General features: G+C 43.9%; 2 protein-coding genes and 1 long non-coding RNA gene across 5 annotated transcripts; 2 read left to right on the top strand and 1 right to left on the bottom strand.

The window, feature by feature from the left end:
* The first annotated feature begins 21,516 nt into the window (after positions 1-21,516).
* Positions 21,517-29,728, top strand: LOC146767724 (uncharacterized). The gene is made up of 3 exons (XR_014954971.1): positions 21,517-27,312; positions 28,225-28,324; positions 29,591-29,728. It is a non-coding gene; the product is annotated as an uncharacterized LOC146767724 (long non-coding RNA).
* Positions 29,729-65,429: 35,701 nt separating this feature from the next.
* BMP2K (BMP2 inducible kinase) lies at positions 65,430-114,935 on the top strand. 3 transcript variants are annotated; one of them, XM_021529520.3, is made up of 16 exons: positions 65,430-65,821; positions 84,327-84,445; positions 84,783-84,888; positions 86,557-86,699; positions 86,964-87,085; positions 88,081-88,162; positions 88,778-88,910; positions 91,038-91,141; positions 92,533-92,612; positions 93,416-93,576; positions 94,839-94,999; positions 95,683-95,778; positions 96,436-96,620; positions 97,431-97,588; positions 100,480-100,593; positions 109,762-114,935. In XM_021529520.3, exons 1-16 carry the CDS (start codon positions 65,671-65,673, stop codon positions 111,192-111,194), a joined length of 3,348 nt encoding a protein of 1,115 aa, XP_021385195.3. In that variant the 5' UTR covers positions 65,430-65,670; the 3' UTR covers positions 111,195-114,935. The 3 variants fall into 3 exon arrangements, with proteins under 3 accessions (XP_021385195.3, XP_085434566.1, XP_077639215.2); XM_085578440.1 differs by lacking the exon at positions 100,480-100,593; XM_077783089.2 differs by lacking the exons at positions 65,430-65,821; positions 84,327-84,445 and having other exon boundaries at positions 84,786-84,888; positions 86,522-86,699.
* Positions 114,936-115,506: 571 nt separating this feature from the next.
* Positions 115,507-122,116, bottom strand: PAQR3 (progestin and adipoQ receptor family member 3). The gene is made up of 7 exons (XM_021529521.4): positions 121,799-122,116; positions 121,555-121,717; positions 120,392-120,547; positions 119,512-119,709; positions 118,106-118,196; positions 117,652-117,800; positions 115,507-117,232 (listed from the first exon to the last, which is right to left on the bottom strand). The coding sequence occupies exons 1-6, from the start codon at positions 121,981-121,983 to the stop codon at positions 117,658-117,660; spliced, it is 936 nt and encodes a 311-aa protein (XP_021385196.3). The 5' UTR covers positions 121,984-122,116; the 3' UTR covers positions 115,507-117,232; positions 117,652-117,657.
* Between the last annotated feature and the right edge of the window lie 21,200 nt (positions 122,117-143,316).

The following is a 143,316-nucleotide window of genomic DNA, read 5'->3' as shown; positions in this document are numbered from 1 at the left end:
AACCATTAGGGGAGTAGTGATGGAATTAGCCTGAAGTGATGGAATGCACTGTAGGAGCTCCTTAAGAGGACTTCAACCCCCTTGTGTACCCACAGAGGGATTTGCTGCCATCACCAGTGATGGCTGTGCCTACTGTGCATGGCTGATATAATCAGCATTAATAAAACCACCAGGCAGCACCAGCAGCAAGAAAAGCTGGACAGTGTCAGGGCAGCTATAAAGGAGAGCAGCAAACACTCATCTGTGACACTGTAATTCCCTGACTCTTCTCGTTTAGGTTTTGGGTATGACACAAAACTTGCCATGCTTCCTGCTCTTCTCCCCATGCACCCAAACTCCACCTCCTCTGTTTTTCTCCAAAAAAAACAGCAAACTACTCACATTTCCTTTGAGGGAACAACATATACCCCTCCATTTCCTGGGCTCTCACACAGCCCAATCCCCCTGCAGGGCAACCTCTTGGAAACAGCAGCATGGCAGGTATGGCAGAGAATAATGCAGTAAAGGATGGAGTTCTATGTACAAGCTGATAAACTCGAATTAAGTAATAAATGGCCCTGACTGATAAAGACATCACAAAAAATATTCTGAAAACCCAGTCACCAAGCCATGAACCCATGACTGTGCAGTAGCTAAATTAGCAGGCAAGTCAGTCTAGTAACAGATAATTTGGGAAAAATATTAATTTTTATTTTAAAGAAGCAATTTGGCCATGCTACAGAATTAAATGGACAAAAAAAGATCACAGGGATTATTTTCTCTAGGGGAAAACAAAATAAATCCAAAACCATTTTGTCTGCCTTTTCACCTCAAAAACAACAAGCAAAAAACCTCACAACATGAAAACTCCTCCCAACAAATTAAAAAATAATAAAAACAAACAAACAAACAAAAAACACCCCAAAAACAAACAAAGAGCAAGAGTGGAAGCAATCACCCAGCATGGAAAATAAACTAAAATGTTGGTAAATTATCAAATGGAACAGAAAATAGCTTTATAATGGGAAATGTCAGGCAACCCTAGTAAAAACTGAAGCTTCCATTCCCACCTGTAATCATCACCACTGCACTCTTAATAGGTAATCTACAATTAGACACAGATGGTGACAGAGATGGTGCAATATTCTGTTGATGCTTGTGGTAATATATTTTGTTAAACAAAGTGCTCAGGAAAATTAAGGGCACTCCTGGAGATTTCTCCTTTAGCTCTCCAAGATCACCTCTCAAATCAGAGGGCAAGATTAACAGATGAAACAAACAGTGTAAAGACAAACACTTAATACAGATAATTTGGATTATTTTAGAATTTTGCATTTCCTATTGTTCTAGTAAGTTCTGAGTGAGATAGAAAGTCTATTCCACATACGTCTTATTTCTTACAAATGACAAACGAATGTACTAAGAATTCTATTTTGGATAAAACACAAAGAAAAAACAAAATAATCTTATGCAAAAGTGCATGCTGAGAGGTAAGTTAATTCTATTACTGAAATATAATTTAGTAGAATAGTTTTAGAAAATCCTTTCTCTGTTTTTAAAATCAATGGCATTGTGTTCAGAATGTTTCAAGGCAGTGTTTGGGTTGAAATCCATACTTAAACAGGGTTGATATGTAAATATTATGTTAAACCAACTTGTTTTATTCTCCATAAAATTCCACTGGAAAAAATATTTTTCAATAATTTTTTAAAAGTTTTCTACTTTTGATATCAAAGAATATTAAAATACACAGAGAACTTCTTTAGAACTTTAATACATCTACACTGTTTTCTGTATAATCATGAAAACATTGATTTGCTTCTTTGACATTTAAATGTGTCTTAACTTCTTGAAGACTAATTTGCAAATATTTTTTTCTATTCATGAGAAGAGATAACTAATAAGGCATATATGCACTAATGCTCTCAAGGAAGGAAATATGCCAGCAGTATGTTTTGAAAACACAAAGATATGTTTTCTATCTTAATTAAATATCCAGAAAGAAAAAAATCAAAACATTTCCCCAGAGTAAGCAAGCAAGTGGACTCTGCACATCCATCACCTCATCACTTTTTTTTGTGGTCTTTCTGTGAGCAAACCACTAATTTCCATATTCAAAGCAAAGAGCTAGGAACCTGACCTGACTGAGCCACTTTCAATTCAATTCTGTTCCTTCACCAGCAAAATGAGGTTATCTTGAGCAGAGGCAAATAATTATAACCATTATAATTTTTTTTTTAAATATTAAGATGTCATGCAGTTTAAGATAATAACAGCTTCTCCTCACAAAAACCACTGATCTTACACTACATTTTCCCAGAAATGAGAATAACTCACATGATGATGAGACAAAGAAAATTTATGATTACTGGGACTAGCAAATTTACTACTCTTTTAATACCCTGGCAACAGGAATCTTGTCTCTCAACACACATCATTATACCAGCCAAATCTGTAACACTTGCAAAAAAACAGCTATCAGGCTTTTTACCTGATAGTATTTGCTAAACAAAACCCCTGAGGAAGAGCTGCAATAGCATCAATTTGGATATTGTGAAGCTGTGGCAACTCTGAAAAAAGTTAATTCAAGCAGAAAAACAGACATGTTCTCTCCAAGTATCATGGTGCTTTAAGGATATTCAACTACATATGTATATATCTATATATAATACATATATAATACATACATATATATATATGTATAATTGAGCATTTTCATTTATTTCTATTGTGATGTCTTACACCAATCTGGTTGTTGTGGACAAAAATTTCTTTCTGACAAACTTTCCTATCTAAAGGAAAATAGCTGGTTTCATACAGCTTTCATGCCGAAATCTGCTCCATATAGAGAGTGGCACGACACTAGAGCAGGGAGGTCTTGGAGTCTCCCTCCCCCTCTGGAGACATTCCAAATCCACCTGGATGTGTTCTGGTATCACCTGCTTGGGGCAAGCCTGCCTAGGCAGTGGGGTTGGGCTGGATGAACTGCAGTGATCCCTTCCAACCTCTCATATTTTGTAATTCTGTGATATTAAGGATATCAGGATACTTTTATCTTAAGGGCAGTCTCTTTGACTCTCATAAAGTCCACAGAGCCTGGGGCAGGGTGCAGGGTGTGCCTGAACCTCAGCAGCCAAGGCACCACATTCTGGGCTGATCACATGTGATGAAGGGAGCCCAAATGCCCAGACAAGCACTGAAGATAGAGAGGGTATCTGATTAAACAAACCATTACAGGTGAAACACATTTTAAAATGCACGGATTTATCTTCTGACTGCAGCTGCTTTTTTTCAGCTGGAAAAGATCAGGCTGTGGCCCCCAGCATTCACAGTAGATGTATATTATTGGGAATATGCTTGGGATGACACTTAGACTTTCTCCAGAAAAGCACCTGATTTACAAACCATATTTGAAATCTCGGTTTGTTGGTAATTCAGAGCACTCCTCCCAAACACCCAAGTGGCCCTGTGAGCCTTGATTGCATTTTTGATGCTAGATCTTCCTTGGAGAATTCTGAAATGAAAGTGATAAATGAGCTCCTGTCAGGTGCCATTCCTGGGTGGCCTCGAATCCATTCAGTTATCTGCTACACTGCCAGCCCTGACAATGGTAACACAAGGCAGGTAGCTGACAACACCTCCACAGAGTACAAAATAAATTAAAAAAAATAGAAAAAGAAGGAAAAGAAAAAAGGTATGATTGCCACTATTGGATGCTTCACTCACCCACACAGCCTTCAGAGGAGCTGCCTGGGGAGGGAATTATGAAGTCTTTATGTAATTATATGGAACAGGATACCTATCCAGCATCCCTCGGCTCCATTCACTAAAGCTGAGCATTACACTGCTCAGATGCATTGCCTTTCTTTTGTCTCTTTACCTGTCTGTGGTTCACATTTATTGCTGACAGGGATTCCAATGGGTTTGTCACACAAACAGTCGCCACAGAGCAGTCTGATGACACTTCTATTTTTACGTGCCATGGATGTACCTCTGCTAGTCAAGGAAGAGTCTCCCAAAAGGATGAAAGCTAGGAAGAACTGCTAGAAGAAGGAAGAACTGGATTGTTGCGTTTATGGCAGACCACAAAGCAGCCTGGTGTTCTCCCTAATCCTAACACGTTCTTACAAAAGATCATGTTCGTACACAAGAAGTGCTCCTCTGGGAATCCTCTTTTTTTTTTTGTCTCCAGCAGTCACACATGACTAGTTTTAGACCTTAAAACAAAATGCATACCATTGCACTTCCATTCCAGAGTCACAAGAGCCTCACGGGACATCAACACACTACGACACAAAGTGATGACGGTGCCTGTGCAAAGAACCCCACAGGGATTCCCAGTCCCAATGGCTGTGTTGCCACTGGGAACGTCCTAAAAAACTTCAGTTTAAACCAGAAAGGTGTGAAAGAAAAACAGGGAGTTTTGCTTTTAAACTAAAATCTTTTTCTGTGGCATCTTTTCACTTTCCACCTTTTGAACATATAAAATCCAAAACTTAGAAGTGTTTCCCTCACCACACGTCTCCTCAGTGTTTTATTTTAAAAAGGCCAATATAATTATTTCCTGTCCTCGTCATGATTCAGATTTCCCATGCTCTCTCTTACATTTTGCACTACAGAAAACTTGTATTACACTGGAGAATAAGGAGGTAGAAAACAATTCTAGAACAAATACCTTTTCAAACAAATGCTTACACTCGAATTTTGCTTAGAACTCACTGCTTTTATAAAAAGTTTAATTAAATCCTTTTGTTTATTTTCATTTTCCCAGAAGGGAGAGCTTTCATAATGTTAGGTTTATCCAATTGATACTAACACTTTAAACAAAGGCATTTACTTTTAATCAGCCAGCTGAGTTCTGCCTACAGCCACTGAAAAGAAACATCTCAAAAAAAATTTCATCTTTTAAGTAACTTCTTCTTAGAAACCTGCCTTTAGATGGACATAACCCTTGAGGTGCTTCTCTCTTGTCATTTACTATTGAAGGAGTGAAAGTATCTGCTGTGGATGAGATATCAAAGTTTGGTTAATATCAAGTGAGATATCAACATAATGAGTAATATAGTGCAGAGGCCTTTCCTTTGTTTTTTCACCTCTAAGTACCAAAACTAGAGTTGACTAAAAAAAAAAGTGATCATTTATTTCAGGAAACAATTGCCCCTTCATTAAAAAAAATTGTTACAGCTCTTGAAAATTCTGTCTTAAAACAGAATGCACTGAAAGTAACAGCTCTGTTTCTCCTGTTCATGTAGGATAGCACTTCAGGCATTGAAAGAAGCACAACACAGAAAGTATTGTTGACAAAAAATTTTTGCAGAGGCAATGTAAAAGATTCAGTGGCAAAATGATCTGTACATATTTGTGGCTTAAATTTTATTTCTTTTAATTATTTTGTCAGTTTAATACAGCAATATATACTGGTTTATATGTACTTTATATGCAAGATTTTGTCATATTTCTGGCCTTTCAAGTTCAGCTCTCAGTGCTTAGAAAAATGTTGCACCACTCTGTAAGGAAGTAAGGTCTGTGTCCAGTAGGCAGCTTCCAGGCTGCTCAAGCCTGGGACAGGCTGATCCTACAAATTGCATTATTCTCTCCATGCCCACAGCAGACACTCAATTTTCTGCACAGATATAAAATAATCTCTTATTTAAAGTGAGGAACAAGGGAAAAGGCAGCAATCCACCAGATGGGTGCTGCTGAGAACATAGTACAGAGGATGTTCACCACTGGATTAATATCTGGCAGACATTGCTCCAGAGAGGATATCGAGTAAGCCCTCTTTATGGCAGAGGTAATCTTGGTGCTCAGACTGTAAGTGAAAGTAGTAAATAGAAAGACTGTAAATAGAAATGCTCTTTTTTTTCTAGTTGGAATGCACAGGAGAAATGGCTTTGACTGCTGATAAGTTACTGGATGCAGTAGAATTAGAGAACCAAGTTAATTCTGTTCTTTCAGCCTAAAAAAGGCAACCAATCCATATTTATATCTGTATTACCCAGAGAAAAAGAACATTATAAAAAAGAGTTACATTTAAAACAACTAAATCTTTAACGACTCAAGGCAATATACTGCAAGCAGTTACTGGACTTGCCTGATCAGTAATAAGAAAGCAGTGAAAATGCAGGAAAAGGGGGGAAAATTAATATAGGATTTTTGAAATGCTAAAACCATAAATAAATGTTAGGTGCTAATGACCTCAAAAATCACATCCAATCCTGACACTCAGCATACTGAAAATGAGTAATGGTTGTTTGGAGGTCCTCCCACAGGACTAAATGTACAGACATCTCAATCTCTCCTATCTAATTCCTGAACAAAAACATATCAGCAGATGCTGACAGGAGTAGAGAGCTGCAATTACATTAGAAAATGACACTTGCCTCAGTCTGGTAGCAGAGGAACACATTCAAGACTTCACCTTGCTCATAAACCTGCCCAGCCCCTTCCCAATTGAGAGGGCTGCTCCCTCCCTGTGCTATTCCCCCCAGCTGTGTCTCACAACTCTTCCTAGAGGCCTCCAACATGGAAAAGTTCATGACACACACAAACAGCATTTACCAGTGGTTTACCATTGTCTTTGGAAAAGCTTTCCAAATATTTTATCCAACAATAAAATACTGGCAGAGTAAGGCAGTGTTTCACTTCATACCTCAGAGCTAGCTCTTAACTTCATATCTTTTCCCAATAATAGTCCCTAATCTGACTGATCCACACCTCTTTCCATCACCTTTCTATCAACCAGTGACAAATAAACTTTTTCACTTGCAAGTTTTCTGTAAGGCATAGAGTTGATGAAAATGAAAAATGAACTGTGAGTGCCAATACAGGAGATAAGAATTCACCACCTGATAGGACTCTTCTATTTGAGCTAATCAACTCATGCTGACATCTTAAACTCCAAGAATCTGACCCAAAAATTATTCTAATCAATGGACCAGATTAATTAAAGAATGGAGAAAGACAGCCAGCTTGCTGCTAAATTACAAGGATGATTCACTTCTGATATGTGGGGTCGTGGGTTGGAGACAGACACACCACACAATACCAGTGGATCATCAGCAAACAGCAATGAGTTTTGTTGGAATCTGAGGTATTGATGATTCTGAGATTGTAGGAAGTCTCTGTCTGTCAGCCCCCTGCCAAAGCAGAAGCCATAATTGGTCTGTGCTGGTTTCCAGGTTGTTTATTCTGTTTATCTCTCACATGTTCTGCTGCCCTGCCCAGCTCTGTCCTGCAGGGCAGCGTGTGGGGCTCTGCCCTCAGTGGGATGTGACAAACATTAAATACCAGAAACTCCCTGGGCTGGATTTACAATAACGGGCCAATATCTGTCACCTACGTTGGACAGTGTGTCCCCAGCCTGAACCAACAGAAAAATGCCAACCCCACAGTGAGACATGGAGGGCATGAAGAAGGAGAAAAAGGACAAGGCACACCCAATTTCCTCCATCTTGTCCCCTTTGGACCCCTCATCTAGAATCCTAAAATTTTACTTTTGCACCCGTGCCACACTTAATTATTACTGATATCAAACACTCAGAGCTTGTAATTCATCCTGTAAGATTGAAAACTCTTTTCCATGGACAGACATCAGAGACAGTGTCTCTGGGGGCTCTGTCCAGGGGGGTTCCTGACCCCTGCCAGGGTCCCAGACCTTCCAGGGCAGCCAGAGGGAAGCCCTGGATTCCCACAAGTTTTATATGGCTGCCCTGTTTATAGGGGCTTTGGATTTCCTGGGCTGAGGTGATGGATTGGATGAGACCTCTCTGCCCAGTGGTGTATCTGCATGCAAGCCAGAACAGGGCTGGCTGAGGTCTTTGCTTGACTTTGAATCCAACCTATCCCCACTTTATCTGAGGACTTGTTTTCTTCTAGGTTGGTTGAGTTTAGGGGCCAGCTTCAGATCAGCTGCAATGTGACAACACGCTTCTAAGAGTACAAGCCTTTAAAAATGAAATCAATCCCAGCAAAGGAAAGGAGAAAAACCAAAGCTCTAGCAAGAGTCCTGCCAGTTCAGAAGAAGGGTAAGGACAAGAGTTATTTTTACTCATTTCCAGCTCCCACCCCATAAACACTGAATGCAACTCCATCAGAGGGGGAAGTGTTTAAATGAAAACCCAGGCTTGTAGCACCTCCTGACAGTAACACACGGTGACTCACGGCAGCATCCTACAGCATCAGGCATCCCACCCTCCCTCGTGGAAGGCCAAGCAGCAGCAACAGTCACTGGCAATTCCACACCAGAAGCTGAGTCCCTGGAAACTACAGCCTGAGCTGTGCAGAGCTCCTAACACCTCTCACTTTTTGGAGTTTGTATATTAGGCTTGAGAACCTGTTTCATTAGCCAGGCAATGATCTGCCCTTGTTTGTGAACTCATTGGGCCTGCAAAGCTTAGTGTTCCTTTAAAAACTGCTCAGCAAGAGAAGGTTTGGAGACTAAAAGGAAACTCTAAACTAGTTTGCTGTTATTGTTGAGGATTTTGGAGGGTTTTCTCATCCTTTTATCCCCTCTGATTCTCATCTGCCAGAGATTGCATGTGTTTGATTGTCACTTATGCACACAGAGGTCTAACTACTGTGTTCCTGCAGAAGAAAATCCCTTTCATTAAAAAAAAAAAAAAAACACCAAAATAAAACCACCAAAAAAACACCCTAGAGTCAGAGCAAAGCTCTTGTTTAACTTTATGCCCAAAGTGCTCTTCTTTTCTCATACAGTATGTGCGGCTGTTAACTTCTAGCAGAAGAACAGATATTTCAAGAAGCACTTTAGGCTTAGTTCCACAATGACTGAAGACCAGTCAAAAGAAACATCCAGAAAGTAATAAGCTGTAAAAAGGGAAATACACTGAGCTTGGTTCAGGATTAGTTCCTTTCAAATTTCTCTCATCACTTCTGTGGCTGGAAGCATGGCAAGGTGAGAACAGGAGAAGACTTTGTGCAATATTTTGAGGTGGTGATGGGTAATCCATATTGCCATCAGTACTAACCTTAGGATAAAAGATATAAAGAAATGGCAATACAGGGACTCAGGTGTAGAAGTGTGAAAGGAAAAAAAAGTCAGAATTGACAGTCAGATTTATGTAAACCCCCTGGGAGTGCACTGAAAATTCTGTGATGAAAAAACAAGATTGCTCTGAGTGAGACTTTATTGAAGAAAAAAGTCAGTGTTGTGTAAAGGGAGAGAGGTGAGCTGGGTCACTTACCAGTCTGTCCTGATTTTCCCTGTTCTTTCACCAAAAGTGTGCACATTGCCCTACGAGTCTCTAAGTCTTCCTCTGAAGTGAGATATCATATGGATGGGAAAACTTTTTGGGATTTGATTAACTTCTGCTACTGTTAGTGTCAGAACCTAAGGCAGTATATGTATTCAAGGATGAGAGGGGAAAAGACCCCAGCACAGAAGAGACTTAGCTGATGTGGAAGCATTTAGAGAAATATGCCTCACTACAAAAGGCTGTGCTTCAGTTCAATACTGATACTTGCAGAAACAAGACTCAGTCCAACACCAGCTAAGCAAATGCATGATAGTGCCCTTATATTCCTTCCATCATTTCAATACAGGCAGGTTTTATTCCCAGCCTTCTTCCTGATTTGGGTGTAGTAGAAACATTTATCACTGTGGAAGACAAAGAATTGAGTTCTGACTAGATATTCCTGCCACTGAGGGTATAGAAAAGCAGAGCAACAGCATCATGAGCTATGAAAGCAATAATGGAACTTTGATACCATAAGTCAAGCATGTCTGAATTTAGTTACTTAACAAATACAACCCCAGGACTCTCTTGTCTTCTGGTGTGTGTCTCATGTAGAAGCACATATTTTATGTTTCTTAACATTTTCTCACTGCAGATCATTTTTGTGGTCACGAGAGGAAATTACACTTTGCACTGATGCTTTTCCCTTTATGCCAGAAATCATTGGAGACTTAAGTTAAAAGACACCACAACCTTTGGTGTAGTGCTCTCAGGAATTTTGATGCTCTTCTGCTGTACACACTTACTTCCTGAGGTAGCATGAAAGCATTTCATATCAAACAATATCAAAACCAGAAAAACCTATAACCATTACAAAAAAGATTAAAGCTGGCTGGCACTTGAAATCAATTTGATCCTTTTGCTGTACTATTAGCCATTACTGAGCTCATACAAAGAGAATCAATTTAGTTTCCACCCTGCCCAACCTACTGAATCTCTCACTACACATTATTTTGGCCATAAATACCTTACAAAAGACAGCATGGTTTATGCCATGTCACTCTGTGATAAGCATAAATCCACTTGCATACAAGTCAGCATGAGCTATTTTTTCCCATGTACAGCTGGGTTATTTGGCCTAAAACCATAAAATGTTTAAAAGAAAGGAAACCTTCCTTACCTTGGCTGGCAGAATAATGCTGATAGGAAGTTTGTTTCCACTTTGCTTTGTTTGGCAATGCCTGGTGACAAATCAGGACATCTTCTCCCTCTTGTTTGCTAGCAGTGGCTCGATCAAGCTGTGTCTGACAATGATAGTCCCAATCTCCCAGAAGACTATACAGCAGAAGACAATTTTTCAAAAGGTGCTCAACTGTAAATTCAGGTGAACCCAGTGGGAAGAAATGCTGATGTCTGACTCCAGTTCAGAAGGCTGAATGATTTCTTTATTATAACTATACTATAATACATTCATATACTATTTAAAGGAGATACTAAAACTACATGCCTGCTTTTTCTAACTACCATATCTAACTCACTCACAACTCGTGACCCTGTTCTTGAGAGTCCAGCCCCAGGTGGATTGGATTGGCCATCAGGCTCAAACAATCCTCACCTGAATCCAATCAAGCAATCACCCCAGGAAAACAATTCTCTAAACACATTCCACATGGGAAAACAAGGAGCAGAAATAGAAACTGTTTTCTCTTTCTTTCCTCTGTGCTCCTCTATGAAAAATCCTGAAAGAAAGAAGAATGTGCCTGCCACAGTGCTCTCTGCAAGATGTATTAAATACAATAAATTTACATTTTCTTCTGACTTACTGCACAATAAAATACATATTTAAAAGTTCCTGTTTGTAGTAATTTATCTGATACACCTCCAGCAATGTCAAGTGTGATATAGCAACACGTTTAAACAAGTCCCAGTCATTAGTGTAATTCTGAGACTGTTGGATTCAGTAGCAGGAGTCAGTAGAAGCAACACTGACTTCAGTGGATTTGGCCTCTTACTGTTCTGAGAACTGAGTTTTGCAAAAAGCTTGGCCACCTGTGTGACCCCACAGACCATGAACCCCATAGCTAGGTGATTCAGGAACCAAATTAGCAGGATTTGCCCCACTTGTCGAGGAGACTTGCTTTCAAATACAAAGACTTTGAATGCCAATACAGGTTTCTCTGAGGTACAGCACTACTCTTTTGAAGCACACCAAAAGGTATTTATAGAGTCCATGTGGTAATTCTTAATTACCACAATTATCCAAGTCTTAATTCTTTCAGCATGAAGTCATATGACAAAGGGGAATGGTTTCAAACTGAAAGATTGATTAGATATTAGGATGAATTCCTTTACTGTGAAGATAGTGAGGCACTAGAATACCAGAGAAGTTGTAGGTCTCATCCCTGGAAGTGTTAAAGGCCAGATTGGATGGAGCTCTGAGCAACCTGGTCTAGTGTAAAGTATCCCTACCCAGAACAGTTTGAACTAGATGGTCTTTAAGGTCCCTTGGCAACCCAAAGCATTTGGTACTCTATGATCCAGCTGACTACACTGATATCTTTTACCACATGACTCCTATGAGGCTGCTTTCCCTTTTCCAGACAGATTGAGAAAAATCAGGTAGAGATTAAGGAAATAAACCACCACTCCTATCTAGGAATCCATCTTTTGCAACTGTCCTACCCATGAGAAGAGCTGAAAAATGACAATCAGTCACGGTATCATGTTTTTATCATGTAAAGAGAAACAAAAGGATAGTTTATAACAGACATAAAACAAAAATTGTTCTCTAGAGAGCCTTTTTTTTTCCTATTTGCAAGTTGTAGTTATCAAACACAAATTTACACAGAGGCATCTCTGCCTAACTCACTGGGAGAAGACTGATTAACACTGGGATGAAATAGGTTGGCTCAAAATCCCAACATCTTTTGGTGGGGGGGCTCTAGGACTTCAAAGAAGGTTTGGAAATTAGAATGAGAGAAGCTTGGAAGAACACTCTTGCAAGACCCAGAACAGCATATTAAAAAAACACAGATGGTTATAAATTCCTAGAATGTGGACTATAAGACTTGGGCTTTTTCTGTGACACCACATGTGAGGCAGGGCAATACATTAGCAACACATCAACATTTGGGAGAGCTCCTTATATTTCCAACTTGTGTTACTGTATCACTCTTGCTCAGTGTCATGGTTTAATGTAGGTTTGGTTTTTGATTGGAGAGGGAGTCCACAACCTGCAGAAGTGGTTCCCTGTGAGGACCTAGCGGAACCAATCAGCTGCCAAATTTGGAAGATTGATACCTGATTAACCAATCAGCCAACTATTTTTGAAGATTGGCACCTGGTTGAACCACTTAAAAGAGCTGGCTGCACCTCTATGAAAGCACATTTACGGATGGACAAGCGCATGGGAAGCTCTCTTGGTGTCCGGCCTTGGAGCCAACCCAGCTCTGCGTGGCCACGCAGCCAGGTGGGGCTGGGCCTGCTTGGGCCAGCCCCACGTGGGCCAAGTGGCCAGGTTGGCATGTAGCTTGGCTGAGATTTCTGCCAGCGCTGGGCCACACCACCAGGACTATCCCAACACCACGAGCAACCACGGGACCAGCGCCACGCAGCCAGGGCAGCGCCATGCAGCTGCAGCTGTCTCAGCATGGCTCAAATGAACTTTTGTTTACTCCAGGGGTAGCCCTGAGGCCAGCAGCAGCTGGAGCTGGGAGTGGCCACCACCAGCCCAGTCTGGGAGCAGCCACATGGCCAGGACTGTGCGGCTGAAATCGGCACGAGCAGCGCCGTTTTCCTTGGTAAGGTATTTCTTTAGTGGCCCCACGCAACCAGGGCAGCACCGCACAGCTGCAGATATCTCGGCATGGCTCGCAATGAACTTGGCTTAGCTGCTTTTAGCCAGCTATGCTGCAGACTGAAGGGCAAAAGCAGTGACAGCAGTTTTCTTTCTTTCCAACACCCCTCATCAAGGAAAGGCGCAGGGGTGGCGCCGGCTGCCAGCACGACTTGCACGGTGCCGGCAGGGAGCACGTGGTTGGCAGAGAAGACACAACGATTCCTTGACTGCAGAGCCTGGACGAGATTAACCTTTCAACACTACATACAGCTCTATAAAAACTGTTTCAATTGATAAAGCTTGAGAATATACGAACCTACAAACACCAATTCTCTCCTGAATGAGGAAAAGGAAAGGCTGAAGGCACATAGAGAAAGCAACCTGGGACACTGAGGTCAGCAATGACGAAGGAGCCAAATTCTAGATGGGACAGGATTAAGGAGATGCTTTAGTTTGGGGCTCAAATTATTATGTAAGGCTATGGTGAAAATATATTTGACATATATCAGACTTGGTTTTTCTGTGTAATTCATGGAATGTATTGAGGGGATGTAGTGTTCTAGCCACAGCCATGAGCAGAAGCACCAGTGTTGGAATAAGCAGATGTTGCAGAAGCTGTAATCCAACAAGAAGCTTGAACAGAGAGAGATGAGAAACTTCACCACAGGCACAGAAGAAGAAAACTTCTGTTCCCAAAGATGGATGAAAAGAGCTTTTGTTTTTATGCTAGAACAGCTCATCCTTAAAACAGCACCCCAATAAGTTGACATGGTCCATGAATGCAGCTGTGGGAAGGCTGCAAAAGATGGGGGGAACTTCACAGAGTTCTGGGCAACTGTTATTCATGGAAATTAAAAGCCATGAGAAACCTTTCTTGTGGAGAAGTCTCCATGACATGGCAGAAGAGACTCCTCTCCCTAAGAGAACTGAATAAAGACTATTTTAGAGGTGGTAAACTGACTGAAAGTCACAGGTTTTGTCTCCTTATGTTGTCAATGGGAAAGAAAAGAAAATGTGGGGAGAGGAGAAGTGTTCTGAAGGTTTTATTCTGATTTCTTTTTATTTTTTCTTTTAGTTCTGTTAATAAAGTTTTCTTTATACCCTTTAAAGTTTGAGCCTGTTTTACCCACCTCCTGCTAATCCATATCTCACAGCAGAAAAATGAGTAAATATATTCTAGTGGGTGCACTGGCAACTTGGTCAGTGCTAAACCCACTACGCTCAGTTCACACAGTTCTTTCACAGAGGGATGTCATTAGCTTTTCTAGAGATACAAAACAGAGGGCATTCCCTTGAACTTGAATCAGTTCAGCAATATAAGGCATTTTTTCCATTATCCACATTAATAATCCATTTTTTTCCCTGCAATCTCAAAGGATTCCACTTGCTGCTCAGCAGGCAATAATGGGCAACTTTTATAACTTAACTAACCCTTCTGTGTATTTTCCATATACTACATGATCCCCTACCAAGTTACATTCTTTTTTAAAGGCTACAGCTTTCCAGTTACTGGCAAATTGTGATTACACAAGCCAATACCACTAAAGAAATATCTACCAAGGAAAACACAGGCAGACTAGTGAAGGAAGCTTAGAAGATCTCCTGAAGTACAATTCCAAGTCATGCTCTGGAGTCACATCACCAGCTCCTGCCAATAAACCTAGCAGCTAAATGGGTACAACTCCATGCTTTCCAACTCAAACCCTTTCAAAATGCTTTCACTGTAAGGGTCTCAGGGGTCACCCAACCTCAGGCAGGCAATGGACTGACTAGACATGAGCAAATTTAAGTCACTGGATGTGGTACTTCAGTCTGCTATTTCTTTTGTTGCAGAGGATGAGGCACTGAAAAAAGTTCTTAGTGTTTCTCACAGCAAGCAGCCAGCCTTCAGCTGTGGGAGGAGTCAACACCCTGCTATCCAAGGCAAGAAAGCATTAACAATTTACAGAGCTCTGTCCAGAAGCCTGGGGCTTCCTGCAGGGTTATGGCCCAGACTATTTTTTTTTTTTTTTACACATATCCCCTTCTTTTGCTAATCCTACAGCAATGAGTTTACTTCTGCATGTGACCACTATTTTTTGCAATGCCTAAAGAAATATAAATAGAGATGTAGAAAACAAGGGAATTATTATCTTCACACCATATCAACAACAAGAGCAAGAAGAGAGAGATCTTTTGACTGAAAGCCAAAATGCTATGCTGTAATGCAGTCCTGGAATTGAGCCCAATGTACAGTTGCATTGCTTCCATAATTTCACATCTGTACATCAACATCATACCCTTGCCATAGGGGAAGTATAATGATAATAAAACTTTCTTCCTAATTCATTCTGGAGATATGGTTATTAGAGAAAGGGGATGCTGTTCTCTGGGTGGCTGTGAGACAGACAAGGACTCTCGGCATTATGCTATGAGAATGTGGGTCAGTTGCATTACCTAAAGTGTCTGTAGTTCACACTTCTCAATTAGGAGGTAATGAGAATGTCATCAAGAGTAAAAATTGTTGGAATGACCTTTGGACTGTTCTTTCTCTTGCAAATCTCCAGAGGCAGCTTGACTGAAGGAATAAAAGCAGAATGATCTGAAGTAGGCTCATGATAAATAGGAGCAATTATCACACTTATTATCTGATAAATAATGTATTATGATTTGCCATTAATCCATGACAAAACACCTACTTCAGGTAAAAGCCTGCAGCATGACTTCCTTTTATGCTTCCCTACTTACTGCCTGGTATTTGCACTAAAGGGACATAAAAGAAATATTTACTTGGAAGCTGAGAGTTGCCTCTGCGTCCTTGACCTTTTCAATAAGGGAGGATGAATTATGCCCCTCATAGAAGCAGCAAATTGATTCTTCTAACTCACTGCTGCATATTTAAGTATCAGAGCTCCATGAGAAGAGAAGGCATTAAAAAGTCTTTCTGTCTTGCTCAGAAAAGACTTCAAAGCACTTCACATATTGCAGAAATTATTCTCCTTTTCATGGGTAAGTGCTCCAAGATACAGGACAGATGGACCAGTTTTTTCTAAATTCAGTGCCTGAGCAGCAGAACCCAGACTCACGAGCAGGACAGCCTACCCTGGATTTTCTCCAGTGACTCCCATGTTTGCTGCTCCCTGACTTGTGCATCCTCACCTCTGCCATAGACACAGATCAAGATATTATATTACATATATAAAGGGAAGCTGCATTGATAACCATTTTCTTTAGGGTACATCAGCTGCTGCTGCTAAATCATCTCACCTGTAATTGATGTGGGGATAAGGGGCACTGGGCTATAGCAGAAGCTTTCTCTTTCTACCTGGTTTTATTCTGTTTGCATGTGTGAATTGAAGCTGCTTGCTTTCTAGAACCCTAGATGGACTCCAACTTAAAGTGTTCAGACTTTTCAGTTAGGGATCACCATTCATGTTAGACAACCAATCTTAGGGAACCAGCTGGACTAATATCAAACAAGTGAGTACCAAAGCCAGCACAGAACCAGACTGTGAAGTCCTGTCCCTGTCACAGTTATCTGGCATACAGAATTTTTAGAATGACATCTGTTTGAATGAAGTCAGCATTTTGAGCCTAAGCCCAGAGTAAGAATTAGGTAGAAGTGAGGCCTGGGGCCATGCTTGGAGCACAGTTGCCTCCATTCAAGTCTTGTGGGTCTTCACAGCCTGGCTGCACTGGAGATCCCTGTAGCTGAGGGTGAAGAATGGACCCCTCTGAGTATCATCTCTCATTCACCTTGTCACTATAAAATTAGGTCAATCTACTTCTCTGACAGCCTAGAAACACCCCAATGCACTCCATCAATCCTGCAAAAGGCTTGTGTCAAAAAATCCCATTGTTTGGGTTCACACTCTAGTTGAGAAGAAGCCAGAATCTTTCCCTCAAGCAGGACCCACACACAATATTTGCTGAAGGGGAAAAGATAAGTACAGACCTAATGCAGATGCACACACACAGGGAAAGATATGATTTTCATGACACTCTTTTCAACATAAACAGTAATAATGCATCACAGAAAAACTAATCCCAGATATGTGCAGCACCTAATTGGGGGAAAAGCACTTTGGACTTCACTGACAAAAGTTATCAGAAAAAATAGATGGAGAAGATAGATCATCTGCGTCTTGTGTTGAAGACAGCTGAAAGAAGACTGATTAATCAGTTAAAATGTTAAATATTTGAGGATGTGAAAAACTGTCTTCTGACAGGTTGTGACAGTAAATATATACCATTTATATTCTCCTATGTAGATATATGTGGGTTGTCATCCTTGATCCTCCAGGATAGCAGCATATAAAGGCTTAACTACACTTATATAACCTGTCAGATATAAACCATTGACCAAGTCTGGGACGAGGATTAAAGGCAGTCACACCAAGATTCTCCTCTGAGAAGGAGTTTGGAAAGCAAGGCAATCAATCCTTTCCCGAACCTAATGAATCAGCAGAATGGTCTCCTTGATAAATCTTGTCCAAAGGTTCCATTCTGCCCAAGACTGCCCTGGTGTCTTCTGCTTTGGGCTTCTAGTGATGCTATCATCACATTAGCTCTAATTGCTGCTTTCCATTAACTATATCTCTTACATTAACTGTAATTAATTTGATTCATTTATTTTATGATTTATAAATTTTATTATTTTATTATTTTAATTGATTAATTTCTCTGTTATGTCTACACTGTTTGCATCTTGAATCTAACAGAAGTATAGGCAAATCATCACTGCAAACCTAAAAGTCATTATTCTATTATCTCTCCATTTTTAACAAGGCTTACCAGGTTTAAGCACACACTCCTCTCCATAAGTGTATGGAATAATGTAGAAAAGTTGTCTCCTTTTCAGTCTGACTGTAAAAAAATGCATGGGATTTCATTTATAGAGTCATTGTTGTTGGGTTCATTTTTCATTGGGTGTTCTCTGCCTGTTGGTTATTGAAAACAAACTGCCAAAGCAGAGCAGCTGCTGGATCACAAACTGAGGAAAGCCTTTCACTTGGGGTTTGATGTGCTGTACCCCATATCTCCAAGATTCTAACTATGCACCTTCATTTGATTCTTACAGGTTGTTCTTTTTTGGTACTTTGCTCTGGACTTGGAAAAATTAAGAATCGAACATGTAATTCATACAGCCTGTAAAGCTTGTTTTCATTAGGATAAGTTTTCATTTAGAAGTTTTTTATTATTTTATATATATATATATATATATATATATATATATATATATATATATATATATATATATATATATATATGTATATATACATATTACATCCAAATATATGCAAAGCTCTGTGAACAAACTTGTTTGCTTCTGTTTGTTTAGAGAACACCTAAAGCACAGGGGAACTACAACTATACCCACACAACCTAACACCAGGATTTGGAAGCCCTGCTTTGCAACCAGAATCAGCAGATGACATCCTCTAACTGACCAAAAATTGTTTGACTGACAGATCTGTGAGTTACTGCAGCACAAATTAGTAGTCTCAGAGCTCTCTGTTGCTGCATAGTCTGTTTTCAGCATCTGAGCTACCCAAGTGTGATGTGTTTACACCACATGAAGGCACAATCTTGCACTCAGGTGTGAAGTGTGATGTGTTTACACCACATGAAGGCACAATCTTGCACTCAGGTGTGCCCCCACTGCTTTGTAGCAAGGGCTTTTCATTGCTGGCTCACACTGTTTTCCATGGCCAGTAAGGAAAGGGGTCTTTCCTCCCGAATCATCCTACCTATCTCACACATCTACTCTGAGGAGGAAAGGCATCCAGCAGATTTGAATCAATTCCCCATAGGCACTGCTTCCTACTGCAGGTCTGTGGTTCAAAGCATAAAGTTTAAAGGCTATGCCCATCCCATTTAATTTCTTCAAGAATGAAACCCCCACTTTTATTGCTTCTTTCCTGAGAAGAAAAATGACTTTGATTGCAGAAAAATATACTTTTTGCACCATTACTGCTGAGGAGTCAAGCCCTCACTGCTTTGAGGAGGGGTGGGAACAGCCAGCCTCCTCTTGCTGCTGGAATGCTGGAATGCCTCATTTATGCTGCTTACAATAGTTGCTTGCAACTGCTCCTGATGCTTATGGTGCATATGCCAGCTAATATACATTACAATATTTCCTTTTTTTTAAGAGAAAAATGTCTTTCCACCCAGAACCCATTTAGTATTCCGCACCAAGAAATGCCATAGTTCTATATGTACCTATAGCTCTAGTTGTCTACAAAAAATATTTTAAAATATATAGTATGCATTCCTTATTAAAGTAGTTAATGACCTTTTTTAGGATACTTGATTTAACTGATGTAGTTCATTATTACTTTTGTTGCTCTGTTCAGAAATGTTCTTCATACTCCAGAAACATAAGATGTTTGGTCAGTTAAGTATTTTGAATAGCCAGGTATTCTTTAATGTCTGTTCACATACTTGCATGTCTTTATTTATAAAATAAAGCCCTGACTATATAGGGTGTGTGGGAATACTGTATTTCTATATTCCTTGTGTTTATGTAACAAAAAATGGACACTGGAATAGTGAATAAGTCTGTGTATTGTGATAACAGGTTGTAACAGGAAAACAATTGTATACTGTAAGGATGTACAGGCTGTGTTTTGCTCTGGTTTAATTACTAAAATTTTGAATAAACTTTTAAAGGTAATCCAGAGTATAATGAGCACTTCACAAACACTAATAGCCAGGACATTAATGGCAGGTGTTAATCCTTCAATCCATCTGCTTTATGAAGGCAGATGTCTGTATCAAAGCAGATGCCTGGAGAAACCCATGGGCTGCTGCAGTGTGTCAGGACTGGAGGTTCCTGCAGAGTGGAGTTACCCACTGCTACCACACATCTGCTACAACCTCAGTAACAGCAGGGATTTTAAAGGAAATTTAAAGCCTGAGGTCAAACATTTTTATTATCTGCTACCCAAAAATTACTTTTATTCTGTGTTTCAGTATCTTCTGCTCTCTCTTCCTGTCCCATATGATTGCCACACCAATGGAAAGGGCTCCTTCTCCAGCTTGGATTCATAAAAGTGACAGCTCTCCACAACAATTTTCTAGCTGCTGTAACTCACATTAAATTTAAAATTGTATTTTAGTCAGGTTGGCCTTAAAAATCCTACTGGACTTCTCTAAATGTACCTGCACTGATATCCATGTATTCTGCTTTTCATGATGATGTGGTTTATTTTAAATTCCATTTCTTTTTTTTTACTATTTCTCTCTTCTGTAATCTAGCTGGCAATTCCATAAAGCAAGCAAAGAGTAAAGAAGAAAAGTCTATTAGCTACAAAATGTGAAATAATACCTAAATATCTCAATTTTAAAATCATTTTCCTCTGTATGTCCTTCAGGGTGTGGATTCTGGACAGCTTGACCTATTATTAGCTTACAGTTTAAAAGGAGACCTCTCTTGCCAGTTGCTGGATGGTCAAGAGTTCAAAAGCTATTGGCCAATGAGGAGGGCAATAGCACAAAACAGCTTCAGGTCCCATGACCCTGTTTCAACAAAATGGATTCTTTTTGAGAAGCCCTAAGGATAATAAATTATATAGCAAAATAGACTCATTAAAACCATGGGGCTGAAAAGAAAGGGTCAGAAAGTGCTGTAATGATGATAGGTCATGTTTTTACTGTATAATGAGCACAGGTCAGGTAGTGGTGTCTAATTTACTTGGAACGCAGTTTTTTGCATATTCAGAACTCAGTTTCTCCACCAGGCTAAATACATGACTCCAAAACCTCCTGACCATTTAATCCCATTGAAGTCCCATCACGACAATTACAATTAATTTGAGGACAAGGTCAAGAAAATAAACATACAAACAAAAATCAAGCAGGCACCACTGCAGCTTTTCTGTGGCCTCTCTTGAAGAGAAAAGGGAAAAAAAAGGGAAGGGCTACTAACGGACTAACAAAGAAAGCAATCTTAAATGTTTATGAAATTTCCTGTGAAGCTTATATAAAGCTGCAAAAAGGAGAAACTGTTAACAGAAGTACAATAAGGAGCTTCTTGCTTTCCAATATCAAGGCTTGAGCACTAGTTCATAAGTGGAATGGGATGCATTTGATATTCAGAGCAAGGGCAGCTGGAAAAAAGATAAAGGCTGCAGTGGCTTGGCAGAGAGGGAACAGTTTGTGGTAGCCTCACAGATCACTTTTCCAGGCATCAATCAACTTACAAAATACCATTTCTTAATCCTTACAGTAGTCTAATTAACACTGCAAAGCTTTTTCAGATTAGACAAGAGAAGAAAAGCAGAAAGACCTCATAACCTACTATCCCAGGTTGGGAGTTTATGCGACAGGGCTTTTGGCACATGGAAAAGCATGGCCACATTTTTTCCAGAAGGAGCCAACTTCATTTCTCAGACTTTGAAGCAGGTCCAAAAGAGAGAGGGTCCAAGAGAGCCTAAAATAAGGATAAAAACAAACAAACAAACAAACAAACAAACAAAAAAAAAAAAAAAAAAAAAAAAAAAAAAAAAAACAGGCAAGGTTCTATTAAGAAAAAGACATGGCCTTTTTAATTTCTCCAAACTTAAGTCTGTAACGTTTTTCATTCCCTCTCTTCATGCAGCTCAGGGTGCCTAGGTCTTAGTCACAACTCCTACAGGTCCCTACAGTTATCTTCTTTTTTTGTAGGATTTTCTTTTTCTCTGGATGCACAGAAGCTCCCTTCAAGAAGCAACAAGTACTATGAACCCTTTGAGGTTGTTGACATAAATTCCTTCTGCATCCATAATGCCAGGCATGTGCATGAGAATCCTAAAATCCACTTACTTCACACAATCAAAAAAAATTAGGATTATTAGTTTAAATATAGCTTTCCAGGTGAAGGCACATTAAATGCCAGACTAAAGAGTTTTATTTTGGCAGCGACAGCAGGATCGTAGTCCCTAGGGCTGGGTGTAGGAGTTTGGCAGCTCAAGACACTCAGACAGATGCCTTCTGCTTCCTGCTTTCAGTCATCCAAGTACCTCTGCTAGTTTGCTATTCCAGCCACCTGTCTGTTTTACTGATATGACAAGGCTTGCAAAAATGAAGCAACATAGAAGCATACTTTATCCATTTTCTCCAGGACTGATTTTGTTATAATAAATAAAAAGACAGTTTGGTTTATTAAATCATGGGGCATGGTGGGGGGGAGAAATAAGACTAGACAACAGGGAAAACACAGAGAAGATATCTTACAGAGCCTGTGCAAGACAGAACAAATACATCCCAAAGTGCAGCAAAGTAATCACCTGAAATTTCAAAACTCAAAGGCATATTTGGATTTAATCTTCAGCATATGGACCTACATAAGGTCACTAAAGTAAGCATCTCTACAGAAAATGCCTCTCCTACAGCTTTCCTGCATGCAGTTGACATATTTTTTTTTGATAGGGCATGTTTTTTCTCATTATTATGAACAGCATCAGGACTCCCTGTTACTTGCATGGTAGCTGTAACCCAGGTGATTTCAGTGGAGACAGAGCACGTAACCATGGTAATAAGTCCAGAGGTGCCTGTAACTTTTACTGGCCTTATCCTGTCTGTATAGACATAAGAAGCAAATAATCTGTCATCAGTATTTACTCATCCCCCTCATGGTAACACCTCAGTACCTCATAATCTTTAATGCACTTGCCCTCACAGTATCTGAGGCAGTTTTGATGGATCTTTTTCAGAGATGTGAACTTCAGGAGAGGATTTGACGTGGGCTTGGTCTGCCTCTCATTACCTCTCTTTACCATTTGTAAGGTAGAGAAAAATATCACTTCAGACGCCTGTAGCAGGTCAGGAAATCAAACTCAATTCTCTCTCCCTGAAACAAGGGTTGTCCCCAAGCTCTATGTGCAATTTCCACGGCAGAAGCTCCCCTAGATCAGGACCAGGAACAAGGATGGGGTTCTGAGTTTTTCTGGAGGGCACCAGGATTCCCACCATGCCTCCATTTTATTAATCCCCACAGGCCACCAGGTGCTGTGCAAAAGGAACAGTTGTCAAAAGGAAGCTGGCATCACACAGCTCACTGATACGTTTCTTCTCCTTTGGCACCTTCTCTCTTACTTCTTGGTCTTTTCAGACAAAGTTCTTTAAAGCTCCACGTGAAAAGTAAATTAGCATCAGCTCATTCTGCCTCCTATCAAAAACTGTAAATACCACATTCCCAATTATGCATATTCTCTGACTTGAACTTTATGCTGAAGTGGCTGATGTGCCTTGGCATTGCATCTCTAAGGCAGACCATGTGTAGTAATTAATAATTCTCTATTGACAACCTGGGCTGAGGAACCATTATACCCCTGCAAGCATTTCAATAGCTACCCATAACGATCCCCTTACCAGGAAGTTATTCCAATTTTAGACTTTAGACTTCAAAATTTCTTGAAGAAAAAAGTATTCAAAGGGAATTAAAAACGTTACTACCTCAATCACTCTGCTGCAGACCAGCATAAACAGAAAAAAGGGAATAGGATTATCCTCCAAATACCTAATCTGTTTTATCTGGCCTCACTGTCTCAGTCCATCCTTAAGATTGGCACCAGCTGCTCCCAAAACATGTTAGCCAAGTGATATGGTGAAGTTTCCACCAGAGTGGTCCAAATGCAGTACTGTTCCTGCAGAGGATGTTCTGCCAAGATTTTCCTTTCATTTCCATGTACATACTTCTCATCTCCTTCCTCTTCTGCCCTTAGTTTCACCCTGAGTTCTTTTATGGCTAAATTTAAACTCTCATCACTGATTCCACATGAGGCAACTGAACTGGGTTGAGGGAGACGCTCTGAAAACACTCGGAGGACATGTTTTTCTCTCCTGTACCTGCAAGGTCACTTCCTACACACAGAGATCACAGACTTTATTCTGTCTATTTGTTAAACCAAAAGCATTGTTTTGGATTTCCCTTGAGTGAGCGATATCCCCAACAGTCAGGCAAATCTGGATATTCACATTTGCAGTCTACCACCTTAGCCATATCTCTTACTTCAGTAACTAAGTTAATGCCACATTTGCATGCTCTCAGCAAAACTCCCACATGAAAAGCAGGCCTTTTCCTCCTTTTGCTCTTCTCCTTTGTCCTGGAGCCTATGACAAAGACTGCAACAGGAGCAGCTGGCAGTGTGAAAGAGATTCATTCTGATGTCACAAATAGTACTGAAAATAAGGGAGGGGACTCATCAGGGCTTTTCATGACAATCTCAAGATTGGAATTGCACATTCTTGCTCAGAAACAGGAACTACCACATCCATAATTCCCGAGCAGCAACATGTATTCTCTGGCAGAGAGGTAAATATTTGTGCTGTGCTCCCAGCACTTTAACAGTAAAAGTACAGATGACTGCTGAATACAAATCCCAGAATATTACTTACTACATTAATCAAAACCCATTTATTTTAGAAATAATCTCAGAGAAAATGAATGCCTCACCTGTAGCCCTAGACAGATGTTCTGTTGCTGTAAGGACACTTTGTAGATTTCTACTCAAGCAGATAATGAAATATATGAACTGCTACACATGAATATATTTGTCTAATCTGATGGGTTCTTGCCTTGTTTATCTCCTTAGGACTCTTTTAGAACTTCAATCAGGAAATAATAAGTAATCCAAATCAATTTGGATTTTCCCCACCTTAAGTTTCTAAGCTCCTCATTTTCCTTGCAGTCCTGGTAAGCCAAAAAGCCAGGTTTGGTTACCATCTGATCTGTGTGGAAACAAGCACCAAAAGGAAATGAAGAAATGTTTATGGTTTATTTATGCATACTGGGGGGCGGGGAGAGAAAGGAAAAAGTAGCATAAATCAGCTAGCTGTTGTGAAAAACTGACAAAAATTAGAGAAGAAATGGTAAAATGGCAGCCAGGAGAAAAGTACATGTAGAAATCATACCCTGACCTACTGCAGCAAATGCAGATACATTCTTGTGCCCTCAGCTTAGAGACAGGCATCTCCTGGCACAATTTCTCTTGTTACTTTCAACTAACCAAGTAATCTGCCAAATCAAAAGCATCATCCCCATCCCTATTATCTCATCATTCTCATTGCAACAGCTGAACCTTTCAGGCAGAACTGAAAGTCTTAAATATAACTCAGGGAATCTTAGAAAATTTGATTAGAGAATCTCCTCATTCTATCCAAATGTTGTAAATTATATGGTGTCTTTGTGAAAGGATGTGAGGAGCTACCTCCACAGTCATTCAATAAATAGCATTAGGGCTGGTCATGAGCCCCACACATTGATGTGGAAAAAGCACAGTAACAGCACCAAAGGGGAGGTAGACCAGGGTTGTAGGAAAGGTATTAATATTTTATCAGGCTAATGCTATAACGTTATGGCATTGTGATTGAAATCTGTGTGCTAGTATTGAGCAAGTCAGACTTGCATTTTCAGCTCTACTGTACACTCACATCATTGTATTGCTTTGGCTCAATTGTGTTTAATTATTTGTTCATACAACAGTGGCTTCATTATTCCCCCGGGAAATAAGACTGGATTGTCAGTATATATGGCCACATTTCTATTTATTTCCATTAGGTGCTTATGCACTAAAACAACACAATAATCATAGCTTTCCCTTGACAATTGTTCTCCAGCTTTACACAGAAAAGGGCTGCTGACCACCACCTGCAAATCTTACAACATATATTTACAGGAAGCTCACATTCCGTAAAAAGTAGTCATAAATACTCTGATTAGTGTAAATGCAATCATCAGCAAATGGTACCACAAATAGAATCTAGCGCAATGCATTATTATAATCTGTCCTGCTCACTGTAATCCACAATTCATTTTATTCATTTGTGCATTTTTTTCTTTCAGGCCTAGATTTCTTTTCAGCTGAGACCAAAAGATGGAAGAGGGAAATTAAGTGTTTTCATCTTTCTTTAGACATGTAGTAATAGAGTCTGTATTCCTATGAGAATATGCAGGTATTGGTAGTCATTAGCTAAGGATGCAGCACCCAGCACCTGGAGCATGTGTCAAATGTTACTGCAGGGCTCTTCCTCCAGTAGCAGACTGCATATTAAAGTCAGTTCTGCAGTTTCTTTAGAGAGGTTATTGCAGGCAGAATTAAATCTACATTTTACCTACTTCTACTGAAATCACATCTTTGTTTACTCCATAAATATACTTTTCAAATGTGCCTATTTACAGGCAATAAGCATTACTTCAGCAAGGCAACACAGATTGCCTCATCCCAACCCTTGGCCAGCCCAAGAATATTGTATGGCCCTCGCCTTCTTTTGAGATGATGTTGGAAATGCCATCCACTTGGTTTCAGAACAAGAAATACCTCAGAATACCCTTAAAACACAATAAAAATACCCTACTTTAAAAAAAAATAAATAAATCTGCCCGCACCTCAAACTTGCGGCGCCCCGACAGCGCCGGGGGAGCGCCCCACGCTGACCTCAGGAGCCCGGGCCGGCTGCGGGCTGCAGTGCCGCGCTCTGCCCACACGGCGGCAGCACCGCCGCAGCCACAGTGGGGCCGCCGCTCGCCCCGGGGCCGCGGGCGGGGCGGGGCGGGGCAGGGCAGGGCGGGCGCGATCCCCTCAGGAACATCTACTGCAGCAGCGATCCCCTCAGGAACATCTCCTGCAGCAGCGATCCCCTCAGGAACATCCCCCGCAGCAATGCTCCGCTGCTGCGGGACGGGTTTGTCCCGGCTCTCCAGGCTCCCCGGGATCGTGTGCCGGGGAATGAAGCCCGCGCCGCGCTCCTATGGGCAGGACTGGGCTCTGCTTCCCGGGAGCAGCGGGATGGGGTCCCTGTGCCACCCCGGGCGTCGCACGGAGAAGCCGCTCCCGTGGTACGGCCGAGGGTCAGGGGGAAAACATGAACAGTCCTGGTGGAAACCGATGGAAAAACAAATTTGGTTTGGTTTTGGACTTAACATGTTCCCCCTGACCCCCACCTGGTCCAGGTGTTTTGCCTTAGGGAACAGGAGACAGAAGGGGAAATGGAGAAAAAGATTATTCATTACCCTAAAAGGGACGAGCTTTCTATTTGATTTGATATTTCTATTGATTTCCTGATGCACCTGGGATGATTTGGGTCTCAGGAGGCACCTGGGAGCCTCCGTTTGTGTCCTGGGCGGGGCCGTGGCTATAAAAGGGGTAAAGGCTGGAGGAAGGGGGTTCCGGGGGAGAGGAGCAGTGGCTGGGATCGGCGGTGCCCTGGGCATTTGCATCTGGGAGCGGCCGCCGGTTTCCCGATGGGAGCCCTGGAAACGGAGCTGGGAGTCCGTGAGAGATGCGAACGCTGCAGCTGGAGCGCTGAGAATGGAGGCTCTGCCGAGAATGTCGTCTGGTGAGTCTCCCGATGTCCCGTAGCTAATGCTGTGCTGGCACCGAGTCCCCTCATTCCGATTTAAACTCTCTGAAATTACAAATTGGATACAAAATGCACGTGGGAAGCTTCATGTTCCCAAGGAAATGCTTTAGGGATGTGCAGCTTCTGAACTGCAGCAATAATCCCCGCTCCCACAGAAACCTGCTGGGCCGTGGTTCTAGAGTTTGAGTGCCAGAAAAGTGGCACCTTCAGTGCCACCCTGACAGGGATTTCCCTGGGAGCTCTCAGGATCAGGAGGAAATGGTGTTCCTGCCCCTCTGGGAAAGCAGGGAGCAGGATCAGTGCTGCAGCTGTGTCTTTTTCCTGCTCTCCACAGCTGTTCCAGGGATGCCCTGGAGTGCTCTGGCTCATGCAGGATAATCTGTGTTTAGAGCTTCCCCCGTGCCTGGGTGCGCAGCTGGGCCAGTCACTGGGCTCCCGTGGAACCCCTGGAAAAGCCCTTCGTGCTGCTGAAATGGCCCCAGGACAAACCTTCCCAAGCTGGAAGCAAAGCCAGGGGCAGGGAGGGAAATCCAAGAGGGTGGTGGAAGGGCTTTCTCCAGCTCTGGACGCCCTCAAGGCAGGGGTGATTTTTAGGAGTTGTTAAATGCTGCAGCAGCTCCCTCCCTGTGCGAGAGCTGCCTCAGCTTGGGCGAGTGTGAGGATGTCCAGCTCTCCTTAGGGCTTGGAGCAGGGCAGGGTGCAGAGCTTGTTTAAACACTTCTAATATCAAAATACATTAACATTGAGGAGATAACACACAAAACTCTGTTGCGAGCATGGGTGCAAGCTGTCTTTATTAAAAATCACATTGACGGTGTTTTATCAAACCACTGTGAGGACAGAATGTGTCCAAAAAGCTTCACTAACCCCTTGTTCTTCTGCTGGTAGGGCAGCGTCTGACCCCAGGTCTCGGGGCTGCGTGGAGATTCCTCCCTGGAGCAGGGTCACCCCGTGAGGAAGAGCCACAGAGGTTCAGTTCTAGGACCAGGTGAGGAGCTCTTTTACTTAGCAATTGCTTTTGCTGGTTTTAATGTCACAGCTCCAGTGTTCCTTCAGACACTGTGCCCTGCAACAGCACTCGCAGCTCCTGGGCTGGGCAGGGAGCAGCTCTGCTGTGGGAAATGGACCTGTAGAAAATTGTCAGAGTTTGACAGGAGGTTTACATAGTATCTATCTGCATGGAAATTTTGAGGTTAGAAATGCCATAGAATAGGACAGGCATTGTTGAGAGGGAAATGGAACTAGAGACAAGTTTTAAAGGATGAGTTTGTAAATGAGACTATATACTTTAGAGAAATAGAACTATGAATGATGCATTGTAATAAGATTCATGAGGGGTAATTTTAGATGATTAGTTTTAAGGCATTTACAGCATGGTGTAGCAAAAGCTGATAGGCCAAGAAATGCTTATAATGTATTGTAATTAGGAAATAGTTGGCTTCTGATTGTGATGGCGTGAATTATAACATCTGTATTGTCTCACCCTTCACATGAGACTGAAAATGGAATAAAAGTTTTAAAAACACTTCTCAGTTGCCTTATTTCTGGGTCAGAAAAGGGCATAATCTGATAAACTGGTGCATTGTGTGCGGAAGATTTATCTCTCTCAATGTCCTATTCCATAGCATTTCTAAGTCAGCATTTCTTATCTCAAATTCTGCATACAGATGCACACTGTGTGAGCCTTCTGTCAAGCTTTGAGAATTCTCTACAAATCCATTTCCCACATTCCAGGGCAGGGCTTTCAGTCCCATCAGTGCCCATTTAAATCAAGCTTGTGTCATATTTCCATCAGTCTCCCTGGCTGGCACCCTGGGTCCCACGGGACAGAGCTGTGTGAAGGTCCAGTCCCGTCTGTACCAGTCCTGCCAGCGTTTCCAGCAGCAGCTGCTGGAGGCACCAAGGGCTGCCCTTGGAGCCTGGGTTTTACAGAGGGTTACAAACTCTACCATACAGGCTCCAATGTTTATTTTGAACACTGATCCTACAGCTGGAGAGGGATTAGAGGCAGCTCTTGGGGCCAAAACAGGTTTTGTCCCACAAAGATCCACTGAACTTCCTGAGAGAGCACACAGGTGATGCACTGGACTTTGGGGCTAATAGTTACTGTTGCCGGGTGATTATTGTAAGGTTGAACTGAAGTGATCTTAGGGGTTTTTTTTGGTATGTCAAGTGACCCTACCAACACAGAATTGGAATAACTGAACTTCAGGACTCTGCACTTAATTCTTTTAATGTGTTTGTGTGGGTGCAGGAAATGCCAAACCCCAGAGCAGTTCTGTGTCTGTAACATCAAGTGCAACATCTTTAAAACCAAGTGCTCAGTGTGGGCTTTTCCCGTGGATGCAGACGGTCTCAAAGCTTTTCCTGTGTCCCAAAAGTCAGAAGGAGCCTGCCAGGAGCAGCTTTCACTGCCTGTCCAGGATTTCAGTTTGCTGCTGGAGTCTTCCCTCCATCTTCCCTCGGGTTTTTGTGCCAAAGGGGATCTGAGGGATAAATTATTTTTTTGTTTTAAATTGGTATTTTTATATTAAGAGTTAAAAATGTAAGGGTCTTTTAATTATATGGAATATTTGCAATGTTTTTAATTGGTATATTAATTAAGTAAAGAATGGATTTTTTTCAGTAGTGATAAATACAAAGTATTTAAACTTGAAACTTTATCTAAAGTTACTTAAATGTTTGCTTTAGGTTGGTGAATAGGTAAAGTAATTAATTAAAAGTAAATAAAGTAAATATAGTAGAAGTATAATATTTGATATTATTTAATAACTTTAAAAATACAAAATTCTAAGATTTTTATAATATTTTTATAAAGAAAGTTAAAGTTTATAGTTTTTTGTGAGTGTAATACAAGATGTTATGTGTGAGTTGGAATTTTTGTGTAATTTACGTTTGTGTAATTTACATTTGTATTTACATTGTGTAATTTATCTCTCTATTTACATTTGTTTTTGATTTGTGGAATGGTGGGGGTGTTTTTTGTGTGATCTGGTTTTATGTTTCTTATTGAAATTTACTTGGATTTCTGTACGTGTTGAGATATAAGTAAACTTTATGTTTTGATATGAGAAATAAAGTATTAAGTTTTGTTTTATAAAACTGTATAGAGATTTGCAAGATAATGATATGTTATTATTACTATAATTTTTTAGTTATAAGTATGAAGAAATAGAAGAGTAAAATAATGTATGTGGTAAAGAAGGAATTGGTAATAATTAGGAATTACTTAGATAGTATCTATAATTAGTAACATATATGAAATTAAATCATTAGTAAGCATTAAAATATTGTACATTATTTTAGAGTTTATAACAGCTGATAAATGTTTCACTAGTGGAAAGTTGGATAATTATGTGTGGACAATGATTTTTTAAGTTTATTTTAAAAATTATTTTATTTGTTATATTGATAAAATTAAATTGTTAAAATGAATTGAATTTTATTTTTGATGTGGAAAGTATTTGGGTTGTTAATTATTTTATTTAGGTAGAGTTAGGGTTTAGTTATAGTTTAAATTTTAATTGGTGGATGTTACTTAATACAGTTTTACATAATGTTTTTAAAAATAAAGAGTAAAAATTTTAGGATTAATTACATTATTTAACAATTGGATTTTTTAAAAGTTTTTTTAGATCAGAGATGTTTTAAATATAGTAAACTTTTTTTTTAAAGATTTGAAAGTGGTTATAGACAGGATTGTGATTTGGATTTGGATATTCAGAGTGTGAAGGTAGAGGAAATATAGTTGTATTAGCGATTGGTTACTTAGTGTGAAAATTAGAAAAATAAATTAATGTTGTAGCTGGGTTTTTTATTGAAGTGTTTTTGTAATAATAACTGAGGAAAGTTATATGATTAACAGTTTGGAGGAGGTTTTTAATGAAGTTTCTTTTTTTAAATTTTGAGATAATTAGTGTACAGATTAGTTAGAGTTAACTTGGTTTAAGAGATGTACAAAGAGACTAAAAAAGTAGGACTTAAAAATTATATGTGTTTTTAGATAATTATATAAAGAGATGGTAAAGTATAGAAAGTTGGTTGAAAATGTTACAATAATATTTTATAAAAATGTTTATTATAAAAATAATAGATTTATATACTTTGCATATTCGTAGTAAGTTTGAAGAAGATAATATATATATATTTTTTTTTTTAAGTTAAGGAAATAGAATTAAGAGTTTTAAATAGCTGAGAAGGCCAGAATTCTGTGTTCAACGTGCAGCTGTCTCCCCGGAGCCCCCCTCCTCCGGACGGTGCAGTTTGAAGGCAGAGGAGGGGAGGGTTTCAGGGCGAGAAGGGAGGGGGAGAAAAAGGGGATACAGGGAGAAGGAAGGAGGGGTAGAGAGGGCAGGAAGGGAACCCGAAGCCTCCGCGCCTGACCTGCGGAGCCCGCACAGGCGCTGCCTCCCGCCCCGTGCTCTGAGTGAGCAAACGGCCGCCGTGACCATTTCCGGGCACTGAATCACTTCGGCTCCGCCCTGCGGCCCCGCGTACCTGAGCCGGCCCGGGCCCCGCCCCGCTACCGCCTCACGGAGCCCCCCGCGGGACGCACCCGGTACTGCGGGGAGCCCCCCGAGCGCGCCCTGCCGGAGCCGAGCCGAGCTGCGGCCCCCGCGGCGCTCCCCGCTCCCGGCGCTGCCGCATCGCTCCGCCGCTCGCTGCTCCGCGCACACGCCGGGCACGGCCGCACCGCGGCTCCTTGCTGCCCGCGGCACCGGCGCCTGGGCAGAGTGAAACAGCCGCTCCCGGAACGGACCCGTGTCACCCCACAGTGGCAGCCAGGTTTGGTCCCTGATCGTTCCCGCTGAGGAGCGATCCCAGCTCTTCCCCGTTCCCGAACGGCCGCTGCTGTCAGAGATGCCCGGCGTGGCGAGGGGCTCCCCCAGGCTCTGAGAACACAAAGGTGCCTGTGACCGAGAGCTCCCTACTGACCCGAGCCTGAGGTTTATTTCAATCCCCGGAGCGCGGCAGGACCGTCCCGCTCCTGGCTCCCTTCCTTCGCCGCCGGCTCCCTTCCTTCGCTGCCGGTCCCCTTCCCTTCGCTGCCGGTCCCCTTCCCTTCGCTGCCGGCTCCTTCCCTTCGCTGCCGGCTCCTTCCCTTCGCTGCCGGCTCCTTCCCTTCGCCGCCGGCTCTCTGTCCAGCACCTGCGCCCGGTGGGAGGGACCCGTCCGGCTGCGTCGCTCCCTCCCGCCCGAAGCGCCGCCGCTCCGAGACACCCCAGCTCGGGCGGGTTTTGCTGCTATTAAAGCCGGTGCTCTCGCCGCTTCATCTCGGTGATGAGGTCGAGTTGCCACGTACGGGACGGCAACTCCCCGCTCCAAACTCCCCGCGAGCTCTGCAGCGTCAGGAGTGTTGGCTTTGTTGTCCCGTTCAACAGCCCGGCAAAGCCGGAGTCCCCCGTTTCTGCGCTCTTCTGCAGCGTCTGCCGAGGGAGAGAAGGAAGGAAACAGGCCTGAGGATTAAATGTCCATGCCTGTAAACAAATAATCGGTCTCTGCACCTGGGCCCCAGTTCATCTAAGGGAGGGAAGGCAGCGCTGCTGGCTGCTCCTCCCCTGTGATTGAGCAGAGATTTGAATAGCCAAAGCTGTCGAGCACCAACGAAAGTCTCACTGTGTGTGCTAGAAATCTTTCAGTGCTAAGTGCACATTTAACCAGCCTACATGTCATGTTTCTTCTAGTGAAGCATTAGCATTAGTGTCAAAGCTTGTTAATGCTATACAGACATTATCCAGTGAATATATATATTCCCAGCTCATTTTGGGTGTGTTGCTATACTGAACAACGTGGGAGGGAACGGTGGCTGTCACTTCTCCTTATGCTGCTGTTAAACACCATCACTGCAGGGCCTGGGCTGGCCTACCTTGCTAGGAGAATTCTGCAGGGTGTGACAGAATGTTTAAAGTAATGAAATATTGGCATTGCAATTATTATTTCCAGATATCTTATTTCTGACACATTTGTCGGAGTAGTTACTCTGGGTAGTATTTTTACTTCAGGCAGTAAATTAGGTGCATCAGCTTCATCCTGAGCAGGTATCAGCACGTTCCCAGAAGGAATGTTAGCTTCTGTCCAACCCACCACAAAGGCCAGCAGGAGTGGTGCTGGTGCACACCTGAAATGAAGCACACTTTTACTAAGACTGCTTTGTGAAATTTCTGTTGAGATGTTTCTGCACACCTCCTTGTGACATGTTGAATTTAGAGATGAGCTGATAAAGGCAGGAACACTGTTGTGTCAGCACTGTCTGAGCTTTTGAAGATTTCAAACCCCTTTGTATTAAGTCCTAAAATTTTGACCATCACTTATGACATGGATGACACCACATCAATTGCTTTAAAGAAGCCCTTAATACAACTGAAATAACTGAAATAATTGCCCCAGAGCACATTTGTCCCAGCTGAGTGCTTCTGAATTCACAACTACTATGCACCATAGAATGGCAAAGTCTTTTCTTCACCTTTGCTGAGAAAAGACTGGATGCCCGGTCTCAAATCCCACACCCAAGGCTTTTTTTCTCATTCTCAAAGACACCCTGGATTGCAGCACAGGTCTTACACAATGGTGTCAACATAGAGAATTACAGACCAGATGCTGGCTAAACGTCTGGCTAGGCAACAGGATTTGTGCTGGGCACCACCACAGCTCATGAACACAATGCTCACAACACACTATTCTGACCAAAAGATTCCTCTCAATACAAAATTTTCACTGTATGCAACCCTTCCCTTCAGAAGTACTCAAATGCTTTCAGTGTCATGGTCACAGCACACTCACTGCCTGGGTTCTCTCAAGTGGTGCTAACCTGAGGCATCAAGAAGCAGCAAGATCAGGCAGCTGTCGTGGCTGTGTCCTACACCTCTCTCCTTTTCCCATTAACTGCTCAGAATGGTGCTGCTTTGCAGCCTTGGCTCACTGACTGGAGTGATCAAGACAGAGTGACGTAGTCCTCACGTATGCACAGATGCTGCAGACCCACTTCAGACACTGATGAAGTATCCGCTGGGATCTTCCAAGTCTCAAGAGTTTGGCATCACTGCATTTATTCCAAGTGCTGTACCCTCACATCAGGATTTATTTGGATATTCTACAAATATATATACATATGTACATAAGCACATAAGCAGCTTTTATGTTAGATACATATATCCCCCAATAAAACTCTCCATCATGAGTCATGTTTCTTAAGGAAGCTGGTTCTGCTAAGATAATGAAGCTAAATTCAGGTAGCCTGGAACAAACCCTTTGGCATATACATGACTACTTTCCTGTAGTTAAATGAGAATCTTTTCAGGGTGTTCTAAAATATCCCTGGACCTGACTTCCTTAGAAAATAAATTGCACTTGCTACCATAATGACCTTAGGAAACAAAGCTTCATTTAAACTTAAAAGCATCAGCCACAATTAAAGCACTGCTTCATTTTGCTAGGATCTATTTAAACCACTGCCAGTCAAACCATAACAGGGGCCACTGACCTTAAGTTTCTAACAAGCAATTAACTCTAGCAAGCTTCCTAAAACTTTAGTCCTTTAGTAAATTAGAAAAAAAACCCAAAACAAAACAACAACAAAAAAAAACCCAAAGAGTTTCTAAACAAACAAACAATCAAAACCAACAAACAATCAAACAAACAAAACAAAAAAAAAACCACCCTCCAATAGGTGAGTCTGAGCAGGTTCATTCTAGAGCACCATCTTTCATTATTACGAATTCCACTGAAGTAATTACATCATCTTCAACTCAGCCTTCATCCCCCAAACCCAAGAACACTGTTGGGTTTTTTTAAGCAAGGATCTCTACCTCCACACACCAATTTTTAGGTAAAAAAAATCCAAAAGCCGAGGGGTTCCAGGTTAATAGCAGCAAAACCTGATGTTTAGAACATCTGTTGTTCCAGTAGCTGATAGAGATGCCCTCTCCACCAAGCTTTACTGTCTTGTGGTTCCACTTGTTTTCCCTCTGGGAAAGTCTCACACTTCTGAGCTCCACATGGCCCCAGTGCTGAGAATCTCTAAGGAGGTACCTGAAAGCAAGCTTTAAATAAACACAAGACTTACATTACCCCAGTTTACAGTCATTTGCCTTGAAGAGCTCTTAAATGTTTCAGTAAGTGTAAAATTGCAACACTCTAACTGCTGTCTCATTAAGCATCAGAATAAACAGCTGCTTATTTTAATGGGTTTCTTCAGGCAGTTGCTAACAGTTCTTTTGCCACATGCTGTGGTCGGTGCTTAAATATTATCAGAGGCTGGTTCTGCCAAATACGGTCTGTGGCTGCCTGCAAGGCAAAAGCATCTTTGAAAGCACTACCAGCCCTACAGCAGTTGTATGGCATTAAAGAAATGTGACATAACTTTGGAGCCACTGAAATGGTAAAGCTTCCCCCGATCCAAATTTTCTAGCTGAGTTTTGCCAGCAAACTGCCTAGAGTTTGGATTCTTCTCCAATAAGTCCACTGATTTATTGGAGATGAATCATACACTGAGTATGACATTTTGCTTCTGCTTGCTTATGTGTTTGCTTCATGCTAGGAAGTGCCAGTCACATCTCACCAGTCCTGGAGACCCAGCTGGACATTTAAAGACAAGTTTCCAGATTGCTCTGATATCTATTATCAGAGCAGAAACAGATGGAAAACCTTACACAGAGATTGTGAAACTGCAGGTAGAAGGCATAACAAACTGACACGCAAATGGCAATGCATTATTCTATCCAACATAAACCAAAGACCATGGAGATGAAGTAAAATGCCTACAATTTTGTCTTTGCTCATAGAGCAGCTCCCCAGCACCCAGCTGATGATGACAGCAGGTTTTTTTTTTCTCTCATGTGGATCTGTCCACTCATGGCTGAAGATTCTGTATGGTCACTTCCACTTCAGCTTGGGTGTTTATGCTCACAAAAATTCTCAAGAAATAGCAATAGTTTTTCAGAGCTTCTTTGTTGCTCATTTTTATAGCAAACTTGAGTGTCAGTTTCTGATTTTATGCCTCACTGTTATTTAAGTTGCTGCTACACTGATTGTTTTCTCTAGCAGTTAAGGATGTAGGCTGTAAAGAAGCCCTTTCCAATAATGTGTTCCAGAAAACCCCTGAATCTACCAGGCTACCACAAAAGGGAAATACCTGTTTATTTGGTGGGAGGGCATGAGAGCTGTGGGGATTTTGTTGTTGTTTTGTTTCGTTATGGGGTTTTTTTGTTTGGTTGGTTTTTGGTTTTTTGGGTTTTTTTTTTGTTTTGTTTTTTTGTTTTAGTGGGCTTTTCTGTTTGGTATTTTGTTTGTTTTTGGTTTGGGGGGTTTGTTTGGTTTTATTCATTTTTTTAAATAAATCTATTACAGCTGCAATAAGAAGTCATAAAGTCCTTTACACCTTCCCACTTTCTCCCTCCCTCCACACCCCTTAGCATGATTTTATGTCTCTGGGATTTGGAGACAGTTGTCTCCCATTTGCTAGTGATATTATGACCTTCTGCCAAATACCAGACCAGGTGCACACCAAGAACTACTTGCTTTCTCATCTCCCAGTTGCCAAATCTGGTCAGGATTTCATGAAGGCACTCAGCACATCTACATAAACCCATACCCTATGTGCAGATTGCCACCCAGCCATGGGAATATTGCTAAGAGAAACTCAGGTCATTGATGCCTGAATTTCCCTGCCCGAGCTTTAGTGCACTACTCTTAGCACAGACTCTTAGCAGGTGACTGTACTCAGGGAAAGAAAGAGGAAGTTTTGCAGGCTGGCACCAGGTGGTGTCACTCCTCTAGAAGAAATGTGCTGGGATTGGAACACGAGGCACTGTATTGATCTGGGAGAAACAGCTGTCTGCCAAGCTCCACAGTATTCCTGGATCCAGGCTCCAGTTCTCCCAGGAGAGCTGCTGCCACGATCATGTGCCCACCCTTGACCACAGGAAGCCAATTACAGAACTCATGCCTACCACACCAGATAAGGAAAGGGATCAGCACCACTGTGACTCCTAAATCAACACCAGACCAAAGCACTTACTTAGAAACAAGGGCAGGAGAAGCTTGTCTAGTCATTTTCTCAATGAAAGACTGCTTAGGGAACTTCCATCATCCTCCCAGCTCCACCTAGGCAGCACAGTTTTCCTGGTTCTGGTGGTTTTCCAGGAGAGTTGGGGTACTCAGGATTACACTGATTACACTCAGGTTTCTCTGATGTGCCCCCAGAGTGCTGTTGGCAGGTCCTGTAAGCTCCTCTTGAACATAAGGAGCAGCAAGGCACCAGCAGTGAGTCTCATTTCAGACATGCAAGGCCCGTGCAAGGGCAGGCCTGCCCACAGGCACACAGCTGGGAAGCCCCTCACAGCATTCCAGAAAATATTCCCAGCAGGAGGTGGGAAAGATTTGCTGGGACAGATACCCATTTGGGCCAGAAAACTGCTGTCACATGATGACACGTTCATAGCCACACTGGCCAGTGCAGGGCTTAATCCACACCTTCCTTTCAGCAGGTGTCTTGCTCCGTGAGGTGGCCCTTCAATTAAATCATGGCATCCTTCCAGATGCATTTTATTAAAATCCATCTCCACTAAGCTCCCTACAGACCAGGTCTGTAAAACTCTTACCTTCCCTTGTACCAAGGGCACCTGCATTTAACTCTGCACAAGATTTAATAAAATAAAATAAGCCTCTTGAAAAATGGTCTGGCTTCCACCTTGACAAAAATTCTTCCACACAGGGAATAGATTAAAAGTAACCACTGGCTAGGAATTGGCTGAAATCTATAGACAACAGGTGGGAAGACAGATTAACACACTGCCTGCATTTTCCTGGGGCAACTTGTTGGTTGTAGAGCAACAGGGATATCCTTTCCACCACTTGACTGTGATTTGGATTTCTCTGCATTCTCTGTTGGGGAAATAGCTTTGGCTACCAGTATTGTCAATTAACTTCAGCTTGCAGAACTCAAGATAACAATGCTCATAAAAGAGCCATGAAAGGCAGTATGCACTGAGCTGCACAGAAACCAAGAGGCCTACAGCAAGTCTCAGACTATTTTAAAAACCCTCCCCTCCTGCTGTTTTACTGCCTATCCCCCTAAATGTTTGCCAGCAGCTGTCTTTTTAGCAGTGTCCTTACAGCAGCGCAGGTCTATATACTTCCATATTTTCTACAGCAAGTTCCATTTACAACCAGTTGCAATGCACTGTCAGAAGCAGTTACCTGGATTATCAGGGCACCAGGATGCAGCTCCCAGTTTCACTCCTGAACATATTCAGTGTTACAGCATTTACAACTGTGCAAGCATCAGCAGAATGCACTCATGGAATGACCTAGAGCAAAAGCCACGTGCTGTAGAAAGCTTACAGATGCAGAATCATGCTAGCTAGCCTGCTCTGGGGGTAAAAAGAAGCTTCCTTAACAATTAGAGATTATATTCTCCAGGCACATAAATCCCAAATCTTCCCCCTTCCCTTAAGCACTTGACTACTGACAGACTGCATGCTCTGTCACAGCAAATCACCCCAACTTGTGTCCTGCTTAGTTTTCAAGAAACTTTGGCCTGTAAGGTAAAATGAATCCAAATTCCCCCTTTCCCACACCATGAAAACTTGGCAAAAACAAAGCTTGATGCCATTATTGGGTCCCTGTCAGCAACTTGCATAAGTGAGACCTTTAATAAGATACAGAGCTTCCTGTTACTGTTCAGCATAGTATATTCCATTCTCACAAGGTGAGGGGAATCTAGTGAATTTATCACTGAAAAAAAAAAAAAAAAAGGGGGAATTATTCTGCTTAGTAAATACTTTTGCTCCCTGTAGTCAAACATCTGGATTGTATTATCACTGAAGCCAAACCACTTCACAGATTCAGTCTAGAAAAACATAAGGGAGCTTCCAGATGGATGTGTTTTGCAATCCTCTGCTATGGTGTCAGCTTCAGAATTTGTGCAAATCATGTTTTCTGAATGTCACAGACAACCTTTACATAGATATTATCCATCATTTTCCACAAATTTTCTTTCCATAAGTCATCTGTTGTTTATAGCTCATGCTAAGGGAAATACAGCCTATCAATAAACAGAACAACCCACCAGCTACTGGTCTGATTCTCACCATGTTTCTAATCACATGACTCATCAAGATCATGTCTACAGCTTTAAATGAACTAAATCAAGGGACTAAGTGAGAAAAATTTATTGCACCAAACAGAACCGTGAACTAAAAACCTTTCAATATGTAAGCAGCAATAGGATAGCTAAGTCCTCTGGAGTGATTACAGACTCATGTTGCACGTACCAGTCAACAAAGTGTTATGACAATTTACAGAGCAATAAAAACCTCACTTGGAGCTGCACCTAAGTTTGCAGTATGCTGGTAAATACAGTGGGTTTGACTGAAAATCAAGGGTTTTACTGAAGCCCTTCTGCTGCTACCCCTTACCAGGGACAGGCCAGCACTCAGCATGCCTGCCCAAAGGAGCAGCAGCAGCAGGCGAGCTGGGATGTCCAGCTCCCCATCCGCAGGCACGGCCGTGCCCCCGCTGCTTCCAGAGAGCAGGCCCAGGGCACAGCAGGCCTCATGAAGGCAACTGCAGCACCCAAAGTGCACCAGGCCATTCTGCAGCAGCAAGACAACCCTAAAACACGGGCAGGACAGCAGGACACAGACTAGTAAAACTAAACAAACTGCATAGCACTTACAGAAGAAGCCAATGCCTGAGCCAAAGCAGAACTGCTGGGGCAATGAGCAGAGGGTGGTTAGGGCAGCTATGGGCACCTGGTGCCCTCATTGCTCTGACAGCTTTCATGTCAGTGTTCTAATGCCAATTCTCATTTTACTTATGAATAGGAATGGAAATATGGAGATGTGAACTTGAATCAAACAACCTGACCCAGGCGAGCATTCCTGCATCCTAACAGTGTGCTGCAGACCTCTGATGTGCTGTTCTCTACGTTTCCTGTGGGAAGGCAGCCCCAAAGTACAGCAGATATACTGCCCTAGCCCTATAATTTAGCCATGCTTCAGGAAAAAACCAGCAGGGTTACTAATGAGCTGCAGTCCAGAAGAATGGAGTAATATTTGCCTTTGTGGAATTTGTGACGTTCTTTAATGCCTGTCAAGTTTTCACTGTGTGGAAGTAGCCCTTTTTATTTTTCAGTAAAAAGAGATGAAAATATCTTTATGTCTCTTTATATCACCATTAAGCTGCTACATTTAGCAAGAGATTTTCCTAAAGCACCTCAGAGTATTGGGAGATTCCGTTTCTCTTGGTTTAATTGAGTAGTCAATCCCCAGCCACCTTTGAAAATTGTGTCTTTAAAGCTTTGATCATGCATAGGTGACTCAGCTAAAGAAATGCTAACACTTTCTGAACATAGGAAAAGATATTACTGTATTCAAACCTCCCTGGCAATCCCCTGGGATGAGAAAGGAAGCACAACCTTGTCTAAGTATGAAAAGAAAAAAGGTCTAGGTAAAGAATACCAAAAAGCTACAAGTGGCAGAGCACAGCAATCATAGATTTCTCTTTAAAGTCCACAAGTGTAATGCATTTCCATATAGCTCAGACTTCATTCATTAACCTCCTCTTCAGATTCCGTCTCAAAAACAAGGCAAAACCATTTATGGAGCTTCTCTTTTATATTCTTGCTTTAGACATGCAGTGGGTGTTCTCGCTTTTTCACCAGGAAAAGAAGGCTTGCCTAATATCCCAAATAAAAAAGTGACAATAACATCAACAATTAAATAAAACAGAACAGAACAGTGTTTTGTTCCAAGAATTACAGAATGAAAAAGAATGAAAAGAATGTCTCCTTTCCTCTTCTGTCTTAAAAGCAAAATGAAAGTGACACGGGTGAGATTCCCCTGTGAATGAGGCAAGGCACCAGAAAGTTTTTGGCTGAAAGACAAATAAATGGAGGCTGGAATAATTTGATTTTTCAGGCCAAGATCTCTCCTCTCAGAAGCAGCCAGCATAGTATGAATGGGTGTCCTTTTAGCTCCTGCATTTCTCTGACTAGAACATGTCATGACCTAAAGCTAACCACATTTTCAGTAGCAGGGAGCACAAATATCTCCTTCAGCATGGGAACACCTTCCAGGTGTCCTTCCAGTTCTTGTAGGAACTGCCTACAGGGCCACCCAAGGGTGACTGGTGTTCTATGCACCACACTGGCTGGGGACACCCCTCTTTTGGGCTCAGCAGCTTAGTGTGTTGAAAGGCAGCAGCTATAACCAAGGCCTAACTTTTGCTGGGGAAAGTCATCTCTTTTAAACACAAGCTGGGCACGCTCAGGTAGTTCTGTTCCTTGGTGAAAGTTAGTGCATACAGACTTCCTCTAGGCCTTGTTGACATGCAGGCCCTAGACAGAAGCTAAGAGCTATCTGAAATTTAAGTACCCAACATTCCAGTGCTGTGCTCTTGGGCCTCACTGCCTCCCCAGAATCGCTTTCAGATCTGTTCTTACATGGGGGAAGTTTTCTGAGACTCACATCATGTTCTTCCATTTCCTTTTTTTTCAAAAGGAAAGCCTTACTGTCAGTATTTAAGCAGTTTGATAGTGCCCTGCTCTGCTCCCTTGGCTCTCTACCCTTGCAGTGTGAATGCCCTTTCCTCACTGTTCCCCAGCCTGCTTGGTTCTGTTAGGCCTGGGTGTCTTCTGGGTGCACTTAGTGCTGTTCTGTAGCCAGCTTCTGTCAGTGGTTCTCTTCTCCAATACCACATCACTGCCCCATAGCTCTGTGAAATAAATAACTGGGTTTAGGGGATGTGAGTTTTCCAGCACTGGCAGATATTTCAACCTTCCTAAAGGCTCAGAAATCACCAGCAGTGTAGCACATGGGAAGAACTCTTTTGCAGAGGATCCTGTTCTGCCAGTGCAGAGTCACTTGTCAAGGACAATAGCTCTTGGCTGAGCATTAATATGACAGAGTTGGGCGTGCTGCCAAGGAAAACACTCCTTTGTGGTCTACGCAATGTTTCGCTGGCCTGTCATTTTGAGATCACCACTGACAGCGAACTGAAAACTGCCTTTCACCATTATTAGAAAGAAAAAGAAGACTACTCAGCAAAATGGATAACAGGCTTTGCTGAAGCCCCAGAGCAACAAAAGCAGTTTGGGGAGATGATGCGTGTGTGTACGTGTGTGTCTGGGCATGTGTGAGCCTTGCAGCAGCTGCCCTCTGTGCTAGAGGAGCCCTGAGCAGGAGGCAAGAAAGCTTTACCCTCTACAGAATGGAGGCTGGAGGGAGCCTCTTGACACTGGCTTCTGAGAAAACTCAGAGATGATGCTGGTTGCACAACACAAAGAGTCTTTCAGCTTCAGAGATGTTGACTACAGGGCTATCTTTGTACTCGGAAATTCTGCCTGTTTGTTGTGCCATGGATCATGGGATTATCTAAATTGGCTTTAAGAGGCTGACTTGCTCTTGCACAAGAGGCATCCTGGCATTTAACAAACTAAATGGGAAGTTGCAACTGAGGTCCATGAGGTTTCAATTATTTCTTGAGATGTCAGAATTAGGAAGAACAGTGCTCATTGATTCTCATCCTGTCATTCATTCATGGGGAGTACCCTTGAATGCTTGGAGAAAGGCTGTCTGAAGGCATAAATGCCTGTAATAATTATAATTCACAGAGGGAAGGAGCTGTGTGGCTGTGACCATGCAGGGCATTAGTAATATCTGTGACTTACCTGACATCACAACCTGATACCCAAGCACCGTTCCTGTCTCTAGACACTTGCCACTTCTGGCCTTTTCTTACTACTCACACTTTTAATCTTCTAGCCCTTAAAAAGAAGTCTGCTTCCTCTCTAGTTACACAGGCACTAAAATAAGGTAAAGCAGATGAACAGTACATAACTTGTAAATGGGACTGTTCAGGTAAATTCATTGTGACTCTGTCAATCCATTTTCTCTTAAAACTTATACATCAGAAGACTTTCTGAGAGTTCTGGGTAAACTAACCTGCTGACAAAGTGAAGTGTTGCTGAAGCTATTGAGGCTCCTGCTGAACCACATTCCCCTGTGTGGGATCCTGACAGCCAAAAACAGACTGGGAATGATGCTGTGTGAGGCAGCTGTCTGGTAACTGGACAACCTGCTTCTAAAGTAGAAGAGCACATGCTACTGAAGGATTATAAGCGTGCCTCATCTACTTCTAGAAACCACCTGAAAGGACACAAGCAGCCTGCACACACAAAATGGAAATGTCTGTGTCCAGGCTGCTTCTCGGGAGCCTGGTTCCTCTCTCCAGCTGCTCATACAGGGGCAGCACAAGCTGAGACCCCTTTTCAGGGACAGGGGACAACAGCCCGTGAGTGGCAGCATGTGAGCTTCAGACTGCTGAATCTGAAGAAAGCTGCTTTTCTTTCCCCTCTCTATAGCTGCATGGAGTTTCATAGCAAAATGTTTTTAAGATAGCATTGAAGCATTTCCTCTTCAGCCAGAACTTCCTGTTTTGCCTACGTGGTCTGTCTCCATGCTTCTCACTGCCCCCTCCTTTCCCTTCCTTGTCTGGAATGGATCTTGCTTTTTGCACCTCTGGTGTCCACATGCTCAGTGCATGAAGGGAAATGCAATTTCCTCTCTGTCATCCCAAAAAAAAAACCTCTCTCAAACACTGAATTCTCTGCATGGTTGAATATCAAGGTGGTTTCAAAGGATGAAAATAAAAATTTTGTGTGGCTTCCAGTGGATTTTAAGATTTCATTGTCAAGCCCTTTTTTCCAGATATTTGATTAGATATGAGAAATGTATAATTATGAAGAAGACTCACTGAGACAAGCAGGTGTTTTTGTCTCTTGGTGCATATGTACAGAGAGACTTTGAGTTTAGAAAGCATGAAACATCCTTCACCCATGCTTCATTGGGCAACTTGGCTTTTAGAACAAGTTAAAATACCACTGGATGAGATGTAACATGCTAACCTGTGTGACCAGGAGACTGCCACAGAGGTTGTGCAAGTCACTTTGTTTAGCCATGTCCTGTCCAGAAAGCGTATCAAGGCCTTAGAAGGGAAGATTGTATCACAATCACAAAGAAGCTTTGCTGCTCCAATCAGCTCTATGGCTCAAGAAAGGTGGCTACCTATGGGATGGAGCCCCAGTTCTGGAGAGGAATCACTTAACTTTGGCTACAGCTGCCTGTTCCTTAGCCCAAGCACTCTGCACCCAGTAACCTGTACACAACAGCACTTGGGACATCTGACAAACTGTTATGAAGGGATCAAAGATAATAATTTTGTACAGAGAGCCAAGAGCTCCAGGAATGAGAACAGCTGGGCCTACCAGTTATACAGGTGTGTTGCACTAAGGGGGGCTCAGTGATGTGGTTTAAGTTCAGATCCGTTCTAAATCATTAAAAATAATGCTATTCTCCAGAGAAGAACTCTGTTGGGGGAGCACTGCACCACGAAACTTGTGAGGTGGCACATCAGCCATGGGCTGGATGACTTGTACTTCCTAGCAGGGTGGCTGTTCATGCTTAGAAGAGATTATGGCATGCTGTTTCCTCCAGGCTCCAGGCAGGGCTTTGCTGTAACTTTTCTTTGGCAGAGGGACAGCCAGACTGCACCTAACACAAGGTAGAGATTTCCCTGAAGGACTTGTGTAAATGGGGAGCAAATGACTCGCACTTCAAAGTAACAATGCTTCAGGAACAAAGCTAAAGGAGCTCAGAGAGGCAATTGGAGAGTTAATCACACCTTTGATGTATCCTTATCTTATCAGGATATGCATATATAAGGCCTCTGAGAGGCTGGCTAAGTGGTACATTTTTGGTTGTGTAAACACTGAGTCGATGGGCCTTGGTTCCCTAAGGTGAGCAAGTCTCAGAGGACTTTAATCTGAGAGCAATAAAAAATTAAAATGACATGCAAACTATGAACTGTAACCCCCTCATAAAGCAGAAGACACAAGCAGAGGGGACCAAGGCTTGGGATACACACAACGTGTTGCATCCTTGAAGATATTTCAAGTCCTCCCAGCTTCTGAGGTTCAATGTCACTGTCTCTAAACTCAAGTGGCTTCTTTGAAAACAAGATCCTGAATCCACTTGCTTCATTTCCTATAGAAAAGCCAGCTCTGGGGCTGCCTGCATTATACTAAGCTGCAATTCAGCAAAGCACCTTTTCAGTACAGGGAGGCTTGTCTTGGGGTTTCAGAAGGCACGAGCCCTTGCATCCGTTTGCTTGTTACAGCCCTCCCAGGAAGAAGTATTTAATGGGCAGATAACCACTGGAAGTCTTGAAGGCTTTACTCTTCTTTTTTTTTTTTTTTTTCCATTTCGTCTAAATTCAGCTGCTTAGCAGCTGAAACTAGGAGATACTATCTACCTTTGTAGCTTAGTGATGTTACCACTTAATCTGAGCCTAGAGATGGTCACTGTTAGCTTTACTGCCGCAGAAGCCATCTGTCAAAAATAGAATTTTGACAAATATAGAGGGCTTGGCAGCCTGATATGGAAGATGCTATCACTTGCCCTCAGACTTCCTACTTGAGCAAAAGAAAGGATGACTGAGCAGAGCCCATGTGAAAAGAGAATGTCCTGGCTGTCTGCATTGTTTTAGATCAGCTTAATCTTCCAAGTGCCTGCCAAAGAAAGCCCAAGTGACTCTTAAGTGTGATCGAGTCCTGAGCATACAGTGCTTTCTCCAGCTGCCTTGATCCTTGGCAGCTGAACTGGACCAGCAGCTATCAGCTCTCCTGGACACTGTGTTCTTGGCAAATCACTAAGCCCAACAAGTTATGGTCATATGGGGAGCTGAGAGCAGAGGCAAAGGCTTGAGTCCTGTTGCAGTGCAAGGTACGGAGTCCCTGCCTCACAGCCTCTAATTTTATTATTTCTGTCAGCTCAGGCTACCAATGAGCATCACTAATTTAATTTCCCCCCTTTAAATTATAAGGGAAAAGGCTTTCCTTCCAGTTTGTGGAGGGGTACAGGCCGAATGGGTGGCATAGCACACGGGTAGTTAACTGTCTTGTTTGCCCATCTGCATGGGAAAATGACTGTTCCTCTAAAGCTATTGCTGTGTGCAATAGGCTGCTGTCCTTCCTGACTGCATCCAGCAGCAACTTCCTCCCTTCAGATAAAGTGAAGTTTATCTACAGAATTCTTAGCAACTGGAGGAACAAGCCAGAGGGGCAATCATGAGATCTGCTCATACGAAGCTGGGCATGCCTTCCCTCACAGGACCCAAGAACAATTTTCCCTTCTAAATGGCAATTCAGTGTTCTTGAACACAAGGCTGGCATGCAAAGAAGCTTAAAGCAGCCCATTAAATGCAATACAGCAGAAATGTTAACAGTGCGCTCAGCCTTGGTTTGTGTACTGATGGTGGGATAAACAAATAAAGAACTTTGGGGCTTACGTTTTGTTTATTACATTTTAATTTTGTGACACATTGTATAGTACTTGGACTGCTTTAACTACATATACAAGCACAAACTACATACCCATGAACTGTGCACTCAGTATCCAGGCCTACTGTCTGGTCAGGAGTCAGAGGTCAGGCTTCTGGGTGATGGGACAATTTAGTTTTAAATTATGCTCTCAAAGACTTCCCTCTCTGTGTGTGTCTATTCAGAGGCATTTCAGCACTAGGTAAAGAACACTGGCCTTTAATTACAGAAGGGGAAAAAAATGAAACAGAAAGCAGTTTCAAAGCACTACATAAGCAGGACAAATTGGAAAATGGATTAGAGTTTCTGAATCCACCTTTCTGACTAAACAGTGAAGCTAGCAAGCACCTCTTCGTATAGAGTTCATAAGACACTGATGTCTTTAGGAGTAACACTTTGAGTCTCACTAAGCCAGGAATTTCAGTTTGGTTTTGCATTTCTAGAGCCTCAATGTCCTTCTAAAGTAGTAAGTTGTCTTGAAAAAGGTAACATAATTTATTTCATGGAAAGAGGATGTAAATCCAGCACTTAGTGGCACTCTGGCCCTACTTTGTCTGTCTAACAGAAAATGAGTGGCTTTGTTCTGACAATAGAGTGCTCTGACACTCATTTTCTGAGACTGGGATCAAGAGTCGTACATGACATTTGGTGTTGTACACTGGACGATCAGTCCCTGCTGCATCAGGTGCTATACAAGGCAAAGAAGTAATTAGGTAGTAAATAGCTCTGAGATTCCTGTGGCTGTGCCCCAATACTATCAAGTATCCGCTGTTCTCCAGTGCCTGACAAGCTGAGAGCACTTGGTGGGGACTACAAAAGGTCACTCTTCACTGCTCCTCATTATAACACAAGTGCAGGACCCTAAGGCCTTTGGGACACCTGCAGGTCTGGGTTCACCTTTTGAGCCACGCTTCATAGGGACCTTACCTCTGCTGGAGTAGGGACCCTGATGAGGTCAGTGTCAATCCAAAGTGCGAAGGAATCTAACAAGTAGTTGTACTTGTTCTTTCCGTCCCTAGGTAAGAGAGATTCATGAGTTATGGAATAGGGAGAGGGAGGAGGTAAGACATGCAAGCAGCTCTAACCAGCTGGAACTAGATCCCTCCTTGCTGGACAGTTACAATTTGTCAAACAGAAACAATGCTCAACTGTTTGCCCTGCGAGTAAACACGACCGGAACAAAGCCTCAGCTGTATGTGTGTGTGCTTGTGAACCTCCTTGCACTTACTTTGCTGGCTGTCCACGTGCTGGTCAGTGTGTGGCTTGTATCTTTAATCAAAGACAAAGGGAGAAGGATGGGCAGGCAGTGACAGGCAAACATAACCCTTCCACACACTGGGGGACCTGCAGTTTGTCTGTGGCAGACCTACGGTCTGTCTCTGGTGTATCTGAAAGATTTCAGTATGTAGTGCCACTTGTTCATAAAAATAGAGTTGGGAATTAAGTTCACATGAACCAGGGGAGGCTACAATTACCTCATGGAGCTCTACAAACAAATCAGCCATAAGTGAGGGTTATAGGCACAGCTAATTTGGTTTCCTAACATGGTCATTAGGACTGCATAGTGAGAGAGGGTGAAATGAGCAGCTTGCTGCTCCCCACACAGCTTTAAGTGCACCACAACACTGGTCAGCTGCACTGTATCACCTGGCACCCTGGAGAGTCACCCTGCTGCCTGAGTAATCTGAAATTCCCCTCCCATTTTGTACAAGGGAACATCTCAACTATTTATCTTCAACTAGCAAGGCTTGGAGCTGGGATTGCTGATAGGCAATCCACTCCTGTGCTCTTGGATCACAAGACAGCCTCCTCTGTTCAGATTGTGAAAGCTGGAAACATGAGGTTGATGCTTCATTTTCCAATGTTCTTTTAAACCGCAGAGTCTCAGAAGAGCAACAAGATGTATCTCATTTGTCACTGCTCCTAGTGATGGGAAGGAAGAATGAGGGGAATGTGCCATAGTGCCAGAGTGAATTTGAAACAGAACAGTGAAATCCTGGTGAAATGAATAATTAGCCTGTCCACTTAGTTAAAGTTATTTTCTTTGTGTCAGTTTGTGTTACATGATATGGAGGGAAAGAGCTGATATGTGTCTGTTTAAGAGCATTTGGAAATCTCTGACATTAGGGAGGGAAAAGAGGAGAGATGGTGAAGTATCAGAGAGAGAAAAGGAATGCTGGAATTAGGAAAAGAAGTATTGGAGTGACAGAGATTGGACACTCAGTTTAATTTACTTGCAGACAGTGAAGTATTTCTTATCCAGGTAGAGACAGGATGATGCTTCAGTCTGGATGCAGCATTGAGAATAACAGGCAAAGGAATTGCCCTCCCCACAGGCACAGGGACAGGCTGTGTCATTAAGTCCCTGCAAAAAGCACATTACAATCCCTGCTCATTTTCTGTCTGCTTTCCAAGGTCCTCGAGGAAGCTGAAGTACTGTGTTCTCTGGTTACGCCCTGACCACAGTGTTGTGTTGGAGCCTTTCAGTGCCGAGATCTCTGTCACAACAGCAGCCTCCTCCTCAACAGCCACCTTTCAGTTTGTTCTGACCATGGAAGATGTTGCCAAATGGCAGCATAAACTGATCCTTGGCTCACAGTATTTGGCACACCAACCCTGGAACTGATTAACCTTTAACTTCACTTATGTGATTAGAAGCCCAACTCTCCAACGCAAGAGATTGGCACTGGCACCAATAGAGTTGGGAAGGTGACGCTGTATTGGCCCGTACTGAGTCTATACTCAAAAGGTTTCCTTAGGGGTATAAGGGAAGTGCCTCAGGAAGACTAAATGGCTTCTTTTCTGATGTGCATGGGACTAAGCTTGCCAATATCCAAAGGCAAAAGAGGTTTATGAGGCCCTGTATGATCAAAAACAGTCTGGGAACATTTAAATAGCCAAGGGCATGCTTTAATGGACTACAGAAAGTGCCCAGCACAAGTGAGACTAAATGGAACTTGTGTACCCTAACCAGGTGCCCAAACTTAGTATCTTGGACTTCAGGAGACACAACCAAAGTGCTCATGCAGCAAACAAGTGGTCACTAATCCCCGTTTAGACAAGCCCTACCCTCTAAGGCATTTTCATCCCTTTTCCAGCCTGCGTGTCGCAAGCCCAGAGTTGTGCAGACTGGGAACTTTGCTCAGTTATTCACTGCAGAGAAACCAAAAAGCTTTTGAAAACTTTCAAATTAAAATAAGTTATTGTGTCAGAACTGAGAAACAGAGCACTGCCAGGCTTCTGTTATTGGAGAGAGCAAGAGCAGGACAGGGGAGGAGGGGGACAGAGAGACAGCACAATGGCAGCCAGTGGCGAGTCCTCCTGTGGAGCAAGACCGTCTCCTGGCAACGTGTGGCAATTCGTGGACGGAGCAATAGGAGCCTGAATGAGGCGCCAGGGTCCATTTCAAGTGTTTTGGAGAAATTTGCTATTCACTTATTGCAGACCTGCCTAGCTTATTAATAATGCCTTCTTCTGCTGTAACCCTGGCTGCTACAGAAGCGCTGACAAGATGGGTATGCAGGGCACAGATCTGCCCATGGAAGAGCTGGGCAGTGCTTTTTGCTTGGCCCTCTTCTGGACCCATTCCTTGGCCTTTTGTTGCCAAGCATTTGGTTGCCATGCCAACTTTTTAGCATTAAATCATAATCTAAGCACAGCAGGAGGCCAAAAGCCTTCTCAGGTCTAGCTCCTGTCCTCTCCCCTGCGACTGTACAACTGGTGCTATGAGCAGGATTGGCTAAATGCTTTGATGGCTTGTCAGCAGCAGCCTGGATGAAAACTTACCAACAGGAAAATGACAGTTCCCTTTGGAAACGGGTACAGAGGTTAATGGGAGTTATGCCTGGAAGATTTCTGCCTTCCCAGCTCTGCCACCTGTCTGAAACCAAGCCCTGCGTGTCACTCAGCTTGCAGTGCTCCGCTGGCACAAGGTGCTGGTGAGCTGGAACAGGCTTTCAGGCTTGCTTTGCACTGCCTCATTCCCCTCACAGCAGGACTGTTTCTGAGCTATTAAAGACATACTTCAGACTGTCAGGATCGAGGTATTAAAACAAGAAATATGCTGTTGATAACAATGCGTATTAGCTCATTAAAATGGTGAAATATGTTGAGTGCACACATCATGTGTAGTAGCCTCCCATAATAGGTCAAAACCAAGGCATACACTGATGCTGAAATGGCTCAAAATAGAGTATGAGAAGTAAGGCTGTGTTCTGCAGAGAAGAGATGAGGCGTGAGTTCTTCCTCCCAACTGCTTAAACTGTTTTGTAGCAGAAAGCTTTTTATTTGTCTCTTCAGTGAAGCTCAATACCCACAGCTTGCAAATTATCATTACATGAGAACACAGGTCAGAAAAATGGAAACAGAGTTTTGGAACAGTTTTGTCAGGAGAAGCATTTGACTGATCCTGCCTAAGCCTTAGGATTCCCATCTGGGGTGTCAGGCATCACAGGGGAGCACTGCATACAAAGTCTATATTCTTTAAATACTTCAAATCTCACCCTTAATGTTGGTTGAGATTTTTCATAATTTCAAAAATAAATGGAAAACTTCTCTTTGCCTCCCTCTGGCACTGCAACACTGGTGTGAAGAGCATTCCAACAATACATTAGGTTTTAAATTTTGCTGTAGAAGTTCCTGCTAGTCAAATATGGCTTGAGTTCTTCTTTACCTGCGGTGTGGGGTGAAAGAGCAGGTCTGCGTGCTGTTTTCCTGCAATGCAGTTCAGTAACAATCAACATGATCCTCATGTCACTCTGGTGTAGATTTTACCTGATTTATCACTTCAATTACTTTGCTAAAACTGTACTTGGATCCAAAGACACTACTAGGCACTGCCTGGGCAAGAAAGAGCAAGAGTTAGTTTTTCTGGCATCCAAGGAATTTTATTGTTGGTTGCAAGGGAGATGAGCTCTTGGGTAATGAGATGAGCTCTTGTGTAGTAAGGGAGCCTGCTAATGGTGCTGAACCAAGCAGATCAACTCAAGGCTGTGTCCCTTTCTGTGAATGGCTGAGGGAAAACTGCCTCCTACAGCCCAGGTGTCCTGAGAAAGTTTCTGTGTGCTTACTGAGTTTTTGGCATTCAGAGGGTACACGTACGTGATGCAGCCCAGCTGATGGCATTTGTTTAGGTTACAGATTATGAGCCACACACCTGACCTCCCACCTCATCTCCTGCTGTCCTTGTAGCTGGCTCAAAGAGGGGCACAAAGCACTTGGGCTGCTCTGTGCTCCTCTTGAGCCACAAGGAAACCAACTGTCTTTCCCTGGCACGGTGGAAAGCAATGGAAAATCTGGCCCTTGTGCTGCAGAGAATAATGATCTTTTCTTCTGCTCTCTTGTCCAAAATGTCATCTTAGATGCAAATTGAGAACAAGAGAAGGAAAAGGACTGATGAATATGTAGGACAGAAGGGTTAAGTGAGTGCATGTTACCACTCTGATCCAGATAAATCTTCTCATCTCTGTGTGCTGATATAAATGACTGTACAAAGAATAAGATACACCATAGGGGACAAACCTGTTAAATAGATATACTTGTGGAAGGCCAATATTTAAGGTCAAATTCAAACTGATAACTTTTGGACCCGGTCTGCTGCCCTTAGTCACTGAATTGATGCCATGTTTACAATTAACACTGGACTTGCTCTCACATTCCAATTCTATTCAAGAATACTCCAGCAACTGCTTGATAGAAACATGGAGCTGTGTTGCAGGTCCCAGAGGAAAGGGAATCCAGCATTGGGTCTTTTTTAAACAGCACCTTATATTTAAAGTACTGGTAAATGCAAGGGTTCCATTTCCTCCTAAAAAGGACATAATCCAGAGTTGTGTAAAATGCAGGATCCTCTGAAGCACATAATTCCCACAGCAGTAGATGACAGTACAGGAGTTAGTTTTCTTTAAAATACAAACAATCATGTCAGTTTACAGGAGCTTTGGTTGTCAACCAAGACCTGTTCTACTGGCTGCTACACCAACACAGAATACAAGCAGTGCTTTGAGTGTCCAAATTCTGTTTGGTTTTGATTCTAAAAATACCTACTCAAAGGTTCCAAAGATGCTCCCACTTTAAAACACATGTTCTTAAAGAAAGTACTAATTTTGTGGTGGATGTTAACTGTAAAGGCACATGTTGGAAAGCTCTGATTTCATGCTTTCTAGATAAGTGCAGTTCAGTAGCTTGGACACGGCTTGTTCCTTTCAGAAACAGAAGCAGTCCAGTGAAGCATAAACAGCAAAAGGATTTGGTAGTTTGATCATAATTGGAAGCAAAAGCTTGCATGCTAGTTTGCACCTATATTTTTATCTCCCTCAGCTTTCATCTGATGTACAGAGGGTCTCAAGTAAAACAGTAACTTCTGTTTGATTCTGTATTCCACCTGTACTTTTAGACTGTTAATCTTGACATATTTCAGTGACTATTGAATGATTAATGTAGTGGATGTTCTTTAATGAGGTACATAAAATTTTTCTTACAAGAATTAAGGGAGACTTTGACTTCAAAAGATTTAAACCTCCCGTGCTTATTTCTTTCCTCAAGATTAACTTTCTTTGTTAATTCACTGATAATAAAATCATAGCTGGCATGTTAAAAAGAACATAGCAAAAAGGTTCAGAAGTGTGGCTGATGCTTACGTTCAGGGTTCAGAAATCAGAAGAGGTCCAGATGGGAAACACTCCTGAATTTTTATTAATGTTGTCTGACCAATGTTTTCAATGACAGTGTTCTGAAAGGTACATGAATGTACTGGCACTACATGAATACCAATCCCTGGAAGAGATTGGAGTTTTGCCACAGCTTTTGGCATCGCCAAGTCAGCTCTTGGCAATGGGTGACTCCTCAGGACCAGGTTTCCTACCTGACTTCATTATTTACTTTTCAGTTGTTGTGCAGTACAATATCGTACTGGAAATGTAGTGAGGCATCAAGGAAATATCTGTATCATGGGTAATTGCTGCAATACAAAGGTAGAGAAGGAGGCACGGGGCTTTTCTTACTGCACAAAAGTAGAAGTCTACCAGAAAATGTACCAAGCAAAAATACCATCAGAGGAAAAAAGAAAGTGAGAGAGATCACCTTTACGCAACAGCTCTGTTGCTCTGTTTTGCAGAGATGTTGGCATGATTACACAAGTGTAAGGAGGATCAAAGAGGCAGTCTCGCAGATGACAGCAGCTCTTGACAAATGCTACTTCTTTATAGCCTCTGCTTCAGGGAATTCTGACAACCATGCTAAAGCTCTCTACTTATCTGGTGGTAGGTTAAAGGAAAACTTGTCTTGCAGGCTTCACATGGTACATTCAAGTGTTTTATTTGCATGGGGAGTATGCTGTCTGCCTTAAAAACTATACACTATTGTACACCTGATTACAGGGACAACTTAAATAGATTTTCCTGGAGGATTAGAGCTCCTGGTACATGGGACCCTCAGGAGAAACAAATGACAAGTAAGAGACCAGCAGTCACTGATAATCTATCACCAATGTTAGCTTCAAGAAAAACTTCCAAATCTGGGGGCAGAGCCAGGCAGAACTGGCATGAGTTTTAGCTGTAAATTATCATAATCCTATGTGTGTGAATGGAAGCATGAACAGAAATGCCACATCAGGAAGGAATCATGGCTAACCTGGCTCTCTCTGTCTTGGTGGGCAGAGATGACTGCAGCTGGTTAGCTTCTCACCCACCCTGGAGTGGATCTGAAGGCCTTGGTCAAAGAGGCCCCAGGAGCTGAGCAGCAGTGCTACACCTTGCCTTACTAATGGGGGTCTGTTTCCAGTTGGAGGGATGGGGGTTTTGCTACAACATCAGCTGCTATGAAACAGTTGGAGTACATGGACAGCGGATGGTTTTTGTTTTGTCAGGCAATGTGGCTGAAAAAAGACTGTCTCTAGCTGGGTACAAAGTGCTCGCTATGCATTAAGCTCCAGAAGGCTCTTTGGATAGCAGCTGTTGGAACATGCACCCATTTTTTCTTTTTTGCTTCCCCCTGTGTTTGGTAGCAGCTGTCCGTAAAGCCATCATCAGGCACTGGACAAAGCTGGACCACAGAACACTAAAAAGGGGCAGCTTCCAGGGCAGAAAACAGACACAGTGAAAACCACCAACAGATTGTCAGCGATACTCACTTAGCAAAGAGGAAGCTGTCCTTGGGCAAGGCTGTGTACTCAGGCTCTGGCTGCCCACCCAGGATTCTAGTCTGGTTTTCAGCCCTTGCAAAATGTTGTGGCACTTGTCCTGACCAGGCGGGAATGGGAGGACCTCCTCCTCTGCAGCGTTGCTGGTCTAGATTCTAGGTGAGCCTTGCAATGTGGAGCAGGTTGCACCTTTATTACATGAAATAGTATCAGTGGACAGGTAATATTTCAATGGTAAGGCACACAAGGTTGTGTTCCAGTCTTACACAGTAGCAGTAAACTCCAAACCCCACAAAGCTGCCAAGAATTGCACAGGATATGTAACCTGTCAGGCCCTCTGAAGGTAGCTAGTATAGGTGGGGTGGTGACAAAGTAGTAAATCCACAGGGAATCAGTGGGAGAGCCTCAGAAAAGAGATTGTCTGGAGAATAACTAAAAACTAATATGCTTACTTTTGAGCACCTCTTGTCTAGACTGTTCCTCATTGTGCTGGAAACATTACCATCTCCCCTGGCCACTCATTCAATGCTTAATTGTCCTTGCAGCCACACAACTTGTCTATTACATTTAACCTAAATTTCATTTGATATGATTTAGGTATCCCTATCTCTGCCCTGCTTAAAGGGAATGTGACTGTACAGACTGATCCCTTTACATTTGCTATTTTTGTCAATAATAGGCTGACTCTTTTCTGGGCTAAACAACTCCTCCCACTTCATGTTTACTCACAGTCCGTGAGGTTTCCAGACATCTGATGATTCTCACCGAATGTCACCTCATTTTGAAGGACAGTGTGCTCCTCAAACACAGCACTCCTTTGGATATGGAATGGAAAGGTTACCTCACATCTCTTGGATCCTCTAGTTGTGTTTTCAAGCCACACTTAAACCTAGTTCTGTTATTCTGTGGTACAGGCAGGCCTTCTGGCCAGTGTCAGGTGTTAGAAGCATGACCTCTAATTTTCCTTTTCCCCAGGAAGCTGTGACTTTAGCCACACAGTTGTTAAATCAAATGCATTATAATGTGATAGACATTTTCTGGTAGACAGAGGTGCCTTCTGTAGCAAGCCTACGTTAAGATAATCTAGGTTCTGTATTCTTACACGTCTAGAGCATTTTATGTGCAAAGCAGAGAGTTCACAAATGCAAGCAAAATCTTCTCCAAAGCACTTAAAGCTGGCAGAAGCCCAGCTAGAGATTTTGGTACCTATCTATGGAATTATGTCTTCCCAGCTGAATACACATTACAAAAAAATATATGTAAGCACAGATGCTACTGTCAGTAATGACCTCTTGGTGATGGAAACAACCAGGAGAAAATGTAGCAAGGTTCTGCTTTCTTAAGTCACAGCCAGTGTTTTTCATTTCCAGATAACTCCAGAGTTATTAGCTGCAAAGTGTCTGGCTTCATTATGACAGCAAGGCTTGAAAATGCTTTTGGAAATAATACTTACTGAATCAACAAATTCAAACTAAATGAAGCACAACTGAGACATTTTTTTCTCATTTCCCAAACTGTATCAAACATGGGAAAGCTAAGAAAAAACCATTATTTCTCTCAACAGAAGACAACAGGTTTTGTTTTTAAATAAATAGACTGTTTTTTTTTTTTTTTTTTGAAAAAACGTTTACATCTTAATACTGCTTAAAAATTCTAGGGCACAGGTATGTGTTCTGCAGACAGATGAACTGTTTAGGTAAACCACAGGATTTACATAACAGTATCAGAATATACTGCCATGTGAAGCATAATTTGGTAACTGACACTGACTCATCCAGGCTTCAAACGTGCATCACACCAGGTGCCGAAAAAGTATACAGCAGATATTGAAATAATGAAGACATCTCTTCCATCACCCGGAATGAAGCACGACTTTATAAGTTAATACTGCACTTTAATTAATCAACCTGCTTGAGGTAATTGTGAGTCTTCTTGTTAACAAAGTAGATGTCTCGTCTGCATCTATCTGAGCTGTTAAGCTCCATGACCTTTAGCAGCACAGGGTTCTACAGGTTAGTCCAGTATTACATACATAGATAAAACTGTTCCTATGTATATTTATGTCTGTCTGCTGTTGTATAGTTATATCTTTTTCCTAGAGGCAGCTCAAATTGTCTGCCTTTGGGTTTAATTAGCCATCTTTTTTTGGAATACAAATACAGAGCAGACTAAATAAATAATCTTATTCATGTTTTACATATCAATTCCAGGGTCATGGCCTTATCAACATTGTTGATTTCCTCATATAGCCTTTTACTGGGGTTTCATACAGTAATGCTAACAGATAGTAGTTTAACAGATAAGGCTGCCTTAGATCTGTAAGTGGGACTTGGCTAATGTATTTCCTGAACAGTTGAGTCTGATACAGGGCAGGATAGCAACAAATAAACATGAATGCTCTGCTACGCTCCAGGGATAGCCAGGGCACACAGGCAGCAGGGAGAAATTATCTCTTTGATCACAGATTAAGTACTTGAGCAACAGTTTGAATAAAGACTCTGCCCTGATTGATTTAATTACATCAGTTTAGAAACTGTTTGAGCGGTGAGCACCGCAGTGATTTAATTAAGCTCACGTCTGAACCATCCTGCTATGCTGGAGTGAATTGAGCCCCCAGAGTTTAATCACTACAGGCAGGGCAAATGTTTGAGGTATCAGCTGATGTGTTCTGTGTTCTCATCTCTGCTGGATCTCACTGCCGAACCTGGACTTAGCACAGTGCGCAGCTGGGCTCTCCCTTGCTCCCACAGGATAATCAGCTCTACCAAGCCTCCATCAATCCTCTCCTTACCTCCTGTCGGTGCTGATGTCCCTCTGATGGTGCACATGGATTGGGAGGTCTGTAGGAATCACTCATGAATGATGAATCCCTCACCCTGGACAGCCAGGCCCGCTGGGTGCAGCAAGGTGCTCCTGCCTTGTCAGCAACAACCACATTTACATGGGCAGCGCCCAGGTTTTGTTCAAAGCTTGCCAGATTGCTTTTACTCATCTCCTCTCAAGGGCACTGCAAGTTTGAATTCACAAAGATTATAAGCATTACTTTTATTTGTGACAGCTCTATTTAAACAGTAGTGACTAGGTGTAGGCATTTCGTAGAGACTAATCAAAGGCTAAAAGGAAGCAATAAGCCAGAATCCTGCAGGGAATTTGTTATTGCAATTGCAATTGCAAATTGAGAAAAAAACAGGAAAAAAATGCAGAAAGGATAATTTTTAAACTGATTACACAATTTTTAGACAAAACCAATACAATTGGAAAGCCAATGCATGCTCTGAAAAAAATGTATGTTTTGAAGGCTTGTCAGATTGTTTCAATCATCCTTCAACTTCCTAGACAACTTAAAAAATGAACTTGGAAAACATTTTACAGTCTTGCTGGGTTTAGCTCACAGTCCCTTTCCCCAAATATATCCTGTCACAAATCCAGATTTATGGCCCTATGCAGGTCCTTCTGCCACACAAGTAGTTTTTTCTTTTACTGTTAAATCTAGTTTTCATGTGCTTCGTAAGCTAACCTATACTACTTTATTGACTTGGCAACAAAACTTGAAATAATGTCTTCAGTAAATTCCACATTATAGCAGCTTGAAGGCCCATTCCAGTCAAGCACAGACAAACAGGAGAGTAAAATAAAGCAGCCAGCACATTGTGGGCTGGAACTATTAAGTCTAAAGCTGCTAAAATCTCTGTTACAGGTCACATCAGGTTCCACTGAGTCACCACATTTCCTTGTCATGAATGCATACGTATAAATACTGAGTTCAGATGAACCTACTCAGCTCCACTACGTGTACCCACAATTCAGATTCAACCTCCTCTGAACAAATACTTATCTATTAAGCCTTTAATGATACTCAATAGAACACTGAAAAATTTAAAGCTTCCACCACCTTTTTGATGGGGATGCTGCATTTAACGAGTTTTCTTCTATTGGTTCCTTACACTCTAATTACAGGAAAGGTTTTCTCATTGTCTAGTTTAAATTTTCTCTCCTGTAGATTAAGACTAATTATTCCTGTCTTCCTAGTAGTACACACTGACAAACACTGACCAATTTCTCCTATGTAAAAGCCCTTACATCAAAGGAAATTAACATCCAATACAGTTCTTCCCCTAAGAACCATCTCTCCTATCCGTGACAGAGTTACTTCCATCTTGTGCCTGAGACTTACCCATGCCATTTACTATGCACTTGGGCCCAAGTATTTATAACTGTATTTATAAGTGGACTTTTAAAGGGAGGAATCAGCCAGCAGTGACATCTGTAGTCAGTGTGGTCTAACGTACAGCAGCACTCTTGTAACCCAAAGGCCATTCTTTCTTCCCAGGCTCTCAGTTCCAGGGAGCTTTTTCCTCCCCCTCTGGAAGCTTCTAAGACTATATTAAGAACTAAGAATTTTTAGCATAGAGACTAATGGCCCAAGATATTACTGAAGTTCTCCAAGACTCAAAAAATACACGGGAGGGGGAGAAAAGGCTATTGCTTATTTCATAGAACAATTCTCCAAAGCAAAATCTACCTCTGCAAACAGTAAAATAAAAATATTTGAAATAAAATTAATTCTTGAGCTTCAATTATTTCCTCTTCCAAGACTTCACTGCTACAAGTAATTTCAGGATGTATTAATGCCTCTGGGGGTTTTCAGTGACACTTGAATGCTTTTTATGAAGTAATGCATTTAGTTCTCAAAAGTACTTAAACAAAGGATGGTACAGTCAAATTTGTATGCTGCTGGAAGGAGGATACCATTCAGGCTAATCACTTGTGCTTGACCTTCACCTTTTGTCCTTTTTATCTCAAAAGTAGTTGTAGAAGCAGCAACGCAGTATTAGTGCCAGAATTTGGGCATTTTAGATTTCTTGTAACAAAGTTTAGCTTTCAGGAAGGAAACACACTGCCACCAGCCAGATCTCTGTGTACTGTCAGTACTGTCAGCAGGCCTTTTCTGAAGCGTAGACCATGATTAGGAATTGCTGAGAAAGGCCACGTGTTTTAGTCACATGAGTAACTTTTTCAAGGAAGAGAACAACTTTGCAAGACTTACTCATTAAATAAGCTGGAATGGCAGCCTTCCTTAAAAGGGCTGCAGAGTACACTGCATTTCCATAAAATAAACTCCTTAGACATTTTTAGGACTGCAAAAGTAAGTAGTTACAGCAAGGGGAAATCAGGCCTTGCTTCTAAGAAAGAATGAAACAACTAGACTGGTGATGAGCTGGGAATGCCTGGGAAACCTGGACAATGGAAGGTGAAGAGCTCAACTGCAAGAGGCCAAATACAGGGATCTCAGAATGCTTACAGAGCAAGCAGGAACATGTTACCCTATTAAATAAAGTCAGAGGCCTGGTCATCAGCACAAACACAGGAGACTGCTCTGTTCCAGAAAGGAAACAGACTATTATTAATGTAATGTAATTTACCAGGTCAGATGCAAACAATTCTGAGTTCCTCATAAACTCTTTGCAATTCCTTCCCCTCGGATTTCTACCAAGGACTCTTTACCAGCACATTTGCCTTTGTTTTCCCCTTTTAGTCTTGTTGAATGGGCCAGGGGGTGTCATCTCAACAAGGAATTTATACTTTGTTTGGTACCAACGCTGGCTGCAGTACAGATGACTGAATCTCATGTTGCAATAAAAAACTCTTGACCTCAGTGTCAATGAGAGCTGCACTGGATCTCACCAAAGCTGATGTCAGCTATTTGCACCTTGAATATTTTCACCAGCTGGATCCTCAGTTTGTTTCCATTTTAAAGCTGGAAATCAGCAGCTTAGTTTTTTTCCAGAGCTCCATTTGTTTCTTTCCTGATTAGAAGAGATGATAGAAAGGAATGAAAATCTGTCTCTGTTCACAAGGTCACTGCAAAGCCTCCAGGGCTGCTCAGGCCTTCCAAACCAAAGCAGCCTTCAGAGGATCCACTTGCTTTTTGAATGATTTGTGCCATCCCTCTGCTCCAAGCGATCCCACTTATTTTCTCTGCTTTTTATTTCCCCTCACACCAACATATTTTCCATGCCAAGACATTTCACAACATACCAAACTTTTTCTGCAATTTTGTATATATAATTCTGTATTTATAATAAAGCAAAGCACAAGAGCCTTTCATTACTACTCCTGCCTTTAAGATGTGGAGCTGGGATATGACTTCATCCTAGAAAAAATGCACACCCAAACCCAAACCAGTTGTCTCCTGGGGTTTTCTTAGCTTTTAGCTCATCATAAACATTTTGTGTGGTTTCAGTAACCGTGCCTAAACCAGACTGCATCAGGGTCAGCAGTACAAAACTAAGACACAGGATTTACTGAGATAGAAAGTTTGCACAGCTACTTAAATGTGTAAAATGATGTTTCTCATGGCTGTCAGGGAAACAGAAGCAAAACAGCCAAACAATGAAGCAGTAAGAGGGGAAAATGAATGACAGGAGCTTATTGGGCAAACCCACTCTCTGACAGTGTTTCGTTCACACTGACTGAATTATTACAAAATAGAAAATAACCCTCACATACCCACATAAGACAAAAAAACACAATTTGCTGCAGCAATTGCTGAACACTTGAAATCCTCTATTACCAATTTCTTTCAAAGTTTTAATACATAAAGGACATATTTCTATAAAATTAGATTTTTTTCCTTTGGTTTCTAACACTCAGTTTGGGTAATTAGAATGAAAAGAGTTTATCCAGAAGCAGCAAAGAGACATTTCCAAAACAACACCCACACAAAGGAAGTTTTCTACTTCTCTTTTGCCTTAATAAATACTTGTTGTAATGGATTTAAAATATTTTTGCAGGAAGTTGTTTTATCCTCATGGGATTGATTTAAAACAAATTCATGTATTGTACAGAGGAGAGTTATGAGTAGGGAGAGATGTGAGGAAAGAAATGCTCGATAAACAGAATCAAGGTGCTGGCATTTGAACTATTCAGTTTAAATAGGATTAAACCATCACATTTCACACTCCAAGCACACGTGAAGCGTTTCATGTTCAAGCAGCATTCTCAGCTAGAGCTTTCCTCCACAAATCCTTAAAGGTTTTACAGTGGTCTAGCTAAACACTGCACTGATTTTAGAGGTGGCAAAGTTCTTCACACGTGGAGGTGAGCAGCCTACTCCAAGCTGCCTCAATCTGCTCCCAGGGACAGGACAGCTGCCCAAGGTCTGAGGCGAGGCAGGTGCTCTGCGGGCCTCGAGTCAGGTGGAACAGAGATTTCCAGGGCTCAGGAATAGTTATGGATACGCTCTGACACAAGCAGTGGCTCTCGCAGCCTGCACGTGGAGAGTACAGTTACTGCTGTATGAAAAACCCCTCCTGTGACACTAACTGGGGACAGAACCTTCAGGATGTGTGCTCTGTGCTGAACGGGGCCAGGAAGTGGATCTTTATATGCCATATAGATCTGCCACTACACAATTATTTAAAGTGTAGGAATGCATCTACATTTTAGACCCCAAGCAACAAAACAAGAAAGAAGTAAAATGTTCCAGTATTGTGGTGGAGACATACACAGCAGCAGGTGACTAGCACTTTGGTTTTGTGCAGTGAAAGCTCAGGACTGGCTCCACTGTGAAATTGTTCTTTTTCTTTTTTTTTTAATGAAATCTGAGTATCTCCTGCTATTTCATGATTCATCAAGTTGACAGTTTAAGAAAAAAAGATTACATAGACTATCATCCCCCCACCAAATGATTGCTCCAAAATCCAGGATTTGTATTTCTGATTTTTGTTACTTGATCACTAGATTTTTCTTCAGACCGTGTACTGTTTTACATCAACCAGAAAATAACTGCTTATGAGTACTTTCAAGGTATTAAAACTTGTTTTGTTTTTTAATTAGTGCAAGCAACTTTCTGATGTTTGTCACACTGCCAAACATGTTGCATTAAATAGACAGGGTTTGCTGCACACTTTGCAGATGTAGGAGACTAAAGCATCCCTGCTGTGACTGAACCAAAGGAGAGGTTTCACCTCAGTAAGGGAGAGCAAAGTTTACTTTGGGTTTCACACCTTCAGTGAAGGACAACTCACAGCTCTTCCTTTCTGGAAATTAATATTGCTTCTAGAAATGTCACAATATTGTTCTGCTCAGGTGAGGATTTAAGCAAAAGGAAGGAGGCCTATCCATATATGTAAAATTATCACTCAGTTAACTGCTTGGAGGGTCAGGCCCGTGTTTTTTAGTGAGTTGTCAAAATGTGTTACTGAATTTCCTTGATCTATAGTTAAATAAAAGGGACTCCTTAACATGAAGACTGCTGGCACCTCACAGGAAAAACCATTTGGTGCTGTGGAACCCTGTGAGGGAGTGGTGGCACGGCTCCTGGAGATTCCTGACAGGAGACCAGCCAGCCCCGCAGCCACTACAGGCTCATAAGTGCAGCTTAGTGTGCACTGCTGACACACTCATTTGCCAGCTATGCCCAGGAGGGGATCTCTGTGTTCTCCAGGATGCCAAAACAGAGATTAGCAGCATTAATCTCAGTGTAACAAGTGGGCTCATTTTTTCCAGCCCATAAATAACTCCAGCAATAATTCAGCCTCTTACTTTAACCTGAAAGCCAGTCGTACTCTCAAAGTCACAGTGGCTTTTAGGAAATACATTATTTTTACTGAGCACCATCAAAATCATAGCAGCCAGTGGCAACGAACATACGTGCTCTTAACCTAGCTGCACTTTTTCTCAAAGAGATCACTAAATGTCTAAGAGGAATATCTCACGGTCATTAGCACAACACTCCTGCTTATGTCATCCCACTTACAGAACTCTGCTCCTCTCATCTGCACTGAAAATTCCTTTCTCTCCCAAGGAAAACTGCAAATTAATCTCTGTATGCTGTTGAAAAATTGATCTGCTGTTACTGAGAGGACAGAAAGGGGATCGCCCATGCAAACAGTTTATCAGTGCTTTCCATATGTGACAGGTTGTCCCTTCAGTGCACACACTGTCATTTTCTTATTCACTATGAGTGTGGCAACACGGTTAAGTTGAAACTAATTTAGTTACTGAAACATCATCCTGAATATTTGCACTTCGGATCTCTAGGAAGTTTTTACTGGACCGGTGGATGTAAGTGGTATTCATCCAAAACTTACCTGTTCAGTGGGAAACGTTGTTTTTGTTAAATTACCACTGTCAGTGCCAAAAATCCAGCTTCATTCATTCCTACGAGAGACTACTAGACTGTCCTTTACCAGTTTCGGTCTTAATGTATGTTTTCAGTTGATAAGGAGAAAAAAAAAACCACACAAGTACCACGTTTTTATTTGCACGGTGGGGACTCCCATGTGATATCAGCCTGGGCACTCTGAATCAGTGGTGGAAAATTCCCCGGGTTGTTTTGTAGGGAAACTGTAGCTGGTCAGTACACTTAAACAGAGGGGAAATGTATATTTTAAATTTTATTGCTGATGGTTACCTGTCCAGACCTATCACTTCACCCCTTCTTTTCAGTTACTTTCAAACCTCTTCGCAGAGTGCATGCAGAGACACACCCACTGGAATTCATACCTGTCATCAATGCTTTTCACACGTATTTCCCACATGAACAGATTTTCAGGTTAGCTTTGTGAGGGACCTCTGGAGATCATCCAAACTCCTCTGCCAGGGCTGAGTGACCTCGAGAACGTGACACGGGAAGCAGCTGTAAAAAACACCAATCACTTGGTTTTTAAAAATTGTTAAAAGTTTAATAATAATAAAATGGTTATAAAAATAGTAATACAATTAGAGTAATGAAGTTTAGAGTTAGGACAATTACAAGACAATAAAAACCGAAGAATTATGCATACATTCTATTCGAAACAAGAAACTGTCTGATGTATGTCAACTGTTTCCTTTAATCCCCTGGCATCTTCGAGTCTGAGCAAGGCCTGAAGAAATTAGTTTCTTCTGATAAGAAGCCTTAAATTCCTTTCCTTTGGAAGATTTAGGTGTTCCTTGAAGTGAGTATCTCATCCTAAAAAAGCAAAAAAAAAAAAATCCCCCCCATACAGAGTCTCTATTTTTTTTTTTTTTTTAACTGAAGTCTTCATTTTAACTACACAACTAATCAACGTAACATAATACATATAGTAAGTATCTGCATAAAGCCCTATAACATGCATTTTTCACAGCAGCCAGGTGAGTTTGGAATGTCTGGAGAGGAGACTCCACCACCTCCCTGCGGTTCCCCTCCGAAGCACTCCACAGACTCAAGAGGCTCCACAGCGCCGGGCGTGCAGAGCCATTTTTACCACCTCGATCATTACCACGCCGCGGCCTGGGCGGGTGGAGCACGACGGACGCCGTGAGGGGGCGAGGGGCCAGCCTGAGGGCGAGGGGCCAGCCTGAGGGGGCGAGGGGCCAGCCTGAGGGCAGGCTGGCGACGCGCGGATCCCCGCGGGGCGCGCCCCGCGCCGCGCCCGCCGCCGCCTCCCCTCAGGAAACCGGCTTTCCACGGGCGGGAAAGCGCGCGGGGCGCGCGAGGGAGCGCGGGGCGGGCTCGCGCCTCGCTGCCGCGGCACGTGCAGGGCCGGCCGCAGTTCCGGCCGGGCGGGCGCGCTCAGGAGGGGCGGGGCGGGCCCGCGCCTGCGCCCTCAGGCCGCGCGCCGGCCGCTCCCGGCACAGCGCGCGGCGTCCCCCTCAGCCGCCCCGGCCGCCCGGAGCTGCGGCTGCTCCTTCCTCCTTCCCCTTCTTCCTCCTCCTTCTCCTCTTCCCCTTCAGGAGCCGGCGGCGGGCGAGGAGAAGCGAGTGCCGCGGCCGGCATGTGAAGCGGGGCACCCCCTCAGCGCCGCTTGCCTCCGGTTCCTCCCCGGTTCTTCCTGGGGCTCCGCTCGCCATGAAGAAGTTTTCTCGCATGCCCAAGTCCGAGGGGAGCGGCGGCGGCGGCGGCGGGACGGCGTGCGGCGGCTCCGGGAGCGGCGTGGCCCTGGGCAGGGCGCTGGCGGTGGGGCGGTACCAGGTGACCCCCGAGGAGCCGCTTGCCGAAGGTAAGGACGGGCCGGCCCCGGGCCCTCCCGGCCCCGCCGAGTCGCTCGCCCGCGGGGAGCCGCTTGCGGGGCTTTGGGCTGCGCTGCTTCGGCCGCTCCCTGGCCCGGGGGCTGCTTAGGGCGCTCGGAGTTTCCCGGCTCGCTGCCTTGGGTGGGTGAGGCGGGGAAGGTCCCACCGGCGCCTCCGTCAGCCTGCGTCTTTTGCTTTTGCTCCCTGCTCTGGAATAAAAAAAAAAAAACCACCCAAACAAACCCGACAGAATGAATTTCCTGGTCTTCCCCGGTGTAAGGCGGCAGACTGGTGTCACGGTCACGAATGGAAGTGCGGTGCTGGTAGGTTGTGGTACTGTAGAGCCTCCCCTCGCTGCAGGGTGTTCGGCTTGTGCTTCTTGTGGTGAACTTCATGTCGGACTTGCACTGGGACCGAAGGAAGAGTTGCGTGGATATTTGTAATCGTGGGGTTGGCTGGACTTTCTTAACTGTACTGCTTCACTAGGTGCTGGCATGGGACCCCCTCAGAAGAGCCATTTTTGAGTTTTGCACTGTGTGTGGGAAACAGTGCGGTGTTCGTGTCCCAGAGGTGGTAATTGATGTGATGTGTAAAGTGTAATTCGCCTCTCAGGTCACTGAGCTTAGGGCTAGTTCCGTAAATTTCACGGTTGCTGAATGTTTACAGTGCATGCTTGGGATGTTGTGGGTGAAATAATACATCTCTGTCGATTTCGTTTGTGTGTCGCTTAGACTATGCCTCAGTATATTTATGTGTAAGTGTGCCAGTTAACTTTCACCGATTATGTGCATTTCTTGGTGGAGATTTAAGACGTGGTTTTAACAAGTGCATTCAGATAATATTCCTAATTGGAATGGCGGCAAAAAAGTAGCACTTATATTTTCATTGCTGTCTAGGAATGACTGTCATAGTAAAGTGGATTTGGTACGCAATGTTTAGAATGCAGTGTTTTGTATTAAGGGTGTGAAGATGGTGACAGGAATTAGCCAACTGCATACCTGGTTGCCTGAAGTCTGGATGGTCCTTGCTGGGAACTACTTCCAAGTCACTGGAAGAAGGTCTGACAGAAGGTCATGTTGTGGCAGGGCTTAATGGCAAGATAGAGACTTTTTTAAAAAATAAAGACAATAGGCTCTTGAAGGAATTGAGGTGGTATCACAGAAAACATAAGTAGTGCAAAGGAGAGAAAATTTATAGTGCTTTGTTTAGTGTAGCACATCATTAAAAGTTTTCTCATGATGGTCTGTGTTTAGAGTCACTAGAGATAATGAGTTTTTTTCCTTTCTGTAGCTGGCAGAAACAAATTGACAGCCCTTGGGGCCAGGGGAAGTCCAAATTTTAACATGTGACTGTTGTGTGAACGAACTTCCTACTTTTGAGTCTGAAAGATGTTTTCTACTGCTTTTTCTTTTTTTTTTTTTTCCCTTCAGGTTTTATGCGGTCTCTTGAGTATGGATGCTTAGGACGAGAACTGATAAGGGTTGGGGCAGTGCCAATTTGCTGCATCCTGAGAAAAGTCTCCAAGTTACCCCTGGAGCGGGTCGGTAGGGAGGACCCAAAGGGGCCTGGAGGATAAGAAAACAACAGGTGGCACAAGGGCAGGGTTGGGGAAAGAGGGATGTGAGGGAGGAGGGGCCGGGCTCTCCCAGCTCCTCTGACTGTCAGGGAGCAGCTGGGCTGTAACAGGCTGTGTGTGTGCTGCAGGTGTGTGCCGGGGAGGAAGGGCCCTGTGACTGAGTGTCCAGGTGGCCCTTGGGTGCTCCTAACCCACACAAGGCTTTATGGGTCAGGAGAGGGCTTTTTGTCCTGGAATAACTCGTCAACAATCAATCCCTTGCCTCAGTAGCAATTAATAGTAAGAATTGTGTTACTGCTGTCACATTAGTCATTCTGCTACCTTATGCTGAACACTTCACAAATTCCCTACTTAATAATCTTTCTCTTGGGAGGGGAGAGGTGAAAATTTTTTTTTTTCTGTTCTCTTTGCACAAGGCATTTTTTAATTTCAGTTTCTGAAACTCAGTTTAACCGAGGCTTGTAAACTTGTCAGGTAGTTCGTATTACTCAGTGCTGATGAAATAGCATTTAAGATGCTAATATCCATCCAAGTTAGAGCTTGCATTATGAAGCATTAATGATAGATCCAGTTAATGAATCTAAAGATCTTAACAAATCTGTTCAAGAGGAAATACAGTGTTCTGTTAACAGAGGTGTAGTATATTGTATTGTTATTAGCTGTTAGAATGAATAGCACGAGATGTCTGTTTTGTGCAAGCTGTTTAACCCCCACCCTCTTTCTGGCTTTTGCTCTGAGCAGTCTTAGGAAGGCATCTCCTGTTGTGGTGTTGTGGAGGATTGAAGTTCCTGGGAACTGGAGGACTGGCAATAGTGATACCAAACAGCTGGGGTTGTCATGACCTTCCTGGGCTGCAGTGATGGATATTTGGGTAGATTTCTTGTGTTGATACAAGTGTTGCACTCCAGATGCTGTAGTCTTTGACAAAATGGTTTTATTGCAGTGTTCTAAAGGTAGAAGTGTAGAGCATTATAATGCAGTTGTTTTGAATAAAGTATAATTCTGTCTAAAGGAAATGCATCCTTTTGACTAAAGAGGGTGTAAAGTTGAAGAGCTGTAGCTATTAGGCTGTTAGATGTTTTATTTTGTTCTAAACACCTATTCTGTGATGACTTCTTGGCCTCCATAACCTACTGGTCAGTATGCTGTTGGATGGAGGTATGTGCTCTTTTTATTTCTCAGAGATGGGGGGAAAAGTAGTTAATTTGGTTTAAGGTTTGATGTAGAAAATTAATTCCTGTCCATTTTGAGGGCAAGACAGAAATATGTGGAATAAATTACTGATACAGAGTGAAGGCCTTGTCTTTCTGTCTTTTTGTTGAAGCAGAGTATTTGCAATGCAGCTCAAGTTTGGAAAGTGAAATATCATAAAAATATGGGGAGTTCTGTCTTGAAAGTTAGAGGTGGTGCATGGGGAACTGCAGTTATGGAAACTTCAATATTGAAAAAGACTTTACAGTTCAGAAGTTGCAGCAAACTGGAAGTGGCCAGATATGAATCATGCTTGAAAATTTATCTCAAATGTCAATGCAGAACAGTTTGTTGTGAAGAGTGAAAAGGAAAGTTTAAATTGGTAAGTTCTCAAAATATTTTTGTCTTATATGGGGAGGAGATGGAAAGTTGTGGCTTGATAGAGTGATACTACATACTTAGTTGCTTAATAACTACATTAAAAGTGTTTTTTCTGCCTACTATAAAGGTAGGCTTTGCAAGATGCTAATTTCTCTTACTGTCTTGATTGCTTGGCCGGGTTTGAGATGTTGAAACTGAATAAATAAAGGCTTTGCCAGGTTCTAGGCTGTCTTTGTACCACGAGCAGACCAAAGAGGTTATGGGAAGTGTTGTAATGTTCTTATGTATGTTTTTAACAAGCGCAGATGAAGCTAGAAAGAGGCAATTACAGCTGTTAAAAAAAGAAAAGGGCAGCAGACTCTCCAGCTTCCTTCTCAAACTTGTCTGGCTAGGTTTGGAAGCTGATTTGTGGATGGGGAAAGATGCTCATCATCTGCTTTTTGTTTTCATTCAGAATTGGTTAATGGAGTTGTGGGGTATATGCCATTGCATCTTACCAAAATAAAACAGCGCTGTGTGGTGTTCCCCACACAGCAGCTCATGCCCTTGCCAGCCAGAGGATTGCTGAGGAGCGTGGAGGTGGGATGCCAGGCACCTTGAAGGAGAAGTGGGTAGTTCTGTGTGCCCCTTGCTCTAAGAGGTACCCCGAGGGCATGCAAAGCAGCTTTTCGCTCTGGTCAGGAAAGAATGAACTTCACTGGTCTCTTGCTGTGACTTTGCTTTGCCCTAGTGTGTGTGGAAAGAAGTTGTGTAGTAGTGAGTACAGTGGTTTATTTTTATTGTCCTGGCTGATAGAGCGGTGAGTCCGGAGTTGTGTGGTGTTGAGCCTCTGCTGCTGTGGCTTAGGAGGCCTTGCTTTTCTAAGTGACCTTATGTCTAGGACTAGAGAGACAGGGAAAAGGCCACTCAAGAGGTGTAAAATTCATTTGTTAGGTACTTCATTAAGTACTTACAAGTTCATTCGTTCATGTTTGTGTAATAGAATGTTTGCTTTGTTCAGTAAATATGGTGGTTAAAGCACAATTTTCTTTGAAAAGGGGCCTCTCAATAGGGAAGGTAGCTTGATTCCTTCTAGGTGGCGTGCAGAGGAACAACCAAATTCCCAGGAGGTTCAGTAACAAACTGGTCATTAACCTACAGAGGGTCAGTGGCTTTCTCCCCATCTACCCACTCTGGGGGTCAGCTTGACTTTCTCCCAGACAAAACCTTTTGACAGGTCTGGGTCAATGCAGGTTGTGGGTCAGTCAGTGCTGTTTTGGGGCAGGGAGGGGGTCAGTCAGCACCATTATAGTGTGGACCAGAGGCTGACAGAACCTCAGGGGGCCAGGGAAGGAGCAGTGCCTGCCTCACCTATGCAGAGCTCACCTTGTTACCCCACACACTTCCTGCCTGGTTATTTTGAGCCAGTCAACCATTCCTCCAGTCTCTTACACCACTGAAGGAATGAGCTTCTTGTGAGTTCTACTGTCCTACTTTAATTGTGTGTAGTCTTGCAAGTACTTGATAACTCTTATGATTTGGTTTGCCTTTTACATTCATACTGTTCTAGTCGAGGCCTAATAAAAATGTAACCGTAATTGAGAGGAATCCAAGTCCTCTTTTGTGAGCTCTTATGCTCTGTGTTTGTAGATAATTTATTTAAGTTATTTATTATTTAAGTTCTTCCAAACTGCTCTTGAAATTGGGGTAGTCTTGAACATTCTGTTTTGTTTTTTGTTTTTTCTAACTTATGTCTCATCAATAGCAGTTCAGTTTGTAATCCAAATAAACAAGCTTAGTGCTGTGCATAAGATTCTCTTGGCCTTTGACCTCTCATACCATCATTCTAGGTCCCCAGAGCAAGATATTGTGAGGATTTGCAGCTCCAGCAGCTGCTGTAAATCAGCAGAAAGTTGTTGCATAGCTGACCTTCATCTCCCCTCAAGGTGGGGCTTGTTTGTTGTTCTTTTTTCTGGAGAGGTAAATAGAGATGCCATTGTAATGGATCTGTGAATTTCAGTACTTCCAAGTGACTCCACGAGGTGTAGCCCCAGTTTTTGACTCTGGGAGAGCTCATGTCTGTGGCAGGTGTTACGAATATACCTAGTGCAGGGTTACTTCTACTGGCATGTGCTAGTGTTCTATGAGACAAGGGGACATGTACTGGTCTTGGTTAATTTGGTTATTGCATGTGACTTGCTGCTCTGTGGAAGCTGTGTTTTATTTTCAGCTGTTTAGGTGGATTATGAGCTGGAAGGCTGTCTGGAAAGCTAACTTGTGGCATTTAAGTTGATTTGGTCATGTTGATTTTTTTTTTTTTCCAGAGTGAAATATTTCTGAATCTGTTTGCACTTGACTGTAAAGGTCAAGCCTGTTGTTCTGTCTCAAACAGTTTTGCTTTGCTAATAATGGAGTAGGAGATAGGGCTTGTTCCAGTTCAAGATATAAGGGAGACAAAGCAGAGTGAGTACTTGAAACTGACTTTTGTTTTGGCTGAAAGCATAATACAATACACATTAATCTCTTCTACACTCCCCAAAATAGTCATGGCTGTCGTACATCAAGTACATCTGCATACTGGCAGGTACTGAGATCCTGGACCAAGCTAGACTTGATTTCTTGGTGGTGAAAGTTGGGGAGCCGGTGCTGTTGTGTGTGGGGATTTTCTTTGGGACTTCCTGAGCCTCATGAAGGCAGCTCACATGGTGCTAAAAGAGCGTTGTTTGGCTAGCACAGCATGGAGCTATACTCTGTGCAATGAGCAGGCAAACAGACAGCAGTTGGGGGGGTTTGTGTGTGATCCTTGTCTTAGACATTTACCTGCATATTGATGTGTTTTCATGTAATGTAGAGCACAGAATGAAGCTCCAACTCAGCTCAGTTAGTCACACATCTGGTGTGCTGACTGCTGTGGTGGCACTTGGGCAGAACAGTTGCTCTTGCTTTGCTCTTCAGAGCTGCTGTGTGCCTCTGGGACATGCGTGGAGAAATGAACAGGTTGGGAAACATCTGTAGGCTGACAAAGGCATCTATTGTACAGCTAGGGCCAAGTTCAGCTCTTAGGACACGTGGTCTAATGCTCTTTGATTATCCAGTTATTAGTGCTTGCATGCCCTGCAGACACTCCTTCCTGGATTGTGTGTAGATGGACAGGTCTTGTTATGCCTCTGTTAACTGCACACAGTTATGGTCTTTTTAGAGGATGTTATCCCTTTAGTTTTTGTATGACCAGCAGTATTAAGTAAAGAGGAAGTACTTGGGAATCTAGTAATTCTGAGCTAAGTTTTCAGGCTAGTGGCTGAGAGATGGTTACAGGAGAAGGAACTTGATTTGTAGCAGTATCATGTTAATATCACATAAATACTCAAGCCGTCTTTCCTTTGCCAAATTTTGAAGAAAAACAGATGTGCCAGTGTGTGTGCCATCTACTTGCCTTTTTCTTTGCAGATGCATTTTGATAAAGCTGATGTTACAGTATTCATGAGGGGAGGGTATGTGTGCAGATGTGTTGCAGGAGAAAGCTCTTGGACACCCTCACAGGATAAGGCAGTATGGGAGAATGGAGGTTATGTTAGCTGGGTCTAAGAAGGACATGGCAAAGCTTTAAAAAAAAGCTTTGCAGGATCTTAAAGTTTTTTTGGTGTGCTTTACTGGTTTAACTGATTTTTTTAAATTAAATCTCAGTGTTTTGCGTGTCAACATGGAAAAGGAAAATGATTGGATAAAAGCAGTAGAATTCCTTTTCAGACATGCATTAACTAGGAGCCAGTAATTGTGGGAAAGGGGTATGTATTTCTCTGGCCTGTTGTCAGTGTAGTAGCAGAGCTGTCAGTGAGTAACCCATGTGTTGCCCACAGGGAAGGGTTCCTGCACTGCTTCTGTGCATGGCGAAGAGAAGTTAACTCCAGGGATGGAGCTCAGTGTCTAGGGAGCAGCACGGTTCCTGGCATGCTTGGCTTTGGCAGCAGGGAAGAACGAGCATGTCGAATTGCATAAGCATGTTAACCGAGTGAGCTCAGCTGCCTTTCCAGCTGTAGAAGTTGGTTGGCTCTGTAAATGTGCACATATGCTCTTTGATGAGTGTCTCACTTGCAGCTGAATAGATGTCACCTCTGGTTCAGAAGGGAGGTGCTCAGTTAGGTTGTGCCACTTGTCTCGGGCATTGCTTTAGTTTACAGTGTTTTGTTTATCTTCGTTCTCCTAATTCCTTAACCTTGTGCTATATTTTACTTGCTGTAGCTATTTTTTGTCTCTGTAATGTTCTAGCTAAGCAGGTGCCGCAGTTGAAGGAATTGATGTTTGTAAGCTGAGCTGTGTTAACTGACACTATGAATGCTCTGTGCCTGCCAAAGGGCAGTGTGAGATTTGGGTGGCAGCTTGGGGACTAACCCAGAACACAGGCAGGGTCAGTCACTTGTCTGATTGTAACTGGATTGCTTCAGATGCCATCCTTTTCCTAAGAAACTATTGGATTTGCAAGCATCTGTTATGAAATGGAAGCTTTTCCTCATTTGTGTCCATGGGCTTAGTTTAAAAACTGTCAATATGTTGAATGAACAGCTGTTTCCTGATGTGTTTGGGGTATTTGCCTGTTGGTGATGCCTGGGAGCTGCCAGTCTGAGAATGTTTGCAGGTCCCAGTGGAGCAGCAGTGCCCCGGTGCAGGTCACGTCATCTCTGCGCGGTTGTTGCTTGTCCTGCGTTTTCTCCTCCAGCGGATGGAGATGTGCGGCGATCCTGAAACCCCTGCTCTCCTCCAGGGAGAGTCTGTGTTTCTCTGCATCACTGTCTGGCTTCTGACAAGAAAGGAGCATGAATTCCTCTGCCCCTGCTTTCCTGGTTGTCTTGGGAATGGATTTTAGTCTCCTTCAATGTTTGTCTCCTGGTTAAGGAGGTAGGAAACTTTCCCTTCCTCTCCACATTCTCATGTTCCTTGCTCACGCTTGTCTAGGTTGGTTACTTTTTTCTAGTTCCAGTGCGATGCCTTGGATGTGGGCGGGTTCATTTGTGAAACTGGGTCTCCAAACAGAGGCAGGGTGGAGGAAAGTAGAAAAGTGAAGGTTGCCAACTGGAAATAAAAAAAACCTAGCTTTGATCCTAGGTGACTGTCATAATGAAATAAGGAATACTTATTTTGGTTTAATAGCAGAAAACATACTGCTTTGGCCTCGACATGACGTGTTAAAGCACTCTTGTCTAGTGGAACTGAAAATTGGCAGACTTGGGAGTGTTCTCCCTGTAAAGGTAGAAGAGTCTTCCCTTAGTCTTGCTGATCATTAGGTCTGCTTTGCTTCTGGGGCTAGTGGTGAAAGTACTGAAGAAATTATTATAGAGACTCAAGTGAGTGTGAACATCTGAGCACTGTATATCTTGCTCTTCAAGAGGTATCAAAGCTGGTATTGCTGCCAAAAGCATCACATGGCTCTTGGAGAGCCGTTACTCCACAGAGGGAGAAGCAAAGATGAAGGGATTTGCCCTGAGTCATATGAGTCTGTACAAGAGATACAGGTAGAGTTTGGAACTATGATGGCTTCTTCCTCATCCCTTCTGTTACACACTGTGCCTTAATTGCCACATGCAAAGCTAAGGTAGGAATTGTGATGTTACGGGGCTTGAGGAGTTTTTATTCAATCATGTATTTTCAATCATGTATATTCAATCATGTATGTTTGGCTTCCTTCCAAACTTACATTTTATTTAAATGGGTGGATTTGTTCCTGTGGTGCCTAGAACCTTCAATAGGCAAGTCTCTACCAAGCATGTGCCAAAACATAAGGATGGTTCAATTCCTGGTGTGTTTCAGTTCTGTTGAACTGACTCATCTTTAAAAATTTGTTACTCTGGCTGTGATTTTTATCTGTCTATCTTGTCTTTCAGTAGCAGTTGTAATGAGTAATTGTTGCAGTGTTTTGCTTCTCATGAAACAAAAAATAGCTTTGGAAGTGAGTGATTAATATGACATTTTCTTATGTTCTTTTGCAATTCCTGCAGGTTGAAAAATTGAATGTGCTTTTATTTAGAGAAATTGTTGCTGAACAAGTTTTTTCTTGTTCTGGATAATTAACTTGCATATAACTATGAGAGTGGTGCAGAGCAAATAAATAATTAAAGAATGTAAGGCACTAAATTCTACTTTGCTGATATGTGTGTATAAGAACCTGACCTGAATACAATCTGTGTTCATGAGACTAGAATAGGAAGAGTGAATGAAATTCAGTATGTCAGCATTTAGACATCGGATCAGTTCTGGTTTGTGTGATGTGCAGGAAAATTAATTGTTTGGAGAAAAGCAAATAAAATGATGGCTTTCTTTGAGCCGTGCTGTTTTGTCTCTGTAGAGCTCAGTAGCACACTCTGCATCTATAGACTTGAGACCTTCAAGTTGGCTGTGAGGTGAGAGGAACTATCACTTGGTTTTTATGTCATGAGAACTTGTGTAAGCAACAGGAGGAGTGTTTGCTCCCAGAAAGAGCTATCCAGAGTCGTCTTAGGCAATCCGAAGATGGAAAAGCAAGTTCTTGTTGTTTTGGCAACTCAAAAGGAAGCTGTTTGTTCATTTTATTCGGCCTAGTCTTATAGTCTTTGAATTCCATCCATCTTGGTGTGACTTTATAGTATTATCCTCCCAGCTTCGTGCTTCACCTGAAATATTTGATTTCTCTATTAAATGTTTTATGCTTTTCTCATGACTTTCTGTTTTGTTAAACTGACATCAAATTGTATGGCTGAGTTTTTAAGAGGAGGCTTTTGCTGAAGGACATCTTTGAGTTTAGATGGTAGTTGAGTCCTAACACTTTGATTTTCTGAGATTTCCCCAAACCCATGGGTTTCCTGATCAGTCCCTTTAATAAATAACTCCCTTGTTCTGAGTTTACCACTGTTGACTGGCTTCTTGAAACATGGGAATTATATGAGAGATACTAAATGATTTTGGTAGTCTTGACTCTGCTATCTGTAATCCTGTTTCCATTGCACCATAGCTTAAATTATCAAGCTGCTTAGACTGTTATGAAATTTGTGTACTGTTTATTTTAAATTGTTATATGTTACAGTGTGAAGTTTGGAATCCCAAGCACAGAAGTGCTGCAAGGTCTTGAGAGATGCTTTATATGCAATTTGGAATATTCAAGTGTATTCAGCATGTACTAGGTGAGGTTCAAGAGCTGCCTGTCCCCATGCAGGTGCCAAGGAAGTATTACTGCCTAAAATGGCTTATAATTCTGTTCATTGGTGTGAGCAGGTCAGATCTTGGGTACTGTGCCCTTGAAGTTTACTTGTCCCTTGCTGTTCTTAGGCTGGCTAACTCTGTATCTCAGCATATACCTTTGGTATGCCAGAGTTAAAACATGTGCCAGTATTTGTCAGCAGCTGAAGACTGTAAGGTAAGATAATGAAAAGCCTTCTTAATTATTCATATTGGATGTTTTAGCACTAATTTCAGGCAGTCAGTCTAATTCTAGTCCTGCTCCTAGATTAAATGGTCAATGAATTATGCTTAGATGTGAAAGTGAGTGAGACTGTTCATCCTAGCAGGGAAGAGATGGGCTTCATCTTGCTCATTTGTATGTGTAAGATGCCTTAGAAAAGGAGGAAACCAGAGACTCTTCCAGTGACATCTGCCTGAGTCTGAAGTGCTGCTGGTGTTACAAACGGCTTGGTTTGTGTCTGCCTGGCCTGGTGGCTCTTGCTTTGTGTGGCAGCCAGAGGTGGCACTGGTCCAGGACGCTGCGAACCAGCCGCTGGGCCGGAGCCGGGCTCTGTGTGCGGAGCTTTGTTCCCGTGCCACGGCAGCTCAGGGGCATTCAGTGCACGGTTAGTCATGGGGGAGGTTAGAGAGCCCTGCTTGGCTTGGCGTTCCTGGCCCTCAACATGGAAATCACAATTAAAGCAGTGATTTCAAGGAAGATGAAAGGCCAGCTAGAGAGCAAGTAAGAGTTTGGTAGAGATAAGGTGTTTGTTTTCTTAATTAGTTGGTAACTATATGGTATGACAATTAAGTTCTGTTCCAAACAAGTAATGGTATTTGCATATTGGCTATATATTATCTACCTGCTGATTTAACTAATTTGTAAGTATATTTGATTTTTCGATTATACTGGGCCTAAAATCAAGCTTTATAAAAAAAGTAATGAATGACATTTGAAATTCATTCTCTTAACCTCACTGTTGTAGAATAGTGAACTCTGTGTTTGTTGAGCCTATATGCACAGATCATGTCCCTCTTGTGGTTTTTCAGCTCGCTCTGTTTTCAGGTCAGACCAAACTACAGCTGGAGCCGAGTTCAGTGAACAAAAACACGAGATGGGGAAGACATGCAAAAGATAAAACTGCTGTTCAAAGTTTTCAGGTTTTGGGATTTTTTTTTTTGTAAACTGTGCTAGTGGATGCTCATTGTAGGTGTCTTACCAATGTCTTGGGTAAGTTGAAAAGCTTTCTTGTGAAAAGCACAGATGAGTAAGTAGATGTTAACAATAATTTTCATAGTAAATGAATTGAACTGTTGGTGAACTGCTGGTAGCCTGCTGTGGTCCTTTACTTAGACAGAGGAAGGAGGTATTACTTGACTTAAATACAAGCTTCTGTTAAATATAGTTGCAGAGTTAAATGCATTAATTTTTTTCCCCCCAGTGAACAGAAGGAGGTGGTGATGATGTAAGACATGAAAGTAGTACAGTGGTTGTGACTAACACTCAAGCAGCTTGATTGAAGATGGAAATACAGGGAGGATTTTGGTCTCTTTCCAGCCAGGGTATGAGAACGCATCAGCTTTACCCTAAGAAATAAAATACTTTGTCTTGGGTGCAGAAGATGCATTCCTTGCAGGGTATAGCAAATGCTTGGGTTTTTTTGTTTTGTCTGTTTATTTTTTAAAAGCATACATTAAGTGAGCCTTTCAGTCAATCTGCCTTCATCTTCCTTAATTAGGTTACTGCAGGAATTGCAAGTGTGTTAGGAAATTTATATGCTACAGGAAATGGGTGTTTTCTGTTTCTCTAGCAGCCAAGTAGCCAAGACTGTCAGGCAGAAGGTGCCATGGAAGCAGTAGTCAAACATGGCTAGCAGGTCACCTGGACGTGGAGAAGCAGGTGGGGTGATGGGCTGTCCTGCAGGACACAGAGCTCTGTTTCTTTTGCTGTTCAATATGCCAGCTCTTAGGCATCTCAGGGTTGGCGCTTGGGCATGTCTGGAGCATGGGTGTTTAATAAACACAGAAACTTTTCACAAACATCTATAGCAGACCTTAATTCAGCTTCCCCATCTCTCTCAGTAACTGAAGTGTCTTGGATCTCCCATGCTGTCGCTGGTGCTTCTGTCAGAGCTTTTTTGTGAGGTTGGCCTACAGCTGATGCTGGAAGAAGTGGAATCCAGACATGCAAGCCTGTGGCAGGGTAGCAGTCCCATTAGCAGAGGTGTGCAGACCTGCCTGTGCTGTGGCTGCACAGTGTTGTCCTGCTGGGTTGTGATTTGCAGCTGCTGTTTTCCCAGTGCTGCCGTAGGAGCGGATGCAGATTTGAGAAAAACAGTGCTACTTGTCTAAACTAGCCCTGATAGTCAGCTTCTTACATGGTGGGAATTTGTGTGGGCAGTGGGAAAGGGAGCAGTGGTATGGCCCTTGGAATGCATTGTCTGCATTCTTAAAATAAAGTGGAGAAATACTCAACTCTGAAATGTGTGTGTAGAAATTGAGTATTTTAGAAGTAGGGAGCTATTTCTGTTCTTGGTTTGGGCCGTGCTGAGCTCTTGAGCTTGGAAGTAACATCTGTCAAATGTTCTTTGGGCTGGGGCTGCGTCTCAGAGCCTTGTGTTCATGACTGAGGGTCGTGGGATAAACTTCACTAAGAATATCCATGCCCGTGTGCATGTTCACAAAAGCACAGATGTAAATGTATGGAAAGGTGGATGTGTATACGATGGGTGTTAGTTAATGCTGCCTTCATTAAACCACTTTACATTGCTTTCCAGGCAGGGAGCACACACACAGGGATTACAGCTTGGCTTGGCAGCCACACAGCAGGGCTGGGGGTAGGTCACGTATGGCACCTTCCCAGGGTCTGGCATGCTCAGGGCCAGCAGTCACTGGGGCAGCAGTGTTGGAGTGAGCAGAGTGTGGCAGTGTTCTGGCATGGGGAACACCAGAACTCCTCAGCCCACAGTCTGGAAGCTGGCGTGTGGCATGAGGTACACACCAGCTGCTGCAGGAGTTGGTGTTGCACTGCTGCAAAACAGACCTTCAGTAATAGGGCATGCCCTCATCTTCTCATGCAGAGGTGCTTCAGGAATGGGAAGACAGAACTGTGGCTTCCTTCTCTGGTGGAACTTGTGACAAAACCTAAACGTTTCATCAAAATTTTTTCATAAGGCTTGGAAAAGGCATTTTGAGTTTCTGTTAAAAGTTACTCCCTCAACAATCACATGGTGTTTGGAATCTGACTGTTGGATTTCTATGCATTTTTAAAGGCTTTGCTGTCAAAAACAGATGGAAAGCTGCACAGCTTCAGGAATTAAATTAATATTTTCTATACAAAACGATGCAAATTAATATTTTCTATGCAAAAAGGTATTTCTTGTGTATGCTTTTAGTCTGCCACTCCTAAAAGTGCCTGCAATATGGCATCAGTGCTGGCAGAAGGCAGTGCCTCTGAGGAGAAGGGCTGCTATCCTTGTGGGGAGGAGGGAGGTTCTGGGAATTTGTACCAGTGAACCTATCCCAGTAGGATGCCAATGGACATGCAGAGTTATGGATGTTGTGGCAGTGCACCACCAGGGAAATGGAGTAGCAGGATGGAAGAGGAGGCTCTGTGGCAGCATAGCAGCGTATGAGGGTCGTGGAAGGACTCTCAAGAGCCAGAGAGCCGGTGTGTGTTTTGCACAACATAAAGGTGGGGTCAAAACTGAGCTGCAGGAAACAGCTCTTGGCATGGGTTTACTTCAACTGTGGTAGAAAGGAGCTGACTCCAAATTCTTGGGAAAACAGTACATGGTCATATTGTTTGATGCAGGTTGAAAAAAGGCCTTTTTCAGTCGTCCGTACAAAAGTGAATAGGATATGAAGAGCTGTTTTTCTTGAGCTTGTGCCTTTTTTGTGGAGAAGGACTAGTTCCTCCTGGAGTTTCTTCTTAATGTCCTTTCATTTTGGACACTGGTTTCTTTTGTGTCGGAGTACCACAGAAGCTATAGAGGTTAGAGCTGGGGGGAAGGGGGGATGTTTGGGGTTATTTTTTTGTTTGCTGGCTTTTTGTTGTTGTTTTATATTTGTTTGGGTTTTTGTTTTGTTTTTGGTGGGGATTTTTGTGGCTTTTTTTGTTTTGGTTTTGTGGGGTTTTTTTCTCTCATGGAAGAAAGCTGCTTAAAGCTTTTAATAAGGTCATACTGCTTTCTGTCATTGCAGACTTGCAGTAAGGTTTTATTTGTTTGTATTGCTAGGAGCCTGTTTCAAAGCATTTGTACTTGAACTGCTTTATTCTGTGTTTTGAATGGATTCCTAGTCCATGAAATGGTTCTTTCCAGTGCATTGGGCTTGCAGCTACAGTGCTTGGAAGCCTGTGCAGTTCTGGAAGGTGGGTCACTTCTGGAGCAGGTCAGCTCTGGCTGCAGTTCAGCCTCATCCTGAAGATCTGTCTCTGGAGCTAGCAGGGAGCAGACGTGCACAAGTGGACCAGGCATCAAGTGATTTCTCCCAGTCAGCAGTGAAAGTGTTGTTAAGTGAAGAAATGTATTCAGGACACAGACAAATGTACTGAAATAATCCTTCTATGGGACAGTATCTGGAGTGCCAAAAAGGCAGACCTGATTTTTTAAAGGAAATTAGCATGTAGATGGGTAGCCATCTTCTTCCAAAACTGGGGAATAAGAGGCTATATGTGGGCAGATGGGTCACAGGGAGTTAATTGTACTTGAACCTGTTCCTCTAGCTTTGTGGAGAGGGATACAAGGCTACCTCCCTGACCAAGGTGATGTGAAGCTGAGGGCCTGTCTTGGCAGCGGGCTTCAAATTAGAAAGAAACTATCTTTTTGGTTGTTGTTGGGCTTTGTTAACAACAGCTTTACACTGAACTTTATTAGGAACAGCTTTCCACAGGGACTGTAAAGCCAGTGCGGAATTGTGCTGTGATGGAGGCAGTCAGGTCAGCCTTGGAACTCCTCTTAGGGCTCACAGCTCCAAGGCTTTGTGTCTTCAAAAACTGTCCTCCTGAACATAAGATCATACTGAGTTGTTAAGGAAGTTCCTAAATATCTAACTGTCCACACTGCATAGGCATATGAGAACGACTAGGATCTGTTGATGTACACATTTATTTCTTCATTAGTTTCAGGTGTTGAAATGTACAGAAAAAACGCATGGAAACACGGTATCTGAAAACATACTTTTGTATAATCCTTGGCTTTATCAAAACATACATTTGGGGATTTACTTCTCTGAATGGAAATGGATGCTAAAAACTCAGTCACCTCTCCAAAACAGCCAAGTTTTAATGGATTTGTAAGGAGCCATTTACAGTGTAGTAGCTGCCATTCCTGTTTCAGCTTTTACATATGTGATTAATGGTTGCTGTGTGTTACTGTAGAGGTAAAATCTTTCTGTGCCATAAGTTCTGTACTGTTTGTCTGAAATTTGAATACATAGTCAAGGAGTTCACTACTTGGAGAAACAACATTTGATGCTTTTATATGTTTGAAAAAAATCTGTATGATGTAAAGAAAGGTGTTGTCTATATATGCATAACGTGTGTAACTGTATTCAGAATATCTTTGTTACTATTCTTCTAGACTGTCTCCACAAAATGGCTCTCAGCAATCTGAAAGATGGTAAACTCACTGGGAGATTTTTCAGCCTTATTTTGTTCTACCTGAGTAAGCAAATAGGGTGCTTAGAATTCTGACAGCTCCACTGTTTCCTGGTTTGAGTTTCAGGAATGTAACATGATAAGGTGTAAACGGCATGTTGAGGCCTGTGAAATTACTCAAGGTTGACCTTAAATATGCATAGGAAAAAAACCAAACACAAGTGGCTGATGTAGAATTTCATTGAAAACAAACAAACAAAAAATTAGCCCAGAAAAAAGGCCCAAATCATTGCTGGTTAGCTGATGAGATGATCCCAAAAGTGCGTAGTTAAGGTGGCACAAAGGCAGTTCAAGTAAAGAAGGGTAAGAAAGATGTGTGAGCTTTTTAAGGAGTTTAATTGTGCTAAGTATCTATTGGCTTATCCAACTATAGATCCAATAGAAAGACTTTTTGCTAAGTATTTCAGGGAAAAGTGCAATGTGGCTGTCCTTGGGAGGATTTAAACTTCGAATGACTCTGGTGGAAATCAAAGACTGAAAGAGCTGAAGCTCCTTGTTGTGTTGAACACCAGACAGCAGCTGAGCCCCACATGGCCCAGTGGGAGGGGAGAGAACGGGAAGGGGGAGCAGTGAGGAAACCCATGAGCTGGTGGCAGGACAGTTCACCTAGTCGGGTCTTGCTCAGGATTGTGCCCCTTGACTCTTGCAGTGAAGGATTTGTAAAGCAGTGGTATTTACTGATGGCAAACTATTCAAGGTCAGGGATCTGCTTCTTGCCAAAACAGGACCAGGTCTGCTTTTCAGTCCCTAGGATTCAGCTGCCGGCTGATACCGCCACCTGATGGCAAGAGCAGCCCTTGGCTCAGCATTTCGGGCTTTGCTGCTTTCCACTGATGGTTTCTACCTAGGCCTGTCTGCTCAGGCTGCATCAGAACAGTTGGCAGCGGGACTTGAAATCTGGAGTTCTGTTTTGTCCTCCTGCTAGTCAGAGAAGATTTCAAGGCTATAAAACTGGCTTTAAAAGTCAAGAAGTGATTATTACCCTCGAATCACAAGTATTTTGCTTTACCTGACTGCTGCTTTATATTTTTGGCCAAATATTGGTGCTTAAAAACCAGGTAGTTTTATTGTGAGGACAGTACACAAACTCTTCTGCAAACGAGGGTCTTGCACATCCCTGTAGCAGAATCCCCAGGCTGGAGCCGCCTTGGATCCTTTCAATGCCAGCTGCTGTTCAGTGTTAAGAACTTGAGCTATTAAGAGTGGGTGTCTTGTGAATTTTTAGGAAGGCCCTATGTAAACTAGGGTGGGGTTGTTGAATTATTCTGCTTTGACAGCCTAGCATGTCATTTGACTACATGACAATCAAGTTAAAAAATAATAAATACTTAATCTTCAAGAAAAATTTTAAATATAACTTAGCTTCTTGAGTGGTAGTGATTATGTGCTTATTTGCTCAAGCACATGAGACTTGCATCAAATGAGGTGCACTATACTTAATCAACATGGCTTGCAAATGCTACTAGGTACCATGAAATGTGTGCTTTTCAGTTGGCTGCCTGATTATCTGAGGAGTTAATAATTTTAATTTACTTATTTGTGTCCTGGTGGTCTACCCAAGCTCCTGCCTTAGTACACAATTCCTGTGGTGCTGGTTGGCTTTGGACAAGCAGCAGTTAAGGAAAGAAGGGATTTACATGGGGCCTTCTGTGAGGTGGATTTCCTCTAAGTCTGGCAAAGCTGTGCATGGGAGCCTTGAGGTGATGCCAGTGTGGCCTCCTTGAGCAGCAGGCAGAGCTGACAGGAGGCAGCTAAAACAACTCTGCTGTGTTTCACTTTAGTGTCCCGAGTATTGGGAAGTACTTCCTGTGTAGGTTGTTTCACTTGTGTGTGTATTTCTTACCTCCTTGATTCTTCTCTACCAGTGAAGAGAGGAAAAACCCCTCAAAAAAACCCTACTGCGGAGTGGGCTCGACTGAGTGGTTCCCAGTTCATGCCATTGTCAGACTAAGAATGTTCCCAGTGGGACTGGTTGTAAGAAAATTCTTAATTGTAGTCTGCACACTGAGTGTGGTTTAAATAAAAATGCTTCTCTAGGGCTGGTTGCTTGCCCTGTCTGGGGCTCCAGGGAGGCTATTGAGGCTAACCTGAAAAGTCAAGTGATTTCTTCAGCGTCTCTCAAGACTTTTTCTATTTTATTTTTTAGATGTTAGAATGTGGGTTTAGGGGATTATTAAACCTTGACTTGATTCAGGTTTTTGAATTACTCTAATTACTTCAGGGTTGATATCTCAATACATAGTTGTTTTGTGCTTTATAAATTCATTTGAATGAATGCTTTTCTAATGCTTTTATGTAATGTTATAAGAAAATAGTAAGACCTGAGTGGTTTTGGTTTTTTCATGAATACTCGATTTAAAAGAAATGGATTGAGGTAACAGTTATTTAAATTCTGAAGTGTTTGTTACTAGTCACTCAGTGAGCAACACAATCTTTGTTGCTTATCCTTAGGATGTGGTGATGTTGACTAGAGGAATACCAAGAAGCTCAGGTAGCTTCTTCTTTTTGCACTTGTGTTCTCCAGGTGGCTTCTCCACTGTGTTTCTGGTGCGCACGCCCAGCGGGACGCGCTGTGCGCTGAAGAGGATGTGTGTGAATAATGTGCCAGACCTCAACATCTGCAAGAGGGAGATCACCATTATGGTAAGAAGGGCATTACTTGGAACTGGAAAATGTGTCAGTTTGTAGTGTACACACAGCAAATGTCTCTCCAGTGTTTCTAGACACCTCTTGCTTTTGATGCAGTACTTCTGATTTTCCACCTGTACTTTCAGAAACTAATGCTGGCTTTAGGGTTGGTGCATGATGAATTTCTAAAATTAAAGTATGTATTTGATACCTCAAATGAAATGTATGTGTTCTGTTTGGTCAGTGTGTCTGGTTCCCAAGCAAAAGGACTTTCTTCCAGAGCTGCAGTGGCAACTGAAAATGGCTCTTTGTTTTCTCAGTACTGAAGTGTAATGTCCATTTTCTTTTTCAGAAAGAGTTATCTGGGCACAAGAACATAGTGAGTTATTTGGACTGTGCTGTCAATTCACTAAGTGATAACGTGTGGGAGGTGCTCATCCTGATGGAGTACTGTCGAGGTAAGAGTCATTGCCTAGGTTTCCTGATGAAAATATTTATTGCTACCACCTGTGATTTTGCTTAAAACTGTTCCCTTAATATAGGAGGGTAACCTGCATGTGTCACAGCTGGAATCCAAGTAGAGTTTGTTTTGCTTTTCTGCTGGCATTGCTACCTAGGCACTGGGCAAAATGTCAACGTTTCACAAAGCTGTGTAATTAAATGTAGTTACAAACAGGGAAATTCTCTATGTATGAAGTGCTGTTCTGCTGGTGGTGCTAAGCAACAGGTACCTGGAATGTAACTCGATAGGAAAGATTAGCAAATTTTCATCACTCTTCTCCCTCTGCTATTTTTGTTCAAGATGACAACATTGAAGAAGCTTCACCTGATAGGTGATTTCCTACAAAAGGGCATAGTAAAGTTCAGGTTGATAGTGCTGTCCAAAAATATGTTAGCCATGTGTTCCTGCTTGGCAGTGTAACTTTGTTTGAAACGATACCTAAGTCAGGGACTGTCTATTTGGGGATTCTGTTCCCCTCATTTCACATATGTGTGGGATAAACTTGCCAGTGAGTTTAACTTGTGAAGTTTGTCTAAAATCTAGGGAGACTGGAATCTGGCCTTCTAGTATGAGATGGTTGTTAACCCAAGTAACTGGTCATACTTTGGAACAAGTGCTGCTGGCACAAAGTAAATACTTCTAGAAAGTAGCCTCCCATGGTCTGTATTGCTCAACCAATACTTTGAGCTGAGGTGTATGTGGGTTATATTTGCAATAGAAGCAGTGAGCATTGTAGTTTGTGCAATTTGTACCATAAGGAGCAGAAGACAATGTAGCTTAATGTAGATTTTGGGGAATGGATTAAGGAGAACTTAAAAACTAATGGCCACATTTTTGGCCCTTTACCCTGCTTGTATAGGTGCATTTCTGTACCTCTGTGGGAGCTCAATTCTGACTCGCTGTTGGTAGTACTGTTTCCCTAATGGTCCTGGTAGATAGCCCCGTGGATGTCAGCTGTCAGATAACTTGACAGTGGCAGGCTTCCTGTGTTGTAAGCATACTTGTTTGACAGAATGCCCACCAAGGGCCTGCTGTGTCTCTGCAAGAATCCTTTTTCATCTCTGTGTGCAGTGAGCATTGTGATAGGAAGAGCTTAGTGGTGTCTGGTACAATTACTGCAAGAAACAGGGAAGTATTGATTCTCAATCTTAAAAGAAACCTATGAAAAGGGAAAGGGAGGTCTTCTTTCTCAGAGGATGAGTTCAAGGCTTTGTTTCCCTCCTTCCCTGCCTCCCCTTTCTTCCTCCTTTGTCTCCCAGAAAGACAGAGAGGGTGTTTAGAGAATGAATTCATGAACTCAGTTGACAGAGTTTGGGTTATGGATCCTATTGCAAGAGACAGGTTTGAGGTGGCATATTGGTGTGATGGATTCTTTTTTTGTGTTTGCAGCAATTGGTTTCAAACCTGTTTCAGCCTCAGGGGCTGGATTGCTTTCATTTGAGTCAATAGTTTTTCTCTTTAGGGTGATAGAAGAGTGTGCGGTTGGAAAACTAGGTTTGTTTTGTTCAAATACAGTAACTATGGAAAACTTTGCTGCATCGTGTTTGTGGACTTAATGCATATAACTCTTTTACTTCTGTACCTGCTAGGAATTATTTGAAAGAGATTTCTCCTGTTTCTTTAGCTGGGCAAGTTGTGAACCAGATGAACCAACGTCTGCAGACAGGCTTCACAGAGTCGGAAGTAATGAGAATATTTTGTGACACCTGTGAAGCTGTTGCCCGGTTACATCAGTGCAAAACACCTATAGTTCACCGGGATCTCAAGGTATGACTTTCACTGTAAGAAAATCCAGGCTAAAATAGGGGATCTGCTTGAAAAGGATTGAGGATATGGGAGAGATTTCTGTAAGACAGGTTTCTAGTTGGGAGCTTGCTGTTGGTAGAGCTATAAACACATTAACCATAGGACATCATTCATTGCTAAAACAAAGTTTAGCAGTTGATTTTTGCAAAAACTTCCTGTTTGTGTGTGAACCTGGAAATGCATGCTTTTGTTAACTTATTTTTTGTGCGTTGATTTTCTTTGAAGGTGGAGAATTTATTGTTAAATGATAATGGGAACTACGTTCTCTGTGATTTTGGCAGTGCCACTAACAAATACCTGAACCCTCAAAAAGATGGTGTTAATATGGTTGAAGAAGAAATTAAAAAGTAAGTTCACTTTTAGGTGGTCTGTCATAAGGAGTGACTGTGCTGCCAGGAAACTCCATGTATTATAGTGTGGTGTGCATGTATCACTAATAAGCTGAAATTATGGGCTGATCTTGAACTAATTTTGGTGTAAATATAGTAAAAGATGGCAAGTATTTGATAAGATTTCCTCCATTTATTCACAGATTGTTTTTCAAAACTGTGATTCTTAAAAATAAAACTGTTGGGATAAAGCATGCTGTTGCGAAAGTAAATTGTTCAAAAAGATATGTCTGGCTCCTGGCCATTTTAGGAGTTGGATATTTTTAGTTTGTGCTTTTGTAATACTGCTAAGCAAATACTTGCTAAGATACCAAGAATTAATGTAAAGAAGCACTGCAGTGGATTTATGTAGTCTCATTTGCAGAGTATGGTCCATGTCCATTCTCCTGAGACTGATCAGAAAAATATTTCAGCTTTTCTTAGACACACTCTTGAAAACATGTTTTATTATTGTTTTGCATTTCTGGGCTAACTACTGCAGAAGGGTAAATGCAGGCTGCTTATTTTCAAGTCATGAAGTGAAACAGGCTTTTTCTGGCTCTGAAGTGTTTGAGCTGCCAGCTGAGCAGTTGTTTTGGGATGTTAGTGTTTTGAAGTCTGCGTTCTGTGTGTTGCAGTGTGGGACAGGGAGAGCCCTTGCAGGACTCTGTAGTTGCCCCCCTCAGGTGATTGACTGCATGTACACAGTCACTCCAGTAAAAGTCTGTGCTTTGGGGGAATAACACTAAAAGCCAATTTTACCTGACTTAATGCTTATTCTTGTGTATGATAGTTTGTACTGGTGCTCCAGACATTATCTGTGATGCTGCAAATGCACTAATGAGAAGGATGCAAGACAATTCCAGGCACATGTCTGGAACTTGTGTAACTGGTGTGTGCACGGTGGATCAAGAAAACGCCCTCTTACTTCTGAGGAGAGATTTTTAGCTATGTCCTCTGTGTTTTGTTGCTAGGTACACTACCCTATCATACAGAGCTCCCGAGATGATCAATCTATATGGAGGAAGGCCAATTACTACCAAGGCAGATATCTGGGTAAGCAAAAAATTGGATAGTATGATATATGGGACTGGTTAAGGAAGGGGGAATTAAAACCAGCATTGACTGACTGAAAAATTAATTATTGGAAAATGAAATAGATTGGGCAGCTACAGAACACAGAACAGTAGAGATATCTTGGGTAGTAATATTTTGTAAATAAAATTACTCCCGTGTTTGATTTTTTAAAAAAACTTAAATGAAGTGGGATGTGATTTAAAACATCTCTTCTTATGTTGGCTCTGGTTTCTCCTTGATAGCCCCATGCGATTTCTTATGGAAACCTGTTGCTGGTATGATCAAGAAGGGTATTTTTAGTAGTTGATGTTCAGAGAAGAAAAAAAGGGGAGATTAAGTGCAAAGAGTAGTGGTATCTGTGGGTGATGTGACACAGAGAATGCAGCCCTTGGTGTACTATGGTTTGTACTAGGTGGTACAGGAATCAGTGGAAGAGCAAGTGCTGTTAGAGCTGCTTTAAATCCATCAGCTTGTCACATCAGCTGTATTCCAAAGTGCAGCTCCTGCACTGTGGCCAGGGTGCAGCACCCTCTTAGTGCAGCCCTGTGGTAGCAAGGGCTTCCTCTCCTCACAGGGCTTGTGTTTCTTTTCCAGGCACTGGGCTGCTTGCTGTATAAACTCTGCTTCTTTTCCCTTCCCTTTGGAGAAAGCCAGGTTGCCATTTGCGACGGGAGCTTCACTATCCCGGATGGCTCGCGGTACTCCCACAGCGTGCACTGCTTGATCAGTAAGTACACAGGCAGTGGCAGCAGCCCTTCCAGCTCACACAGCCAGCAAAGCACAGCAGCTGCTGCTAAGCACCATCGCTGTCAGCACCTGTCACATTCAGCTGTGCCTCTCACCTCCCCAAGAGCCTTGTTGGAGCTCAGGGCAACCTTTTGGTTTCTCTTTCGGTGTCCATAAATCTCAAAGGAATAGGGGAAATGCCAAGAGTGCTTACATTTATTGTTTAGCTGTATTTATTCATGTTTTTTGCCATTAAGTGTGTATTTTCTGTGGAATGTCGGACTGTTGACAGTATGTTCTGTGCAAGTTGGAGAGCTGTGTTTAGATAAATTTGAGATGCAGCTTTAGCCCAGCAACATCAGTGTAAATAGATTAATTGCACTGGGGACAATTTTAGTAGTAGTTGCAAAGTTTATACCGGAACAAAAATCTGGAAAATTTTGGGCAGCCCCAAGTGTCAGATGTGAGCTCTGGCAAAAGTTTGGAAGCACTAAGTGTGTGGAGGAAAATTTTGGATGAGAAGCAATTCTGAGGTTTGTGATCCATCCATTACCCAGGCACAGAGATGTGGGAGCTAATATTTTCAGTAATCATCAGTTTTGTCTTTGTTTTCAGTTTAGAGTAGGCTCACTTGAAAGAGTGAGATGGACAGCATATGAAAAATTCAAAAGGTTTGAATAGGAGCTCTTATAACTTTAAGCTATGGATGTGTTGACTACATAGTTTGTGCTTTTATATAATAAGCAATACCAAATCCAAACCACTTTCAGTGCACATTCATAATTGAGAAACAGGAGTTATGATAGTAAGCACTTGCCTTCTGCCAGTACTGACAAAATGTGATATATTTTAAAAAAATTTAAGTACTTTCCTCTGTTACGGGCTTACCTATTTTTTAGAAAAGTATGGGTTTTAATCCTTTCTCCTAGGTATGAATGCAGATTTTTTAATTCAATGAATAGCTGTGCCAAGATGAGCAATACTGACATGGAATATATGTGGGTGAGACAGAATGTCCTTGTGTAAACTTCCCTTCTTTCCATTTGGAGTGGAAATCATAAAAAGCTGCACTTGGTCATAAAAGGTATTTCAGGGACTGTGGCTTCATCTCAGTTGTTTTACAAGACAGTGACTGGGGAGGAAGAAACTGAACATGCCCCACCCCATGAATTTAACATTTCAGAATCAAGTGGCAGGAGTCACTTCGGTGAATGTTGTGCTTCCATGTCATGGTGCTGCAACTGAGTGCTGGAATCTGTTAAAAATTAAACTTGAAGTGAACTGTACAGGACATGAAATAATTACTTTATGTAAAATTCTTGGATCTGTCTGATACTGTTTTTTCGGCCTGTGGGGGATATTTGTAAAATGATGTGTTAGGTTGGCTATTCTACTGAGCCTTTGTGCAAGTGTAGTTCACTTTGCTCATCAAAAGTGAGAAGTTAAATTTTCATAGTGTTCATTTACTTGAATTCAGAATATATTTTTAGAGGCTTAGGTTTTTTAGAAAGGGTATTTTATTGCTTATGTGGGTTCTCTGGTTTTCTAGGCAAGATTGCTGGATTATGTATGCTGTGTTATATTTGATTTCTTGGAAAAACATCAAACCTTTTAATTTGGGAAGCAAATGTTTGAGAGGGAGCATAAGGAATTTTGTCTTGTCAGGGAAAGATCCTTTTATTCGTGGAATTGTATTTTTTTATATGCAAAATTGTTCATAGTTGATGAAACCTACAGACAAAAGTCTTAGCATGATGTAGTAAGATATGTCAATCTTGTTTACACTGAATTTTGTGTTAATCCTGGAAAATGTTAGTGCAGTGAGCTGATTTTGTGTTGTTTCTCTCTGCAGTTACTAATTCCTACTTCAGTTTAGCTCTGTTTTGCACAGCTGAGTGTCAGCATATCAAGCAGCATACATGTTCTGCAATTGTTTTTGACCCTATAAACTATTTGACTTGACAAAAAGTATTGAAAAAAGTCCCCCAAACCCAAGATAACAGTGCAAATTACTCTTGTGGTGATAAGCTGATTTGGTGGAACTGCTGGATTTTTTCCTTGCTGGGAGCATGCTGTCTCAACAGGCTTTTTGTGATCTAGCACTGATAAGTCTTATCAATTTTTGCAGGATATATGCTTGAACCAGATCAAGAGAAGAGACCTGATATCTTTCAAGTATCTTACTTTGCCTTTAAAATTGCCAAAAAGGAGTGTCCAGTGTCTAATATTAATGTAAGTACTCAAGTGTTTTCAGTGTCTTATGCAGTACTGATGTACTGTCATAGGAGCTGAGGGATCACATCAGCTCTGTCACATGCCTGGTTCCTGAACGTAACACAGAGCAGAGGACACATCAAGCTGATGTTGTGTACATGCAGTATGAGCTCTCTATAAATAAAATATGTTCTTAATTTTGAGGACATAGCTCCGTGGACACTATTGATACCATACCAATACCCAGTTTAGGATTTTAGCCATTAGTAATCTCTTAATACAATCAGTATGAAATATCCAGATGTTAACCTTGTTGACAGTAGAAAGCTGAATGTTGTAAATGGAGTGTCAAGAGCATGTGTGTTTGCTCTTGGACTTCCCTTAGCAATTGTGGTAGTCCAGTGGAAGGACTCCAGTGAGCTGGAAAGCAAACAGAGCAGTACTTGAGTCAGCCTGCCTTCTTTCCCCCACCCTTGGTTTCCATGGGGGTCTGAGCTTGGTCTGCAGATGCCTTGCTTCACAGATGTAATTACATCTGTAGTGCAATGGAATCTGGGGACTTTTAGCTAATGTTGAGTATAAAGTGGTTCTCAAGACAAGCATCAGGAAAAATTCATCCCAAAATTGAGTATACAACAGATACCGATGGTAGTAATTTCTGCCTTCAGAGGCAGACCATTGAATTTTCTGAGATCCCTTTGAATTCCTTTTTTCCTTTATTGTTGTAGAAGGATCTCAGTAAATTTGAGTGTTGCCTTTTGGAAATACCAATTAAAATAAACCAGGAAGTCTTGAAATACTTGATAATTATCTGTCTCTATCATTTGTGACCAGGTTTAGATTTGCATTTGTTATGTGCATTTGTCATGAGAGTTGATTTCTTTTCTCCTTTGCTCCAAACTGCCATATTCCATATAAAACAGAGTCTTGGTGATATGGGATTCATTCAGGGATGAGGTTGGGGGTAAGATAAAAGCCTGTCAAAGCTTTGGTGCTGCATGGTTTTCTGGAATTTGTATTGTGGTGGAAGAGCAGAGTGTGCTAAAAACAGTTCCCTCCAAAGATTGGTCTTTGCTTTAGAGCTTGATGCTGAAGTGAGTCTCTGTGCAGTCACACAAAAGTGCTTGGAGACAATGTTGTATGTTATTGTTGATGGTTGGCAGTGTAAATGAAGTGAAACAGCTGACAAGAGAGTCAGATCAGTCAAGTTCTGCTTTGAGGAACCTGCAACACACTGAGAGGATATAGAGATACTGGTGAGGTAAACCCTTTTCCAGTTACAGCTGTGAGTTCTGCATGAAGCCTTGTCATGTGGAGGTCTTGAATCCAAGTATTCCTCTTCAATATGTAAGAAATTTTTTTCTTTCAGGATTTGTTTTTTTAATTTATTCAAATTTGTTTTTCCCAAGAATTCTCCTGTCCCCTCAAGTCTTCCTGAGCCCATGACAGCTAGTGAGGCAGCTGCTAGAAAAAGCCAAATAAAAGCAAGGTGAGCAGAGGATGTCACTTTTCTTTCTCCTAATGTTGTTAAGCTATGTTTGTTTAAAATCTGTTTTCATACACTAATGGATTAGTGAAGTATTACCTCAGTAGAAGTCAGTAGATAAACTACTTTTCTAAGAACTTGAACTCTGTTTGGATTCCACTTCTTTGCTTTTTTCATTATATTGGGAATCCATGAAGGGAAACTGATATTTTGAAGGCAAATGGGTTTTGTTATTTGTTTTTGAGAAATGGAAATTTTTATGGAGAAGGATTCACTTTTTTTGTCCTTGTTAATAAAAACAAACCCAAAAACTGTGGGAATTCCTCTCTATGTTTCTGATTTCTGCTATGATCTAGTGTGTATGCACTTAAGGCTGATGCTGGTAAATCCTTTACCCTTTCTTTCTTTGTCAATGGAAGTTATTAGGGTTTTAATCTCCCAGCATGTGTGACTTGGATACTTTTACATTCAGCTATAATTATCAGCTCCATTTGCAAAAAAAGAGCAAAGAAAACCTGAGAGATTCATAGAAGTAGAAATAATTTGAACTAACACAAAATGTTTTCCTTTCTCTTATTTCTCGTACATACGGATAGTAGTCCTGTTTCTAATTGTAGGGTTGTAGACTCAAGCACAGGACTGGAGTTTTTGGAAACGAATGTTAAGTTACTTACGTGCAGTGCTGAAATAGAGTAGCACATGATTAAGACATAACTCAGCTGTTAAGAAATGTACTGTGTCAAATTTGAAGCAGAAATATTTGTCTTTTCATCAAGTATCTTACATGGAAAAAACTGCCCTTTCAGAATAACAGATGCTGTTGGACCAACAGAAACCTCAATTGCACCACGACAAAGACCAAAGGCCAATTCGAGCACTGCCCCTTCCAGTGTGCTGGCAATCCAGAGCTCAGCAACTCCTGTCAAAGTACAAGTTCCTGGAGAATTTGCTAATCGTGGGCAAAAAGGTAACTTGAAGTCTGAGGATGGATGAAAATAAAGAAGCAACTGTGCCTCTATTCTTCTTCTTGCTCTATTAGAGATAACATATAAAACTCAGTTTTATCAGTCTTAGTTTTTTATATACCAAAAACCAGATCTTCATTTCTGAAAGATTCTGAATGTGTGAGCTGTAAATTTGAGGTGCCACAAAAACTAAATTCAGATTGAGAAGTGAAAGTGTTTTTTTCCTTGTGTTTAACACTGGTTTTTGAATGAACTTGCTCACTGCAGACAGAAGTCCAGGCTTGTTTTGACTTGTGAAGAATTCACAAAAAGTACAGAGCCCTTCTGTATCAAACTGGGTTTTTTGTAGTAGGAAAAATATTTTCCTGTGCCTCAAGAAGTCATGAGAAAGCACCAATAGGTTGGTGGTATTTGTAGGCTGGAAACATGTCACTTCTCTCATGACTGACACCTTCATTCCACATGGTGCTGTGGGTGTAGGAGGAATTAGGAGAAACTCACTCGAGTGAAATGGGTTTTTGAAAAATCCTTGTTCTTTTTCTCATTCAGAAAGAATTATAGGTCTGATAAATATTCTTTTACATAGTTGACATTTAGACCTAGAGCACTTTCTAATTGCATTTCCATGCTGTTACATGTCTGCTGCAGAAAAAGTGGAGTAGTTTCAGGGATGGATTGGAAAAGTCTCAAAAGGCCACTGAGAATGTGTAGTACTTTTTACTAGGTGGGGATCCATATAACATCCAGCTTGAAAAGCTTTTTGTGTTATGACAAGGAACAGATCATTCATGGGCATTTCAGAATGTAAAACATTGTGCAAGAGAGAAATTTATGGTAGTACGTGTCCCTTAAAAGGTGCAAAATTAATCAGGTGTTCTGTTTAAGGGAGTTTGATGGATAAGCTAATAGTTTCCTTAGGGAGAAAACATTAAAAATACCTCTGTGCTGAATGGTTACAAAGCTGCATGCTTTGAGATAAGGGCTTGAGACCCCGCAGTGTGTAATTTAAGTGTTGGTAAAGCAGAAGCCTGGAACTCAGCTTGCTGTCATGAGACCAGGGGAAGCTTGCAGCATCTTGCACATAGAAATGGTTCATTTTGCAGGTCTGTAATTACTTTGTAAAGAAGTCAACGTGCTATCTATTGGGGTGTCATGATTGTCAGACTGGGAAGAGAAGCTGACAGTCAGCTTGAGGTGAAGAATGCCAGAGAGAACTCTGGTTGGAGCTGGGGGGTCTGGATGTCAGTAGTGTTGTCTGTCACAGGAACTGTGCGACCAGGGAATGCACAAGACATCTCACAGTCCCAAGGGACTGCTCCACAGCAGCACAGGGTCCTCCAGCAGCTGCAGCAGGGAGACTGGAGACTGCAGCAGCTGCACCACTTGCAGCACCAGCCTACCATGCAGGATGCTTACATCCAGCAGGTATAGTCAGATCTGTTAGACAAAGTGTCTGAGACTCATTGTGCGTGTTCATAACCCTTGGAATTGTGTGCCTGTTCAATGCTTCTGCTGTTGCTGCCTGTACTTTTCCAGCTAAAAGAACTCCTGTCCCTTCTTGCTTTTGCTTTGTTCCTTCATTGACCCTGTAATGTTTGTCCTAGAAAGTTGCTTGCCTTGCACTGTGTTCTTGCAGTTTGACCCCAAATTCCATCTTGCTGTGCATCACCACTGTGTGACTTCAAGGCTTTACCCATGTGTAAAGGAGCTCGGGATAAATGTTAGGAGTGATGATGGGTGATGATGTTGTGCTTGCAGTAGATGGTTGTACATGCACCAGTGATAAATATGTAGTCTGATTTTTTTTCCCCTTTCTTTCTGTTTTTCTTTTTTTTTTTTTTTCTGTTTTTTTTTTTTTTTTTTTTTTTTTTTTGTTGTTGTTTTTTTTTTTTTCTTAAGAATTGGCTGGGAAGTGGAGGAAGGAAAATGCTCCCAGAGTGGTTGAAATGCAGTGACTGAATTGCAAGCTGGTTCTTGATTACATGATATCTTAATTGAAAAATGCTCTGGAGTCATAGATGTGATAGCCAGAAAAAGCATTAATTAAAATACCTGCTTATTTCTGAGGGGGCATCATTACTTTTTAAAGCTATTTTTTGTTTTTCCAGTATCACCAAGCAGTGCACCAGCAGATGGTCCAGCAGCAGCTGTTGCTGCAATCTATGTATCAGCAGCAGCCTGCCCAGTCACAGTATCCTGCCATGGTAAGTCACAGAGATGGTACAGTGTTAAAATAACGGCCTATGCTTGTAAATCTCTTGTGTAGATGCAGTAAGACAAGTGCCTGGCTACTTGTACTGAGCTGTGGACATGGTAAATAGTGTGCAGTTTGGCATCTAAAATAATACTCGCCTGGAGTTGCACTTGTGTATTAAATAATAGGATGGGATCTATCCTAAGTTCATAAGAAGGTCTCTCTGTTCTCATTTCAGACATACTTGGTTAATGTTTCCAGTACTAGCCACAGCAGCAAATACATGTTACACAACAGAGTGACTGAATTGGTGATGTCCAGTTCTTACTTGGAAAATAGGACAGCTAATTGTCAGAGCCTGTGTTGTAAAGATCAGGAGAAATTGTCCTGAAATCTTGTATCAAGATTAAGAATAGAGTATGATGAACACGCAATTAGCAGTGCTGCAGTGGCATACATTTGGGTTGCAATAATTACACAAATCAAAGTGGTAATAGGCTGGAAAAGGAAAGCAGTCTCCTGACCTGTTGGAGTGGTTTCTCTGCACCCGTGTGTTCTGGAGGGTGGTGATGGAGGCTGTGTTTGGCTGCCAGAGCAGCGCTGATAGTTGGCAGAAGAGTTTCGGTCAGGTGTGCGTGTTCTGGTAACACAGCCCTGCTCTCCCCAGGTGCAGCAGTACCAGCAGGCTCTCCTGCAGCAGCAGCAGGTGCTGGCTCAGCAGCGGGCACAGCAGGTGCAGTCCCCTGAATATATCACTTCTCCACAAGACTTTGCACCAGCCTTAATCTCCTACCCCAGGTCGCTGCCAGTGCATGGTGGAACAGTGGCAGATCCTTCCTACCCTACAAACAGGTGAGAGTTGTGGCTCAGCTGAGCCTGGGGGTTACTCGTGGCTTACGTTACTAATTGTGGTTAGCACTGGCAAATCCTTTTCTCAGAAGTTACTTGCTTTGATAGTAAGAGATTACTTAGAGCAGTTGGACAGTGGGTGTTCAGTGGTAAAGGATATTTTGGGAGCAGAGTGAGACAGTTTGTTAACAGATGAGCCTGGTACAATTTCTTAAAAGTATTTCTTCCAGTATTTCTTGTTCAGGGACTTACTCCAGGAGCTGACTGCTAAGCACTTTGCTTGGGATGGTCAGTAGTCTATGTTGAATGAGGTTATGTGCATCTGAAAGCAGTTTCAAACGCCATGCTAAAGAGCAGCTTTGTAGTTGGCCTTGATGTGCTAGGGCTGCCAGCTGCTGTGCTTAGAGGTGTGACCTGAGTATGTAACACAAAGTACACCTCAGAAGAGATATGGTCCCTGTGCAGTGGCCCTCATACCTGCCTTTGCTTAATAAATGGTAATAAATTACTATTTTGGCATTAATTCTTGTGAAAGACAGTGTAAGTAATAAAATCCCCTTCCTTTCTGATTTAAAAATAAAAGAACCTACATATCTGTCCAGTTTCATTGATATGAGAAACCAGATATCTATTTGTGTAGGTTCCTATTAGGCTTCTTTTAAATTTGCCTTCAGATTTTTTGGGGTCAGCTCTTAATGTATGTGTGCTGCTTGTGTGTAGGGCTTGGCATGATGAAGCATGTCTCAGATTTTGACCCTGATAACCAATCCTGTCATGTTTCTCTTTATTTGCTTCCTTGAACTGACTCTACAGGTCAGGTATTCCTGATGCTGAAGCAATTGCCAGTTACCCCAAGCAGAACATCAGTAACCCACCTGATATGTCAGGTTGGAACCCATTTGGAGAGGACAATTTTTCCAAGTTGACAGAGGAGGAGCTGCTGGACAGAGAGTTTGACCTGCTAAGATCAAGTAAGGGACGCTTGAAGGCTTACTTTGCTTCCCAGTAAATGAGGGCTCTGTGGTTGCTCAGCAGTTCCAACACCTGCTTGTCCAAGGATCGTGCAGGCTGTGTACAGAACATTCTTTCTGAGCATTTGAGGGCACTGTTGGGCCTGTCTTCCTTTCCTTTTTCTTTTTGAAAACACGTGCAATAGGAACTCACTGTCTGAAACTGGTAGTTACTGGCTCAATTACTGCAAAAATGGTAGTATCTTAGCTCTTCTATGCTGCTTGTGTCACCTTCATTGCCAAGAGGCTCTCAACAGCAGAGGTATGTTGTCAGATGGGAAGAGAATATTGGCTGCTTGCTTTATTCCTTTCCAGCTTTTTTCTTCCACACCAGAGAAGATTGTGTGGGTCTGATATGTCCTTTGAAAATGCCTGAAAGAAAATTGATCTATTACATTATGTTAATGTTTTGTACTGTCCTTTTTGAGTGGCTACATGTAAGGGCTGGTTTATTGTACTGATATGGCAATAGTTGAATAAACTTTTTCCTCATAAAGTCAGTTATCTCCATGGTTTTTACTTGGAATTAACCTTCTGTTCTTAATTGCTGAACACATGCTTGTTAGTTGCTCTTCCTATAACTGGTTTTGTTGAGATCAGATTTATTAGTGGGACTTGGAAGACATGACAGTGTTGAAAAACAGATTGTATATGCTTGGCTGTCTGTCAGCAAGTTTCTTGCAATTAAAAGTACAGTAAAGTTGAATTTTGAGTAACTGGAAAAAATACCTTTGCCTTCAGTTAATTATTTTTTCCTGTTGGGTGTGCACATTACATGTTAATCCTTTGGGAAAGTGACTGGGTGGGTTTGTGAAACTCTGGTTGTTAGTTTTCCCTTGTATCCTGTGTGAATCGAATCAGATTCCTGTTTTTGAGTTGAGAATGTAGCCTGCACACATTTTACAGTCAAATGTCTCTCTGGAAGCAGGGAAAAATGGCTTATGTACTAGCTGAAATTTAGATTCCTTCCAAGTCTAAGTTCAGGACTGGATTCAGTAGTAGAATCGAATATCTGTAGGTATGCTCCTGAATCTGGAGCAGGTTAGTTTGCAGCAAAGGTCAGCACAACAGCACCCACTTTCAGCAGCTGTAACTGCTGGACTGCACAAATGCAAGGACCAAAGAAGATAACCAAGGTCCATTTTGGGCTCAGATCTTCAAGGTAATTCGGTGCACAGGAGAGCAGGGTGTGATAACACACTTGATATGCTCTATCTGCAAAGTAAACCAAACCCAAAGGCACAGCTCTGCTCAGTAGTAACCAGCATTGGGGATTTTAGTCACTGACATACAGAAAGTGCAGAAATAACCCCGGGTCACTGCCTTGCCAGCAGCACACTAGATGGCAGCCTTGTCTGCACTGATGGGCTGCCTTACAGCGGCTCTGAGCTCCTGGGGCTTGATGTCCCTCAGGAGGGGGAGCACTGGTGGTTTGTGTCTGTATGTGCATGTAGGTGCACATGTCACAGCCTTCAGAGACCTTTTAACCTGGCTTTCTGATACCGAGGTGCTGTGCCAGAGATCATAGGAGCATACTTGGCAGTGTTAATGCCTTTGCTGCAGTCAAAGCAGGAATAATTATACTTCATGTTGTCTGCTGGTATTTAGTCTTGGCTGGAATAATGAGCAATCAGGAGATTTATTGTGAAATTAAGTCTTGTACCCATAAAATTGTCTTTAACTGCATAATTGCCTTAGATATGCATTAATATTGAAGGCTGAGTTCTCTTTAGATGTAGATTATCTCCTATGAGGGAGAAAGGCTGTTGAGTACTAAGTAACTTTTTTACCATATAGACAAAAGGGAATTGTAGATGCAAATTTGATCAGTGGTTCTACTTTTCTGTTACTAACTGCTATCCTGTACTTTATAACTCACATATAGTGGTGTGTAAGTTTGTGGTGCTCACTAGTGTTCAAAACAGAAATCCATTCTTTCTCATCTCAGAAGCCTAGTTTGTATTGTTGAGCTGATGCTTTATACATAAATTAAAGATGTTTCTTAATCTGGCAAATATTTTTAAAGCTTACATGTTTATGACAGTAACACCTAAGTAAATATACAAAGGCCTTTGTTAGAGGATGAAGATGTCACCACAGTTTGTCAGATTACCATCAGATTTCATGTGTTGAGGGGCTTTAATGTCAGTGTGTGCAGTGATGGTACTGCTGGGGCCATTCATCACTTCTCTTGTGAAAGGGGATCCAGTTCCTAGGATAGAATACATTGCTTATACTTGGTGAGGGTTTTCCTGGTAGAATGGTGCTGGTTGCTGTAAAAGGTAATGTGCAATTGGATGAATTTCTGAACTGAGCACCCTTGTGGAGGGCTGTGACATAGAGTGACAGATTGGAGCTCCTGGCTCTTATTTTTTCTCTGTTGTTGGTGTTGCTGTGATCCTCAGTTAGTGATGGGCCAGAAGCGACATCTGATGCTGCATTTCTGACAGCATTTTGAAATAGATTTTTTAAACAGCTCCTGTAACCACTTAATCATCTGTGCAGAATTGGGAGCCAAGAAAGCGAGTCTGCTTCCTTGCTGGGAAAGAACCCCCAGCTGAGTTTTCATAGCCTTGCATGAAGGCTTGGGATCACCCTGGTGTTCCAGCAGGGACAGGTGTGGGTGCAGAGCCTCCCAGGCACTCTGCCTGTCTCCTTGCAGTAGGAAGGAGCTGCCCAAATCAGCTGTGCAGGCAAGAGCTGTGCTTCTTAGAAGCCTTTGTCAAACCCCATGTCAGAGAAGATACTCCTCCCTCACCCTGTACAGTGCATAGCTTTGCATAGGTGTGAGTCCTTCCATTTTTATTTTATTTTGCTTTATTTTTTGTTCTGTTTCATTTTGTTTTTTACAGACAGGCTGGTGGACAGGAGAACATCTTCAGATAAGGATGTGGAGACACATGCTGCTCCACAGACAAGTCCTCCTGAAGATCCCTTTGGTTCTGTTCCTTTCATTTCTCAGCAAGGCAAGTTCCATCTGTGACATGATTACCTCGTAGCTGTATACATACATACCTGTAGGTGTATGTATCTGCTGAAGTATGCACAGCAGTTCAGTGACCAAAGAATGGCAGGGAGCTTTGCTGCCTCCTAACTTAACAGCACTTGGGTTGAAGGGATGTGTTGGTGTGTTCTTTACCTCCAGTTAAAACCACTTGTGCATCCAGCTCCTGGTGCCTGTGGAGCCTTGGGACAGACTGTGTAGGGTGTGGTTCTGCTGGGCACCACCTGGGCAGAGCCACAAGTGCTTTTGCTGAAGGGAAATTGCTTGCTAAGGCCAAATTTTGCACTTCACTGTAGTCTGTTCTGACTCGCGCTGTATCTGTGGTTCAGTTGTCCAGCCAAGTGGGGACAATAAACTTCTATGCATTTAATGCACAGTTTTGGTACAAGTTGAATCAAATGCAAACATTTTATATTGTCTATACATGGGGAGGGTGGGCATTCATTATTGCTTTTCAGTTCAGCTTTGACTATGTTTACCTTGAATGTAAGTAAAAATAACGTGTTATGTGGGCATTGTGAGTGGGAAACTGCATCACCCTGCAACTTAAGCAACAGTTTTAACATTTGGTTGATCAGCACTTTAGTATTTATTTTGGTACCTTTGACAAAGTAAAGCCTGTGTGATAGTTGAATGGTAAAAGGAATGTCAGCCATTTATGGAGCCACTTGGGTTTTGTTGCGAGTTCCTCTGTGATAAAGGTGCCTTAGTGTAACATGTACAGTCTGTTCTTACGAACTTCAAAAGCTCAGGTAACATGCCTTAAAATAAATCAGCTGGGGTCAACCTAAGGTAGTATCTGTGTTTTATTTTGCTTTGCTCCCGTGTTTTATTTTGCATTCTTGGAGACACTCTGGTAGGGCTGCAAAAGAAAATCCCTTTGCCTGTGCTGCTCCTGTCCCTAGACTTGAATTCATTCTGCGTGCTGTAGGACTGTGTTCTTAGTTTGTGCTTGTGTTTGGCTCTCTCAGGACAAGTTTGCTTTCTGTCACTTTGTTCATGTTCAGTAGTTCAGTGCCACGTGAAAACCATTTAGGTGAAGAAGGGTTTGCTCTGCAGGTGCTATTGGGAAAGGTTTCCCTGGCATCTTCATTCCAGAGGTTGCTTTGACTTAGGTAAGCCTGAATTCACATGCAAAACAAACAGAAAATAGCTTACACTCCATTTAGGATGGGGACCATCAGGTACTTTGTCTCTTGCCAAGTGTTCATACCCCTGTGTCCAGAGAGTGTGATCTTGGAAGTGCATTTCATTGTTGCTGGTTTTTTTAGATGGTTATAATATAGCTTTAGATTGTAACAAATATCTTCACTGTGTTTTTATTGCGTGCTTTATTTTTCTTACTTGGAATCCAAGTTATAATTCTTTACACACTAAAAAAAAAAACCAAAAAAAAACCCAGAAAAAATGGGAGTTGCTTCTATTAAGGGGAGGAAAAATCCCCTGAAATTCCGTCATGACTGAAAACCCAGGCTGTAAGAGATGTGTTGAGCTGGTTGTATAATAGCTGTGGCATCGTGAAAAAACTGTGCACTTTTCTATAGCCTTTTTTCCTATGAACTTCTAACTGGCATTTAAACAAGAGTAAATATTGGCTTGGTTTCAAGAAAGGTATTGTTAATTATATGTTAACTGTGAATTGCACTTGGTAAACAAATCAGGTACAATAAATATTTAAATGTTAATATTGATCTTCTAAAAGCTGGTTTGTATTCCCCACTGAACTGTTCTTGGTAATATCTTGAAAGAGGAGTTGCAAGACAGCTAAGAAAAGGTGAAAGCTGTTGACCTGGACATATTTAATTTCTAGCTGAGGGCTTTTTGGGGCAAACTTTACAAATGTCCCTCTCTGATATCTTGATTTCTGCTTGCACTTAACACTGTTTTGTGACCTGTTCTTTCTGGTTTCTTCCTTGTGATTGAAACGTGTAACTGAGAAGTAAATCACCTGTGTCCCTTACTCAGGGCATCCAAGGGCAGGTGATGGCTTGGCAAGTGGAACAGAGGTTTAATACCTTGAGTACAATTCCAGCATTTACAAGAGAGACTCTTGAATCTTGTTCAAGTACAAGTTTCATTTCCTTATTGTAAGGTGTCTCAGCCCAAATGGGGAGTGTGCTAGCACTGTTTGCCCAGGGCTCTGGCCACCGAGTTCTGACTTGTTGAATTACAATGGCATAAAGTGGTGACCTTATAAACATGGGATCTTTAAAGTAAATAAAACTGACTTTCTTGAAGAGTAACAGTTGTTACTGAAGTTATGTTCTACTGTATTGACCAGAGTCCCAACTTGGTTTTCCTTGCTCTGGCATAGGTCTGATGTATAAATCACATATGTGGGTTGTGGCTGAGTAGAGTCACCCAGAGGATTCCTTGTGTTTTGGAGGCCTAAGGGTTCTCTGCTGAAAGCAGCTCTTCACTCAGTAATCAGCTGACTCGGGTCACCTCCTGAGAGAGAGCAGCAAGATGGTGACAATCGTGTGTCATCTTTGGACTCAGCAACATCAACTGCTGGTAACCTGGCTGAGCACATGTCACCAGGTGTGTTAACATGTGGCTGGGAAGGTGAAGCAAGGGAGCAGCAGAGGCTGGAACTGCAAGCCTTTTATCATCGCTGGGAAAGTCTGTGGCCTGCGTGACTTGGGATATTTCCTGTGGAGCTGAGAGTGCATTTCAGGCTGGCACTGATGCTGACACTTCTCACGCGGAGAAGAAACCTGCAACTGGATGGACTGTAGCTGCTTGTCTGTTAGACCTTCTGTGCATATTTTTATCTGGTGGAGAGCCAGCAGCAACACTTGTGTCTCTTGGCGTGCACAGAGGGAAAGGGGTGCAGAGTGAGCTAACGGGTGTTGGGTTCCTCTCAGTTTGGGGAATAGGGAACCACTGTTTTGGTGTCTCTCACTTTTGGTGTGTATCCTAGTAAAAGTGTTCTCACGAGTAAACTTGCCACACAGACTACTTTATGCCAAAATTTTTGTGGAAAATAGTAGCACCTTAAGACCTGAGATGACTGGAAAAGAAACTTGGCCTGGGAAAGAATTCCAGTGTTTGATCTGTTAGAAACAAACCCTACATTACAAACTTCATAATGAAAGAGAGAATTAAATAGCCAGCACTGGGGCACTTAAGCACTTCACATGTGGAAAAGAGGTCCTGGTTCTGGAATGCCTGAACTGGATGGTGACGGTGGAAAAAACATCTCCTGTGGACAACATTTTGGAAGGGAAGTTTTTGATTCAATGTGTGTTGCCCAGCTTATGTTGTAATGCCCTTTGTTATTATCAAGTGTTTTAGAAGCTCGGGAGAAAGATGCTTTATATTGCTCTCAAATGTAAGAAGGATATGTCATGAATATAGTACAGTTGGCTGGTGAGCTGTACTCGGTGCTTTTGGTCATCTTGCATTTATTCTCACTAATGGTTTTTGGAATGAAGCCAGGCTAGGATGGCTTTTTCTTCCCTCAGCTTAATACTGTGATTCCCAGAAGGAATACAAGAATTGAGGTAGCACTCGAAGTTACATGGATGGGCTGTGTGAGAAGTGGAGGTGTTGGGCAGTGTTGCCTGAAGCTGTTTCAGGCATTTGGCTCCTGTGGAACAATCTCCAAGAGCTGTTGCCTAGGATCTTGGGGTGGGGTTCTGGTTCAGGTCATCTCATTAACAGTTCTGCTGAATGTTGTACAGCTCGTGAGCTGTAGATGTGGTCAAGCCACTTTGTTTTTGTAGCCTCTGTGGTAACACCTTCTGAGCCACTGCAGTCCTGTTCTCTGTGCAGGGACTGAATAAAAGCAAGTCCAGTTCTGTAGCAGCTTCTTTCTGATTTCCAAACTTCCCACACTCGGCAACCTGGTGGTGTCTTCAAATGGTGGCTGCAGGTGTCTGCCTTGGGCTAAGAGGGGCTTTGTGGTTGTGTGTTGTCCCAGCTGTGTGGATGTTGCAGAAAGCCAGCCAGCTGTGTGCCAGATGCAGTGCCACGGGAGTCATCCAGAGCTTTGGACACATCTCTGGGAATCCCCTGCTGCAGTAGGTGCTGCTGGATGTGCACGGTGTCACAGCAGAGACCTGCAATGTCCTGGGGGGAGCAGACGTGGGGGATGATGATTCATTCAGTTGGTTTTTGTGTACTGCTTCCAACAGGGTTTCAAACACTGCAAGTTTTGTACCACGGCCTGGGACCACTGTGCAGTCTGGGCCTTTAAGTGAGACACATCTTGCTAGAACTTAAGAAGAAATTACTAATACCAGACCAGAAGAAACAAAAAAGACTTGAGCCACTTAGAGAACTTGAAAAATTGGCTCCTGCCAACAGTTGATGTTGATTGTTTAAAGGTGCCCAGACCTGTGTGCAGTGATCTGGATGTTGTAGTGTTGTAGAGTGTTACTTGCCAGAAGTTGAAAGCTTTGCTGATGTTATTCTGTACTTTCTTGGCTGTGGCTTCAGTTATTCATAGTGCTTGCTGAATGCAGATTCAGGATATTTCCCTGTATCAAGATCTTCAACTTGACCTATTCTAGATACCCGTTCCTAAGTGACCTGAAATTGTTTACCCATCACAGGTATAAATGGTATGTCTGGGCTCTGCCAAGGGTCTGCATTTTCTGTCCAAAACTATTTACTGTTTTTCTTTTTTTAAAGTTTTTTTCAAATCTTGCAGCAGTCACGGGCACATTGCACTATTTTTTTATATTGTGCTTTAATCTCTGGAGTAATTCTTTAAAAGAATGTCAGCAGTAGTGCCAGGCACGAGTGTGGTATTCTTCCATTTTTGTTGCTCTTGAAAGTAGAGGTGATAAGATGTGTAAATCCATTACAGTGTTGAGCAGCTGCTGCCCTGGCTGTTGTCAGAGAACTGGTGCAGATTTAGTTGCAGCCTGCCGCTAATCCTTGGGCTGACATGTGGCAAATTGTTATGAAATGATGGTGGCAGTATGTTCCCAATTCCAAGGGAGCTTAAAGCTCTTATGCCCCACTCCTGGGCTACCCCCACCATACCCTAAAATGAAGAACCAGCAGAAGGCATGTAATTACTGTGGTTGTTAGAGGGAATTCATCCTCTTATAATCCTGTGTCTCGAAAAAGAACATCGGAACAGAAAATTTCCTTGAAGATTGGGATCTTCTTATATGATTAAAGATGTTCCACCTGGCTCACATTTGAGCCAAGAACAATTGTTCCCTACAAGCTGCAAACCTGATTAGAAGTGTGGTAATCTGAGCAGCACATTGCAAACAGATGTTGCCACCAGTGTGCAGCCGTGCTGGGTAAATGTGTATCTGAGTGTCTCTGCAGTGGTGTAGCCTGACACGATTGCATGAAATCAATATGACACAACACTTCAGTCTGGAAATCTGTTTGGCCAGAGCATTCAGTTGCCATTTAGCAAGGGCTTTTCCCTTTTGGGTGATTGTTTGTGTGTAGTGCTCTATTTCATTTGCTAACTCAATTAGCAGTGAAACAGGTGCAACTGTACTGTAGAAGACCAAAGTATTCCTATCTTAGTTTTAAAATACTGTAGTTCTAGGGAGATTATTTTTGTTTCTTTGGATTGGTTTTGATTCTTGTCTGATGGAGTTTTATCCCTGTTCCTGGGGTTAACGTGAAGCCACTACAGCTGCAAAGGCGGGTGCAGAGATGGTTTGTTCCCTCAGGGTTGGCCAGGTAGGGCTACAAACGTGCAAGATGAGTATCTTAGAGTAGTTTCTGCTTGGAGCAGATGGCTCTGGTTGTTTCTATCTTCAACACACACAGAAGGATAAAGGAAGATACTTGTTCTCTGCTGACACACTCCAGTGTGGGAGCAGTGATGTTGCCATTCTGGAAACCCTCCTTGGAGTACAAGCATTTTCTTCAAACCCACATATCCGGAGCAGTTGCTGTTCACAGCATCACCTGCTGCGTGCCACCTGCTTTCCAGGTGACATGGTCCATGTAGGGTCATACGTACTGGCTCTGCAACTCTGATAATAATGAGCTCCTAGTGGAGGTTTTGAATTTCTAATCACTGTTGGATATTTCCCAGTCTGTACATAATACATGGACACTGGTTTTGTGCTGCAATAAGCAAGTCACTGCTAACTCTGGCAAGGAGACTGGCCAAGGAGCAATCTCAGCTGAAGAGCTAGAAATTTGGAAACCTTCAGAAACCACTGCTGAGCTGAGATGCAGTTATTGACTGTGCTGTGGTGCTGTTAGAATGGGAAAAAGGCTTTTTGCTGTGTCTTTGAGTAGCCTCAAAATTAAGACACTTTGGACCATGTTGTCTCATGTGCAGGGACAGATGTTGATAAATTTGCACTTTAAGCTTCCCTTTCCTGTGGACTGTCTCATTCCTGCCAGCAAAAAGGCTGGTGTGTGCTATGTCCAGCATGCCTTGGCATTGCCCTCAGTGGAGCAAGAGCCCACAGAACTGACCAGGCCAGGACAGACTGCTGTGGGCAAAGTAGAAATCAACACGTGCATCAAACTTGGTGTTCTCACTGGCTGTTCAGTCATTTCCCCTGTGTGTGCCTCTGTCAGCCAAGAAGGTACTCAGCATTTCCTTGAAGAGTGGTTCAGAGCTCCAAACACAGGGGGAAAATACCTGGCTTGTGTGTTGCTGTGGATGCATGTCTCCAGCAAGAGGGATTACTCGGTCAATTGTTCCTGGCTTCATCTGAGTTCCTCTGGAGGTTGTACTTGTTAGACTCGAGAGAGGAAACCGTAGGATGGAAAGGCTGAGTTGTCTCGATGCCCGATTCCCAAGATGATTTGCTGTGTGTTGCCAGCAGGAATCACAGTTGTGAGTAACAGGTGGGTCTGTTGGGATGCTGGAGCAGCCAGGGTGCCCGTGCATGGAGTGTGCTGTGGGAAACGTCCTCTTTGCTGTGCCATCTGTCTGGAGAGCTCTGGGGCTGAGAGCTGCACCTCGTGCTGCCCTTAGGCAGCTCAGCTGCTCGTGGCACAGGTTGTGTTCTGTCTCGTCAGTGCCTGTTACAGTTTGTTTTCTTGGGACTCTGACTGTGGCAGCACTTAAATAACAGTTAAACCTGGAAAGTCAAATATATTAGGTAACACTGTAATTCGCTTCTTCCTTGAAAAAATAAAATTGCCTTATTAATTGTTTACTGCATATTGAGATGAAGTGCAGAGATCTAACCATTCCATGGGACGGTAAACTCTTGTGGATATGGACACAGAGAAAATGTTTGGGCCTTTTGTTGTGGAAGTGGTGTAAACGTCTAGCCCAGAAGTAGTCCCTTTTTCTTTTAAATCTATTTGCATTTATGCTAACATTAGTGTTCCAGTAAATATTGGAAACAGCAGGATTTGGAGGCCGGGGGGTTATATAGTGCAATACCTTTGGGAAATCTAAAGTAAGCAGCAGAATAATCCAGATTCTAATTTAGTGGGTAAAGCAAATATGTAGCATTTAAAATTACAGTAGATAAGAAGCAATCTGACACCAGAAGGCAAGAAGAAACAGCTCAAAGCCCTAATCACCTGATGGTTTTAGTCATTGTGGTCATCTTATTTTTAAATCCTTACATGAGTTGTATTGTTGCTGAATTTTTATTATTTTAAGGGTAGCTGCAAAGGAGCGAGGAAACTGGCAGATGAGGAAATCACTCTTAATTCCCTTGAAAAAATGAAAGAAATGGCTCTTGTAAAACTGGAGCATATGAAATAAAAGAATCTGACTTGGGCTAGAAGTTCCATACTAGTTTCTTGTGAAAGAAGGAATTAGCTGAGAAAATGTTTGCTATATTGCAAGAACAAGAATTATGAGAGCGATTCTGGCTGAAAGTGATTTTTGGAGAAGTAGCTGAAGATGATTTTTGAAGATGCCTGTAGCCATCCCTACCTTTTCTCTCCTTTGAACACATGGAAGGGGTTAAATGTCAGTGTTTGTGTAACAAAGCTCTAGGTGGAAGACATCCATTTTGCTTGGGTGAGGTCAGGGGTGCAGTGCTGTGAGCAGAGTTCTCTAATAATTGCTTTCACAGGAGCAGCCGTGGCCCCAGCTGCTGTCAGATGCTGGAGACGCGAGAGGTTTGTCCCCAGTGCCAGGGTGCCTGGCAGCCTCTCTGGGCAGAGTGGCACACAGGCTTTGGGCACACACGTTGTGGGCTCTGGGCCTGCCAGGAGGTGAATTCTTGCTGCTGTTGCTGATGTTGCATCTAACATTATGCACCCTGTCTGTGGCCAAGAGGACAGTTTAAGGGCAAGTGTGCTTTACCCAGTGGAGACTTGAGTGTTCTGATTTTCAGCTTTCTCTTTCCCTTCCAGTAGAAATCAGAGTCAGTTACACTCCTGAAAACATCTCCACACATCACGGGTCTCTGACACAGGGAGAAACTGGGTGTGCTTAGTGACAGGAGCAGTGCCAGTGCCACTGTGCAGCCTCCCCTGCTCTGCCTGCTCTTGCCATCTTTTTTGTACTGCTGCAAAATTTTTACTGCTTCCAGTGTTCCCAAGGCAACCACACCACAAAAGACTTGGCAGTGAATTGTTCTTTCAGTTCTAGTTGTCAGTGAATAGTAGGAAGGAAGTTGGCATAGGGAAGCAAGGAGATAAATTTCCTTGCCATAAAGAAGCTGAGCTGATAGGTTGCATTTAGACACAAAGCATTGCTCTCAAACTTGAGGAAAAGCAAGAGCTTTTGTGCCTCAGTTGCTGCAGAAGTTAGAAGGAGCTGCTCTCATTACTAGAACAATGTTTGTCAGAGCATACTATCGAAGCAGAACCACATCAAAAAACAGCTTGTCAGTTTAAAAAAAAAAATAGAGAAAATTAGTGTTTAAATCCTGCTGCCTCCCGTTTCCCCAGAGGAGAGTGGCTATGTAATGACTGGGTTTGAAAAGCTGTCTCTAGAGATCAGCTGTGTCCATTAGCCCCTTCTGTATGCCCCCCAAATCCTGGTACTGTATTTCCAGGCACCTTGTGCTTTAGAAGTAAAGCTGGCAGCTCTGTCTGTTGATTTTATGTGTGTTGTTTGAAACGTCAAATCTGATTTTTAGCTCATTTCCCTCCCGAAGTACAGGATATATGTTTGCATCAGCTCCTGGGATGTGTGGCTGTGGGGTGTGTGGAGCAAGTTTTGCCTTTGTATGTTTTAAGTTTTCATTTGCTTTTTTCTTTGGACCTGCAGGTTCCCTTGGAAAACAAGTGGATAACTCAGCCAGCAATCAAGGAAATAACTTAGGGACCCCAACAAAGGCTGGAAAACTGAGCCATGCATTTAGAGATCCCCAGGCAGGGAGGAAAAGTGCAGAAGGACACGTGACAAAAGGTGGTGAGGAGTCAGAGAGTGATTTTGAATCTGATCCTCCTTCTCCCAAGAGCAGTGAAGAAGAAGAAGAACAGGAGGATGAAGAAGTCTTGCATGGAGAAAATGGGGACTTCAATGATGACAATGATACAGAACCAGAGAATTTAGGCCACCGGCCTCTCCTCATGGATTCTGAGGAAGAGGTGGAAGAAGAGGAGGAAGAAAAGCAGAGCTCTGATTCCGATTGTGACCGAACTAAGCAAAAATGTGTGGAAGGGCTCCTGAGCACTCGGTTCAGAGATGGTGTGGGCAGCAGTGAAATCACAGAGCCCAGTTCAGTGCCTATGTCTCCACCTGAGGTGCCAAGCACTCTGATCAACTCTGGCCAAGAATTTGATGTGTTTGGAGCTGTGCCCTTTTTCACTCTGCAGCCTCAGGCAAGAGAGAAAGTAGACAAAGATATTTCTTCTCAGGTGGCTTTTCCCAGCCTAAGCCAAGAGCAGGATGACTTTGATGTTTTCATAAAAGCTCCTTTCAGCAAAAAGGTGCCGCAGCGAGATGGGCAGGGGTCAGGGCTGGAGCCTCTGCTCTCCCCCACCTCTCCACGGAGCGTGGATATCTTTGGTTGCACCCCATTTCAGCCGTCCCTTGTCGCCAAGTCTGCTGGGAGTAGGCAGGACCTGTTTGGGCTGGTTCCGTTTGAGGAGATCACAGGCAGCCAGCAGCAGCAGCAGAAGGTGAAGCAGCAGCGGAACCTGCAGAAGCTGTCTTCCCGCCAGAGGCGCATGAAGCAGGAGGTGTCCAAGAGCAACGGGAAGCGCCATCACGGCACCCCCACCGGCACAAAGAAAGGGCTGAAACCCAGCTACCGCACTCCAGAGCGCGCCCGCCGGCACAGGAAGGCCGGCCGCAGGGACTCCCAGAGCAGCAACGAGTTCCTGACCATCTCGGACTCCAAGGAGAACATCAGCGTGGCCTTGACTGACGGCAAGGACCGAGCCAACCCTCTGCAGACAGACGAGACGCTGCTGGATCCTTTCGGAGCCAAACCCTTCCACCCGCCCGAGCTGATGCGCCATGCCCAGCACCAGGGCTTTGGGGACAGCTGCGGGGACCACGGCACGGTCGTGGTGGCTGGCAGGCCGAGGCAGAGCTCTTTGCACGGGGCCATTCACAGTGGGGATGGGCTGAAAACAGATGACTTTGGTGCGGTTCCCTTCACAGAGCTGGTGGTGCAGAGCACACAGAGCCAACCACAGCAGGCACTGGAGTTGGATCCCTTTGGAGCAGCTCCGTTCCCTTCTAAACAGTAGAGGCTTCCAATGGGTTTCCCCCTCTCCACCTCTCAAAGTCCCTTAATAAAGGTTTAGTGGAGTAATTTATTTGGTTGAAATGCCAGGAGCCTGGGTTGTACAGCTTGTTCAGGCTGAGGAGACAGTGGCCTGCATGTGTGATGGAATTGCAAGTAACAGCTAATTCTGATTTGGGTCTTTTTGAGAAAAAGAGTAAAAAAATCAGAAGTGTTGTTTCCTTATGGCAGATGGCTCCCAGAATGAAGTGAGGAATTGGATATGAATCTGTGTCACTGACTTGGGGCCCTGGGACATACTGTCATTGTGCACTTTGGTCTTGCCTTTCCATCCCTCTGCCATGTGCCCTGGTGGAGCAGAAGAGGCAAGGGAGCACATGGAAAATGCTTCCCATATGTATAGGAGGCTAATGAACTGTGGTCCTTCTTCATGTCTCAGCAGATCTAAGAAGCAAGACATACTGATATCCAGATTATGTGCTGGAAGTAGCCACGTCTTTGTTTCCTAGGTGAAAACTATCTTTATTAATCATAAAAATAAAGCAGCCACATCCTCAAGGGGCTGTGGCCCAGAATTCCAGAGCACAGCTATGGCTTGGGACCTTGCAGACATCTATGCAGCTGCAGAGATGAAAGGCAGATTATTTTTTTTGTGTGCCTAAATGGTCAATTTTGAATTATTTTTTTAACAGTAAGTGCCATTAATGTAAAGTAGCAAACTGGAAATGCAGAGTCAAAACTAAAGAAGCAGGTGATTTATGATCTGTGAGAAGCCTGAATGTGTGGGGGAGTGAGCCAGCAGGGACATGGCTGGGATTACAGCACTTTGGGAGACTCCTCAGTGTACTGGAAGAGGGGCTGTCCTTGGGCATGTGGAGTGTTTTAGAGGACTTGCGGATATGACTGTGAGGTACAACCATTGGATTGGTTTGATTACAACTTGGGATTTGTGTCTGTTTTCCTCTTGGGTTTTGATTGAAAAGAAAATGTGTCCTCTCTCAGACCTGTTGGTTTTTTACCACAGCAGTTTTATGAAATGACTGTAATCTGATGTTCTTTTAAGGTTTGCTAAATGCACTGAGCTTTGGGGATGCTTCTGCCCCACCTGTGTTCCAGCAGGAGCTGGTGCCTGCCAGACCACTGAGCTGCATTTCACCCCACGGAGCCTTTCAGGAAGGACCTGCTGCCCAGGAGCTTTGGGAGGTGCCTCGGGTGATGGCAGGAGGTGTGAACACTGCCGAGCACAGGGTTTGCTTCCTGTGCTGCCTGCAGGCAGGATGGACTCTGTGTGCACAGACAATGCCCATTGGGACAGCCCAGCCTGGGTTCCATGGCCATCCTCACGACACGGAAGGAGGTGTCTCCCCTTTCTGTACTGCTCCACTGGAGGCTGAGGAGTAGGCTGTTTGCATATTGGGGACTTCCCTATTTGTGGCTGGGTGTCCTCATGTGCCCCCTGTCACAGGTGAAGTGAACTATTATTCAGGGTTGTGAGCTGTTTTCCCCGACGCCTCCTGCTGGATATTCAGGAAATCTGTGATCCTGAGGTGTGGAGTGGGGGGGTGGGATTTGGTCCTTTTCAATATTCACTGAAAACACATTGAAAACAAATCACGTGACTCCTTTGGGATCAGTTTGATCCAATTCCCCCTAGGAGGTGTGGGAGATTGCTTCCATTAGCTCTGTAATCTGAACATACTCACAGTGATGGTGTGTAGATAGCTACCTTCATCTTCCTCAGTTTCACTTCTCACAGGGTATAAGCGGAATATTCCAGCTGTGCCTGCTTCAGGGTGCCTTTTCCTTTAGGAGTTAAGCCCTTAGGAGATTGAGTAGAAATGTTTCAACACAGGACTTTCCAGGCTTTATTACTGCTCTTCTCACCTGTTTGGTGCCAAAGGCTGCAAGAAGCACATGCCAATTTTTGTAGCATTTCTGACACTCAGGTTAACAGTCTTTTCAGTCTTTTTCGGTTTTGTTTTTTTTTGTTTTTTTTTTTTTTTTCCTCTGTGCATGCTTATTATGAGCTGCCTTTCTCAATGTCTTTCAGAGCTGTTACCTGCCTGAAGAGCTCTTGGAACAGAGCAAGATGACAAATGGGGCAGTGAGGTGGACACAAAATGAGGTGAAAACTGTGGTCCTAAATGTGGCTGGTCCTCACCAAAGCCAGGCTGTTGCTGTCATCCCAGTGGGAAAGCAACGGGAAGGGTTAATAATGCACACGGCCCTGGGGCTTGGCTCCAGGGCCCAGGAGGAGAGGTGAGGGCTGTTGGAATACAGGGAGGAGGCTGGGCATCAGCAGACCCGGAGTGGGCAGAAGTGATCAGGTAAATCACAAATAGGAAGTGGGCAAATGTTCATGTACTGTTGGTTTACCCCAAGGCTCCAGGCTGGGGAGGGCTGCAGGGAGTTTTGGCAGAGGGTCTCTATGCAGTGATATTGCAGCACAGCAGAGCTGAAGGGAGAGATAAGGCAAAGGCAAGCTGCAGACGCAGTGACTCTAGAGCTGGCACCAGTTATGGCCCATGATATTTGCCTCCTAATGGCCTTAACATACCTGGTTCTTCATACTCAAGACACCAGTCAGATTTTTGCTTAAATTTACCATTTTTTTCTTTAGAGTTAGTTATTTGATCCTTTCTTATGGTCGATATGAGATTGGTGCACCCTGCTAAGCTTAAGCTGACTTTTCCTGGTATATGTAGTTTATACACAACTGAACCCAAGTTTGGGGTTATTTTCAGCCACTATCCACTATTCAAAGGAGGTGAAATGTGTGACTGTCAGGGAATGGGGCATCCTTTGCCTTTCAGGGTGTGTGGAGTGCAACATAACCTTAGTTGAAATCAGGAAAGCCCTTGCTGCAGTAGACATGTACGTGCTGCCTGTGGTAGCAAGAGGGCAAGGTAAGGAGTTGACACTTCCCTTCCAGACAGAAATCCCAATTTTTTACAGCTTCTCCTTCAGCATGCTGAGGGACTGAAGCACAGGCCTTTTAGGATCAGCTGCTGGAGAGAGCATCTGTCCCAAAGTGCTAAGAAGCACAACCACTTTTGGGTAGTTGTGGTGATGGAAAGAAAAACCAGTTAGTTGTGTTTGCCTGTGGACTCAAAGGGCCCTTAGGTGTGTAATTAATACAGTTAATGATTTGGTTGCCCTGTGTGTGGCAGGGGGCTCTGTGAGCACCAGCATCTGAATCATTCTGGGTGTCCCAGTTAGTAAAACCAAGTACTGTGAAAATAAGTTGATATATTTGCTACTGTGAGAAAAAGAGTTTATCTGGAGTTTTTTATATGATATTGTGTATTTTTATATATCTAAGAAGTATATATAAAATATACACATGCACACATCACGTAGCCCTTGGAGTTGCTGTGGTATTGGTAACCCAGGAGCCACAATCATGTTGGTGACTTGAGTGAATATGAGTTAAGCACCAAGGCTGGCTGCTGTGTTACTGTTGTGTAGAGCTTATTTTGAAAGGAAATCAAGGAGATGGTGTGTATGGCTAAAGTTGTGACTGAGGTATCACCTACTATTAAAGAGCATAAAAACTATTTTTAAATTGCTGGCATTCAGCTTTTAAGTGCACTTGCCTGAACTACACTTCCATTTCTTGTTAGACTTGGAGTTTCTAAAGCTTTTTTGTCTACTACTAAAGTGAGAACTTTTAACTTTTTTTGTGAAGCTGGTGTATATCATAAAACCCTTGGAGTTGTTAAATAAAGGAACCTGGTTAACAGTGCCTTTGCAGGTCTCTTCAACATTGCATTGTGAAGTCTTAGTGTGTAGGCTTTAATTTACTCATTGTAAGCAGTGCTGCTGCCAAATCATTTTGTAGCTGTCATGTAAGCACCTGTTTTAAGTAGTTCTGTTTGCTGTCCAGTCATCCTGCTGTGCTCAAGTTGTTAAAAATCCTTCTCTTCAGTATTACTCCTTAAAGCTTTCCTGCAGAAAGGCTGTGTATGGTTCCCAGTGCCACTGGACTGAGCTCTGCATTTCTGGACGGAGCTATAATGTGGTGTGAGCCCCTTCCTGCAGTTGTTTACTGCAGTAGGTTGTTTGAATGCTCCTTGTATTGATTTTACTCTTGGGTGAGCTGAAGTAAGAATGGGAATGGTCAAGAACAGACAAAGCAGCAGCACGACTCTGTTAATAGAGTACTGGTAGCAGAATGAAAAGCTGAGTTCACCAGCAAATTCAGCTGGAGAATCTCCCCACAAAATCGCTGTCTGTGGTACAAGTTCCATGGCTGAGCCATTGACATCTATTGTTTTGCTGCATGAGAAGCAGGAATGAGTTACTCCAAGGAAAAAGCCAATGAACTGGAATTTATTTTTAAGTTCAGTATGTACATCAAAGATAATCATGCAGCTTGATAAGGTGTGTCAGGTAAAAATGCACAGCTTGGCAATCAGTTTCCTTATCTGGTGAAAACTGCTGGAGAAGTTAGGACTTTCCATTATAAAAATACATTAGCAAATACTAAAGTCAGTAATGTTTCAGAGCACATACACATTCCTGGGGTATTACTATACACATAACACTGGAAACAGACTTGTACACTTACAAGTTCCTTGTCAGACTTCAGTAGTAATAATTAGTGCACTTGAAACTTGCTTGGCTGTCAAGTTAAAAAAAATCATTTAAAAAATCAGTGTTTACTCTGAAAGGCTGAAAGCTGTGGGAGGTGAATCATTAATGCAGAGTCAGTTTTGCCAATACTTGTTTCTGGATTTTAAAAAAATAAACAGAAAAGCACCAGAACCACCCTCTGCCCAGCACATCAGCAGGAGTTCCTATCCTGCCCTTCTCCATGCCCAAGGCATTCAGGTGCCTATCTGTAAGTTTCCACCTCCACTCCATGTCTCCTTGGAAAACAAGTTCTGCTCCTCTGCCTTAGCCCAGAGGGAGGCAGCTTTGAGCAACAGAGCCTGCCTGCCCTGGGGCAGTCGCTGCACAGAGCCAGCCTCTCCCAGTGGATTAGGGGGAAGCCCTCTCCACAAGGACATAGCCACATGGGACTAGTCCCAACAGCAACCTTGCCTCTAACCTGGAAGTCCAAAGGATTTCAATGCTGTTCAGAAGACTGGCACCTCTGGAGCTTCATGATGCTGGGCTGCAGCTGCACCATAACCAGTGTATGTCATTCAGTTCATAAAAGATGGTTCCACGACATATCCTGAAAGTCCAAGCAGCCTTGGCACTGTGGCAGGACTGTGATAGCTAGTCCTTTTGGGCAACCGTGTCTGCGAGTGCAGTATCATCCTGCACGCAGGGAAAGGCCAAGTCAGGAATCTGCATCCCCAGCAGGTTCCCTGATTGCAAAACAGCAACAAACATGGACACGCAGGCTTAGTGGTACTGCTGAAATTTTGAAATGTTAATTCCAGATTACTGAAGGGATCGAGAGAAATTTCTTCAAGCATTGGCACGACCATGACCCCCCTTGAGGGAGGCTATTTTTAAGATCTGCAATGAAGATCTAGGTGTGGCAGGATGCCATGTGATCTCATCTCCCAGAGAATGGGAAAGAACTCATCCAGAGCAGGACACAAATCCACTGAATTCCAGTTCATACATTCCTGTTCCAGTGCTGAAGCGTAAGCACATCTTCCATGCACAGCCCATAGGCCTGTGCTTTGGATCTAGGACCAGCTCCCACAGTTCCTACAATTTTACAGGCATGCTGCCAGGAGTGTTCTCCTAACTGAAAACCTGCTGTTCAGGCCTGAGTGCCCTTGGCTGAGCCATTAATGTCTGCCAAGCAACAAAACATCCTGCTGGGATCTGCTCAGCGTGCTGCTGTCCCACTCCAGGAAGAGCTGTTTGGCACTCGACTGCAGGGCAGGAACTGACCGAGAAGGAAATGCCCCTCCGACCCCAGGCAGTGCTGCTGCGTTTATCGAAGCTTGCAGTAACACTCTGTCCCAGCAAGGGGTTAACAGTCCAGGAGTCAAGAAAGGAGCTGCCTCAGTCCTTGACAGCACAGCTCTTCACATGAGGTCCAGACCCGCAGTCATAAATCCTCTCGTGCTGCTTCTGAAATAGAGCAGGCAAACAAGGTAAATCACTGTGCACATGTAATTGGCAACTCATCTGATTTCAACATCAAGATCAATGCTAAGGAGATGGAAAAATCTGACAAAAGCCTGAGTTAAAGGCTACTTAAGGACAAGTACTAATGACGGTTTGAGACTACTCAGCTTGTGACACAGAGCTGGAAGGGATCTGGCTGGGCTGAGTCCAGTCTGCTCTAAAACTGCTCAAGGGCCCAGCAGCTCTACACAGCCTCATCCACTGCAGCAGCACAGGTGAGCAGTGCCTGGCATCACATCCCTGCTTTTTATTTGCACCAGTTGGGACCCACTCTGCAGCAGTGAGTGACCTGAGGTTCAGGCCAGCATTCCCAAAGCCTGTGGTTAGAGTATCCTGTTCCCCGAGGATGGCAACAGCCGTACCTTGGCTCACAAGTCCGTGCTGTACTCGGGGCAGGGTTTGCTGTGTCGGTACTGCATGATGTACACTGTGGACTGGTGCCACCAATACAGCATCACCACTGCCAGGATGTGCCACACTTGGTGGCTCGAGCCGAGGTAGTTCAGCTGGCCTGTGGGGGAGAGAAGCAAAGAGTTCAGCTGTTAAATTTGGCCACAACATATGCAGTGCAATCAGCAATCAGTCTCCTGCACGGCTCTGCCACACCCTGCCCTTGAGTGGTGACAGGGAAGGTTTTTTAAGGAACTTGATGGAAGTTGTCTGCCTCGACCCACTCTTTTACTCTGTGTGGGAACACTGCATGGGGAACATGGTCAGCCTGTTCTCTCCCAGGAAGTTCAGGACCCACAACAAGGACTGTGACACTGTAGGAAGCTTAACTGCAGGAAAGAAAACAGCCAGAAGAGAATTTCCTACCTGGGAAGTATCTTTCTGGAACTTTGGAAATATAGAAGAGAAAAGCTACAGCAGCGATGAAGTACATGACAAATACCCGCGGAGCAAACTCCTGCAAAAGAAAAGGAAGCTCTCCTATTCTGTTAGAAGGCAAAAACAGGAAAAAAAGTTCCTAAAGATAAAAAAGGAAAAGGCATGGCAACACTGAATCTTCCTTCCCTGCCTGTATTAGCTGTGCATAAATCCAACGTGGACACACAGGCTACTCAAGTTCAGCCAACAGCAGCCAGAGCATGTGTCTGTGAAAGGTCACCTGAGCCTGCCACTCCCCTGAGCCTGCACAGGACAGCCAGGGTGAGGGACACTGCAGTGCACATCCCTCTTATGCTGGGATCGCCACTGCTGCAGGCAGGACTGCTCACAGCAACTCAGCCACCAGGTGGATCTTGCTAGCAGAATGGTTTGTTACCAAAAGTGGGCTGTTTTTCTGAAGTATGGAAACAAAATGTATACCATATACACCATTGTGCTATCCCAGGGGAAGCCAGATGGGGAAGTGTGGGGGTACAGCTGCTACAGATGATTTTTAGAGGCCAGTCTGAAATGTCCTGTATGAAGGCCACATCTATTTTCAAGTAGTGCTCTGCCACATTCCACAGCAGTTCTGGACTGGGCTGAACCCTCACCCCAGGGGACAGCCATCCATCCAGGCCAGCTCAGGTGTGTGCAGTTTGTGCTTACTATGAAAAGGGAGCATTTCCTTCAGCACTATCAGGTGTTGCTGGGCAACTGCAGTGATTTCATGGTGGTTCATACCAGGCCACATTGGACTGCTTTTGGCTGTACTGGGCAGCTGCTTTCACAGCATAATTCCAAGGGGTGGAACAAACAGGGAAATACTAACATGAAAGAGCTGTTAGAGGAGGATTGTGTGGGAGACAGAGGGCTGAGCAGGTAAATGCTGATTTCTGCTGCCATCCTAGGGAACAGGAGAGGAGACACATAATCATCCCATTATCCCAGTGTCTCCTGGTTGCCCTCTGGATCTGTGGAGGCGGCCAGCCCTGAGCATTCCTGCAGCCTGACAGGTTCCTTCCTGCTCCACAGGCACCTCAGTCCCTGGCCTTGGTGAGGGTGCGGTCTGCCCGCACAGGCTGCTCCATGCCCAGACAAAGCTGGATCCTGCATTCCTTCCCTCCGTGCAGCTTTAGGGTAGCACAACACAATGAAGCTTCCCAAGCTGTCTATCCCCTCTCAACACAGTTCTCAGTGTTCCCATTTGGATCATATCAACCAAAAGAATTCTGTCCTTAGAGGGATTTTAACTCCTCTTCCTTCCCCGTTGTTTACCCAAGTGTAGGAGAACTCAAGGAAGATGGCAAGTGAAAAGCAAAAGGGAATCTTATTTTCTTCTTTTTTTTTATTACCTGTACAATGGATGCACCAACGCCGCCATTGAGCCAAACCCAGTGGATGGTGGGAATGATTCCATAGCCAGACACGGAGCAGAAGATGATGGAGCGCAGCCTGTGCCACTGCTGTGTGAGGTAACTGGGGTGGATCTGAGCAAAAAACACTGCCAGGATCATGGCCAGCACAGTGATCAAATACACCTGGCGCCAGTACTGAGGGCAGAAAGAAACAAGGCAAGTTTGTGGAGTGCAAAAGTCAGCTCTGGGCAGAAGGTTTCAGTGACCCCACCCTGTCCCTGCTGCGAGCACCAGCCATGGGTCCGAGTGCAGGGCCCTGTGCTTGTCAGCTGGCATTGAGCGCAGGGGGCTCTGTTCCTGGGGGGCACCTGGCACTACATCCTTCATGCCAAGCACTTCCTGCACCAAATGTTTTCAATGCACCTATGCCTCACCAGCCCCATTCAGCTCCTGCACAGCCATGTCCACGGCAGGACTTGAGGGGGAGCTGATTAGATGGAGGGAAAACAAGGTTGTTTCTGCCTCACAGCAGCTACCTTGTGGGCAATGCTGTTTGAGTAAGGTATCTGTGATGGGGCACGTCCCATGACCAGCCTCAGGCACTGGATGCAGGTAGGACCTGTCAAGTTTCCCTGTCTTGAGAGAAATTTAAATATTTTCCTGAGGTTTGTGCAATCAACAGCTGGAAAGGAAAACCTGCATTTGCCTGTCTCTTCAGCTGGTAGAGTTCTCCTGAGGTCAGAGGGGCGTGTTCCAGTTCCCATCCCTGCCTCCCAACTACTGTTCTCTTTAAACACCTGCACTAAACCCCCTTCCTGCAGCACTACAGTGAGACCACACAAACTAAGGCCTGGAAGGACACGTGCTCCTGACTCACGTTACTGCAGTAGAAGGCATAGAACACGCCTGACACGTAGCAGCCCAGGATCCCGATGGAAATGCCTGCATAATCCAGCGCCATCCAGCGCCGGCTGGTCTTCTCGGAGCGGTGACAGCAGAACAGGTGGTATCCGACTGAGCAAAGCATGCAGACCTACACAGAGGGCCAGAGGAGGAGGGTTAATTCTTTACAAAGGAGCAGGGAGCACAGCAAGCTTCAGCCCTGCAGCTGGAGCAGGCACCTGGCCCGTGACCCACCTCGGTGCAGGCACTTGTGATCCCTGCCAGCCGGCCATAGAGCGTCTCTGGCAGGGGGGAGGAGGAGCAGGACGCTGCAAACCACGGTAACCAGTTGTGCAAGTAACACAAGTGGGCTCCCGAGGCTGAGAGAGCTGACAGTGCTCCAGGGAAACACGTCCACACCAGTACAGGGGGAGGATGAATTCTGCTGGGCCAGAGTGCCACAGACAGAAGCCGAAGTCCAAATCTGCCCTGACTGCCCAGCACCCACTGTGTGCCTTGACTGAGGGAACACGCAGAAATTTAACTCTTATTCACAGGCTGCTTGTTTGCTCCTAGGCTGGCTTAAAATCTTTTCCCTGAGAAGTGTTTCGTTCTCTGTGGCCTTCTGCAGGAGCAGGGAGGAGCACTAGAGCCACTTGTGGCTGGACAAAGGCAATTCTGTACCCTACAGAGAACACAAATGGTGGCTTTAGCTCTTCTGTGCTCTCACAAGGACAGCGTGCTGCACAGGAGCTGCAGGCGCCCACCAGAGACATGCCTCAAGTCTGACAAGTAAGAAGTGAGGCCAACAGCCCTCCTGCTCTTCCCCACCATCAAGCCACGGCTGATCCCTGTGCTCCGGTACTTGGCCTTTTCCAGCAGCACCTGCAGCCACCTCAAACCCCCTCAAACTGCGGAAGCTCTGGGACACGGCCCGGACAAACGCATTTGTGTATCACGGACTCCGTCCCGTGGCAGCTGCGTTCAGTTTCCCGCAGCTGGCCGCAGGTCAGGTCCGGCCCAGCCGCGGCGGCTTTACCCCGCGGAGCGGTGGCGCCGCGCCCTCGCTGTCCCGCACCGCGCCCTCGCTGTCCCGCACCGCGCCCTCGCTGTCCGCACCGCGGAGGCGGCTCGGCCCCGCCGCCGGCCGGCGCCCACCTGGAAGCAGAAGAGGCAGACGGAGCAGATGACGAAGTCTTCGCGGGAGGCGCCGGCCGCCGGCAGCACGGCCGTCAGGTCGTAGATGCCCAGCGTGAAGAAGAGCAGGAAGCCGAGCAGGTGGCTCCAGATGTTGACGGTCTCGTTGGAGAGGATGAAGAGGCTGAGGGAGAGGAGACACAAGGCGGGGCAGGGTGAGCGGCGGCGGGGCCGGGGGACGCCCGGGGCCGCGGGGCGCGCTCACCTCTTGATGCAGAGGCGGGAGGGCAGGTAGGCGCGGTATCCATCGGTGATGTAGGGGTTGTCCTTCAGGAACACCGGGATCTGCTCGTACGTGTACAGCCGGATGCCGCGGGGCACCAGCACCGGCCAGTACTGGTAGCTGCCCAGCTCGATGTAGTGCGCGCTGCGCAGCAGCTTCTGGTGCATCCTGCCCGCCGCCGCATCGGACCGCCCCGAGCCGCCCTGACGGGCCGGGGGCCGGGATCGGGATGGGAACCGGGATCGGGAGCGGCGCCGGGACCGGCCGCGATGGCGTCACCCCGCGGCGCCCGCCGATGGCGTCACCCCGCGGCGCCCGCCGATGACGTCACTGCGCGGCTCCGCCCCGGCCTGTGGCGGCGACGGCCGCCAGGGGGCGCCAAGAGCCGCCTCAGCGCTCGGAGCCCCCGGGGCGCCTCTGAGCCGTCCGACTCCCGGGAGCCCCGCAGGACCCTTCAGACCTCCAGGATCCTCCGAGGCATTTGCAGTCCTCAGAGCCCTCACACCCCCGCCATCCCTCAAAGCCCTCAGATCCCTGGGACCCCTCAAACCCCCGGGAACCCTTCGGCCCCCACGACCTCTCATAGCCCTCAGACCTCCGGGACCCCCCACCGGGGGCACCTGGGACTCCTTAGACCCTTGAGGTGTCTCAAGAGTCCTCAGACCTGCGGGACCCCCTGAGGTGCCTTGGACTCCTCAGACCTCCGGGACCCCCTCAGACCTGTGGACCCCTGAGGTGCCTCAGGCTCCTGGAATCCCTCAGACCCCCCGAAACCCCCCAGGGCACCTCAGAGCCCTCAGACCTGCGGGACCCCCTGAGGTGCCTTGGACTCCTCAGACTCCCTCAGACCTGCGGGACCCCCTGAGGTGCCTTGGACTCCTCAGACTCCCTCAGACCTGTGGGACCCCCTGAGGTGCCTTGGACTCCTCAGACCCCCTCAGACCTGTGGGACCCCCTGAGGTGCCTTGGACTCCTCAGACCCCCTCAGACCTGTGGGACCCCCTGAGGTGCCTTGGACTCCTCAGACTCCCTCAGACCTGTGGGACCCCCTGAGGTGCCTTGGACTCCTCAGACCCCCTCAGACCTGTGGGACCCCCTGAGGTGCCTTGGACTCCTCAGACTCCCTCAGACCTGCGGGACCCCCTGAGGTGCCTTGGACTCCTCAGACCCCCTTAGACCTGTGGGACCCCCTCAGACCTGCGGGACCCCCTGAGGTGCCTTGGACTCCTCAGGCCCCCTCAGACCTGCGGGACCCCCTGAGGGGCCTGGACCCCTCAGACCTGCGGGACACCCTGAGGTGCCTTGGACTCCTCAGACCTGCGGGACCCCCTGAGGTGCCTTGGACTCCTCAGACTCCCTCAGACCTGCGGGACCCCCTGAGGTGCCTTGGACTCCTCAGGCCCCCTCAGACCTGCCGGGACACCCCAGGGCATCTCTGACCCCTGGGGCCCTTCAGAGCTCTCAGACCCTCACGACCCTCTGAGACACCCTGGGGCACATCAGTCCCTCTGGGACCCCTCAGAATTCCAGGATCCCCTAAGGTACCTTTGGCCTGGGGTGCCTCAGAGTCCTCAGACCCTCCAGGACTCCTGAGAACCTCTGAACCACCAGGGACCGGCAGGGGCCCCCTGGACCCTTCAGTGCTCCGGAACAATTGAGACATGCCTTTGGACCAGTCAGGCATTCCTCTCAGGTAGGCTGCAAACCTCAGTGACAGAGGCCAGGAACACACCTGTCAGGTCAGACAACCACGAGGGCTGTCATTCCCTGTGGGATTTGCAATTACACTGTGCAAGAGCAATGTCTGGTTAATCTGAGATCATGATTGCTAGCATTTTGGGGGTTTCCCTGTGTACTCTCTGAAGTAACAAAAAAGTCTTAGTAGTGAGAAAGACTCTTCCAAAAGTTTGCTTTTAGCAGGGTTTTTTTGCTAATTAAAAAAAAAAAAATGAAAAAAGTAGTGGGGGTATAGCAGTAATTCCCCAGGTATAATAATAAGATTTCTGGTTTCCAAGTTGCAGACAAGTGTGCCACAGGGTAATCCTGGTTCACCTGGCCCTCCCTGCCAGTTCTGTGCTGGGAAGGCCCTTGCAAAGGGCATTGGATTCATTAAACCAAATGGTGTGAGGAGTGTGCAGGGTTGTCCCATGGCACAGATGTGTCATGTGAAGTAAAAGATGGGGATGACACTGACAGTGAAGGCCAGGTGTTCAACAGAACCAGCTGTGCTGTGTCACTCCCAGATTTGTGCTACACCATTTGGTTCCCCAAATTAAGGTGGATTCGGTCAGCAGCAGCTCTTGAATATTTCTGCCAATCAATCATTCACTAAGATTTCTTCCTGTTAGTGTCCTTAGAGCACTGTTGCTCTTGCCTCGCAGACCTGCCTCCTCCCTCCTGCTCATCTGCTCTGTGTGCTGGGTACCTTTTTCCCCTCATGTAACCCCAGGAGTTTCTCAGAGGAATCCTGTTCACAATAATAATTGAGCAGGCTTAGCTTTAAGGTACTTGCTTGTGTTTCAACTTCCTGGGATGTATTTGGAGCCTGACTCAGGATGGTTCATTCCTGTTCTATTTAGTTTCTGTTTCCTGTTCCATACTGCGTCTCTGGTTCAGGGTTTTCCATTCTCCCAAGCTTTCTACTAATGAGGTGAGTGAGACTAATTTAGGAAAGAAGCACAGAGAGAAGGCACTTTGCGGGGGCCCCTCAGCCATAGCTGAGCCCCAGATCTCAGAGAGCTGGGGGAAAACTGTGTCTGCTCTGCCAGCTCCTGCTCACACACCCATGGATTTCTTGTTTGCTCCAGCGTCAGACCACTTTTGTCCAGCCAAAGGGTGATCCGAAAGTTGATACCGAGTTGAAAACCGTAATTAATCTTAATTGTCCATTGTCTCATTAGCTTACTGAGAACAGTGTACCTGCAAAAAGCACTTTGGTTCTCAGCCCAGTGCAATTTAAATGAACTCCCAAGTGCTTCGAGGGGTTCAGTCAGAAGAAATCGGTGCTGACAGCACTTTTTTTTCCCAAAGAAGCTTTAATTGGCTGTTAAGTTAGAGCTTTGAAGTTTTCATAGGAGGAGTGTTACAGGTTAAATTAATAGGGGAAATTGAGAAACAATTAGGGCAGCTTTAAATTAATTACTTACACTATTTATTTTGAGTATATTGAACAATTGTGTTGTATGTGTAAGGGATTGCAATTAGCCATCTGTGTGAGGTAGCTTTGACCTAAATTGACCTTCCTGGGTTAGTAAGTAGCTTGCTCTAATTCCTACACTGCATCTCGAATTTTACTGGCAGATGAGATTAATTGGGAGGAAAGATGAACGCGCTTGAGAGGTTCCATACTTTTCTGTTGGTACTGGAGTCAGCTGTGCAGTTAGAGGTAGGGAAGGCTTTCAGAGAGGTGGCTGAGGAGGTCACCCAGGAGCCGAACTGTCGCTGGCTGCCAGGAGCACATTGAGAGCAGGGAGCTCCGGGGACGGCTGCAGAGCAGAGGAATGGACAGCGCCCTCAGCAAGGAGCCGCGACCCGAGCCTGGGCCTGGCCAAGGGCTCGGGGCTCTGCGGCTCCGGACGGCACTCCCAGACAGCGAGAGCCCGCGGCTCAGCAGGGAGGAAACCTGACCCGTCGGACTATGTGGGGTCACAGGATGTACTTGTGCCCTGCTCCATGTATGCTCTGGTTTTCCGGGGAGCAGCCGGGGGAAGAACAATGATCCCCGCCAAAGATCTGAAATGTTGGTGGCAGAATGTGAGCAAACCCTAAAGTGGTTCAAGCTCAAAACTGAAAGGGTGGAAATATTTTCGCTGCTGATTTTTGAGGCATTGAAACTGGTTTTTCCGCCTCGCTCATGCCCAGCTCTCCCTGCAGGTGTCAGCCTCGCTCCATGCTACCGCCCGTCCTGCCGCTGCCCTGGGCCTGCTTCCCATCCTCATTCCGTAGAGTTCGGGACACGCCCCGGCGGGGCCGGGCTTTGCACACCCCCAGCAGTGCGCATCGGGGTGATGCTGGCGTTCCTCAAGTTGCCGTGGCTCCCAGTTCGGCCTTCTTCTGAAGTGTCAGGCATAATGCGTCCTCTTGAGTTTTGTTCGGGGGCTTTCCGCGTTACAAGGAAATGGGAGTTACTCTGGGACTCCTTTCCCCATTGCTGGAATCCGCTGCTCTGGGAGAATTCACCTTGCTCTGAGTTTTCCAGAAAAGACAGATTAGTGTCCAGAAATTAAACCTCATATCAGGCTGCCTTAGTTAGGAAAGTGCATGTGGAAGGCACTGCATGTCTTCCTTTGCGTTGTGCCTACAGCAGTGTTGGTGGATAGCTCAGGCTTTCCTTGTCTGTGACAAACTCAAATGTGTTTTCCCTGGGGACAGGAAGCAGGAGGGAGATATTGGCATGCTGTGTGCAGCAATTTGGCAAAACTTGTGGATGAAGTACAGGCTCTGCTTTACGGGCACAGACACCATGTAGCTGTTGGTATGCATGGAGTGTCTGTGTGCACCAGGCCATGCATGACGTCGGGAGGGGAGATATTAAAGCCCCTTGTCATGTACAACACATGACTCCTGTCTCCAGTTCTTGGGAGCAGCCACAGCAGCTGTGCAGTGGGTTCCTGGATGTTGGTACACAGTGGAGTCACATATAAGAAACTAAGACTTGTAGCCTCATAGGAGCGAAAGAGGCTTTGACAGAGAAAGTGTGTGTATGTGTGTGTGTAAGAATAGAAATTCCAGACAGCCCTGATCCACCAATTCCCTTCATGAGAGAACACTAGGAATGCAAGTATTTTGTGTTCGATAATGACTTTAATACCAAGAAAGCTTGATTTCAAGGTCCCTTTCCCTGAAAAGTCTTCTCTGCTCCCACTGTCCCCAGTAGGAATTTTGTGGCCAGGTTCTCTGTGGTTTCCTGCAGCTCTAGCACTGAGCAGCTTCCAGGAGTGCTGCAGACAGACCTGCTGACATCTGCGTGGGGGCTCGGCTCTCTCTTTCCTCTCCCCATGGAGAGATGCCATGTGATGTGTGCACTGAAGTGACTTGGTTTGGTAGGGCTCTTCCTATATGTTTTTTTATTTTTCATTTTTTTCAAGGGATGTTTTTGTTTTTTGAATCAATCCCTTTGGCTTTCAGCTTCAGCTTCTGAATCTCAGCATCTGTCAGTGGTGCGATAAATTCTCTTTGGTGATAAGAGAACAGCTGCCAATAGCAAGAGCGGGGATGGCATTTGGGGTTTTTTTCTGCTGCGTGAGCCCTTGCAGTCAGCAGAGCCGCCCTGTGCACACAATGGGAAGGCACCTCTCCTGCCCAGCCCACGGTTGTGCTGCCAATTTAGCAACATCTTTTCCCTCCATGTTAAGCAGTGCACATGAACAATTGTGCAGCATAACAGAGTCTTGAACTGAAGTAACTGACAAATAGCTTTTTTTATGGATACTTTCTGAGGGTGGAAGTGGTATGGGGACAATAAAGAAATTTTTTTGAGAATTTAAGGGATTTTCAAGGAAAGAGAGAAAGATTTGCTTTGGAAAGATTCTTAATCATAGGGGTGGTGTTTCTTAGCACAACAGTCTGTTTCCAGTGAAATTGGTAGAGGAAAAACAGTCTTCCACTTCTGTGGAGTCCTGAATTTTAGGCACATCAGATTTGGGCTTTTTGTTTTTCATATTTAAAAGTCTTTTTAACTCCAGTCTGCCTATAAAATTTTATCATAGCTGGAATTCATGCCACAACAGAAGGCATTTCTAGACCAATTATTTTGACTGAGATGTTTTGCTTCTCTAGTTGGGTTAAGTTTAGTTGATGCATTTATGTTGAGAGTGAAACTCCAGGAATTGTGGACAACTTTGTTCCATAAGGTAATTTTGGAGACGTATGTGGGTTTGGGAGTTTGCTAAAGAAAGAACCAGTCTGTTCCTGTGGAAGTCCAAGGCTCCTCTCATCTGGTTGGAGTTTGATTTACCAAAGGGGATGGTGTTTCTAAGGCACTTAAAAGCCAAACCAGCCTTTCTGTAAAGTCATTCTGTGGGTTTTGCTGTAAAGCCTCACTGGTGCTGATGGATATCTCCAGGTATTTGAATGTTGCTGTAAGTAGGACCAGAGACACACGTTCTCATTTGAGGATTTCTATGCCGAAATCAACTGGGCCTTTTCCAAAAGTCCTTCCAAACTTTTAGTGGGCTTTTTAATCTTGTCTACGAAGCTCTGCTTTAATCCCAAACAAGGCCTGGGTATTGACATTTGGGATGATCTCACTGCACTTCCTTTTGGCTTGTTTTTTTGTCATCTGCCAAGATGAACACATGCGCATCATGTTTTTTTCCTGTGTTGCTAAATGCCACAATCTCTGCTAAGAAGCAGTGGTTTGAGAATTGTAATATCAAAATGAAGATTTGCCTTGCATCCAAAAATGCTCCAGAAAGATCCAGGAAATGGGGAGGAAATTATCGTCTTGTTCAGTTCACTGCACTGTGGATACTGTTGCCTGCCTGCCAGATTGGGGTTTTCCCCTTGCTACTTAGTTTGTCTTTGGATAGGTTTTCCTCTGTTGTTTTGATTACAAAAATTGGAATTCCACGATCTTCTGAAAATATACAGGTCATTTTCCCTCTCTTATCCTCATTCTCTGTCTAGCTTCATTAAATCATGGAGACTTTTAAGTGCCGAGGAGGAGGCCGTGTATTAGGAAGTGCTGGAAGTTGGTGAAGAGCCAAGTACAGTATAACAAGCCCTGCAATTGCTTTTAATCTCTTCTTTTGTAAGGTCTTGTGTTTGTCCACTTTTCATGCTAGTAGATGCCCCAGTTCCATCTCCGTGTGTGTGGGCCTGGGAGACCTGGAACGCTCTTTTTCAGCTATTACTTGGACTAAAAGCTCTCTGCAGAGAAGAGAGGGCAGGGAATTGCTCACCTGCTTTCCTACCTAATTTTTCCCTTTTGTCATCAAATTATTTGACTATTTCATCTATTACTTTCACATACTTAAGCTAATGTGATGATTTTTTTAAGCTGTCAAACATAAAGCAAGGTCCACAGAAGATTGTTTCCCAGACTTAGAAGCATCTGTTGGAATTTTCCTCTGTTCTCCAGTTGCACCCTCCTTGCCATTTCCTTTCACAAGTCATGCTGTGTGCTGTGTCTCATGTCATCCAGAATTCACCAGCATGTCCCACAAGTGGCTGCAGGGCACTTGGATTTGACCAGTCTTAAGAATTCTGTTCTGCTCCTCCTTTCCCTGTGACCTCAGAATGACAGTAACTCAGTGCTCTGGGAGAAATGAGGCAGTGATTGAACTCCCTATCTGTGCCATGCACATCGAGCTGTGAGGAGTTAGAATTCTCCTACTCTTGCCCAAAGCCCATCCAAAGCCCATCTTGATTCTGTTGCCTGTTTTCCTACAGTCTGCTAAGCTGATGGATGCCTTCTGACAGTGTTCTGCCATCGGAGTGACTGCTGGAATGAGAGCTTTGTGCTCTGCAGAAGGCACAGTGCTGGAGCCACAGTTGTGTCAGCCTGTGCTGTGTCACTGGGAAGTGATCTTACCACCACATGAAGTGTGCTCTTCCCCCGCTGAAATCTGATTCCCACCGACTGCTGAATGGCAGGAGTGACTCCTGAAAGCCTGCAGATGATCCATGCTGCCGGGAGGGGCTTGGAGTGGGAATCCAAGAACAGCGTGGGGATGTGGAGCTGTTCGCAGGTCCCTTGCCTGTCCTAGGGCCACGTGTCCTAGAGAGCCACCGGGCTGGGCTACTCTGGGTGCTCCTGGCAAGCTGGGACTTTGTTCAGCAGCCTCGCAAGGAGCTGAATGGCTGCAGATGCTTTCTCCTGACTGAAGCTGGGAGTTTGAAGGGCAGCTGAATTTGCTAATGTTGGTGCTTTGATGCAAAGTGTGAGAAATGGTGATGAGGCATGAGGCAGAACAGCTTGCTCGATTGCTGCTGGAGTGACTCTGCAGTGCTGACAGTAGTTAAAAACATGGCTTTGGTGCATAGGCTTAGTTAATATATAGAACTTGGAAGGCTGCTCGGAACAGCTATGGGCTCTCTCTGTCTGTCTCTTTTTAATAGAGTCGCTTCCCTGCCCAGAACTGCACTTTAATTTTCAGTCTCTTTAGGGTCATTAGAGAAGACTGACATTTTGGGAACAGTTGTACAGTACAAGTATGAATAACAGTATCCATGCTTTTTCCTGCAAGGGGATGTGGAATGCAGTCAGGGTTATTTTCCTGGTTGCTAGCAGTGGTGGCATACTTGTTGCAAGTATAAAACACTGTGTTGTTTTTGCTGGAGAGTTAGTCTAAAGCAAACACTCAGCTGAGACTAGAACCAGGACATACTGGCCAGGCTGTGCTTCCTTGGGACCACAGGACATGATTGGGTTAACCTCTCAGAATTATCTCTCCTGCAGTAGGAAAGTGACCTTAACAGCTTGGCCCTCTCTTCTGCATATAGAGTGGGAAGAGCAGGTAACTCTGCCACCTGTGAGGAGTCTGGCTGGACCTGATGGGACAAAGACCACACTGGATATGACCAACACCTCACATCCAAGGTGTCATTCTTGTGCTCAGGCAGCCCAGTCTGCCCTCATACTCACCTCCTTGGCTATCCAGAATCTGCATCAGTGGTTTAGGAAGAGAGACCTCGTAGTTCCTGCCTGGCCTTGTTGGTCCTGTTGCTGGAGGAAGCAAAGTCCCAATGGAAGCGTGTCTTGCAGGCAGCTGGGAAGGGCTGTGGTGAGACCTGCCACTGCCAGCCGGCGTGAGAGGGAGCTGCAGGATGGGCAGCGACAAGCCAGGAGAACAGATGACCTTGACTGCACCTCCATCTCTATGTATCCGAGTCCTTGCCACTTTGTCAGAGCTTTTCAGATAATTTCTCTATTAATGATTGAATGCCAGCTGTTTCAAAGGTGGGGTCAGATGGAGAACTCGGTCACTCATGTTGGCGATCGGTCCCTGTGTGAGTGATCCTGCTGACTCCAGTGGGAGTACTCACTGGGGAGGGAGATTCCCCCTGGACAAGGGGGATCCTTCTTGTGCAGTACCAGTGGCTCTCCTTACAGAGTGCAGGTGGGGAAATGGTCAAAGAGACAGCAATCTTGTTTTTTTGTTCAGTCTCCAAGTATTCATCCTCGTGTTCTCCAGGTTAAGACATGCATCAGCTCATGGAAGTGGATGCCAAATGCCCCTGGAGCTGCTGAAGGAATATTTATCAACGTTTCTCTCTTCACCACATTTCATTAAAAAAGAAAAAAAAAGCCCAAACCAAAAAACTGTAACAAAACCACAAAACCCAGCTAAAACCTGCAGCCTCATTATTATTTCAGTGTAACTTGTGCCATGAGGAGATCAAGCAAGCATGTCAGTATGTGACTGTCAGCGTGAAGAGACCAACTGTGGCTCTGTGTGTGAGCGAGTTCTGGGCATGCTATGTCAGGGGCAGTGGTGAGTTTCTTTCAGGCTGCTGGAATGGTTTTTATTTGCAGGGGGTTTTTTTGTTTGTTTGTTTGTTTGGGATTTTTTTGATGGACTAGTTAGTTATTAGGATGTGGTCTTGTCAAACAGGCTTGCCAGGTTTTCAGCAGTCATCCCAAGTGGACTGCCTAAAAAAGGGCTGGCACTGCATCACATGGAATGACCGATGATATGTCATATATTTTTAATGGGCAAAATGTTTTAATAAACATTCTCCCTCCTAAAATACTAGATTTTAAAATAGGTTTTAGCCTTGAGCCATGTAGCTACCCAGCTGTGAATTTTATAAGGCAACAATCTCCACACCATTAGATGTTATGACTGATATGCCAGTGATGGCAATAGCAAGTATTTACACACATTTAAAAAGTTTCCAGTAGCAGTTAAAGGAAGTATGGCTCTACTTGGAAGATTTTCTCAGCTCAAAATTAAAGCAATTTAATAAAATTATGAAGTCAGCCATGTACTATCTTCTAGTGAGCTGCAAGTTCTGTGTTTTGAAGCCATGCCGATTGCTGCACCTGACAGCTTTAATCACATCACCTGACACTTTTGAACATCAACATTATTTTCTTTTTGTGTGATTTCTACAGCCTTAGCTACTCAAAATTCAGCTGAAAGGCTGCACACTGGGGCAGATGAGACCCCAGCATGATCTACCACAGTTGTCTTGGTTCATAGGAAATCCTGCCTGGGTTGTTTGGGCTTTTTTAATGGGTTGCAGCAGTTACCTTGCTTTGTTTAGATGCGTTTGGGACCATGTCTTAAGTTGAAAGGTGATCCAGTGATCCCTCTTTGGGTAGCACAAGTCCCTCCTGTACAATGACTTTTGTGCAGTGATCATTGAGTCATGCAGCCTGTTGGAGATCTGTTCTCTTCAGCCTAAACCTACTAGCAAGTCAAACACTGTCCTTCTTGAAAATATCCCTCCTCTTATCCACCACAGAGAGTGAAATCTGAGTGTTTGTATATATCTGAAAGAGAGAGATGATAGTTGTGAGCTTCTGCTCTTTGTTATTCCTTCTTGCCTCCCAAGAATCCTTTACTTAGACACGATAGGAGAGTTTATAAAGTTGAAAACAAGTGTTGTCATTTATGAGCTCTTTGCTGTCTGGGGTGGGATAAAGCATACAAGGTTTTTGTGATTAATTTTAAGTTTGGTACCAGGGCATTTATTTACTTTACAGAAAATCCCCTTTTTTCAAACCAAAGGTATTGGTTAAAATTCCAGTAGTCATTCAGAAATTCTGCACCAAGTAATTCTTTTATTAGTTTACAATTAGTTTCAAGCTGTAGAAGGTGACAGCAGACTTTCTGTCATGCTCCTATAGGACAGAAATAGAAGCACAAACATGGCTTGAAAAATCTGACAAGAACTGATACCAGGGTGGTGTTAATCCTTTGCAGCCTGCACAGCTCCATCCAGCATTGGGGCTGCCAGCTCTCTGGAGAGCTGATAGAGCTGTAGCAAACAGTCCAATGGCTCTGCTGTGTCCTGTCAGTTTTTTTTTTCTTCTGGTGTCTCTAAAAGGTAATCACATTTCTAGCAATGGAGGAGGGAGCTTTTCATTGCTGCTCATGAAGAGATTGGTTTCACCTGCAAATAGGGATTCCACATCATTAGACTTTTCAAATTTGGTATGTCTCTGGTTTTGGTGGCTGAACCAGAAGATCCTTGAAGAGAAGTTTAAAAAGTGTTTGTGCAGTTTCACATCTCTTTTTTTGCATTTAGATAGATGATGGCCTTCCTTCCACAGAGGAATGAGCTGCTCTCACTCCACAGTTTTGTCACTACCTATTGGTGATGGCCATGGAGAAGAGGACACAGAGGTCCTGGGTGCTGGCTGCTGTAAGGGTAAATGACACCAAGCAGCCTCTGTTCCACTGGGCTTTTTGGTCCAGAAGATCCATCACAACAAAGGAATACCTCAGACGAGGTCACTGAACTAGGTCCCCACTCAGGAGACTGTTGGGTTCACTTGGTTGTCCTATGGTTCTCTGAGCAAAGGAATGAAAATAACTTTGCCTGATGCTCTGGTATAGGATAAGGCTTTGGAAAGGCACATCCAGATGTGCCTTTTGGTGTCCATTTCTCTTTCAGGTAATTCCTGCTTCTCGTTCTTCAGAGCAAGTGACAGCACGTTCCTAGCTCTGAAGTACCTATAACTCTCCCAGGGATTTATGCGGCCTTATCACCTGCACTCCTGAGCAGGCTTAGGGATCTGCAGGACAGGATTTGGCAGTGAGCAGGATAAAGCCTTCCTGCAGGTTATTTCTTGTGAGGGGATCTTTTTTTCTGACACTAGCCACGTGTCACTCATGCCCATATCACTCCTCTCCCTGTTCCTCCTCTGATGTGTGTAAGGAGCAGTTAGTTAAATGGCAAATAAATCTGATTCCTCTTGGATGAAAAATCGATTCAGGTAAGTTGCTGCTTGTTTTGCTTTGACTGCTGTGTCTATTAGGCAGTGATTTCTGGCACTTTCTTCTTGCTGCTGTCACCCCTCATAAACTCCATTCCCAGGGGCCTGACAAACTTGTGTGGCACTGGAGAGCAGCATGGCCTCCCTGCTGCGGGAGGGTATTCCTGCCCCAGGTGCCCGGCTTCCCCATGGAGCCTGGGGCCAGGGAAGGGCTGCAGAGCTGGCTGCTCTGCTCTGACACCGCAGGGAAGGCCAGAGCAGGTGGTGGGGAGCAGGGGGCTGTGGTGGGGAGGACAGGCTGGGGTTCTACCTGCGCCCCATTAGTGCCCAGTGGGGGCTGGAGGTGAAGCAGGCAGAGGCAATGCAGCAACCTCCCTCCATGTTTCTCTGTGTGCCAGGTGGGCTGAGAAGAGCCCCTTGGTCATGAGGAGAGGGGCAGAGGGACCCTGTGTGTGCGGTGTCATCAACCACCATCTCCTCCTCCCCTGCACGCTGAGAAGGGACAGGTAATTGGCTTCCTCCCCGGGGGAAGAGGAGCTGTGGCAGCCCGTCCGTTCCGTGTGACAGCACATGGACCCCCGGTGTCCAGGTGCCCCGGGAAGCGCCGCTGCCATAGCGGGAGGGCAGCGCCGCGCAGCACAGCGCTGGCACGGCCTGCGCGGGGATCTGGTTAAGTCTTGAAAGACTTTGTGGGTTATGACATTCCCCTAAATGTGCTGAGCTTTCTTTAACCTTTCATAAAACATTGTGATCTTTATGGACTGTATCATATTGTGCAGTAATGTGCTTTATTGTCCACAGAATAAGCTTTTCTTAAAGATAATTGGAAAGCTGGAAATGGCTGCTATCGGCTGATTTTTTTTTTAACACATTATTTCTGAAATGGGCCTGGTGTAATAATGACCCTATCTGTTCAAGATTTAAGATTTGTCTTGGCAGAGAAAATTGATCCATTTCACCTTTGTCTAATGGAAATTTTTATCTGGGATTATCTGTTTATGTAAATGAATGTTCCTCTGAAAAGAGAACTTGAGGGGGCTGTAAATCTCAGTGACACTTTAGTTTCATGGGGGGAAAATTGGAAAGGATTCTAGTATTTATCTGACTGAAATTGGTTATAAAAACAGAATTATCTTCGTGTACCTGCTGCATCTGATGTTTCCTGGAATTTCATTACCTTTTTGAATAATGCAGCATCACACTATATACAGGATTCACTGTGATTAGCCCCAAAATTGTTGGGGGGGTGTTTGCCAGCACTGTAATTACCAGGAAAAGGCAGTGAGTTTGGGGCAGTGGATTCTGATTCCTGCCCTAATGGGTACCAATTAGTACAGTCACATTATTCAGAGGCTCTGAGGAGAGCAGGGGATATATACCACATGACTGTTTTTCCTTTCCAGTTATGTGGGGCTTTTTTAAACTGAGAAGTGAACCTAATTACAGAGGAAAATGTCTTCGGGTAATCAGCTTTTGTTTACAGTTTGCAGAACAGGACTGTGAATGTAGCATTTAAACTAATATTTTAAACATCATCTTTTAAAGCAGTTTTGCCATTAAAGGGACAGCCTAGGGGTTTTTTTGCCAAGCTTACTCTTGAGCTCTAGATGACACATCCTGGCCGGGCTAGATCATGGCTGGGATTGCCATACCAAACACAACATTTGGCTTGTGCCTGCTAACCATTCAAATGTTTGTCTAAGATCACTGCTGGAAGCACTGCCTCTTCTCTGGCACTCCGTGGCACTGATCAGGAATGGAGAGTAGGAGTGATGGACCTATTACTCTGTTTAAAGAGCTGCTATGCAAGAAGGTGCAACTTTTAGGATTATTTTAAAATCAACCAAGATGAAAACCCCATGTGTTTTCACATGAAGCAAGGCTACTTTTTGCCCATCTGAACCTTGCCCTCTGTGGCAAACCAAAAGGGATTTTGTAGATATAATGACATGATGGTGTCCTTTGTCCGTGCCCAGATTGAGTATACACACTCAGAAGAATACACATCAGACATAAACACACATGTAACAGGTGAAACTTTTGGTTGCTATTGCTTAGCATGAAATTCCTACTAATCTGGAGCAGAAGAAAATCTAGGAGCCATCAAAGAATTCAATTCAAGGTAGAAAATAATGTCCCATATTTGTACATCTAATTAAGTAGCAAAATTTTCAAGCATCTTCTGGTTGCTCAGAGCTTTCTGAAATCACCCCCCTGGCCTAGCTGCCCAAGTGGAGGATAGGAGCCTGATTTGGGAGGTGGATCATCTGAGTCTTCCTGGGCTGATTGCAATGGGAATTACACCTAAGGCTCTAATGAGGAGGGGATTTCCCCTCTGCAGTTAAAAATCATGTCTCCAACCAATGCTGTGCTGAAGTGTACCAAGACTTCTTCAGCCTAACACAACAGTAAGCACTAAAAATATTTTTAAAGATGTATGGAAAACAGAAAATCACAACTTAACCATGGCTTTCACTCTGTTATAGTTCCAGATCTTAATGTTGCTCAATTTATTTACATTAAACTTCAGACAGCAACATTCCCTGCCCAAATTCTTTACTTTAGTGACTTTCTGCTCTGCATTTCAGGCAGTCATTTCAGTTGGAAATATACATTATTACCAGCTCATTAAATCCAAAATAAATGAAGTGGAAAATTACAGAACTCCATGGATTACAGTGCACCCAACTCAAAATAGAAGTGTGTGATTAAAAACAAAATGGTCTGCATTTTAAAAATGGATTAATAGTTTTGAGCCCAGCTGGCAAAATATCACATGAAATGTGTTTTCAGACTAGGAGTAATGTAAAATAAATATCACTAATGGTGCTCAAGGTGGGACTCTACAAGCACAGGACTTTGCAATAAACAGGCTCAAAAAAAAAAGGAAAAAAAAAACGATATATTTGTAGTGTAAAGGACTAAAATACAGGAAAGGCACTTGAACAGTGTAGGGAGGAAGACAAGGCTTTGCTTTCCTCCAGCTGAAGTGTAAAAGCACTTGTAATTTGTGCAGAACTGAAGCATGGCTAGACTCTGCAGCCTTGCTTGTTTGCTTTGAAGGTAACAGTGGTGATAACCATGAAGAATAACCAGAGTTATTCTCCTAGGCAAAAGAACAACAACAAATACATTGCTAGACCAAAACCCTAGGGCTTGAGAACAGCTTGGTTGGCAGCATCAGCAGCCCAGCATGAGGTAGCATTGCACAGGTAAATTACCTCCTCCTTGCAGCACAGGCGGTTTGAAAGAGTTGGGTCCATGTACGAACAGTTGTGTCTTTACTCTCTGCTGTTTAACTCGTTTCCCCTGGTCTGCGTCCTGTTTCACTAGAGGCTAAGAGAAATGAGACTAAATGAGTGGTGAAACAGCTCTTCTTTAATCTTCTGTCTCTGTTTAGTAGTGAAGTAGAAAATGAAGAGTTAGGAATGAGGCAATGTGAGAAAAGACAGGTAAGTATTTTGCAACAGAAATAAAAGTGGGTTTCCTCATAGCATTTTCACAGGCTTTGGAACGATTCCCAGGTTGGGGTAAGTCTTACTGTTCCTCATAAGGTGCAGAAGAAGAGAACATTTTGAAAAGTCTGGCATAAAGTATAGTAAACACTAAAGGAAGAATCAAGTTTGCACAGTTAAAAACCCAGCAGGATTTTTTCCTGGTTTGTCCTACAAGAGCATTTAACTGTTGTTCTTGGGCTGTGCTTTGTGTATGAGCCAGACCTGGGGAAAGGGACTTTTGGCTGCACAGCGGACAGTTTGCAGGTTCAGAATTGGGATTTCCTTGCTTGTGTTGAATTTAATGTCTGTCTGGCTTGTGTGGCAGAGTACAGCAATTCTGCATCTCTGTTTCTGTTCTGCAGCCTCCAAGAGCTGTTCTACACAATGGAGAAAGGAGGAAGGGGGGAAAAAAAAGGGCCATCTGTAGCTGCAGATGGGGATTTGTGGACGGGGTACAAGTTGCAGTCACTGAGTAAGCAGAGATGCCCAAAATATGTCACCTAAATTGACCAATCAGGCTGGGAAAGGGAGCATTAGCCTGTTTGGATGCGTGGTCGCACAGACCCACCCCAGCAACTGTGCAGCACACACAGGCAGCCAGGCACTCCATCAGCTTCCTGCTGCGCTCCACAGCCGGAGAGACGAGCTGCTTTTACCTGGCAGCTTGGCTCAGACCTCCTCTCACTAGCAGGTGTCATTGGGCTTGTTCAGAACATGTTGCAAGAAATCTTTTCCTTTTAATGTTGTAGGGTTGTTAAAGGGACAATGTGAGATCTTTTATACTATTGGTGAGCTCTGAGATGCAGTTTGGTGACCAAGTATTGTGATGCTGCAGTTGGTGAATGGATTGTGCTTTGTTTGACCAGGTGACAGCTAGACTTGCTCCAATTACCTAGATTTCTTTTTGGTTCTAGGAGATGACAAATCCCCTACAATGCTGCATTTATTGGGGAGATTAATTCTAAGGAGAAAAGCTCCTCTATCCTGTTCTTGGAGAAATATTTTCTTAGGGTGGAAGCCATATACATTCCTGTACACTGTATCTGCTCAATACTGTTGCAAGCTGGTGAACCTTTGCTTGTCCATAGAAGTTTTTTGTAATCTCTATTGAGTGTTCCAGGTTGCTGTTGTCCTGCTTCAGGAGAGGGTAGTGCTGCAAAGCTATGAGGTAGTGGTTTGGAAGGGCTTTCTCTCCAAGCAGGCTGGCCAGTGCTGAAGGGACAGGTGGGTTCCCTGCGCACTGATAGATTGGTCTGGATAGCCAGATGGAAATTAGGTAAAAGGAGGACTTAACTGGTACAATATGAGTTCTATGTATGAGGAAAACCTCAGTGAGGGCAATGAGCTTATGGAGTGGTCTCTGAGGTGGAAATTTTTCAGCTAGGATCTTTTAAGGCCAGGGAACTTCCCATGAGGATCAGGCATTTATCTCTTAGCACATCTTTCATGCTGATAACGCTTGCCATAGCTTATGCTTGTGTCAAAAAAGCCAAGCTGCATTCCCTCAGAGAATGTTCTGAGGTGGCCATTGAGTGTTGTCCAGACTTGCAGGACTGGAGGTGGGACAAGGCTTGTAGCTGTGAAGAGCACTGCATAGGGTTACTGGTTGGTCACTGCATCAAAGTATGTGTCAGCTGGTCATGTCTAGCCAAACCTGATGGCAGCCCCATCAGTTCTGCAGTGAGGGATCTGCATCTACTGAAATGGAGTAGCTGGAGACCTCCAGGAGCACAGCTGAGGTCACAGGTGCTCTTGGCAGACCAAAAAACAAAGTTAACTTGTCTGGCTAGTCCAATGCACTGCTCACTGCTCCTCCCCAGGAGGATTTTAGGATGTCAGCGTATGCTACGTTTCCTAGTGACCTCTTGAGATCACTGTAACAATTGGTGTGGAGCGGAGAGGGGGAGAGCAGTGCAACTGCTTTGGCTGCCTTTCCTTGGAAGCGGTGGCAGACAGGTGCTGGATGCAGCTGTAAAGCAGAAGCCAAGGGGAGGTGCAGCCACAGGCTTGGGGTCACTCAGAGGAGTCTTCCTTCAGCTGGGGGCTGAGATTCAAGCTGCCACGACCACTGCTGAAGCTGCATTTGGGGTTTCAGACATCAGCCAACAGGCTGCACTTAGGCACAGTGCATTTGTTTGCCAAGTACCCAGAGCCAGGTTTTATTTCAGAGAGGACAGTTGCGACCGAGGTGGTTCAGCCTCGCAAGCGTTTTCTTCATCTGTATTTCATGACGCTTGTTCTTTGATATGGGCCTGGTGTTTTGTGAGCTGTGAAGTGTGGTGAGCCTGCTATGCAGGACCACAGAGCAACAAACCTCCTTGTAATGCCTTTCAGCATGGCTCCCTTAACGATGTCACTGAAAATACTCTCGTTTACTTAGGGGGTGAGTATAGTGTGCTTCACAAATCATCCAGATAAAAGCTGTATACACAGGGGGTAAGTAGCATTTTCTTTAAGGTATGGTATCATTCTCTGTTGCCTTTAAAATTAACACCTACTCACTCTTTCCTTTTTGGGGAGCTGAAACAAGAGACTGGTGTGGGTTCCTGGCTGCTCCCATGTTTGACAGCAGAAGTATCTGTGTTTCTGTGATTAGAATCAAAACTGTGTGACCTGGAGTCATTAAAACTTCATCCCTCAGTAATGTAAGAGCAGTGAAAAGAGAAACTCAGGTACCAGTGTGCTTGGCAAAACAGGTCATCGTGACAGTACCTTCAGTTGTGTTGATGTTTCTGGCTGAACACTGAGAGTGCATGTCAGGGTTGTCAGGCAGCTCTTGCCTTTCATTTCCTGGAGGCTTTTCTGCTTTCACAGGACCTGTGATTCCTGAGAGCTGGCACACAGCTGCCACCAAACTGTCTGCCTGCCCCAGCTACATTTGGCCCCACTGTCCATTCTTCACATGCTGACTGGAAGTGGAGGTTCTTCCTTCCAGTCCTGCTCTGACTCTGGCTCCCTACAGTCCCTATGTGTCTTTGCCTCTCTGCAACCTTTGGCTGTGGGCCCTGTTCTACATCAGCCAAAGGCTGGCATCAGCTTCTGGATGTTGCTGTCCCCTCCCACTCTTTCCTTTTCCTGTATTCGTTGCTCCAAGTTCCCCGACTCTGTGCTTTCCCCACACCTCCTCCAAATTCCCCCTCCACTTTCTCCCCCTCCCCTCCATCACCCAACAAAGTCTTAGGTTCTTCCCGCTTGTAATTTGTCGCTAATCAGCTGTCAGTGTTGGAGCAATGATGAGAGGTTCATCTCTTGCTGAGGGTAATGGCCTTAAAAGTCACCGAGTCAATGTCAATGGGATCGCTCCAATTCAATCAGAGCCCTGGATGAGGAATGGCCCCCGCTGACATTAGCACTCATTTTGAGCCCAAGCATCTGGGCCCTAGTAAATAACCATCAGTGGGTGGGTCTGGGGGACAGGTCATTAGCCCCACGAAAAATAAATATCGTTTCCCTTGATGGCTGCGAGTAATTTAGCTCAGACGAGGAAATTTCACCCTAGATTAAGTATGATGAGCCAATATCAGTCAGAGGAGGCCAAACAGTGAGAGCTTGATGAGATAGAGGGAAATTTATATGCAGCTGGCTGAATGCAAGATGAGTTTAAAGAAATGATGTTCTCTTCCGCTCCTTGTCCATGGGCAATTCCAGGTACTGTGTGCCCACGGCTGACACCTCCCCATGCCCTTGGGGCTCCCCCAGCACACAGGCACACATCTGTGGGCTGCAGGGCCCACCCAGTGCCATCCCCACCCTCCCTACCAGCAGCAGCCCCTGCTCTCGAGGCTCTGGTGCCGATGGCTTTCACAAGCATTGCCTCAGAGCCGCAGCGGCAGCAGCTCCTAGGGAGGCCGTGCCATGGCCGTGGGCTACCCCGCCTGTTCCAAGATACCAAGGGACTCCATGGTGCTGGAGGACCTCCAGGCCAGTGCCTGCTCCTTCCCTTCTGCCTCCCCCTGCGTGTTTGCTCTGTGTGCTTTTTGTGTTTGTTATTTATTTAACCCATCAATCCTGCACACGATATGCTCAGCAGCTATTAATTCCACCCCTCCAGCCCCTCTTTACTGGAGGCACACACTGGGAGTTGTGTTTTATGTCTGCTGGAAACAGTAAGCAGACAGTTTCTCTCCCTCATTGGCCCAGCTCTGTATCCTGGAGCTGTGGCTGGAGGCAGGCTGGGGTCTGTCCCCCAGCTGTGGCTCAGAATACAGATCAGGCACACTGCAATAACCCGTGCAGCTCTTCCTCTTTGCCAGGGGGGACTGGACATGAGTACAAGATGACTCCCATGAGCTGGAATGCCAGAGGAAAACCAAAGCAGAACAAGAGCAGACAGAAACCAACAGAAGGGACATGGAGAAGCGGGTTATTTTGCAGAAGCATGAAGGATGGAATTAGGAGTGGAAGGAAGCAAGAGGCCTTCTACAGCTTGTGCAGGATTTGGCTGTCTCTTGGGGGCCAGTTTCTTTGTGTTAGAGCTCATTAACTGTGCTAAGAACAGAATTCAGACTGATTATGTGATATAGTTTGGTATCTTTTTCCTTGATTTTCACCTCCCTGGTGAATTTCCTTGTGCCTGAATAGTCATCTGGCTTCACTTAGGTTTTTTGCTGTCCCAGTGAAATATGACAATCAGGGAAGACCAAGTATTTCGCCTGTCTGAGAGAGAAAAAACTTTTTGATATAGATTGGAAGTAAGTATTTAATTCTGGAAAATGTTCTGAGATCTAAGTTTTTTATCTCTTGAATTTCTCCAGTTCTTGGTGTAGCAAAGTTGCAGGTTCTGTTCCTATCACAGTAAAAAATATAAGTAGTAAAATTAGGTGTAGTTTATATACAGTGTTTTTTTCCAAGCATTGTCCCTGTTTTGGAAAAAATCGGTTGATGGGCCTGAGCACAGATCGCTTTGGAGGGTGCGAGTCTGTGTTTGGAGTGACTGACACCTCTCTGTCCCCAGGTGAGTCTGGCAGTGCCTGGCGTGGTGGTGGCTCTGTGGCCTCTCCTGCAGGCAGGAGCAGTGCGCTGCAGGTAGAGGTGTGGCTGTCAGCTCTCAAACAGGCCAAAATTGTACCTTCTCTGCATCAGGATAGGTGTAGCAGAATTCGGTGTTCTTTGCTGCATTTTCCTACAGCAAATGGACTTTTCCTTACTACTGGCTCTTGCTGGCTTGTTTCAGTCTTAAATATTTTCTTTGTGCATTAGGTTCCAGCAAACCTCAGTGGGCTAAATTCTGACCTGCATAAGCAGGTGCAAAGTTAGCAGACTTACAGCCCCTTGGGCCCTTGGGATAACCCTGCCTTTGGCTCTGGGCCTACCCTGCTGCCTTGCCAAAGCAGAATTAGCTAGTCCTGGGTTTTTTTTTTCCCTTTTTTAAAATCCTTTTTTCCTGCTGTGTGATCATTCTCTCTGACAGAGTATCGGTCTCCTGATCTCATGTGTTGATGCATGAGCAAATTGATGAGCAAAGCATTGACAAAGTCCTGATGGTGGAGGGGCTGATGATGAATTGGAGGCCATTACAGAAGGTATTGTACATGTTCTACCAGCTGACACCAAACTTCCCTCCTAATGCCAGTTTCCTTCTATCTGGGAAATGGGTTGGATACCAGCTTCTCCCAATTAAAGCCAGTGAGGTCATATACATCCTAATTACAGGCTAGCCTTTTGTGTCTAAATGTGACAGACATGTGCTTGGGAAATTGCTTTTAATGCCTAAATAAACACGAGCAACTCTGTGGCAGATTTGAATTGCAATTGGAAGTGCTCAGCCTCTGGAGTGCTGGGCTGATGAGGTGACAGCCACTTGTGCTGCTGACCCCTGCTTGAGATCTTTGTTCCTGGCACAGCACTGCCACTTTGTGTGGGGGCCCTCACTCGCCCATCCTCTTGTTCTGAACAGGACTGTTTCACAAAGATATGCAGCAGGATCACTCAGGAGAGGATGCAGCTCTCCTGTAAGAGGAGGAGAGGACTGGGACAGAGATAAATTGAGTTTACACCAACAGCAGGAGCGGATGAACAAGCAGGTCTAAGACAAATCCACAGTAAAACACAGGATGGTTACACATGGACTTGGAGTACTCCTGAGAAATCACAAGTGACTGCCGTCACCATCT

Source organism: Lonchura striata, chromosome 4 (assembly GCF_050655825.1).
Source record: "Lonchura striata isolate lonStrDom1 chromosome 4, ASM5065582v1, whole genome shotgun sequence".
Lineage (NCBI taxonomy): Eukaryota > Metazoa > Chordata > Aves > Passeriformes > Estrildidae > Lonchura > Lonchura striata.
Note: the sequence above shows the minus strand (reverse complement) of the source record. Positions and strands in the feature narration are given on the sequence as shown.

Coding starts and splice junctions, on each gene's coding strand:
- BMP2K (XM_021529520.3), top strand. CDS start 65,671: ATGAAGAAGTTTTCTCGCATGCCCAAGTCCGAGGGGAGCGGCGGCGGC. Junction 84,446..84,782: donor AGAGGGAGATCACCATTATG/GTAAGAAGGGCA, acceptor TTTCTTTTTCAG/AAAGAGTTATCTGGGCACAA. Junction 95,779..96,435: donor AGTCACAGTATCCTGCCATG/GTAAGTCACAGA, acceptor TGCTCTCCCCAG/GTGCAGCAGTACCAGCAGGC.
- PAQR3 (XM_021529521.4), bottom strand. CDS start 121,983: ATGCACCAGAAGCTGCTGCGCAGCGCGCACTACATCGAGCTGGGCAGC. Junction 120,548..121,554: donor TCTGCCTCTTCTGCTTCCAG/GTGGGCGCCGGC, acceptor CCCTCTGTGTAG/GTCTGCATGCTTTGCTCAGT. Junction 118,197..119,511: donor TTGGTGCATCCATTGTACAG/GTAATAAAAAAA, acceptor TTTCTTTTGCAG/GAGTTTGCTCCGCGGGTATT.